Source organism: Abramis brama (assembly GCF_963993115.1).
Source record: "Abramis brama genome assembly, chromosome: 17".
Taxonomy (NCBI): domain Eukaryota; kingdom Metazoa; phylum Chordata; class Actinopteri; order Cypriniformes; family Leuciscidae; genus Abramis; species Abramis brama.
In genome coordinates, this window is record NC_139979.1 from 5,229,587 (window position 1) to 5,363,664 (window position 134,078).

Here is a 134,078-nt window from a genome sequence, read left to right on the forward strand (position 1 = left end):
GAGGCAGGGCATGGCAAGCTGTTTTAACATTTATTCTTATATTTCTCAAACTGCATCAAAATGCACTGTAAATACTAACACAATATTATAAAAATGTACATAAATGAATTTAAAAATAGCAAACAATTTTCATAGTCGGCTACAAGCGTAGTCTTCTATGTTGCTGCAGTACTGCACTGGTGTTCACATTAATATTTTTATGAATGATGGTGACTCACTTGCGGGTGATAACACACTTGTTGAGCTTTCATAATAATTAAATTACACCATGCAAATAAACGAAACAAATGGCTTAAAAAAAAATCCCATAAATGTAACTGGATAAATAGTACTACTAACAATAAACGAAAATAGTAAAATAATAATACAAAATATTAAAATATGTATATTATATATTGTTTTTACAGACAATATTTTGTCTGTAAGTAATGATAAACAAAAAAATAGTTTCTGTATTAATTCTACTTTTATTAATATATAAATAAATGCAGCCTCTGTATGACAGATGTATCCCTTTTTTATTCAAAATATTCCCAAATTTGTTATTTGTATCATGAACTATAGATGTATTGCAATTATCAAATATGTGGAAGTGAATGTTTTTTGAAACACCTTTATAATGATCATGTTAGTTGACCTATAAGGTGTGATGGCCCTACAAAACAATCAATGTATATATTTGATGCATCTTATGTTTTTGTTGTTGATTTTTGCAATGTTTTTATTGTTCTTTTTTTTTTTTTTTTTTACTTATTAAAAAAGTGGAACAAAAACAGTTATTACAATTTTGTTTATTGTTATTTAAACATAAAAATAAAACTGTATCGTAAAATAAAATGAAATATCGCTCAGTGTCATAAAATCGATTGATTGTAGTAGGGAATACATGCTGAAACGGCTTGCCATAGGCGGGGACTGAGCGAACCAGACGGGGTGGAGCATCAGTTAGCCTGGCCCTTTTCGGCGCAGACATCCTTGTGTCCCGTTCGCCTTCTGCGTATCGGAACCGGAGAGGGGGCTGGTCTGTGGGAGGGACTATCGCAAAGGGGGGACTTGGACCAGGAGGGGGCGGGGTGGCGGCGAGGGTGCTGTTTCTCCAGTCTCTTACCAGTGTCTTTGTCTCACACTCTTTTGTTAGCCATGCCTAGCTTGCTGGTTCTAGCAGGGATCATGGAGAAAAATGGGGGCTACGGCGGGGATTTAGCCGGCTCCGGGTTCGGTAGCGAGGGTCTCCTAGTGCCGCCCGAGGAGGAGGAGGATGATTCCCGTGCCCTTAGAGTTGCGCTGGGCCAACTGTCTCTGCTGGGTCTTGGAGAGGGCGAGGACGGGGCTCCTGCGGGTGGTGGTGGTGGAGGAGTTCAAGACAGGAGTAACAATAACCACCACAATCACATCCCATCTGAATCAGGGATGTTACAAGGGAAGAACAAGTTGTGCGCCCTGTACGAGACCTCGCCGACCGAAACCAAAGGACGGGGCTGCAACATAACGGAGTGCGTCCCCGTGCCAAGCTCCGAACATGTGGCCGAAATAGTGGGGAGGCAAGGTAAATACAACGATGCGCACTTTCGCATGCTTTCAAACTCGTTCTCCAGGGTGTGCGGCTCAAACTAAGTGTGGAGCTGTCTTAACAAAGAAAAAGGGAGTGGTAATGCTTTTTAACGTGTCTGTTTTTGCCGAGCTGTGCTACTATTTCAGCGCGTAGATGCCATATACATGGGCATTTCCTCTTAGCTTTAAGCAAAGTTACCAGCGGGTACGAGAACAAAGGCGTTATTCCACATCCACGCCTTCAATGTCAGCACGCTGCTTTCCCTTTGTCGTCTGAGGGCGCGTAATTCTGTTTTTTTGAAACAGAAAATGGAACGCGTGTGCGCTCGCTGGATACAATGTAACAGTCAACGGTCTTTGTTGACTGGATACATTGTGTCATTCGCTCCTTCGCGCGCCTCTGTAGTTCCTGCGGGCTTTCATATGCAGCAGCAGCAGCACCACCACGTTGTTTATGTTAGGCTCCCTCAGACAAAGAGGACTTGTCGGGTAACTTAAGTCCACCGCTTATCTCCATAATATCGCGAAGCTCGTGAAAGTGGGTCTCGTGAACAACTAAAAGTGCTGAAATTCTGACAGCGTTGTCAGACAAAGAAGTGAAAGTCCTTGTGTGTTTTGAGGGCAAAGCTCGCGCGGGGGGGAAATGGGAAAATACAAACATGACTTGGCGGAAAAGTTATATTATGAATGTGTGATGATATTTGGAATAAGTTGAGGAGGCAATCTCGTGTAGTTGACCCTGTTGTCTCGTTGTGATTGACAAGTCACTTCATGATACGTTGAAAGCACAGTATACAGTATTCTAGAAAGCCATGTTGCATTTGGTCCTGTAGAGACAGACTATAAAGACTGTGTTAGAGTCACGCCCCGTCTACCAGTACAACAGCCCTGCACTCAAAGCATGGGGTTAGGAAGCCTCTATGGAGCACACTGTCCATTCATTAAAAGTGTAATATCTTACCCAGATGAAATATGCACTAATAAACGTCCCCCTGCATATAACGACTTTGTCTAGTAAAGTGGCCTGCGTGTTTCAGAAGTGAATGCTTGAATCCAACTTGGGATGCAGTGAGCGCGTGGATTGGAAGTTGCTGATTAAGAGGATTTGAAATGGGGTCTTTACCTCATTAGTTACTGATATAACGGCCACATCCTGAGCTGAATAACTAGACATTTGTTTGGTCTTTATTAGGTTAATTTAATTGCATTTTTTCTATGAATAGATTTGGCCTGATAATAACAAGCGAGAGTGATGGTGAAAAAAGCAGCACTTATGTATCCTTGTTATCGCCATTAGTTGGGAATTTGAGCTGTGAGGTTCCAGTGCTTTGTTCACCTGCAGTGGCTGCCATGCCTGTTAGGAGATGTGCTCCTGCAGCGAGGGGGACGATTCAGCGGCGGGAGGGAATCTGTGCTCCCCGCTGTCAGTGCTAGACAGTCCATCCAGGTTATTTTTTTAGCTTCTGCTCTACACAATGAGGCATGAAACCAGTGTGTAGAGATCTATCCACTGAACAGGCCCCTGGGCGGAGAAAGCCACCCCACTCTTGATAAGACACCACTGAGGTGCTAATAAATACGCTGGTGCTGTACACGAGGCAAGATGCTGTGGAGCACCACACCTTGTTATGAATTCATATCTCATTCTCAACAATAACTTTATGGGGTACTTAGCTTGCTTGTTTGCAATGCGAGAGAATAGTTGGGGAATTTACATCTGAAAACACATTTTACACATTTGTTTCAGTGCTGAATAGTACCTGTGACTGTCTGTAAGCACATGGCACTCTTGCAGAGAAGACGTCATTCAGACAACAGTGATTTTTAAGAGCTTTTGTAATCACAGGTTTGTTTTTTGAATTCTATTAGGATATGTCAAACGCAGAATGGAATTTTTTTAATATGCTAAATGGGATTTATTATGGTAAATACTTAAGATAATTTTAAGCCAACACATTTCTTTCTATATTATGAATAAACAGCAAGAATATTACTGAGACAGTGTAATGCAGCAAAAAACAAAGCCATCGTTTTAATCGATTTGTACGTTTACCACAACAGAGAAGAGTGAACAGCAATTTCTAAATTCACTTTGGGCCTCATTCATTAAACACGAGCAGAAGAAATTTCAGTGCACATTGTATAATCAATAGTTTTACAAACCGAAATGACAAAGAAAGAAAGATTGACACAGATTTTATTTGTTTATGAATAAGGTTCTGTGGGTTTAACAACAAATTGCTAGACAATCTAAATTTTTATTATCAAAAATTTGTATACAGAATAAGACAATGCTCATTTTTATTACAGAATAATTTAATTTTAATATGTTGTTTAGAAAAAAATTAAAGCCAATGCTAATTTTTTATCATGAGAAAAAAAAATAGTGTGTTTGTATATTTGGTATAATGGTTACAATAGAAAAAGCAAGGGCAGGCCCAGACTGAACTGCTGACTTTTGCAATGAATCTGCAGAATTTTGTATATTCGAGCATGGTAAAATGATTAAACGCAGTCAATGATCAATTGTGTTAAACCGAGTAACTATACCTTTAATGAGAACTGAAACCACAATCAAATTATCCAAAATGTTGAAATAAATTGCACTTAAGAGTCCATCTCTTGTTTTCCATGAACATGAAGAACTTTGTGAATGAGTTCTGCTGCAGATTCGGAGCATGGGTGACCTTTTGACCTGGAAACAAACGAGCAAAAATAAGTGTTAATAGACAGATATTAATAGTACCACTACTATAATATTCCTTCTCCACTCAACAGGTTGCAAAATCAAAGCTTTGCGCGCAAAGACGAACACCTACATCAAGACCCCCGTCAGAGGCGAAGAACCAGTCTTCCTCATCACGGGCCGCAAAGAGGACGTGGCCCTGGCCAGACGTGAAATCATCTCTGCTGCCGAGCACTTCTCCATGCTGCGGGCCTCCAGGAACAAGCTGGGCGTCTCGTTCAGCGGCTCGCCACCTGCACCGCTCCCCGGCCAGACCACCATACAGGTGCGGGTGCCCTACCGCGTCGTGGGTCTGGTGGTCGGACCCAAAGGCTCGACTATAAAACGCATCCAGCAGCAAACGTGCACTTATATCGTAACTCCGAGCCGCGACCGCGACCCCGTCTTCGAGATCACCGGCTCCCCTGGGAACGCCGAACGGGCTCGGGAGGAAATCGAGGCGCACATTGCTTTCCGCACGGGTGGCCTGCACGACCACAACAATGAGAACGACTGCTTGGGCCCTGACAGTGGCAACGGGGGTCTGGAGAGCCGCCTGCAGCAGGTGTGGGGGCTCCAGGGGGCCCCGCGCAAACCGCTTGCCAGCAGCTACCGCCAGAATTTCTCAGACACCATGGTCGGAAGTAGCGGAGGAGGAGGAGGAGGGGGAGGGATTTACAGTAAAGGTGACTTTACCAACCACGGCAACGGGGACAAGCCGTGCTCTTACTTCGGCTCGGAGGGCACTCAAAGCTGGGGCGATCCCGACTATCCCAAACAGGTGGCCTACTATGCCCAGCAGCGCTCCAAAAGCTTTGGAGGCCTGCCTCTCCCTCTGACCAGACTGTCGCCGGGACTGCCCGAACCGTGCGGCACCAACAACTCCAATGCCGTGGGGTCTCCTCACGCCCAGGCCCGCCGGGCCCACAGCGAGCCCACCGCCACCACGGTCACGTTCAGCGGACGTCTGCCCGTGCCGGATTCACCGCCTGCCGTGGCTCGGGACTGCATGACCTGCTTTGAGAGCAAAGTGACGGCCGCTCTGGTCCCGTGCGGTCATAACCTCTTCTGCATGGAGTGCGCCATCCGAATTTGTGAGCTAAACCATCCAGAGTGCCCTGTCTGCCACACCCTGGTCACACAGGCTATCCGAATATTCTCTTAAAGAGTTGTTTTTTCGTTTTTTTTTGTGCTTTGTTTTTACTCTGTAGTATCAGTTTACTTTTAATCTTTTTTTATTTGGCCAGTATTCACTTTTTTATTTTTCAGAAAACACAAAACCAAAACAAGCAGATATTTTAGAACACACTGCTTGCTTTACTAAAAAAAGAGGAAGAAGTATTTTCAGATTTTTCTTTTATATGTACACATATATACATATATATTTTATAAAAGTTTTTTTAAAAATGGAAAGAACGTAGTTCTTAGCATGTTCATTTTTGTTTTTCTTTGTTTTCTTTTCTTTTTTTACTGGTGCTGTTTTTTTCCACATGCTGTGTGGACAGTAACAGGAGAAATAATGTGAACATTTTACACTTTTCCTTTTGCTGGGGAGGTATAAAAACAAAATATCATTACAAGTTTATTTCCTAAGATTGGAGTATAGTTTTTCATCCCAGCATCTTCTGCAAATGAGCTAGTATTCTTTTTTTTAAGGTAAACTAGAATCTTAAATCTTTGCACCTTAAAATTGATGTAAAGTGATTGTCAAAAACATTACATTGCTAGATGTCTATGCGAAATAGATGGTATAGAAATGGCCAATATGGGCTGATATATATACGACCTGATGTCGGTGTGGCTTTAAATTGGGATCATGTTCTAAACGACATAATTACACAATTAGTATCTGCTTTGCTAATCAATATTTGAACGGGTAATTGACGAGTAAAACAGGGAGTTTCTCTTTTTTGGTTTGGTTTTGTTTCTGCACCAGTCAGCCTATTATGTGATGCATCTAAAAAGGTCTTATTAGGTACAATACAAGAAAAGAAAAAAACTGTTTGTTTTGTTCAAATGGTCTTTTCCAGGTTTCCTTTTACTAACGAGTTTTTATTCTCATTTCTGCACTCAGTATGTTTATGATTTTTTTTCTCTTCAATTTCCACACATTTATTTGGTAAAACACTGATTACAAGCATAGTGCATGAGATGAAGTGCAAAAAAAAAAAAAAAAAGCTGAGGGGGCGATTGAGGGGAGGGGGTTTGTAATCTGATCCTGAATAGACCAAATAGACAAAAGCAAGCAAGACTTCGAGCTACAGTACAATGTAAATCACCCACTCACGAGGTCCTGCATTTGAGTTGCAAAGCGTCCTGACTGTCTGTCTGTACTGAGGCAGGTGTTGCATATCGTACTTAAGATTAAGTTTTTTTTTTATTCTCTAAAAGGTCAGGCTGTCAGGGGGGGAATTCTACTCTAATTCTACTCGCTGCTCCGTGCATCATACGCTGTAAAGACTACAGAGCTCCTCCCAGAGAGTATATTGTTTTGTCGCAGTGGTGGTACAATCCCCGGAGCGCCCCGACATGGCCTGCCCTAGGAGGAGCTGATAATTAGCCATACATCAGAGTCCAGGTGCAAAGCAACTGCTGTAGGAAGGAGGGGTGGCGTACAGTGGCGTGAATGAGGATGGACGGGACGCCACGCAGGGGGCTAAACTAGGTGCAGCTGGGGCCCCTCCTGTCGATCGCTCTCTCTCTCGCTCTTGCTTTCCCCATTCTGGTATTCCCAATGGGGAGAAAGGGGGCCTCTTTTGTCCTGCCATGGGGTGAAAAAAAAAAGAAAATTCAAGAGCAGATTTTATTTCAAAGAGAAATCCTGGCGTTCTGGGTAGAGAGTGACGAGATAGACCCGAAGCATTTTTAATTCAACTTACCGAATCTCTCCGAATTCCTCGCACAATGTGCACGAGAGGCAGGCCGTCGAAGTTTCCATGGAGTCTTCCTTCATGTGCGGGACATCCTGCCGTGACCCTCTCGAGACAGCCCTGCCAGTGCACGGTCACAAGCAGCCAATCGCAGAGCAACCTTGAACTCCACAATGAAATCAGACAATTGTAATTGACAAGAAAGTAGGGGGGGGGGGGACGCCCAATTTGGTGGCCGCTCATGCTGAATCAAATTACACACACACTGCCTGTCTCATTGCAGGCTAGGGGATTTTGGAATAGGGGATTAGAGCATTCGGAGGTTGGGAAACTGTCTTTTTTTTTTTCCTCTCGCTAGAAGGCCACTACAAAAGAATGGAGCCACTGAAAATGTACTCTGTTTGAAATGGGTCAGTTTTCCCCCATCAAGCCTCTCTGCGCCATTGCCACATGTGCACGGTGTTAGAAGATATGCTAGGGTAAGCTTGTGATTGTATTTAACTTACTATAACGATTTACCTTTGAGCCATTAGCATCTTAAATATTAGTTCTGAAAAACTTTTGACGCTCAGTTTGACTGTTACAGTAGTTTTTTGCCTCGTCTGATTTTGTGTATTACGGCCGCATTAGCGCCTGACAGTGTTTTTGTTTTGCTCTTTTGTTTACGAGAACAAGTACTTTCTATAAGTGTCAATGTAATAAGGTACTTTCTTTAATCGAAATATATTTCAAGTCCCTTTAAGTAACTCTCAGATTTGAGAAACGAAACTGAAAAGGCTTAAAATTAAAGCTCTTAAAAGCACCTTATTTTTAAGAACACAAACAGCATTTGCAATCGAAAAGCTAGTGCATTTCTCAAATGGCAAATATTACCGTTATTATTGCACTTAGGTTATATTTTGGGATAGTTGGTTGTATTTGCACGGATAGCGCATTTTGAACAAGTCACTTAGCGCTATTTCTAAATGTCGCAGTCTTTAGAAATAGCATCTTAATTTCCTTTAAATAAAAGGACACCAATACGACGGTAGTGAATAGAGGTTTTTCTTAGCTTTTTTTTTTTCTGGTTCTTCAAATCCCCAGCACTGATCAGGGACAGACGCTCATCCATTCAAGGAATGTATGATTGTGCATTTCGGTCATTTATATATATTTATATATATAAAAACCAAAAGCATTTTGAAAAAGGAATTGATTATGCAAACCGTAATAGCTCGAATTTCAGAATCTGATTCAGAACATTTGTCTGGCTATAAACCACATTTTGTTCTCCTGCCTCTTTTAAGGTCACCAGGTCAGTGGACGCAGGAAACAGCAATAACTATCTTAATACTTAATAAAACAAGATATCAGTTCATCTTTATCTAAAAATGCACTGTTACAGAAATGCTTTGCAGTGGTTGATAACCCTAAGAATCGTTTAAAGCCATGCACATTGTATTTACACAATTAAAGCCCTTTTTGAGAGCAAAACAAAAGCAGTAACGACTTTCCCATTTTGAAAATGCAGCGCTTCAAAAGTTTAGTTTCTTAATCAAATGTCGCAGCTTCAGATATTGATGATATTGTTCAAAGAATGTAACCTGAGTCAATAGAGAAGGTGCTGTTTAAGTATTCAGAGCGAGATTTTATTCAATACAGGCTTTGAAAGGGAGACATTTTAACTGTTAAAGACTTTATACAGCCAATCACAGCAAAACCTTTTTTAAGTATTATTTATTTGATAGGAATAAGACTATATTTATTGACATTTAGGGAGATATATAATAAAGACTGACTACCATAGGCATATCATTGAATATATTTCACTATATAAGCAATTGTAATAGTCTTTAATAGCCTACTTGCTAGTTTGTAATATTACGTAAGGCATCATATCCCAATAGAAATTAAATAAATAAAAATAAAGTGTGAAGGTAATGATGCCCCAAAATCTGAAAGCTCTTCAGAAAATACATAACCAAAAATTAGGGTTATCACAATCAATTAATTAATATATAGTTTAGTTTGTAGCATTTGCTATGCCTATACAGTTATGACAATATAAACATTTCTACACACCCTATTGACAGGATATACTGCATGTAAGAGCAGCTCATAAGAAATAAAAAATGTATTTAAAATGCATATCAGAAAGGTCTAATCATCTTCATTCCATTAATTTCAACTGGCAAATTCCGTCATAATTTCAGAATGACAAGCCAAGGGCACTACTGTTATGCCTAATCCAAAATAATAACTGCTCATGCAAAGAGCCATTCTGATCGAGAGGGGGGAGTGGTCACAACGTGCGACAACAGATTCACAAGGAAAAGTGGTCCAGTTTAGGGTCTAACAGGTTTAACAAGAATGTGTTGTCTAACGTGAAGCTTAACATTAAGAACCACTGTGAATCGTTTCCGCTTCTGCTTTTTTCTCTCTCAGTAATTACGTGGTGTTGTTAAATAGTTGCAATTCAACAGCTTCTCTCGCTTCTTTTTGGTTGTGCATGCTGGAAAATTATTTTACAGAGCATTATTTAACTTTGAACAGCCTGTGTAGATAAAATATAACAGAGCCACTTGTACTACAGAGAACTTTAGTGAGGACTACAGCTGGTGTTTAAATGTAATGCTGTACAATGATACCAGTTTATTTTTCCAAACCTATTTCTCTTACCCAACATAAAGTATCTAATGCACAAATACCCCAATTTGTACAGTTTTTTTTTTTTTTGCTCATGTTTACACACCCCTAGCAGAATGTGTTTAGGTGCATTTTAAGATTGTATTTTTTCTTTAGTACCGCCCTGATGATGCCATATACAAAATTATTTACACTAATAATTCCCTTCAGAATTCACATACTCGAGCATCAATGATTGTTTGCAGCCTTTTGTGAAAGCTGCACGAGTCCCTCAATTGTCCCGAGTGTCAAAGCCGAAGATCAAGATCGTGTAGCCGCTGTGGGGGAAGAACTCAAATGTGCAGAGCATGCTGGGAAACCAAAGAACTTGGGGGATGTTTGTCAAGAACAGTGCGCTCAGGACAAACCAGAGACTCAAAACTATCGCTTAAGATTACAAACAGTCATTGATGCTATAGATGAGGAAACAAAGGCATGCGAGCAATGTTTGAACAATTTTTGTCTTGTGGAATTTCTTAAATATCTGCATTAGGGATGTGCTAAAAAATAAAATGCAATTTAAAAAAATTCTTCAAGGGGTTTGCAAATTTATGAGCTGAGCTGAACTGTACTGTACCCTTACTGCATTCCCATAATGGATATATTTGCATTTTTAGATTTGTTCATATTTTCTATACGCCCGACTAGGCGAACAATAGCCTATATGTGTTCTTACATAGCAGATAGCGAAGCTGCATGTATTTATCTGTGAACACTGCAGCGTCCGTTCCATAGAATCACCAGAGAACATATACATGATGCACTTAAGCAATTATAATGCCTTTCAGTATAGTACAAAAGGGCAAATATTGTATTTGAATGTAAAAATGGCCACCCAACCAATGTCTAATTTTGCCTTTTGTTTCTTAATCAAAAGTGAGCTTTAAGTTTAAATTACATGGCTAGAGAAATACCACCATATCTGTTTAGGTTCTTCCTCACAGCATTTATACAAAGCAACTTAAAAGGGAAAAAAATGTCTTATAGCTCTTTCGTAAGATTCTATTTTGCTAACATGCATTATTATTTCATAGAGGAAGAGGTCAGTATCTGGATGTTATTTATGAATATCTTTAATGAAGCAAACATATTTATAAGTAACTTCAAGACGTTTTGTTTTTTAATTAATAAATTAAAAAGTTAATATATTTCTAAAACGCATGAAGTTGATTTCTACTAAAATGATTAAAACTATAGAATTTTTATTTATGAAAGTTAGAAAAATCCTTCACACTTCTGACAGCATAAAACGAGTGGGGTGGGGTTTCAAAGGCTTATATTTTAAAACGTCAGATACGTGCCGTTTTAACGTGTGCATTAACAATGGCAGAAATATTTTATAGCATTCGGGGGAATTTTAGTCACTTCAACTTTGTGCCTCAATACCGCGTTTTTGCATACTAGAAGCACTCAGAAGTGTCGTGTACCTGTCCTTTAACACCTCATAGCTGAGTGAATAAAGGGTCCCTTCCTTTTTTTTTTATTAAATTGCTTTGTTTTTAAATGCAATTGTTATGAAGCGATAACAGGCTGAAGTATAACAGGGTGAAACAGAAAAATGATTGTGCATAGTAATACAAGCAAAATTCAACTACATGTAATGACGTTCCGATTTCCAATCGTTTAAAAATATGCATGACAAAACTTTAAAAAAAAAAAACTTAAAAAAAAAACTAAATCACACTTTTTTTTCTGCAAATCAGACATTCCGTTATCATATTTGTTTCCAGATATGTGAACGGAATGCAATTTCGAGCACACTCACAGTAATACCGTTATTTGCATGTAACTTGTATCATCTCTTAACTGGCAACCTGTTTTGTCACATACAAATGAGGCTTATGTACAAACTACACTCAAGGGCTGATGATTGCAGTTCATTATTACCGAGAGTGTCTCACACACGTCAAAGCGGTGAACTATTGTTTACAAGATTACACGGAGACGCATAGTCTCTCAATACTTACTTCATGGTGAACACGCATCTCGACTTTGTTTTGGCTCTGTGGTGGCAATGATAGTTGTGTAGTGGTTTCAATTTCAGTCAGACAGGAACATGGGGGGGGGGTTAGGATGGTCACTGATGTGACCTCGCTTGGGATGAGTTACTCCAGTCCGACAGTCTGTATTTGGTAGCTTCCAGCACAGTAGAAGTGTTTCATACAGCTCTCATAGTGGTATTAGTGCATTAGTTTGGTCAAGCATCTCCTGGTACTAGTGTTCAATTTATTGTTGATAAACGAGGGGTTTGCCATATCATAGACGAGGCTAGCCGATACTCCACGAGTCGTTTTAATTTCATAATTCAGTATCGTGTCTACACGGGGCACGCAAACTGCAGGTTTTTTCCTTAGAACATGTTCTTTGTGACCTTCATTTTTGATATTTGATCAATGTATCTATGCCATACTAGTTTTGATTCTTTGGTTACTTTCAAGAAATTGTATTGTAAATGTTTCTAATAAAACAAACTGAATAATCGGTCACTGCTACCCTGAATTTTGTTGGTCTCACACCTGATGATTTGAAACAAAACTGATTTTATTCATAAATGTCATTAACGTATACAGAAAAATCACCAAATATTTCAAAAACAGAAGTGTTCATGGGTTCCCACATTCATGGAAATATGTGGAAGTATCAGGGAATTTTAAAATGGCCTGGAAAAGTCGTGGAAATTAATAACATTTCAAAAAAGCTCATAAATATTTCATCAACTAGAAATTGCTTGTTGCGAGTGCAATCTCTCTATACCATGATTTCACTTATCCAGTATTCAAGAACGACCGGAAAGGTCATATGGAAGTCACTGGTCAAAAGATGTGGGAACCCTTAAAAATTACACAAGCTTCCGAGTGTCTATGTAAACCCAAGTTAAAAAAAAAAACCAACAGCTGATAAACATCCATGTTCATTGAAAATGTATAAATGTATTTGCCGTATTCAGAGCCTTTGTTCAGGAGTCCCACTGGGAAAAGAACAGGCACGATGACAAAATCTTCCCAAAGCAGTAATTATCAACGTCTCCGGCTAAACGGCTGATATTCAGCATAACAGATTGATGGCATTAGCATTAATCTTTCAGGCAAGGCATTCAGGGAAGCACCTTGTGTCGTGTATTTGAACAAATTACAACACTACTATAAAAAAAAAAAAGCCAAAAGCACGACCCAGACAGGCCCATCCTGAGCAAACGCCACAGCAAACGTACGCAAAGATAAAACCACACCAAAAGCATAGAAGACAGAAAAGCTGGGACAGCGAGTGAGATCTCAAGAGACCTGCTGCTCTTCGGGTTACATGTAGCAGATAACAAGGGTGGCCAGAGAGGAATTCGCTTCCAGTAAGAAAAACTCAGCAATACATCACAAGCCATCAGTTCCTCTGCCTTGCAATATAATATGGTCAATGTACCCAATGATAGAAGCACCTCTCAGAGAACCGAATCCCACCTGCCACTCGTTTTCCAAGCAGAAAAAAAAAAAAAGACTATTAGTCAAAGACAACACCCAGAAGCCAGCTTAAAGCAAAAATAATCATGCAAGTGTGCACTGAGCCACAGAAAGTGCAACAAAAACATATAAAGCAGAAAAAACGTCTGACCCGCATCTGTACTTTGAGTAGGGATGGGAATCGTAGGTATTTAAAGGAATGGTTCACACAAAATCAAATGTTTTTGTTTTAATTTATAGATGAACGCTTCCTCATGATTCTGGTTCTTTTTTAAATGTTTGGAAAATTTATATTACATTCTTTACCCTCGTAACAAATCTGTTGTGAAATTATGAGAATTTCATCAGAACAGTAATAAAATTTATTATAATATATTATATTTTTTGTTGGGGGGGAGGGGGCTTCACATTAGAAATATATATCACAAAAAGTGAGTCTCCAAACTTGTTTTTAAAGCGGGAAACAAAAATCAAAGTTTACTGCTGATTTTAATGCACAGCTGACAAGAAATAAGATGCATAATGATTGCAATGCCATAGGACAAGTTTAATGCAGCTCTGATGCATATATTGTATATTTTATGCATATTTCATTATGCTGATGCAACAGAATGCATACATTCAAAAATTAATAACAGACATATAATTTGGTAAGTTTTGTTTTTAAAAAACCAGATAACAATTCCCAACCCTGAATCTGAATAGACGACACTCTTATCCTCAAACACCACAGCACGTACATCTGTCGATTAGCTTAACCTATTAACAGTACTCTGATCCACAGAAAACACTCCCAGCACTTGTACAAATGAGTGCCATGACTAGAAGGAGAAACCCTTGAGAAATTCTGATCAATAATATAGTGATAGAAAAAAAAAAAAAAAAATACATTCACAGAAGCATGACAAAAGAAAGCAAAAATACCACAGTAAAACAAGATCATATTTGCATTCAATAAATACAAAAGAGCCGTTACAGCGGCGCCCGTGTAAGAATTGACCGAACAGGCGCTATGATGACTAGTGTGAATTTGATGCATGAAAAAGTTGTCAGACTACATCTGCGGTGGCACACTAAAGGAGAAAATATATAATTTCACTAGTGAATCCCTATTGTTTGTAAGTGACAAAAAGAGCGGAAAAAAAAGAAGAGCAGCCACGTCTGAGCGCCCCAGCTACCTGCTCATTTCTAATTAGTCTGAAACAAGAAGCATGGCCTCTTAGTTCTGAGAAAATGCTTGATCCATTGAATTTCAACATCTCTTATTGTCCAATTTTGAAGATTATTACTCACTGATTCTGGGCATAACCAAGTAAGTCCGTTACATACATTAACCACACCACGCGCAGGGAATACAACGCAGTCGGACGGTCACGGTCAACCTCGCAGCCCAGCCCAACAAAAGTTGCCGATTTTCCCCGGATCCCATGGCGGCGCTGTAGCAGCTCAGTTATTCTGACAGCAGGCGCCCTGCTTGCCAGAATTCTGTGTAGGCTGTACAGTAATGGGAACCACTTTGGAGCTGGGGGAGAAGCTGTCTTCACCACGCCCTGACATCTGCCTCTGGGACACGATACGGTAGATTTCTGTGTGAGAGAGAGTCGTAACGCCGTTACGGAGAGTTACCTGATAAAAGTGATCTAACAAAGTATGTTATTGACAGTGGAACAAATTCAGCTGTGGTTCATTAGAAATGAACAATGTAACTGTGAAACACTGTGCGGTTGAATAGAGGTACTTCCCAGGCCAAACAAAACTAATTAAAAAAGAAACAAAAGAAAAACTGCAAAAAAGCAAACCAGTATTTCTGTGAGGTCAAACTTTAAAACTCAAAACACAGTTTCACTCATTCACAGGAATAGCTGAGTATTTCTGTGACCTGGAGTTTGCTGCCATCTAGAGGCGATCATTAATAACAGACAAGCACTCTGGTTTTGGATTGCATACTACATCTGATTGAACCTTACAAAAACTGGCAAATGTCACATATATACCTTTTCACACTTTTTGTATTTAAAGAAAAATGTTTCCTGTTTTTTTAATACAATTTTGTTATACTATTTTTTTTAAAATACATTTCATGACCAAGCATGAAATTTTTAACTAAGCAGATTTCCTCAACCCCAAATTCTCATTAATGTAATGTGACAAAATAAGGATATTTTTTAAAACATAAATGACATTTTTAAAGTAGCCAATTGTATTTATTATGCTTTATTATTTTTAAATGAAAGCTTTTCTGGATGATTTTCATTTCTGTACTACAACGAGAATTTGATTTTTTCACATAGTAATAACAATATATCCTAGGTCACATTTCACCCTAAAATAATAATAATAATAATAATAATAATAATAATAATAAACGTCATTTGAAAATGCCCCCCAAATTCTCATTATGGCAATGCATCTAAATGTTTCACTTCTGAGCGTTTTTAATGCTCATTATTCATAGTGTTACTTTGAAAAATTCTGTTATACAGTAAAAATTACTGCAACTTATTTTTTGTTTTTAAATCAGCATAAATTAAAAGGCAGCACAAAAAACTATGCATAAACTGCTTCTATTTAAGTACTACTTTTCTTTTCTTTTTCTCATTACAGTAATGAGAATCTTCTTCACGAAACATGGCAGCTTTAATGAGATTCACGCTTTAGATGATTTGCTCAGGACTGACCTGTAAGAATGGTCTGAAAGGCAAGTTCAACATTAGAAGAGTCCAGCGCTGAGGTCTCCAGGAAAGAAAGTCCATGCTTCTCTGTAAAACACACACACACACACAATTCAACAGAGCACTTCTCAAAAACATTATCAAAGAAAAATGGTATAAATATCTAGACAGAACATACACCAGCTAGCAAACCCTAATTCTGAGATAAACACGTAGCATGCAATATTTAACAATCATTTCTAAAATTCAGTACTTGAGATAACAGATAAAAAGGTTAATAGGTTAAGAGCATGACACTAGCAACACCAATGTCATGGGTTAAATTCAATTAGTATTTGAAAATATATGAAGTAAATATAACAACACCTGTGTCTTCAGTGTCACATGATCCTTCAGAAATCATTCTAATATACTGTTTTGCTCAAGAAACATTTCTTCTTATTATTCAAGTTGAAAATAGTTGTGCGCCTCATATTTTTGTGGAAACCGATTTTTTTACAGGATAGAAATTTTAAAAGAACAGCTAGAATTTATTTTAAAATAATCTTGTGTATTTACTGTCACACTTTTGTCTTCACGGTCAAAAACTCTTACTGACCCCAACCTACTGAACAGTAGTGTACAAGTCTCTGTCCCTACGTGACATATTAGGTCTTTTATATATTGAAATGTTTAACTGAAGGCAACCACTCATTACTATGTATCTTGGGTGTAGTTTTATTATAACTGTATTTAGGTGTAACTTAATCAATTATACATTTGATTTGCCAGAAAATGACTCAACTGAAACTCTTAATAATGAGTAGCATGAGAATTAGTTTAAACTATCGTCCCCAGCACTAACCTGCAAACGCCTTGGCTTCATCCATAGGAACAGCCCTCAGATGGCGCAAGTCGCTTTTGTTCCCTACTAACATGATGACAATATTGCTGTCAGCATGATCCTGCAGCTCCTTCAGCCAGCGCTCAGCGTTTTCATAGGTCAGATGCTTGGCGATGTCATACACCAGCAGGGCTCCTACGGCACCTCTGTAATACCTTTGAATACACACATTTAAAAGGTTTTAAAATATACACAATTTATTCCACAACCTAAAGTGCTCAATAATAGTGTGGTTACCAAGAAGTATGTTCATGTGATTATTACTGTTATTAGAGTCTTCATCTTATCTGAATGTACATCAAGCTCATTTAACTGCCCCTTAGCACTTGGGAGTCTATCTATGGCATCCCATTATTTACTTTATGGTAAAAACATAAGAGTGGGTCATTTTTTACTTGAATGTGCAAGGCTTCTGGCGTCAGTCGCTTTCAGTTATGTTAGCTGTGCAAAAACATTCTGCAAGGTGGCATTTGTTATCATATTATTTTAAATGGTTTTACCGTTTACTGCACTTGCACATACACAGAAAATAGCTTCTATTCTGAAAAATAAGATGGACATGGTAGGCCCTGAAAAGTCAAGTATATATTTATAGCTTTTCTTTTTAACTGAAATGCCTACAAACGGAACTCTTTTGTTTAAAATCAGAGTCAATTAAAATGATTCAAGAATTTGACATCAAGGATGCCAAATGGGACATAACATTGTATCTTTATAGATATATCTTTAAAGTGCCACAAAAATGGGTAAGAATCATAAAAACTTGTAATAACATGGCCTTTAAATTATGCTTTTTGTCTCTATTTGTGTATACTTTTCAAATGTTATATCAAATTTTTAAGTTTCAGCACACGCATTCCCACAGATTTTTGTTAGGTGTGATTTCTCGAGATGGTCCTCACTGCAGAACATGAAATCCAGGGGGAGGAGTTGGATCCAGATCCAAATCTTCCCACCTTACATATACCTAAACCTACCCATCTCCACCCCCTGATCCCTAAACCCACCCCTAAACCTACCAATCTCCACCCCTTACATCTGGATCCAACTCCGCACCCTGGATCTTGTGTACTGCATTGAGGTGTAACTGGATTTCTCAGGTAATATACACACACATATATGTGTGTGTGTGTGTGTGTGTGGTGTTTGTGTGGTGTGTGTGTGTGTGTGTGTGTGTGTGTGTGTACAAAAAAGGACATAAATTAGCTGATGTCTTGATTTTATGAAGACACTTACGCTGACGTGATGGCCCTGTATCTCTCCTGTCCAGCTGTGTCCCAGATCTGGGCCTTGACGGTCTTGCCCTCCACATGGATACTGCGTGTGGCAAACTCCACCCCGATGGTGCTCTTGCTCTCCAGGTTGAACTCATTGCGGGTGAAGCGAGAGAGCAGGTTACTCTTGCCCACACCAGAGTCGCCAATCAGAACCACTGCGGATGACAAGGACACCGGTGCGTGAGATCAACTGGCTCAACTTCATGGTGCTTTTATATATGTGTGCTATTGACCCAGGAGACACACATGACTCTATGGGAGCTCTTTCAAGCTGATTCCATTTGTGCGCGGGCTAAAACCGCCATGACTCCACCGCACAATAGCAATTAGAGTCGAATGTTTCACACAGAGGGTGTGTTTCCACAAAGCTTTTAACAATGAGTGAAAAGGGCAAGACCAATGAGCAACTCCCTTCTTCACCCACACAGGCAGACTTATGAAATACTGGGAACGTCTCTCCTCCGCAGATAGAGGCAAAAATGGAACAGATATTATTGAGAAATTATACTTACAGTTACACTACTGTTCAGGTAGTTTGGGGCCAGTAAGATTTTTTAAAAGAAACTAATACTTTTATTTAGCAATGTTGCATTACATAGAATAAATGCTTTGCTTCTGAACTTTCTATTCATTAATGAATCCTGGAAAAAAAACATGTTACCGTTTCCACATAAATTATGAAGCAGCACGACTGTTCTCAACATTTATAAAGATAATAAATGTTTCTTGAGCAGCAAATCAGTGTATTAGAATGATTTCTGAAGGATCATGTGACTCTGAAGACTGGAGTAATGATGCTGAAAATTCAGCTGACATCACAGGAATAAATTACGGTTTCAAATATATTAAAATAGAAAAGAGTTATTTTAAATTGTAATCATATTTGACAATTTTGTTATTATTTTGTGCAGCCTTGGAGAGCATAAGAGACTTCTTTCAAAAACATTTAAAAATTGTCCGGACCCCCAACTTTTGAACATTAGTTTATAATTTGTGCCTGAGGTTTCTGAACTTAAATGTATTTACCAACCCTCATGTCCTTCCAAACTTGTCAGTAGAACACAAAAAGTTAATCATAGGCCTGGTTTCACAGACAGGGCTTAGATTAAGCCAGGATTAGGCCTCAGTTCAATTAGGACATTTAAGTAGCTTTTAGAAAAAAACATTACTGGTGTGCATCTTGAGACAAAACAATGGCACTGACATATTTTAAAACATGTCAGTGCAAGATGCTTTCAGTTAAAACAACTCAAACATGCATTTTAGCCTGAGACTAGCTTAAGCCTTGTCTGTGAAACCGGGGGTTAATCTTATTTTTCATATAAAGAGACTGGCAACATAAATGAAAAATGACACACACACACTCTCTAATCAATAAAACTCTAATAATAAATCTTATTCTCAAATCTGTATATTCAAACTATCACGTGACGTTCAGTTTGGACATGTGAGAACCAATCGGTTTTGCCTTCAAGAATTTCGAATATTTACATCTGAACGTGGAAGTCAATAAGATTTCAAAGCTTCAGCGTATGCAAGGCCTATTAGAGAATAACAACTTGCATTTCAGTCTGTTCATCACACAAAGTTATTGTATAACATCACAAGACCAGAATATGACATGAAGGTGATTAAATAATGACAATTTTCATTTTCATTTCACCTAAATCTAAACCCATCTTGGCTAATGCTGTCAACTTATTGACATGAAAGAATAAAATCCACCAACACGCGTCTCAGCTATATTTGTTCTAATGATAATGGTCTGAGTTAAACACACAGGAATGCACTTTGACAAAGACTTTGCTCGTTTTGAAACTAGTGGAAGAGCATGTTTAAAGAGCAGAGTGGCGATTGAACAGCACTGATTGATTCATGATCAAACAGCCAAAGGTGCACGGACATCTTAAACACACATGGAGGTCGAGGGCAGAACTATGATTAATGGAAGTGTCAAATCCAAGGACAAAATCACCACAGAAGTTAAAGAGGTCAATATCATTAGTATTTGGATTATTCAATCACTGTATGGAAAACTTCTTAAACAAGACAAATGGATGGCCTAATCTTCCAGATCGTTTTCCCTGTATTAGGAATCAAATGGGTAAGATATGATGAGTTTTAAAAAACCTCCTGAATGCAAACCCATCCTGAGAAAGACCTGATTTATACAGGTCTTACCAGTTTAACTGTGCTTATACTGCTCACACTATTGAATGAAACCTCAAAATCAGTTTTACACACAAAAGACAAAATGTTTTTTTCCTTTTCCATATGACAAATGCATTAAATGTTCAAATTGTCCGTTTCCATATCATAAAATCTGTATCTATATTGAATTATTACACATTAAGAAAAGCCAATCATGTGGTGTAGGCTATTATATAATCAAGCAAAAAACGACACTTAGAAATGATTCAAATGTATACATTTATGCCTTTTTAAGTATTTGCCATGAAAATCCATATTAACATGGTAGTGGAACAGGTAACTTGCTTCTCCCTGCTGTAAGATGAACATTAGCTGCTTGACCTGCCACCATGTCCCACAAACCAGTCATACCTTAAGCTGGTACGACCAGGTGTTTTTTATGCTAGTCCAAGGTGGTCTACGAGCCATTGACCTACTTGGACCAGCTTGAAACAAGTTGACAAGTTGCAAACCACATGTTGAATATGCTAAACTGTGTTTTAGAATAGAAAAAAACAGACTTCCTATAACAAAACAGAGACATGCAGGAGCTCATCTGAAAGTCAGCTGTTCTGGAAGTGTAGTAACGTGGTAGCCTACTCACCTTTAAAGAGATAGTCATACTCGTCCTCTCTACCCGTCATGACTTTAATCTTCTTACCGGCTTAATAAGAACTCCGTGTTTTCAAATATTAAGACGTTATGCTCTTCTGGAGAACCACAAGGTGCTCTTATATTTATTACAAGGCCAAAAAAACTTTGTTTATGAGACGCATCAGCTGATCACGAGCACTTCATTACGCGCGCACTTCATACGTTACAAACAGTCAGAATCAAAAACAAAATAATATCATATATCTCCTTTTGTCGACAGTTATTTATAATGTAATCGTCAAGTAAAACAGATCCCTGATTAGTCTAAATTACACTTTGATACGATGTTGCTGTGCTACGTCAACCAAGTTTCGCCCTGCTGTCTCATCTTAAGGCACACACTTACGTCACCGTGCTGAGATGTAGCCCCGCCTTTCCGGCGATCTGATTGGCCAGAAACGCTTTCTATCACAGGAGTGTGCCTCTGTCACCCAATGAAATGTTTGACGGGGCTTCCGCACAGGTGTGTAACGTCACAGGTGTGTCTTTTATAGTTGTCAGGAAAACACAACGTATGATAAATTCAAATACAATAAATACACATCTTTAAATAAAAACATACGGTATAATAAAACACAAGGTAGCCTGTCAATACAGTAGAAAAACGGCTTAAAAGAAAGCGTTACAGGTGTGTGTAAGATGAGTTCTTCCACATTCCACAGCGTGACTTCACTCATGCTTTACAGAGGATGATTGGGCCTGAAAATGCCACGTAGGAGCAATGAGGAGGCAGGGCTGCGCCATTCAGTGACTGAACAGAGAATGCCCTTTAATTTCCTATTCATTTATGAAATTGTTTAGCTTGTGCATGATGCATGTGTTAGTAGCCTATAGGAAATAAATAGAAACATTTGCTAATTTAGTTGTTATAGAACAAAATGTAAAATTATTCAAAGAGGCCATCTTACCCCCGGTATAGGCTACCCCCCGGCTAAATCTTTACAGAATGTATAAATTACTTTTGATACAATTCTTATTAATATTTATATATTTTAAAGTGTCATTAATGTAAAATACTAAATCAACTTCTATTTAAAATTTTATTTTGACAATTTAGTTGAATAATTGAACAACCAATGCCAGACAAATCATAATCCAAGTAAAAGAGATTCATTTGAAAGATAAAATTATTCTATGACTTATAGGCATATGAATATTTACACATTTAATTTCCCATATTGTAATTGAAGATGTCATAATAGCAACACTATGAATGACAATTGAATCATTTTACTCAACTAACCTATAGGTTTTAATGAAAGCGAAGATGACTGAAATGTAGATCTAATTCATGGAATACCGAATAATAACCCCATTAATTGCAATAATTATTACATTTATAAATAAAAACACTAGTCACAACATGCCACTTACAGTGTCATAGATCACTATTTTCCAAAGACACAAAATTAGATAAATTAATCTCAAAACTCTTTTGCTTGACTTAATCTCACAAATGTTGACATCTGAGATCTCATCTATATTCAGGAGAAAAAAATTAAGGTGGGGGGAGGGGGCATCTTACCCCGACATACCCTATATATACAGTGCAATGCATAAGTGAATACACCCATGCTAAAGTTGACTAAAAAGAGGAATAAAAAATCATATTTTGGAAATTGAACTTAATGCCTTAATTTAAAAAATGAGGAAAAATCCAACCTTTAAGGACACCAATTTTCTTTGTGAATGAATAATGTATCGTAAATAAATAAATGTTCTTCCTTAAAATACATGGTGCATAAGTGAGTACACCCCTATGTTAAATTCCCATAGAGGCAGGCAGATTTTTATTTTTAAGTATTTTTTTTTAATTTTTTTTAGGATACTATGCATCCTGATAAAGTTCCCTTGGCCTTTGGAATTAAAATAGCCCCACATCATCACATAGCCTTCACCATACCTAGAGATTGGCATGATTTTATTTCAGTTAGCCTAAAAGCTAGTTTGATTTGCATTGAGAGATGATCTTATGGAAAGTACCCCATGCCAATCTCTAGGTATGGTGAAGGCTATGTGATGATGTGGGGCTATTTTAATTCCAAAGGCCAAGGGAACTTTATCAGGATGCATAGTATCCTAAAATGTTTTTTTTTTTAAATACTTAAAAATAAAAATCTGCCTGCCTCTATGGGAATTTAACATAGGGGTGTACTCACTTATGCACCATGTATTTTAAGGAAGAACATTTATTTATTTACGATACATTATTCATTCACAAAGAAAATTGGTGTCCTTAAAGGTTGTATTTTTCCTAATTTTTTTAATTAAGGCATTAAGTTCAATTTCCAAAATATGATTTTTTATTCCTCTTTTTAGTCAACTTTAGCATGGGTGTATTCACTTATGCATTGCACTGTATATAAAACTGCACTTGAAATTCATTGGAAAAACAATTCAGACTTCTTTTTCTTTCATAGCCCTGCTTTAATTATTATTGGAAAATTACATACTGGATATATTTTCTTTTTAGCTTCAACAACAGCAATTGATAACACCTCCAACATCAGTGATCATATTATCATAATGTTAATGACAACATAACATGCCGAAATGTCGAGCATTCATTACAAATAATGAAGATAAAAATCAGCACTTTGCTTATATACACATTTAATATATTTTTTAATAGCACAAAATATTGATTTAGTGCTGTTTAGTCTTAAATAATGAAAATAAGTTATGTTTTTTTTTTAAATTAGGCGTGTTAAATTAATCAAATTAAAAACTGGAGATGGAAAAATATGTTCTTTCCTCAATCTACAGTGATAAAGTTATTTCTCCAGCATGTATTGATATCAACAAGTCGAGTAGGATGAACTGCTTGTTGTATACCTCATTTGTAAGTCACCTTGGATAAAAGCGTCTGCTTAATGCAAGTAAAAAAAAAAAATAAATTAAAAAAAAGTTTGGCTTGACATTTCTAAAATAATACAAACAAAAATATCCTATGCTAAGAGGAAACATATAGGGAAAATATTTTTTATTAAAACATTTTAATATGATGTAAAATTTACATGAATCCTTGTAAAACTTGACAAATATTAAAATGCCTAATATTTAGGAATACAAATATGGCTATGTCAGTCAATGAAATGGATTTCCTTTTGCTTTTTACCATACTGGTTATTTCTTAATAAAAGCTCTACTGCAGTATACAAGCAGGATTCACAACTCCATTAGGACCCTTGTGAAGTCCTTCTGAACATCCAGAATGTGGTTCTTTCACATGTTCTTGCAGCAGGCCTTCTTCTCCTGTGTGTCGTCTGCTGGAGCATTAGGTTGGGACAACGTCACGGCATTGATAGAGCCTCGGGTCACTTCTTTGCTACTCACCTTTTTATGGATTTCTGAGAAAAACAGTAATGACAACATGATTATGATAATGAAGCCAAGTGCTTGTGTACACAATATTATTTTGGGGATATTTAATTTTATTTTATCAATCAATAAATTCCACTAGAAACAAACCTTGTTGTATTATTTTATTTTAATTTAATACTGTGAAGCTGCTTTGATACAATCTGTATTGTGAAAAGCGCTATACAAATGTATACATGCATACACCAGGCCTATTTCAAGCCTGGCTGAAGAGGATAAATCCAGAGGGCAAGGAACACATGTAAAGTACATGTAAATAAGGTCTGATGTGTTCAGAATACACAGTAGATGTACCTGAAAGCACAGTGTTGAATGCTGCCTCAACATTTACTGACTCCAAAGCTGAGGTTTCCATAAACAGAAGACCATTCTTTTCTAAAATGAGAGAGAAAAAAAATATGAGAATATATTAATAAAATTAAACTTGTGGTTGCTGGAATACATATATACACTGCCCATTCAAAAAGAAAAAAAAAGGTCGCTGTCTGGATTAAATAAGCAAATGCTTAAGAGTCTATGATTGGATCATCATTGCAGTGATTATTATGTTTGGCAACAGTTCTTCTAACCCTAATTGATGGAGTGTGTAGCTTTTCATTTCTTAAACAACCATGTAGGAAGACACATAATGGCAATATTCCAGGATGACAATGTCACAATTCATCAGGCTCAAATTGTGAAAGAATGGTTGGGATGGAGCATGAAGAATAGAATACAAGATCTTGACTAAAAACTAATGCACCTCTTGATGGAAATAACATCACCAAATTAATTTCCACCAAGAGGTGCATTGTAAAATCTCCTCCAGCACATCCCAAAGACTTTCAATGAATTTAAGGTCTGGACTCAGAGGTGCCAATTCATCCATGTATAAAATTGTATATATATATAAAATAAAGCAGTCTTCAAAAATGACCTGCAAAGTCCTTTGCGTCCTCTGTTGGAACCGACCGTACTGCTGCCAGGTCCGATTTATTGCCCACAAGCATCACTACGATATGAGCATCTGCGTGATCGTAGAGTTCCTTCAACCAGCGCTCGGCACTTTCATACGTCAAGTGCTTTGAAATGTCGTAGATTAGAAGGGCTCCAACTGCTCCTCGATAATATCTGAAGCATAGGAAGCCAGATCATATCAGGTTAGGTGACTGGATTTACTTCCTTTTCTGAATGAATAGAACACTGTCATAAAACATTACGTCATATAGAATGACAGAACTTGATTTAGAATGACAAGTGAGAAATTAATTGAACAGCAACAAGTGGTGAAATATGCTGTTACAAATAAATACACTACCTTTCAAAAGTTTCTTCTAGTTTTATTCATTATAAGACTTTTATAATGTTACAAAAGATTTCTATCTCCTTTCTTTTCCTCAAAAAATCCTGAAAAAAATGCATCACGGTTCCTAGAAAAATATTAAACAGCACAACTGTTTTCAACATTGATAATAATCAGAAATGTTTTTTGAGCACCAAATCAGCATATTAGAATGATTTCTGAAGGATCATGTGACACTGAAGACTGGAGTAATGATGCTGAAAATTCAGCTTTCTATATTAAAATAGAAAAAGGTTATTTTAAATTGTAATAATGTTTTTGTTTTGTTTTTTACTGTATTTTTGATCAAATAAATAAGCATATGAGACTTGTTTAAAAAAAAAAAATCTTACCAACTCCAAAATTTCGAATGGTAGTGCATAAATATATATAAATATATATAAACATAAATATTATAATTAAATAACATAAAATAATTTCTTTTTATTCTTTTTTTGAGCTCCACAGCTATGGTCAACATTAACTTTCATATTTTATTTTTTTTTTTAAGTGTGTTATGTTCCACAGAAGAAAGAAAAACATGGCATGATGTTGAGTAAATGATGTCAGAATTGCCATTTTTGGTGAATGCACTATAAGGTCCTTAAATGTTGCATGCAAAACTCACGCAGAAGTGATGGCCCGGTACCGCTCCAGTCCAGCAGTGTCCCAGATCTGAGCTTTGATGGTGAGACCATTTAGCTTCACAGTTCTTGTGCTGAACTCCACTCCGATGGTCGTCCGGCTGTCATGACTAAATTCATTCTTGGTGAACCGTGACAGCAAGTTGCTCTTGCCAACACCAGATTCTCCAATAAGAACCACTGCAACAAAACATGGAGGGGCATATGAGTCACAGAGTCTCTTCGAAAAAGGAATTCAGTAGGGTTCTATTTATTTACTTTTAAAGAACCCTTTATGCCAAAAACGGTTCTATATAAGGTGAAAGGTCTTAAATGATTGCAAAATACTTTCATATTTTACGCATTATTTTAATTTTTTTCAAGTGATAAAGCATGTTTACGAGTTGTTTAATTCATAAAATGTAACCAAAATATAAGATGATTTAAAACAAAATTAATTAATTAAAACTAAATCCATTAAATTGGGAACCCCTAAAAGATTCTATGAAGTGCTTGACAGAAGCCTTTAAGATTCTATATAGAACCTTTTCTTCTAAGAGTGTATAGAAATGCTAGCAACCAAGTCTTGGTGTCATGGCTTTATAGTGTCCTCTTGGCATAGGGCACTCATTGCACTAAACACAAACACTGCTTGGTGAACTCAGTAAACACTGCAAAACAATCATGGTGTTAATCGCAAATTTTTCATGGGTGGGTTCAATGAGTGCCTTATGGCAAGAGGACACTATATAGCATGACACCAAGTCTTGGTTGCTAGCATTTCTACACTCTTTAGCAACACTGTTTGTGTAAAATCGATGATTAGTTGCGGATTAAAGGACCAGCCATTTACAGACTCGTGATGCAATTGCCCAAAATGTAACGTGTTGTCTTGGACTTTTTTGAATTTAAGAAATTGGGAAATTATTTGATAATAAGGAGTGATTCTGACTTTAAATTCTGATTGGATAAGCCACATTCAAAACATTTATATTAATGTATTTGGCAGACACCTTTATCCAAAGTGACTTGCATTGAATTCAAGATTATTAATTAATGCATTGTCTTGGAATCAAACTCATGACCTTGGCATTGCAAGTCCCATACTCTACTGTTTAAGCTACAGAAATGCAGGGAAACCATTGTAAAATACAGATAAATGCACACAGAAACACACTGAAAGAAAACAAATGGAATTGGCACATGGTATTTTTCTGCCAAGACATTGTTCATTAAGTTTACAGACATTTCCTTTAACCTTAAAGAACAATGCAATGTGCAATTGAAAATTCCTTCATATTAACACAGTTTATTGGGCTCTATTTTTACTTATCTTAGAGTGAAATGTCATGGACTGAAGTCCCAGAAAACACACAAACTGATAAGTTGCTTTGGATAAAAGCTTCTGCCAAATGCATAAATGCATCTCTATCCAGTGAGAAACGCTAACACCACTTCTCCCTAATGTCATAAATTTATTTCAGCCATTTACAGAGTGAGAAAATAAAGCAGGGGTTATTTATCTTTACAATGTTCCACCATTTTACTCCAAGTAGGTCATGTTTCAATGTAATTATAATTCTCTTAAAGTGCAACATTAAAGGTAGGGTATAGGCGATTTGCAGAGAGGCTAGCAATAGCGAGCTAGCTTTGAAAGCATAAGATCCCACCCTCCCTTCAGAACCTCTCCAAAGCCAAGCCTCTTTCCAAACACATGAACGCGTACAGCAGGGAGCGAACAAAAGCGCCAAGAGAGACTGCGTTAAATGTCTCATAGCACATAGCATTACAATAATAATGAACATAAACAACTTAAAAAGCACTGACCTGTAGCACATGACTGCTGCAGATTCATTTCGGCGTTGATAGTGTTGTCAATGAAACGCATAAATTCGAGTGACGAACCGCTCCGAGTATAACGTCACAGGTTTCCATCTCTTCCAAATTACGGTAGTTATGGCGTGAACGCAGCATACGCTTGTTTTGGTTCAGGAAGAATTGTTAAAGGCGGCTGCAGTTTCAGTTGCGGTCGTCTGTCTAACTTATGAAATGCTCTGATGACTTGCGCGAGCAGGTGTGCGGAGGTATGAAAATACATACGTTGACAGGCAGGTAAGATATCGTATAATTGTATTCAGCCCGAATTCAATGATTGGACGGACATTTTATGGTCCTACGTCTTCCACAGACGCCATTTTTTTTACATATAAATATATTTAGACCACTTAACTTAATGATCAGTTTCAGGGTGTGAAGAGACTTTCATCCAGCATTACAAAAAATGCTTCTGGAACAAATCGCCTACCCTGCCTTTAATGTCTTATCTTATGCAATCACACATCGGCATCCTGATGAGGAAATCGTCCAGGCTTGTTGTTCATTAAAACTTGCGACAGAATTAGATCTAATCTTGTATTATTTTGCCAGAACAAACCCACACTGGATGAACAGTGTGTCAGTCCCAGTCTAACACTTCACTTTATGAAAACCCTGGTAATTGTAGGTGCAAACAAGAGTGACTCAAATGAGTCAGAAGTAAAGTCAACACTCCACCCATGTAGGACAATTATGACATTAATTTATCATGTTATGTCAGGAAATGGGACAATTATTGACATAAAAATGAAAAAGTGTTATAAAACGAGAAATACACAAGGTTTAAGCATATTATAGTAGCCTACGTATTAGTTAACTCATGCACAACTATGTGTATTGAAAGTGATATTTTCATGTCATTTTTGATTAAACCATCAGGACAGGTGATAAACATACTAAAGCTGGCCCTTCAAATGATCACGATTTTGCTTCTTTTAAATTGTTTCCTTTAAGTACATTGTGTTCTTGCGGTTTCAATTTAACCCGAAATGAAACCAACACACAATGCAGGTCATTATTAGTAGTCGCTGTGGTTTGGTGTCATTTGTGCAGATCACAGTTTCACAATGGGCTTCTTCAACAGGTAGGCTACAACTATTTCCCCTCCTATATTGAGTAACAGACCTCAGTAATCTTGTGTAAACAAACCCTTGTTGTCATGGAAATCAGATTTCAACCAACCCTCAGAGCTTTACTTAAAGGAGGAATTCAATTTCAGGTATTTCTAACCAATGATAAAACTTTTTTTTTGTATAATATAACAATGTGCAAAGTAAGTGACATTCTCTACAAGTACTGCAAAAACAGTGAGATGAATGCATAGTGATAATAACACTAATTAAACTTCATCTGGAAGACAGTTTAAGTTTAAATTAAATTCTGTTTATCATGCATTGCCACCGTAACTATACAGAAGTGTCAAATCTTACCTTTGAAAACAAAGTTGTAGGCCTCATCAGACCCCATATTGCCACTCTTGTAAGCAGATCTATCTTCACTAATCTAGATTAATGCTGCATGAGTCAAAATCCCAAGGAGAATCAAGAATGATAGTTTTCCCGCTCTGTGATTCAGAGACAGACCTAAAAGAGCAGAAAAACAGTACTAAATATAAATGAAATCCCACTGTTTATGGTGGCCAGTTCACTTGTTTGTACAAGGAACTAGCTCTGTTATTTAGCAGTTCCGCTACGAGATGTGCCGTACCTGGGGAAGGTGGGCGTGGCTTTAGTTGCGCTCAAGTCAGGTCAAACAGGTAAGGCGAGAACAGGTGCAGTCACATGAAACTGGGTGCAATACTGCACCTGCTCAGCCAATGAAAAGACGACATACACACCATCCACAACCAATCAATTTCTTTTAAGCAGTCTCTCCCAAGATCAGGAAGACATTTGCCATGGAAGAGCCCCTCCCGTGGTACATACCGTATTTTGATTTACATGGTTGAAACATCATTGCTTGAAACACAAATATTATAACTGATATAAGAGTTATATTTTATCTTTAGACACATTGCAACATATACAATGTGCAGAGGAATAAAATACATATAAAACATTCCTGAGTCTGTAAGTTTTTGTTTCAATTCATATTATTTCAGACATAAAAAAGTGCTTTAAATAAGGCAAAACAACAACATGTAACCAAAAATGTATTTATTTCATATTGTTGACACATGCAACACTATGGAAGTTTGTTTTAGCCACAGAATAAAAAAGGTAATTGTGACTTTATATCTTACAATTCAGACTTTATAACTCGCAGTTGTGATTTATTTGGAGAAATTCAGAGAGGAATTTTTTTTTTGAAAAATGCCTTTACTTTTTTCTCTCACAATTCTGACTTTCTTCTTAAAAGTGAGTTATTAACACGCAATTGCGAGATATAAATCTGCAATTCTGATTTAAAGTCAGAAATGTGAGATTGAAAAACAAAAAAACAAAATCGCAATTACCTTATTTATGTTTTTATTCTGTGGCAGAAGCAAGTTTCCATAAGACACAGCCTGATCACTGACTGTAAAAAGTCCAGAGACATAAATAAAAAAAACAAAAAGGAAAATAAAAAAAGAGAAATGCAGTTCAAATGTATTAATTCGTGTTTATGCAAATACTTATTTTGGGTTTAACCGCCACATAAGTTGATACAGCAATCAACTTGAGTATGGAAATAAATAAAGCCATAGATATTATTGTATAAAGGCCAAGATCTTGTACTCAAATCCACACATCAAAAGTACATCCTACGACGCTGCCACTTGTGTTAGTGGTTCCTCAAGGTACTGCACTAAAGCCTCAGCCTGTGAACATAAAAAAACATTTATGATTGTTCAAGAAAAAACATATAACGTAAACTTGAGCCTTAGTAATTGAGAGTTCATGAATACCACATCTCACCTTGGCTTTAAGCATCCCAAATCCGACTGTCTCCTTGGCATACATGCAAAGCAACAAGTTTGCAACACGTGTAATGGCCACCCTTCCCTCCTGTGATGACAGAGAAAATACAGTGCATTATAAAGAAAAATGATGGTAGAAAAATAAACACCTGCAACTGCAGTAGTTCATCATATCATTTCTGGTAAGGTTTAATTTCTAAAAACAGATTATAACCCATGTATTTAGCAATGGCCTAAAGCAGCTGCTGTGCTAAATTTGAGCATATCTTGTATAATGCATATGTTATTGCACATCTCAAAGATCAGCATTCACAATCATTTAACTCACTATAACCCAACTGTACAATTTCATTCCTACCATACAATCCATCAGAATGAATTTCAGTTTGTCCTCATTAAAGGCCTGGTGTCCGTTTTTGTCGTAAGCCGCCCAGATGTTGCTGGCAATAGCTGCAGTGACTCTTGCATCTGTGTCTCCATATCCAGAATACGCCAACAGGGAGCCTTCGTTGTTCAATAACCTAAAATAAAACACACCACAAAAACACTTTATAATATGACTTTGACTCGTAAAGTAGCCAAAAATTATATGAACACCAAATGACATCAGCAACCAAAATTTGTCAGAACTTCAGTTTTATTCATCATTTTTGCTCAGTGACTTTTTAAATAACTGTTGTTTGGGTGGTTTTTAGTGGATGTATGTCAGTCAGTTCTCCTTGAGTTCACAGTTAAACGTGTGTGGTTTTTTTTAATACATGATTTGATTAAGTGGCAAGTGCGTGCTTCCTCTCTCTCTCTCTCTCTCTCTCTATATATATACATATACACACACAATGTTTTAAATAAATGTCATTTGATTTGATATTTAATAATCTATTACAAAGACATTCCGATATTTTTAAGTATTACTCAAGTCTCCAATCACGTTTGGAGCTACTGCACGAATATGACATTTGTTAATGATTTAACATGCAAGACAACATTACCCAACAAAACCCAAGGACACAAAATACCTTAATTTAACATGTTTTGAATGTACATCATTGTTTTGTACCAGTGTATCTGCCAGCTAAAGCTACTGATATGAGCAAAGATTGAATTTCATATACTTACAGTGTGCTTTGAACGCCACTGGTGTTTGCTTGACTGAGTACTTGTGTTAATGCTTTAGGACGCAACATAATTTAAATGAAAAGAGGAAAGATACTAATAAACGTTTAAAATGTACGCGAGATTATAGCAATAACTTCCAGGAGCACAACAAGAAGATCAGCTGACTTCTTCCTTCCGCGCTGATGGTTCATGGGAAATGTAGTGTTATGGTACTGCCTAGGAACTACAAAACCGTGGCCTAGACTAAAGATCACTTGGGAGAGAAAAAAAAACCCTAGAAAACTGAACAAAACACGGATGATTTATTTACATGTTTTCGGGGCATTAAAATAAAGGAAACCACAAAATCAGTGTTCTTTTTTAAGGGGATTTCTAGTCATTTTTGGGCGCACATAAACTAATACTTTAAAACTTTTGTTAAAACGTTTTCTTGTATATTGGCGATGCATACGTGTTATAAAATCACAAATAATGTCAGTACTTTTTTATCGGTCTGACAAGGATTTAGTTAATTTAGGATTTAGGTATAGTGCTACTTTGGCTTCCAAGCAAATGCTTTCTTCACTATGAAGTATAGTGTGCTTTGACCGCTTATCTATTTTATTTTATCGATGTTATACTTGCATGTAAATACAATATATACTTTAGAGACCTCCCGACCTTCTGTCTTTACTTCCTTTGGGGAGTGAGGGCCTTCAGGGCACAGCAGCAACAAGTACAGCCATTGATTAAAACTGTGAGGGTAATATCACATAGGGACTTCTTAACTTCAACGGTTTGTTGCAACTAGCTCGCCCCATTAAGTCACAACCTGTTTATAATTTACATATACATTCTTAAATATAAAGGTTCTTTATTTGGCTTCTATAGAGAACCTTTAACATCCATTGAACCTTTCCAATGCACTAAAGGTTATTTATTGTGGGGAAACAGGTATGTTAGATTATTAAAATGTTCTTCACACCTTTATTTTTAAGAGTGCATGGTTTCGAGACTTTGACCAATGAACTTCCATAATTTTTAAATAATCTTTTAAAAATCATTTTTATAGTAACTGCACCCACAAAAAACAATTTGTACAGCTGAGCATAACAGAATCTGAATTCACCGTAAGGTTTACCATAACTTTTATATGGTAAATCTTATAACTTCCAGGTTTTCAAAGGCCAACTTCTCATCATATTGTGTGCCAAAGTACATTACCAATGTTATTTAAGGAGCAATCTTAATGCTTAAAGCTTTGTGATAGCAGAAATAAATGCATGTACAACGTATCAAGACGAACAAATGACTTTTGTGTGACCTCCCCTAATTTGACAATACCTGCAACCCTCAGGTGAATTAAAAACATAGTGGTTATAAGAGAACATGATCATGCAATCCTTAAACCGTTATTTGTAAACCATTTCAAAAAGCATTGCAAAGAGTGACTCACATTGGACTTAAGACAAAATCAGATGTTGGCTTAAAGGAAATACAAACCTCAATTAATGTATGCTTCTGTATTGTAATTCAAGTATAATAAAAAGTGGATTATGGACGTGCAGCAAAAAAAAGTTGAACATTTTAATTCACATCAAATCTCTGTTAGTATATATAGCTGTTGGTTAGTACTGAGAGAAGCTAGCATCACTATCATGCTGTAACCAGTTTTTGATTTGCCAGAGCAACTTGAGGATGATGTTTCCAGTATACAATACAAGTGTGTTCCAGGCACTAGAATACTCCTATGTCAAAGCATAAAGATATGGTCAAAACAAATGGTTTCTGCGTTCGCCACTGCTTGTTAAGCTGAGAAATATTTTATTGATGCTTTGTTACAGCCTTACCCATATGACAAGCCTTTACGGTCAATTGAGGTACACTCCTCACAAAGGCAAACGACTAAAGAGATGACTGAACATCTTTCCAAATCTCATCTCCAAAATTCATTCCTTTTTTCTAAAATAGCTGAAGTGTAAGCAATCAGAGTCAAGGTGTTATAGTGCTCCAACATGTTCATGTCTATTAGATTTTGATTAACACATCAAATGTCAAGGAACGCTCAAATCAACGTCAACCGAGGAAGGTGGAAAGGGAGTAAAGGGTAAGCTCTACATTTCTGCAATAAATACTGGTTTGATCAGGCATGAATTAGAAGAAATAGAGAAATTAAGGAAACCAAGCATTCTCACAGAAGACAAGAATCTCTCCGGCCTCAGAATTCAAGCGGATGGATTTTATTCTCCTAACCACCGAGTAGTGCCTCAGGTGAGCATGTTCTAATTGTAAGGAATGGTAACTTAAACTTGGTTCAGCAAATGTAAGCTTTGTCCCATCTTACTAGTGATGAGGGATTAGTGTGACGTCATTCCACAGCGATTCTGGTTTGGTTTTTTTTTTGTTCAAGGAAACAAATTTGAAACCTCTCTGCTTTGATTCAGAGATCAACAGATCGAAGCAAAAAAAAAAAGGAAATAAAAAACAAGATTGGAGTAATTGGAATTCTGTCTATGTAGGGCTTGTCAGATTTTATGTGATGAAGGACTATGAAGGACTTCTTGTCTCCCTTCGCACACTCTCAGCTGATGGAATTAAGAAGGCTGGGAGCCGAGCAGTCTTTCGATGGCGGCATTGATGTCCCCCCCGGTGGCGATGAGGGCCTGCAGGTTGGCTTCCCTGTTGATGAAGCCCATGGCACTCAGCTGCTCCAGCTGTTGCTGGAAACGCACTTCTGGAGTCTGAGTCTGCAAAGCAAAATAAAGTGAGTACAACCAACCATACTCTTAAGAAGTGTAATTAACAGTAACAACAAAGAAACAAGAGTACCGTTGCACTCCCTCCAGCAAACATCTGTAACATCTGTTGCATGAGCTGCTGCTGGGCGGGATTAGCTCCAGCAGCGGGGGTGGGGGCGGGGCCCTGGCCTGAGGGCGGAGGATTCTCAGGAGTCACATTCACACCTGTGGGCAGTGGGGCAGTAGGAATCCCAGTAGGAATCCCAGTAGGAATCCCAGTAGGAATCCCAGTAGGCATCCCAGTAGGCATCCCGGCAGGCATCCCACCAGGCACCAGACTACAAAGAGACAAGACATTTAATTGGGAAAGAGCAGATATGGACATACTGCTTGTTTAATTGTTGGATCTGACAACTAATTGTTCTCATAAATGGAATAACACAAACTTGCTTAATAGGCAAACGTGTGCTGTAATCTAGAGGAAGCTGCATTTACTTGGTGACAAAGCCAAGAGGGAAATAACTAGTAGAAAGAGGATGTGTTCTCTAAGGTTTCTCACTCTGTAGAGAATGTAATACTAGTGCTAAGCAATATAATAATAAAAAAAGAAAGATTTTGCTGGAAATATAAAATACTTCAAACTATCCAATTAAATATATGAATTTAAAATAGTTCAAAATAGTATTTTACATTTGCCCTGCATGTTTCATGTTTTTTTTTAATGGTGGTTAAATCAAAACTGCACCTGGGCATGAGACCAGGGGCTTCGGTTTGAAGGGTTTGCAGTCCTTCCTGGATCTGCATTAGGGCTCGCATGGCTCGAGGATTTGTCATGACAGAAAGGGCTTCTGGGTTCTGCATCTGTGAGTGAGTCAGAAAACAAGTCAGTTAGCACATGAAAGTAAATGAAACCCAAATCCAGAATCTACAACAATCCCAACTGGACACACCTGCTGCAGAAATACAGGTAGCTGCTGTCTCATTTGATCCTGCAGCTGTGGATTTCCCGCAAAGAGAGGGTTGTTCATCAATACCTGAAAAATGCTTTTTTATTAGTACCAGAACACAACAACAAAACTTTGAGAACTATCAAGTGATGGTCTTGCTACCTGTGAGGCAACGTCAGGATTCTGAGCCAGGGACTGCATCATGGTGCGCATATAAGGAGCAGAAAGCATGTTCTGCATAAGCTGAGGGTTCTCAGAGATCTGTTGCATTAGGCTTTGCATGCCAGGACTGTTGAACATGCCTAACAGTGAACCACACACACACACACAAAGTTTAACATAAAATCAATTCATTTGAGATGCTTTGTAATTCTACACAGCAATGTAAATTTCACCCTTTTATGCAGTATTCGACTAGGATAAATAATTTCTTAATTTGATTTATTGACAAAATAATCTGTGCACATAAATTATCTGCTTGCAAATTCTCCACAACAAATCCGCAAAACAATTCATGCAGCTTGCTTTACAGTTAAAGACAAATGTTTACATATAATGCTATTACCGTTTCCTAGGCTAGAGGAGCCGATGCCCAGAGGGTTGGACACACTGGGTGTGGTTGAGCTTGTGGTGGAGCTAGCGGTGGTAGCCGTCCCAGAGGTGGTGGTGGGGGCGTTTGTGTCAGGGGGGCCCCAGGGATTTGGCAGGGGCTCTCGGTTTTCTGTCCTGGAGGGCTGTACTCCGGAGTTTTCAGCATTTCCACCCAATGCCGAGAAGGGGTTATTTCCAAACTATTCAAATGATGATGCAATATAACATTTACTGTTAATAATAAAATTAGAGTTCATATTTTAGGCGACAACCCATTTTTATTTTTTATTATAAATAAATACATATATAATTTGAAAATAAATATATCTGACCTGTTCACGTGCAGCGCTAAACATTGGCTCTTGAATGTCTGTGTACATCCTCCGAAGAGCATTATAACCCCCGGGAATACTCTCTAGGTTACTAAGCGCCCGGTCCTGGTTACGCATCATCTCTTGCATCATGGCTGGGTTCCGTGCCAACTCCATTGTCTTAAAGAGCAAAAAAAAAAAAAAACAGTGTTGTAAAATCAAATCAAGCTAAATTAACGTGTCCATTTCCATGATGTAGTAAATGACCAATTACATACCTGTCTCATGAGCTCTGGGTTATTAAGCATGTGTGAAATCTCTGGGTTACGCTCCATTAGTTGCTGCATCTGTGGATTGGCTACGATCATCTGCCTCATCAGGTCAGGGTTGGACATCATGCTCTGCACAAGGGGGTTCTCCATGATCTGAGACAGCATCTCAGGGTTAGACATGAGCTGTCGCTGCATCTGCTGCTGAAGCTCCATGAAGTTGGCAGATCCCATACCGAGGTTAGACAGGCCTGACAGGTCACCAAACCCAGCTGAAAACACACAAGGACAGCCAGAGTATAACAAAAGCAAAATAAAAGTGCAGAATTTTCTTGCAATGAACTGTATTAGGATTCACAGCATTTGTCTTTCAAACGATTATTTGTATGAAAGGAACTAGATTAGTGGGTTAAAAAAAAATTCAGTCAATAAACTGAACAAATTCTTCTCATGTACATTGCAAGAAAACATTGTGGAACTACATTGAACACAGACAATGTGGTGATCCCCAATATAAACATTTAAAGGGCACCTATTATTCCCCTTTTTACAAGATGTAATATTGGTCTTGGGTGTCCCCAGAATGTATTTGTGAAGTTTCAGCACAAAATACCCCACAGTTAATTTATTATAACCATTTGAAAATGTCATTTTTGGGGCCTGTTTTAAAAAGAGCTGTTTTGGTGTGTACCACCTTAAATGTAAATGAGCTGCATATCCCCGCTAGCCTGACTACATCAGACTTCGTACTTCCGCTCAATTTCATTTCGCTTCTGTACTCAGTCTGAGACCGCGTCAGAGCTTTCTGTTTTCCACCGGTCTGAAAACAGCCGGGCCAATCAACGAACAGAGGGCGGGCTGAGAGCCGTGACGTAGACGCTGATTGTACCGTGGATGCGTAGATTTACTTCACATAATCTGCAAAAGTCGTTCACAGCCATGTTCACTCCGGTATTTCGCTCGATGGTTTTGTTTTCGCATCATACATGTGTTTACAGTGGAAGTTAGATGTGGCTGAGCATGCGCATAACACACGTCATAACCAAACGTTATGTGATTGGCTTACGGGTAACCAATGATTTTAAACTTCAGACAAGCGCCCCCTAGCAAGAGAGAAAACACTTCTCTATTATGCCATTCCAGACTCTGTCTACGAAGCAAAGTGAAGTAGCAGAGTCTGGTATTACCAGGCTATATCCCCGCCCTGCTGGACCCAGATGATGAAGAGAGTCCGGCAGAATAAACACGAATAAAAATGGACCAGGGCGTCTCGGAATGTTTTTTTAAATACATTTATGTACTTATAGAGTTTTAATCGCGTCCCCTTTGCAATTATGGATGTGCAACACACACACAGACAAATTGTGATAACTTTTGCGCAATTTTTTGAAACTACACACACACAAATACTGTGATAACGTTTGCTAAGTACAAACGAAATTATATTTATGCGAGGGGTGCTGTTGCGTCATGTTGACATTACTTGTCGTACAGGTGCTTATGTGGCAAATGTGAGAAGATGGCTACAGAACCAGAAAACAAATGCTGCAGGGAGATAGACGTTTATATACTGTATATGGAGATAGAGGTATTCATTTATTTACATTTGTAATTGCTGCAAAAAATAATACGTGACATAAAACTGTCTGACGTTGTTTGTTGAGACATCCCATGACGACGACAATAAATAGCTTTAGGCGCATTTGTTGTTACTGCTGACATCGATTGAAATGACTATTTGCTCAAAAATCATAAAATACACTTACTTCTTCTGGAGGTGACGTTGGATCACGAACAGTAGGCAACGATCCACACTTGATGATTAACTTTGACCCTCGTTCACTAAACAGTCAGTCAGAAAATGATTCTCGCAAACATAAACGTATTTAGGAAGTTTAAGTGGCGCCTTTTCTTCATAAATAAAATCCATCCGCTGCGTTTTCAGTGGCTCTGATGTCAGTGAAGACATTAGATTATGTGTAATCTTATCTTGTGTCTTCTTACCACAAGACATATGTCCATTCTTACATCCCACAACAGAACACCTACACTTCTTAGGAGACATTACCGGCTGTCGTTGAAACAATGGAGGATGGTGTACAGATCACCGAGGGCGGGGTCTATGCCAAAACCAGATTGTCAATCAAACCACGTCGGTGGGGCTTAACGCAATTCTACGTCACAGTGAGGTCAATCTTAGAACAGGGCGTTCTGAGACAGTGCTTATGATTTATTGAGATTGTAAAAAAACCACTGGGTGGATTTTTATCATTCTAGGGTGGTTTTGCTCACACACTGCCAACACACATTTATGTTCAAACACCATGTAAAAGTGAATTTTGCATAATAGGTGCCCTTTAAAAAAGGCATTCACCTGGTATTTATGCATGTACATAGAGAACATTTTGAATTATTTATATGCCATTACAGTATTAATAAAGATTTTAGATTTATATTTTATATTTCAATTTAAGATTTTAAATTAAAGTAAGCTTTTTGGAATTGTTTTATGTGCTTTTGCCATTTTTTTTTTATATATTTGTATTTAGCTTCAATTTATATTTCAGTTTTAGTAATTTTAGTATTTTTTTCTGTCATCTGCCAAGGAAAGATTTCAAATTTTAGTTTAAGTTTAAATTTTATACATATTTGTTTTTATTTCAGAATTATTTCAATTAACAAAAACTATTTTTAACAGATTAGTTAACAAAATAGTCACAACACAAAACACTACACCAATATTATGGAATTTCATTAAAAACAGACTCAATAATACAAACTTAAAAACATAATTCACCTAATATATTGGCTGGCTGTGACGGGGTCGGGGACGTCCCAACGCTCTGGGGTGTGCCCAGGTTGCCCGTGGGGCTCGGGGTAGCAGTTCCACCATTGTTGCCCTCTGATGGTCCAGGGCCAGAAGAAGCAGAGGTCTGCGAACTACCACCACCCGAAGTCCTACAAGCACAAAACACCCCAAAAGTGAGCCACTCAAACGGCATAGGCATTAACTCACAAGACTCGCTTTGCATATGAAAAAACGGTTCTGTTTTGACTATAAAAGCAGGTCCTCTTACTTTTGTGCGGTTTTGATGACCAGGTGAACCGTGAGTCCGTCTTTAATGCCATGCTGACCGAGTGTGTCTCCATCCTTCAGTATCTTACCAGCAAAAATCAAAACCAACTGATCTTGCTTCGCCTTGAATCTTTTGGAGATTTCTTCTTTAAACTGTTAAGAGGTCAAAACATGCGGGTTATAATGTTATACATCGAATCAAATCAATTCAACCTCACTTCTGAATAACATCACGGTCTCTTTTATTAAGCCTAAGCTCGTAAACATCATCATAAAACAGCAATTAGTCAAATAAACTGACACAAACATTGGAGCATAGCACCATATTTGAATGAAAAGTCATTTAACACGCTGTTTAGTCTATCCATAAAATTCTGAAGTCAAAAATACAAAGCAAAACAGAAAGAGCGCGACCAAAGATGACAGACTAGAACCTTCTACATGAGCAGGCCGTTTCTTTAACGACAACCGCGAGTTAGAAAACCCCACTTTACATGCGTTATAAAACACAAAAAACAATGAATGAGATTCTCAGAATAACCGCATTTAAGTAATAACAAAAGTGAAAGTCATTCTAAATATCCACTGCGAAGGTTTTCGGCTCTGGCTGTTCGTCGTCAATCGTTAGCTCGCCGGCTAAAGCTGTTAGCCGCTGGTGTAACGAACGCCCGGGTGCCACAAACAACACGAAATCGCGAAAAAAATCACCTGTGCGACAGATGAATCTTCGGCGATGGCTATTTCTTCTTTATCCTTCGGTGTTTTGACGGTGACCTTAATGATAGTCGCGCTAGCGGCGGCATTTTCTTCAGTGTTCGTCTCCACGGCAGGATCCGTGCCGCTATTCTCCGCCATCTTTACTCTTCTTTTACTTCATTACATCATCGCACCAACAAGCATCGGGGAAAAGTGCTACAAACGCCTTCTGTTCCACAGCGGCCTCTGGTGGTGTGGCGTGTCATCGACTTCACTTACTGCACTCGTTGAATGAAATCATTCAAGACACCTTATGATGTGCAGCATAGATAGACATAATAAATATATAGGCTAGACGCCGTTGCCGCGATACGTCAACGCGTGCGCCATATTGCTGAGGGCAAGACTGCGCTGTAAACAAATGCAAGTAAACGGGTGTGCTGCGGTTTTTCTTGATAAAAACAAAACTAACGTTTACGTTTATCAACCGATTTCAGTGGTTTGTACGTGGTGTACAAAAAGTTCCATCTCTAGTTATTTGAAATCTCGATAGTTAGACTCATAAAGTATATATTTTTTTTTTTAATAAGGAATTGTCAAAGCTCAGGCTTGTCATGTATTTGGCTTTTTATTCTTGGATAAGAATTGTGAAGACCCCCATACTGAGATACAATTTAATTTTCACATTAAATGAAATAAAGTTTTCTTATTGTGGAAAAAGCATTTTCTGTCTTTGACCCAATTTATTAGGCCGGCCGGGCTCAGGGTTTCACACTGTGATGCAATTGTGTTAATTGCTAAACACAGGCAGGAAAAAGTTACTGAATCCATTGTAATTTAAGCCTTAGGAACCAACTTGGAGCCACTTCATAAATCACAAATCACTTGTTTTGTGATTTACTTACTGTAAAAACAGTTTTCACACATTTACACACAACGACTCAAAATTGTTCACACATATTTCTAATGATGGGATCAAACCAAATGTACAAAATAAGGCGGTTCAGAGTGCACAGATGCACTGATTGCTGATACCAACAATAAATAATCTGAAGTGGAGGAAGAGGTGGTGGGCAAGGAGGATGAGAAAGAGCAAGGTGTGGAGTGTTGTCCAGGCTGGATCTGGCACACTAGAGGGTTTTTCCATTTGCCTGGTAAGAGAAAACATTGCCTGTGATGAGGACAAAGTCCTCAGGCCGGACCAACACGAAGACGTGATGCTGAGACAGAGTGAATCTCTCATTACTGTAACTTTGATTTTGCTGTTGCACAACTCTTTTGAGTGTACTGTAACATTATTTTTACAGTAGCCTATGCATGTGCTGAATTTACAGACATTCAGTACTATACAATATTCAGAACAATACTATCCTTGCAGTGCATACAATATACAATATATTCACCTGTAAGTTGCAATTACTTTAATTTTTTTTAACGTAATTTCAAAAATGCTGTTTAATAATCATGCATGTTCTAGAACTATTTTGTGAAGGGGGAACAAAAAGTTATGAATTTACATAACTATCATTTGGGCCATTATTATTTTCTGATGCATGAGCCTTAATTGTTCCTCCTACAGAACTTGTCTTTACCTTGTGGGAAGGTTGAAGTCCATCACCTCCATCTGCAGCATGTCTCTGACAGTGTCTCAGGTTGAGGGAATGACGGTCATCACTATCACCTCAAACCCAAAGAGCAAATGTCCCGGACTGTGTCAGATTCTGGTTTCTCTGTTCTGCAGTCCAGTGTTCTGTTTCATGGTATAAAAGGGAAGCTTAAGGAAAACTACTCAGCTTTTGGAGTGAGTCAGACACAAAATACAACTAAAACGTGCCATGGTTGTGTCCATTTAAAGTGTTAATTGTATACGACTAAAATAAAATATTTTGAAAATGTTATGAAAAATTGAATGTCTGTCATAATCAGCAGCCATATCAGCCTGAAGCCCAAGACTGGTTCTCTTGTTCAATAGATAGTGCAAATTATAATTAGTGTCATCAATATTGCGGAGAGGATTGTGTTTGCATGCTTTGAGTTTTACTATAGCCTGGATACAATATCCCAGGGACCTTTTTGGCTCTGTAGTGTGGTAAGACTTGGGTCTCCTTTTGATAATTTTTGTTTCTAAATCAGTTCATGTTATTCAATGTCTTTTCAAAAAGTAAACTATTGACATTTAATTCGATTTATTCATAAATATTGAAAGCATTGATATATTTCTTTGTTTGCTTTTGCCTATTAGTTCATAATAGTTGGAATAGTGTGTATTCTTCACGCTATAGTTTCCTAGTCCTTGTCTGGTGTCTATTAAAGCCATATCTTACATTATTTCTGTGTTTATGATATTTCTGATTCTGTTTTTTATTTTATTTTTATATATTGATTGTGTGTTTTACAGCTGGTCATCATAAGGATTCTATACTTATTCAGTGGTGCACTGGCTATCACAGCTGTTGTGCTGTATTCAGTGGACCTGGCAATGGAAAATACTTGATATTGCAAAATATATTATTCACTGTATGATGAACCACCTTCCATTACAGAGAAACAGAGGATGGAAATGTGTTTAGATGGTGTAAGACACTTAACGAATATTGTAAATATGTTTACAACAAATATTTTGATAGTTAACTCAAAACATGTAAATTATGTCATTTTTATAGTTGACTCTTTACCCACTTGTAGATTATCATGAGAGGACTAGATATCATGATGATAGTGTTGTCGGTCCTTCAGCTCTGTGTGAACATCAGTTTCTGTGTTTTGATTGGGAAATCTTTGTGCAAGAAGGATGAAGATGCAAAGGTACTGTATCATCATCATCAACACAATCAGTCAAATCCACTGTGATCATGAGCGATTCTGAGAGCTGATGTGTGTGTTCATGTTTGTTTGTGGCTTTGCAGTCGGTGGAGGATCCAGAACTTCACAAGACACACAAAGATGAACACACAAAATAATCAAAGTTAATCTGTTTGCTTGTTATGGAATGGCATTTTGTCTCTCATTTTAATAGTAAAATTATGTCACCATCTGCAATACCAAATCATCAAGCTACATCTTTATTCTTACCTTTTCTTTTAAAACAAAATGTACTTTTAGAAAAAAGGGCACTTTTAGGCTTCTTTTTAAAGACAGATGAAGTTCCATGTCCCTGAAAAAGCAAAACTGAGACTCGTCAACTAAAACTGACACTAAAAACATTTTTGTTAACTAAAATAAAGCTGAAATAAAATATAAATATTAGACTAAAAACATAAAATAAAATTAGAAATATTGCCTGGGAACAAACTAAAATAAGTTGAAGCACTAAAATAACTAACCATAAATAAAAACTAAATAAAAAGAAAAAAAAGCAATATACATAGTATAATTATTATTATTATTATTATTTTTTACAAAGTTTATTCTACACAGTGTGTCCAAAAAAGATTGTATGGTAAAAAAAAAAAAAAAAAAAAAACTCATGAAAGCCAAGATGAAGTCATTTATTTAACTCACAAAAGAAGAGGTTTGCATGTATCACCACCAGGTGGCTTGTGTCACATACAAGTCAGCCGCTGTAGAAAATGTGAGCCAACAGCAGAGCCCACAGACAGTGCCAAGGGAAAATGGCCCAACAGGCTAAACCCAGCATTTGGGTTAAAAAAAAAGAACCCATTATTTTTAAGTGTGTTAATTGCTGTTATGGATTCCTGCAGTCATTTATCACTGTGACAGTCTGGCAGTAGTTCTTACCTTTTTTATCATCACAGAATGGCCCTATGGTACGTGTTCCTGGTTTTGTGTGCCTTGTGTTTTTGTTACATGGACTTTTAGGTTGCTTTCTGTCGTGTTCTTGACTCAAGTCAGGTGGTGCAGCGCCTCCAAGTCTGGTGGTCCCATTTAGTCCCAGCACCTTTAAGTTTGGTGGTCCCAAGTGTTTTTTCTTTCTTTCTTTCTTTCTTTCTTTCTTTCTTTCTTTCTTTCTTTCTTTCTTTGGTATCAGAAACAGTTCTGTACTTAAACGATTAAAAGTAGTTTCTGGATGTCCATCAGGATTTGTGAGGTAATCCTTTACTTTTTTTCTTCAGTAATTAATGTTTTTTAAAGATATATTGTAGTCCACAAAACATTACCAACACGCATAATAAATAATTTTGATTGTAAATTATGTAATCACATTCCAGCTGAAACCAAAGTTTGATGCAACTTCGAAATATAGAAAAAAATTATTATTTTCTTTGCATATTGTCCACTTGAATCTACAGTATTTATGACGGTTCCAGCTGAAACCTTTAATATCCATGTTCTGTTTAAAGAAACTAGCATAATATTGGTATTGCATTATTCTCTGCTAACCACAGTCACTGGGGTTAAGTTTGTAATAACCTCTGTAATAACTAAAACTTTCTGCCTTTAATACAAGGAAGGAACCACTTTCTTTGTGATTGTCTCTCCTTTACTCTCCCATTGATTATACATGGAACTCCATTAAGCTTAAAAAATGAAAGTACACTTTTTATTTACTATATTTAGTTTCATTATTTTATTGACTCTTTACTTTAAAACCACTGTAATTCAAGCCTTTATTCTGCCTTTAACAATAGGGAAGGAACCACTTGCTTTGTGATTCACTATGTCACTACTTTTAAGTGATTCAGAGTGGTCGAAAGATACATGTACATGCTAATACTGTGTGGTCACCAGACCAGAATAACAGGTAGGGTTAGGTTTATTAAAATTACTGATAGAAAATAATTAATGAATTAGGAAAACTTTGGGGGCCAGGCAGGGGTACCAGGATTCAGACACCATGTCCCATAACTATGAACTAACAATGAGCAATACATTTGTTACAGTATTTGTTTTAAAAATACAGCTGTTCATTGTTAGTTCATGTTACTTCACAGTGCATTAATTAACTAATGTAAGTAGTGGGGCTGTGGATCACTAGGTGGCGCTTTTACGGGCAGCCGCATGAGTTTTGAGCTGCTCAGCAACTTGCCTCTTTTAGTTTTTTAAACCATGTTAACTTAACATAGTCTAGAAATGCACGAACGGATCACCAAATGGTGTGATTTTCTTCCTAAATTGGGTATCAGGACATTTGGATGGAATTACTCTGAGGAGATCCCCGTTCATTTATCAATTCAAATCAAAGTATAAACAAGTCTGTCTAAGTACAGGACGGAAGAATGTCCTTAAGTGTGGAAATGGAATTAGCTGCAGAGCAATCTATTTATGTTGTATTTTTGTGACTGGCAAACTAAAAAGATAATATAAGATAATAAAGATAATATAATTAAACTATTTATAATTATAAACAATTGTGGCCATTAAATGCACTGAATTCATAAGGAACAAAAGATCAAATTAAAAGATTGGTGACTAGTTGTTACTGGCAATGATGGGTTTTTGTACTTATTGAAGAGTGTTCTTTCCTTGTCTTGGAATCAGCAGAATGGTTGTGAGTTAATATTGTTGATTGTATAGTCACTGGAATAGGACAACATAAATATGTGTCAATTGTCTTCTTGATTATAGTAAATGTATCTTCTGCTCAAATGTATAAAAGGGGATAGGCGTCAATAAGCTTAAGCTTCTGCCTTTTGAGCATCCACGTTTTTATTTATTTACTTATTCATTTGCGCATGTATCCTTCTTTAGTTTTGCCTACTGTGCTGAACCGTGTTACTATGTAGAACTTTGTGGAACTCAGATGCTCAAAAAAAAAAAAAAAAGAGATATTTGATGGATTCTAGGAAAATTGTGGCCTACTCGACTACAGCTGGATGGATGAAAATTCTCCACTGTAACCTTTCAAGTAACTGTCTCTGTCTTTCCCCAAGTCAATAATGACACAACTCGGTTTTAAGAACAGTTAAAAAAATGTAACAAGTCTGAAAAGATATGCATCCCCTTTGGCCCCTGAAGTTAAAACCATCCTGGAGCAAACTGGGATTCTACGACTTATATCTCGCCCAAGGGGTAAGAAAGCTGGGAAAAATTACATTTGCACAATATGTACGATTGTTGGAAATCTTCCTTCTTTCTGTGGGACTACAGTGGATGTTAAGAGCAAGCTGAATGAGTTAAGTCTGTTTACTTCTGACTGTTGCTACCATCCTAAGAACCTAATTTACATTAAGACAAACCAACATAAATCAATGCCAACCATGCCTGGTTTTCTACTTTCCAATGTGCGCTCCGTGACTATCCTGCTAAATGCTGGAAATTGGCCCACCAAGCCTGTTAAGCACATTTTTTTTGTAGAAAACGTATTCCTGAAACAAATAGGCAATTGAGCCTTCTTCTATCTTCTATTCAATCTAGCCTTCATTCATGAGGCTAGTGATACGGACCCTGAGGCTAAGGTTAGTGCCTTCACTTCCACGATCAAGTCTATCTTAGATAAAACAATTCCATTTAAGAAAGTTTCTATCACAAATAATGATAAACCTTGGATGACCATACAAATTAAAGATCTGATAAAAGAAAGACAGCGTGCCTTTTGTTCTGGCAATAAAACATCCTACAGTAAACTAAAAACAATTATTGCCAAAAAAATTAAGAATGCAAAGAAACAATATTATAAACATGAGGTCGAGAAACTGCAAATCACCAAGCCTAAACAATGGTTTAAGTCTGTGAAGGCTTTAATGGGGATGGAAGGAGATAAGAGTGATATGGTGGTGTCTCAGGATCATAACATCATGCAATATGAGTGTGACAACTTGGCAAAGCACTTTGCTTCTGTGTGGGATTATGCGAGTCATATTTCACCGTCTGAGGAAGAGGTTACCTGCAAGTTATCCAGTTGTAGTATACCTCTTTTGAGTATTGGACAAGTTAAGGTTAGACTCCGCAAAGTGAAGGCAGCAAAGGTGGCTGGTCCTGACGACATTCCTCCTTGGATATTAAAGACCTTTCACGAGGAACTGGCACCGGTGCTGTGTGATATTTTTAACACGTGCATGCAAAACAATATTTTCCCAAAACAATGGAAGAAGGCTGTGGTCAAGGCTGTTCCCAAAAAAAAAAAAGCCCAGTTTTCCATTAGATTATCGGCAGATTTCATTACTCAGCTGTGTTGGAAAAGTGTATGAAAGAATCCTCAGAGATGCTATTCTGGAGGATACAGTTGCTAAAATTCAACCATCACAACATGGCTTCATGGCGAACAGATTGGACATCCATGCTGTTTTTGTTGATTTTACTCAAGCTTTTGACACAATTGATCATTGTCAACTGCTTTATGCTTTAGCTGACATGAATGTCAGACGACCGCTCTGGCTCAGTGTAAGGAGCTATCTGAGTAACAGAGAGCAAAAGGTGAAGTGGGGCTCCTGTGTGTCTAACTCCTATCCAATTACAGCTGGTGTTCAGGGGGGACTTCAATCCCCTCTGCTTTTTGTCATCGCCATAAACAGCTTGGATTTCTTTCTGCCTCCTTCAGTAATTCTGGTAAAATATGCTGATGATTTAACAATCACTGAATTTTTAATGGGATCCCTACCAGGGTTAACTCAGAAGGCCTTGGATTCAGTGGCGGATTGGGGACAGGAATTTTCATTTGCAATGAACAGAGGTAAGACAGTGGACATTAGCGCCAGGAAAGATGAAAACATTCCCTGCCCTTCCTCTCCTGTAATATCAGGACATGCAATTAGCAGAGTTTCCACCTTTAAACTGCTTGGAGTTCCAATTTCTTCTGATCTGTCGTGGGACGCCCACATTAAGTACATGATTTCGAAAGTGCGTCCTAGAATACACTATCTCTGTGTTGCTAAAAACACGGGTCTCCCTTGTGATGTTTTAATGAAAGTATATCTGACATTTATACGGCCAGTTCTTGAGTACGCTAGCCCAGTATGGGGTGGACTACCTAAAGGTCTCTCTGATGAGTTAGAGAGGGTCCAAAAACGTTGCTGTCGGATAATAGGTGTTCCAACTTCTACTCTCCCATCACTGAGTGAGAGGCGCGACGAGGCCACTATACGTACTTTTACAAAATTACTCAAGGAGAGTTCATCACCACTGCATTGTTTCCTGTCTGTGGCTTCAAGACCTACTTACCTATATGGCAGCGTAGGGAGTTTGTTGTGCCCAGGCTTAAATCAAAAAGACATGAACTTTCTTTTATTTCACATGCTCTTAAACTGTTTTATAAATAATGTACAGGGGTTTTTTTTTGAACAAAGCATGATTTATTCCAGTTTTTTTTTTTTTGTGCATCTGTTTTACTCTACTTGGTTGGTTGGTTTATTTTTATTTCATTTATTTAAATTAGGTATATAAGGTTGTCTTGAGTATGTGTTCTGTTTGATACATTTCAGGGTTTTGTCCTTCAATATCCTGCCTTGTCAAACTCTAAATAAAACTAAACTAAACTAAATGTTAAAATTAACATTAACAAAGATTAATAAATGCTGCATAAGTGCATTTCATTTTTAGTTCATGCTAACTAATGTAGTCAAGTAATCGAACCTTATTGTAAAGTGTTACCAAAAAAATTTGATTTGAGTTCATTAAAATGAGCTAAAGCAACTGTCATTTGCTTCAGTTTTATTACATCACATGAAATGTAATTGGTAAAATATAAAGTTAGCTTAACCCATTTGTGTTGGGACTACATTAATCATTTTTGTTGCATTGACTGAAACTGGGCTGTGGATTTCTATAGTTCCCAGAATGCTTTGCATAGGACTTGATCAGGAGATCATGTTGAAATTAAGTGCTATTTTATGTGTTTTTAAATATTGACATTTAAAAGAATGGATGTTATGTTGACGTTTTTGTGGTTAGCATTCTGCTGAAGAGAAGTGGTTGTGGTTATACACAAGTGCAAACTATGATGAATCCTTTTTCACTGAGTAATAACTGAGAAAATGTCAGCAATACGTAATTTCTCACTTGTTCATTAATAATAATAATAATTTGTTATATTTAAATAGCGCTTTTCTGGGTCCTCAAAGCGCTTCACATTATGGAAGGGGGGAATCTCCTCAACCACCACCAATGTGCAGCATCCACTTGGATGATGCGATGGCGGCCATATTGCGCCAGAACGCCCACCACACACCAGCTTATTGGTGGAGAGGAGACAGTGATGAAGCCAATCAGTATATGGGGATGATTAGGAGGGCATGATGGACAGATGCCACTGGGCAAATTTGGCCAGGATGCCGGGGTTACACCCTTTTCAAAGGACATCCTGGGATTTTTAATGACCACAGAGAGTCAGGACCTCGGTTTAACGTCTCATCCGAAGGACGGTGCTCTTTGACAGTATAGTGTCCCCATCACTTTAGTGGGGCGTTAGGACCTACACAGACCACAGGGTGAGCACCCCCTACTGGCATCACTAACACCTCTTCCAGCAGCAACCTGGTTTTTCTCAGGAGGTCTCCCATCTAGGTATAACCAGACTCAGCCCTGTTTAGCTTCAGTGGGCAACCAGTCTTGGGCTACAGGGTGATATGGCTGCTGGCATTGACATGCATTAAGTTTGCATGATAGAAAATGTATGCATAGCCATTGTTTATAGATAAAGCAACACACAGTCTAGATCAGATTAGGCCAGGCCTCAACTACCACAGGCTCTACGTTTCACCAAAATGGGTACCAAAACTCAGACATACCAGAAAATACCAGTTTGCATGCTAGAAAATTAACATTTTTTATATCTTCACATGATCATTAGTAGTGATGTATACTCACCAGTCACTTACACCTGTTCAACTGCTTGTTAACGCAAATATCTAATCAATCAATCACATGGCAGCAGCTCAGTGCATTTAGGCATGTAGACACGGTCAAGATGATCTGCTGAAGTTCAAACTGAGAATCAGAATGGGGAAGAAAGGTGATTTAAGTGACTTTGAAAGTGGCATGGTTGTTGGTGCCAAACGGGCTGGTCTGAGTATTTCAGAAACTGCTGATCTACTGGGATTTTCCCTCACAACCATCTAGAGAATGATCAGAAAACTAGAGAAAATGTCCAGTGAGCGGCAGTTCTGTGGGCGAAGATTTCTGGTTGACGTCAGAGATCAGAGGAAATGACTAGACTGACTCGACCTGATAGAAAGGCAACAGTAACTTAAAAAACCTTGTTTTATTTGGAAAAGCATAGCCGAGTGAAGACAAGGAGCTGTTAATGGGCACTGCTGTGACAATGTCACTTGAGGGAAGCAATTTATTTATTTTTCTTTCTAAATAAATTTGAGGCATCTCGCTGGATTCTTCAAAATATCTTCTTTTGTATTCAGCAGAAGAAAGATATTCATACAGGTTCAATAATAATAATTAGTTAAATTATTAAACCTGTATGGATTTCTTTCTTCTGCTGAATACAAAAGAAGATATTTTGAAGAATCCAGGTTTAGAACAACTTGAGGGTGAGTGAATGATTGTAACACAGACGTAAACACAAGAGAGATCGAGATGGACTCAAACGCAGGAGTTTATTCAACATAAACTGATACAGGTAAGTATTTAGGTGAATATTTCAAGTGCATCATCATCTCACATGTGATCAGAAAACAAGGGAATCTCACTAAGAGCATGAAAACCCAGACATACTGGAGTTTAAAACCCACTCGGGTAAATATGCAAGACAAAAGATAAAGAGACCGGATCTCTTGGAACTTTAATTGAATACTCCTGAACTAGACCAACCAAAGTGACAGGACTCTGAAAATCAGGCATCGCTGTGCTTGTAAACTGCCAAATGATAATTTTAGAGAGATATGATTGACCCCTCACTTACACTGACTAAAAGAAGAGGCGCTTCCTGTAATATGAGACAAAGAGCACACACAAGCATCTCGTGGTCTGATACACCAGACACCTAAATCTACCCATCAAACTTTTTACATTTTCCAAAAAAAAAACGTATATGATCTATAAGCTATTATTATTTGTGTCCCCATAACGTAAAATTTACCTGAACCACACACACACACACACACACACACACACACACACACACACACACACAGACACACACACACAGACACAGACACGCACACACAGAGACACACACACACACACACACAAGCTGATATGTAAGTTCACACAGGATATAACTTCAGTGTGGGTTGATAGATGAGAAAATGACTCAAATGCAGAAAGCAATGTGTCTTTAATGAGCTCAGAATTAAAAAAAAAAAAAAAAAAAAATTCCACATGGTGGAACAAACACCCAGACCATGTGCTCATAATGGACAAGACCAATGAAATATGGCCAATAAAACAAGATCAACATCTCTGTGCTCAAGCAAAACTCAACACATGAGCATGAACTGGGCAGAAAGATGTGATTCACCATGTGCTAAAAACAAAAGACAGAAACATGGAGCACCAGTATCTGGATCCCAACATGAACCAGACAGTTCAGGAGTGCCAGGATTCAGACACCCTGTCCCAAACACACAACACACCACAAAAAAATTATTTTAATTGTTAGATTTTAGTTCATTAAAAAAATGAGCTAAAGCAACAAAAAACAAAAAAAAGAGCAACGGAAGACCACGTAATTTCCTAATTAGTTTCATGAGGAAAGTTACCCCAACAAAGCTAGGCAGCGACAACAGGAATGTCTTATTTTTGCTGATAATATTATATATACAAATAAATGTACATTTATAAAGAAGCTTTTAAAATATGCTTTATGAGTGTTTGTGTTCCCGATATGCTCTTAACTTTATAAGTAAAGCATTAGACTTGTGGAAGGGCCCTTCGTGAAGAGATTCAATTGTTAATTTTCGTTTGGAATGCCCCTACAAATGGCATCCCCTTCCCGAAGTGCCCTTCAAGGGAGCAAAAACACCTTTGGAATTCACCCTAAATGTTGAAATTAGGTGCTATTTTATGTTTTTAATAAAGTGTTTAATGTACTGTTTGTGGTTAGCAGTGTGCTGATAGTGTTTGTATAGGCTACTCAAGTGCAAACTATGATGAATCTTTCTCTCATGAGTAATAACTGTGAAAACATCAGTGATATTTAATTTCTTACTTGTTCTTTAAGTTTGCAAGCGATATATTTTATGCACAGCCATTGTTTATAGATAAAGCAACAAATAGTCTTGATCAGATTAGGCTCAACCTAACCACAGGGTCTACATTTCACCAAAATGGTAGCCCCCAAAACTCAGACACCAGATTAGAAAAAAAGATTGCCTGCTAGAAAATTTACATTTTGCAGATCTACACATGCCCATCAATAATAATTCCAGACAGTTTATTACAATTAACTGTTTTGTTTACATAAACTTACATGTTTTTTTACGTCTATACACTCACCAACCACTTTATTAGGTACACCATTTCAACTGCTTGTTAACGCAAATATCTAATCAGCCAATCACATGGCAGCAACTCAATGTATTTAGGCATGTAGACACAGTCAAGATGATCAAACTGAGAATCAGAATGGGGAAGAAAGGTGATTTAAGTGACTTTGAAAGTGGCATGGTTGTTGGTGCCAGAGTGTGACACGTGTTGAGAGACGAGGCAGAGAGAGAATCCTCATGCATATATGACTTTCATAGCAAAAGGCAAAACATCAATAATCCAAATCAGAAAACTGAAGAAAAAAAAAAGTCCACATGAAAAGACAGGAACATCCAGGAACTCTTGATCCAAAACACAAACACGATCCAACAACGACTAGAAAAACACAACTGAAAAGCACAAGCTTAAACAGAGAAATCAGTGATAATAAAAGACAGGTGTAACTAATGACTGAAACTATATAAACTAAACACAACACGTTGAACCGTGAAGCAGATGTGCTACAGCAACAGAAGACACACCGGTGTCACTCCTGTCAGATAAGAACAGGAAACTGAGACTACAATACACACAGGCTCACCAAAACTGGACAATATAAAATGTTATTGTCCGGACCTCCACTGGGAAGGAAATATAGAGACTGGACCTCTTGGAACTTTAATCGAATACTCCTGAACTAGACCAACCAAACCCACTAAACATTGGACGTCGGATAGACATGCAGATCATGTCTATATTGGGTCCGTCGGTCCATGACCAATTCTGGACATCTTTTCGACGTCCAAACTAGGTCCACTATTTGGACGTCCAACCATGACCCAACTTGGACGTCATATTGAAGTTCAACATTGGACCTTTGAACTGGATAATTTTTTTGGACGTCATTTGGACGTCTATGACAGGTGCAAGAAATTTACATGAATATTTTTTTTTATTTACAAATATCAACATTGTTATTATCAACATGATTAATACATATGAATACAGATTATTTATAATTATTTAAGATCATTTCCCAAAAACTCTATTTGATCGTCTCAGCATCAGGTGATAACTGGAGACGCGTACAAAGGTGTGATGCTGTAGCTCAAACAGTAGAGCGTTGGCGCTTGCAATGTCAAGATCACGGGTTTGATTCCCAGGGAAAGCAAAAACTGATATGAATGTAAATGTGTGGCTGTGTGGCGTTGTGGCGGGGGGGAGTGTGGTTCAGCGATCTCTGTGACGGGAGAAAGTGTGCCTGTCGTCTCACGAGGAGAAACCTAAAGAAGCCGCTGTTTTGTTTGAGGAGAAAGTTATTGAAGAGTGTGTGAGAGAGCGCACTAAGCGTGATTATTGTTTGGAAAAGACTTATCTAATAAAACACACGATCCGCAAGCCGACCCCGTCTCCTTCCTTCTTTCCACAAACAAACTTTAGTGGACAGACGTTAACATTAGACGTGCGGAAGACGTCGAAAAAATAAGTCGCCTGGCGTCACAAAACAACCCCTTCAGTGGACCGAATTTGGACGTCCAAAAATTACATGAAAAAGACGTCACTCCGACATCATATTGCGCAGTGGGAAGTGACAGGACCCTGAAACTCAGGCATATAATATGCAGAGAGTTATGAATGAAACGTAAATATAAAACATGCAATAAATAAAAAAAGTGTATTACCAATGCATCAATGCAAACAGGAAGTGGATTGACGCAGGCATAAATATGTGTAAATATTGATATTATGTGTAATAGATTAGGGCAATGGCCAATTTTAGTGGTGGCCAAATGACACTTTAAAATCAATAAGAGCTATAGAAATGTATATTAATACTTACAAGTAATTTAAAACACTCCGTAATTCGCATCTTGATAGCACGCAAGGCTATTTTATATGCTTTATATTTATTTTTTTGATTAGTTGGGCATTCTACAGCCTTTCATCAAACTTCTCAACACACAGCCCACCTTGGATTGTTTTTAATCAATGCACAAATCATATATAAAAATAGATTAACACTATAGGCTACCTAAATTCTGATAAGGTGTGCAAGGCTCAGCCCACCCCTGCCCATGCCTAGATCTGACCCCAAGTACAAGTGTGTGTCAGCCCCTCACTTTCACTGACTATAAGAAGAGGTGCTTCCTTTAATGTGAGAGAAGAACACACACGAGCATCTCGACGAGCCGTAGGAAAAAGAAACCAGTGCTGAAACACCAGACACCTGACATTAGAGACACACAGAGGAAGGAAAGGGTAAGCTTCATCTGTAATTGTATTTTCTGGTCCAAGGAATTCACAGAAAATTAATGATACCATGTTGAATTCCCGACCCCAGAAGACTATTGAACATACAAACAGAATAATATATTTTGATCAACTTGACATAAGCAATTGATAATGTAGGAAACAGCAGTGTACATAATTTCATGAATGTACTAAAGTATTTGGTAAATTGTTAAAAAGAATGAGAAATTGGTTTTCATGTATATAGTGGCTAGATGGTATGGAGGTTGAACAAGAAGTTTTAAGAATTTCAAATTGTGATCTGAGAAAAGTACGGAAGCCCTGAACCGCAATGTTAAAAAAAAATTCCTAACTTATATATATATATATATATATATATATATATATATATATATGTGTGTGTGTGTGTGTGTGTGTGTGTGTGTGTGTGTGTGTGTGTGTGTGTGTGTGTGTGTGTGTAATTACGCGATTAAAGTCGAAACACTACGACAATAAACTTAGAAAGGAAATTCTGCAGGTGCTTAATCTACCAACATGGCATTACCATTTGTTATAGGACGTTACAAAATATACTTCGCTAGAATAGACTTTGTTTACAAGCGAAAACACTTTTCAGACTGGATCCGGACAAATGATACAGAATGATGCACTTATAATGTAGGCTATCCAGAAAGGATTTACGGTGGTTGCCTATGGACGAGCACGAATACACGAGGCTTCGAGTCAACGTGCCACATAAAATTTGGACCAGGATTGTGGTGCCTTTACCTGTGGTGCCTGACTCCGGCGGAGTCTTCGTGCTCGTAGACGTCCTAAAACATATGGCAATGCCATGTAGCTGTAGAATTTCCTTTTGTTGAAAGCCCAGATAAAAGTAAAAAAGCTACTATTTAGATCCATGTCAGAAGCAGTTTGACTTCACGAGCGTATTCCTTTACAAAAAAATAAATAAATAAGAACTTCTGAAGACTGTATTCTCGTAATTTTGAATCTCAAATTTTATTCTCAAAATATTACGACTTTTGAATAAAACAAAAATAATAAAACAAATTTGAATATTTCGAAATAATATTCAATAATTAATCTCGAAATATTTAGACTTTAATATCGAAATGCTAGAATTATTAATTATTATTATTATTATTATTATGTTACGTTGCGGTTCAGGGCTTCTGTAGGCTAGTAAAACACCAACGTGACTGAGAAAAACTGTAAAACACTGAGCATACAAGACTAGCCTACCCTTAGAAAAAATAAGTGTAGCCTATTCAAGTGTGCTATTATTGTGCTTCTTTTAAACTTAAAATAAGAAAGTAAACTTTCAGTCTACTTTTTATGTAGGCCTATGTCTCAGAAATATCCTACTTCATGTACTTCTCAGAAATATACTTAAAAATATATACTTAAAATTACACTTAAGTAGAAACTATACTTGACAGAAATTTGTAAGTATTTGGCCTATATTTTACTCAATCTTTTGATCGAGATATACTTACATAATTATAAATAAGTACTCTAACTATACTTGGCTTGTAGTTGTGTTTACTCTTTTGATTGAGCAGCCTATTAAATACTTTTTTTTTTCTTTTTTTTTTTTTTAACATAATTTTACATACTGTCGTATAAACTTACATTTTTTGAAAAAAATAAAATGATTTATTAAGAAAACAGATGTGTTCCTAATTCGGATTATCTGAGTTTTTGTGTAGGTTAGTCCACACTGGTATAGTGTACATAGGAATTTACTTTAAATCTTAATAAAATTATCTTGATGGATACTTATTTTTTTGTAAGGGAAATGATACTTTGTTTAATAATTTTGGTTAAAAATGCAAGGACATTCATAAACTTTAAGTGTGGTTTAAATGTACAACTATTTAGCGCAATTATATGCAAATTTACATCAGGCCAATGCCCAATCACGTGATATCATTGAGTTCTTATTGCGCCCTCTACTTGTAAACATTTGTCTACTAAAACACTGCAGCAATCGACACTATTTCTGGATGACCATCAAGATTATTTTATCTTTTTGTTGTTGTAACAGTAACAATTGTTTTAAAAGGTCAGCTAAATGTAATCATTAAATTTAAACTAATGTAGTTTTTCAGTAAAAAAAAGAAAAGAAGTAATAATAATCCCTCTATAAATTACAGGAACGTTTGTCTGTCTGTGTGTCCTGTATGTCTGTCTGTGTGTATGTCTGTTACTCGCATATCTCTCGAACCGTTAGTCCGATGGATTTCAAACTCGACAGGTGTCTTGCCACGGGCATGAGTAAGTGCAGTGCCAAGTTTGACGTTGTTTGGATGAGAAATGATATCATTATCATTTATCGGTTGTGGTTTAAAAATAAACATTCTGACATTAGAGGGTTGTATCGGTCAAAGAAGCCCCAAGAAGGTTGTGGTTTAAAAATAAACATTCTGACATAAACACTCAGTCAGCTACACTGTTTACTTTTGATTAATTTTAGTAAAAATGTGTTTTCTTTACCAAGAAAGTGGCAAGATGAAAACCACTATTTTCTGTTTCAAACTTTCACATAGCATCTTTAGGTTATAATATCATAAAAAATTCAAATCCAGATTTGGATTTTCAAAGATTTATTACAAAAACAGATTATTTTTCCCCAAAAATGCAATAAATTCCCCAAAAATGCAATAAATTCATGACACTTTTTTTCAAAATGCTATCATATTGAAACCAGCCATCGCTAAGAAATATCTCCTGAACTTTTTTGCCGGCGATCAGCTCACAAAAACTGATTTTGCACGGGCACTTTGCACTGCTCCCTGAATCGACGCGTTTATTCATTTGTGGATGTAAACTGAATCTATAAGTCAGCTATGCTGTTTACTTCTGAATATTATATTTAACTCTGGTGCGCTTAACGTTATCGCTACTGTTTAATAGTAGCCTATGCTATTCACCAACTAAACATATCCTATTCAATGCATTCACAGTCTCTTTCACAGGCATCATTTGTAGTAGCCTATTCACAAGCTGTTTGCTCAAGCATAGTGTTTTCTCTGAGTTCACTGTGTGCTTTCTACCATGCACAAATAAAAATGTCACTGAACTTTTGCTGTGTAATTGTAACAATGAGCACTCAAACACACCAAACCAACAATTACTAAACACACTCAAAAACTGATTTTGCACGGGCATTTTGCACTAGCACTTAGAAGGTTGTGGTATACATAAACACTCAGTCAGCTACACTGTTTACTTCTGAATATTATAGTGTATTCACAGCCGTCATTTGTAGTAACCTTGCTCCCTGAATTCAATGCGTTCACAGTCTCTTTCACGGGCACCAAACCAACAATTACTAAAAACACACACAAAAACTGATTTTGCATGGGCATTTTGCACTAGTAATAATAAATGACCATTGTTTCCCCTCAACTATAATTTCTGTGTAAATACATTGATGTCACCTCTGTATCACATTAAAACCTCTTTGTAAATGCAGTTTTGTACTAATGTATTGTTTTATTCTGTGCTAACCTCAGACAATTTAGAAGATGGGAGTTCATGGGAAAATCCTGTGTATCCTGATGCTGCTGTGAGTATAGAAAGTTGAATTCATGTATTTTAATATTCTAAAATTGGGTATAGGTTGTTAGGGTTTGGTTAATACAAAAAGGAATGTTATTTTATATTTATATTAAATACTGATCACCACAAGTGCTCAGTAAGGAATTTAATATAAAGCTATTTTTACAGGTCTTATCTGTGTCCATATTTCAGTTTCTTACATTATTATGTTCATTGTGAATTGGGCAGGTTGATGATGTAATGATGTCCTTACCTGCCCCTGTGAGGTTCATTCGGATGTTGTAAAAAAGGAACAGGATTTCACATCAAATTTTATTGTGCACCACTGATGTCAGAATTTCTACCTGCGTTCTCCTCTGAATTCTATTCAAAAGTAGCCGGATTAAGAGCCAGTCTTCCTAACAAACTGTTTCTGTTTGGATTCCTCTAGTTTTTGACTCTAAGATGAAGTCTGTTATTTCTCATTGCATTTATTCATTTGGCCCTTGGCAGACACTTATCCAAAGCAAATTACAACACATTCAAGCTATACATTTTATTGGTGATGACGAACATGTGACAAGTACATTGTTGACTTGGTATTCTGATTTTTTTCCACAGACTGCACAAGAGTAGTCAACAAGAAGTGTTTAATGATGGGAAAACACTCAGTCTCCCTGCAAATTATAAAATTGGCTGGATGGAAACTCTGGATAATGAAAAGTTAATTTCTACCCTCACTATTCCTGGTACCCATGATGCCTTGGCTCTTTATGGAGGACCATTAGCAGAATGTCAGGCATGGTCACTAGAGAACCAGCTAAAGGCTGGGATACGCTACTTCGACCTCAGAGTGTCTGGCTATAGATTAATAATTATGCATGGACCGATTCCCCAACGTACATCATTGTCAAAAGTTCTCAATACAGTCAGGACATTTTTAACTCAGTTCAGAAATGAGGTAGTGCTTCTCAGAGTTAAGCCCGTTTCTCCTATGGAGGGAAAAGTTCAGAGTTTAGTTGAAAACATGATTAGAAATGCTAAAGATGTCTGGGTTAAGCCGTCAATTCCAAAGATTGGTGAAGTAAGAGGAAAGATCGTTTTTGTTCAGAAAAACAGCTTTAAGCTGGGTATTATTTTGTCTGAAACTGACGAAAAGGGAGACTATGAAGTAACTAAAGTTAAAGACAAAGAGATAAAGATTAAACAGCATCTGGAAGAAGCTGCTAATCAATGTAGAACTGGTTCTGCTCTGAGTCTGAGCTACTCGAGTGGCACGAGCTTTGGTACATATATGTTTATTTTTTTATTGCCAAAAACATTGGCAAAGGAAATCAATCCCTGGTTGTATGGTCATCTGGCAAATGAATTTGAAAAGAATCCCAAGCCTTGTTTTGGGATCATAGCCATGGACTTTCCAGGTTTTGATTTGATTCAAAAGGTCATCAAATTCAATGGGCCTACCTAAGATTTTTCAGTCTTTGCTTTTTTCCATGCATGGATTCATCAAGAAATTAATGTTCTCATTGCTTTCATCAGATAATTGAGAATTTTTAAACTGGTAAATTATATAAAAACAAATATTTCACGTGTGTTGTGTTATGTTATTTCAATAATAACAATTCTTTGTTGTCTTATGGGTTTGGAACAACATTAGCATGAGTATGGCAATTTCTTTTGTAACTTGTGTTTTTTGTTGGTTTCATGTGTTTGATGTCATGATGTCATGCATATTATTTTCAACAAATGTTTTGATTTAATTACTGTAATAAAATGTAAAATAATGCTAGCAAAGATAAATATAGTTTTTGAATGTTTTAATTTAAAAAAAAATTAAACAAGTTTCAAATGAATATGTATTTTTAATAATAATACTACTAATAATACTAATAATAATTTCCATTTGAACTCAACATGAAGTAACTCCTGCAAGAAAGATTCAAATTATGTGAGGTTTGACCTTGATAAAATCATGAGGGGTCATCTCAGTGATAGCTATTCCATGATTTGTGGTTTTCTTGTCACAACATTACAGCTTTCATGATGGAAACAAAATGTTGGTTGTAATTCAGAAGCAGAAAACATATTCAGTAACCATGCATGTGCACATATTTTCAGTCATGATTCATCAAAAATAATTATTTATTAATATACTTGTTTCATTTCAGAGTAACAACAATTATGTGTGTTATAGCTTCTGCATAAAAATTTAGCTGTGTAGTCTGGGACTTCAAAATGTTGTTTTAACCAGTTTTGAAAATGGCAGTTTTACACAAGGATCAGTCTTAAATTAAAGGAAAGCAGCTTCAAGAACGATATAGGCTCTGCACCTTTAGTGATAGTATTTGCTCATGGTTTCTATACTGCACTGCTTCCATTTACCCGGCCTTATTCATTGATATATGGTGGAGACAATTTAAATTTCAGTTCAAGAATTGAGGTAACCAACCCTTGATAAAAGAACATCATAAAACATTCTGTCAAATTCAAGTCCCCTCAGGTGTGTGGATATCCTAATTTTTGCATGTTATCACTGAAGAGCAGGTGGACTGGCCGGTCAGTTTATGCTTTAATCAAGCCGTTTATCATGGAGGGGACAGCTACAGTTGCTCACAATAGTTAACTGCAAAAAAACTTTTGTGAGCAATGACAATGACATCCAGTTTAAATAAAAGCTGGCTCATTAAAGATATTTAAATAATAGTTTAAATGCCATTGTTATTAATGTCATGTAATGTTTCTGGAAATAGAGCCATTATGTTATTATTGTCACATTTCGGGGGGCTTTACATATGAACAAGGATACTACATGTTAACAGTGAAAAGACTGAACAAAGAACAGAAAGAACTCTTAAATACACAGAGAGGGTAATCAAATAGGGACTGAACACTGTGGAAACAATACCAAAACTGAACTGCATGTTACAATATATACATTTATTTATCTGCACATTGAAAGCCTCCTCACATGGGGGAGAGGTGGCTTTCATGCTGATGTTAAGTTACATGAGAGTCAGTGAAAACTAAAATCCATCCAAATGCGTCTCAACCCTCATATACATTTACTGACATTTAGTTGGCTGGCTTGAATTAAATGAGAACAGAACGTTGCATTAATTTAATTATATGCCATTTTCTCCTGTTTAACTGTTGCTATATAAAACTGTCAAGCAAATATAACCTAAAAAGTTTAAATGCTGACTTTGTTAAGCTAGAATGGATTGAACGCAGATGGATTAAAATATGCAAATGTCAAACATATCAAGAAAACAGCCAATTGGATGTCCCAAATGTTTGCATAAAATTCGAAAGTTCTTATAAGTCCTTTATGCAGAAATATATCAGAACCGTGCTGTGCTCAACAAGTTCAAATGGGTTTCTGGTTATCCATCATTCTGGAAGTGAGTTTTTTTTTCTATTTTGTTGTACCATTTATTTACCCAACATTTTTACTCTGATTTGTAACACATTTCAATAAATAGCTAGTATTTAAAACAGAGCTAAATATAGCACTTCATATATTGAGGTGAGTTGGCAAACCAAATTCTGTTAAGAAGAAAAATGGGAAACTGATTTCAGTAGTCCACTTTAGACATGCTAGTGTAACTTTGCAACGTCAACTAGCAGTCATGATTCTCTGTTCCAGATGCGTGTTTATTAAAGGTTATTAAAGCGATAATATCAGTAAATGATGTGCAGACTCCTCAGTAGACACATTCATTTTTAATATCAATAAGGAATTATTTCCACGCTTTTGAGGTGCCATCGCCTAGATCGCACTTCGCCGAGGTAATTTACGTGTTTACCGAAAGATTATGGTATTGCCTCGCAAACGGAATAATTAATTCTAAAAAAAAATGCATTTGTATGTTTCAGTTTTCTGTGTTTTACTGAAATTGAACGGCAGGGAATCGCGCAATAATGGCCGTGTTGATTACGTACCAAACCCCACAAAACTAGTTGGCGAACTATTTTTGAACGGCGAGTCAAATTTTATTAATTTGTATAGCTATGTCTGGTGTCTCACTACCGAGTATGAGTCAACTGTAAGCCGAATATATAATAAGATATCGAAAGCATTAATAACAAGTTTTGCCTGAACGTTACGACTTTATGTTTCAGTCAGGTGATTATGTACTTGGTGAAACGTACAGCAAGTTTACTAGTTAGCAGTGGACTCCCAGCTTCAATTAACCTTGGTAGGCTACATAAAATATTATATTGACCCCATAATCTTAATTGATCTGTTCTTTTGTTTTCAGTAAGCTTGCTTCTCTGCAATTAGTGCACATTTTGGACATTTATCTCGTGTTATGCCTACCATCTAGGCATAATAAATGAAATGCTTATTTTTTTATGATAAACTGTTTAATTTTTTTTTTCAGTGCACAACTGATATGACACTGCATTGCAAACCATACCATAAAAATAAGAGAAAAGTTGTATATGTGTACATGTAATTTATGTTGTCAGTAACCACACTATGGATAAAGTTTTTGAATGTTAACGTTTTTAAAGAAGTGTTTTTCTTTTTTCATTTATTAAAATAGTTGTTTCTTGTGGAAATGTGTGTTTCATTTGTTCTTGCATTTGATTGATTCTTACATTTCAGGTTATTGGAGCAATTAAATCTATAACATGTTGAGTCCAGTCATTTTAACCATTTTTCAGTCTTTACTTTTCCCATGGGTTCATCAAGAAATGTATGTTCTCTTCGTTTTTATCAGATAATTGAGAATTGTTAAACAGACGTTTTAACATTCTTTAACTGTGTCGTTTTAACATTATTAACTGTATATGGTGTATCATTGTTTCTGAACTAAATAAAGCATTGCAATTTCAAAGGCTCATTAGCTTTTTTTTTGAAAAGTCAACATGAAACCATAATTAATTACTTTTAAAATGCATGCTCTTGGTATTAGCTTCCATCACTTTATCTACAGTATTAAATCATGAACGAAAGCAGCACGATTTAGAATACTTGTTGTTTGGTGCATATGAGTGAGCCTTACACAAAACACAAATCCACACTAAATGCATTGTTTGAACAAAGTAATAATTTATAAGGCTAAAATAAAAACAGGATGCATTCGACTCTAAATAAGCCTACATAAAAAAGCTTCTTAACACGTTGATAGATCATTTGCAATGTAGTACTAATTTGTAAATTTAAGAAATTTTGACCACTTGGATACATCACATGTGATGTATCTCTAATCTGTCTGCAGCCTGCAAGACTTTAAGTTACGCCCACTTCAAGTTACGCCCCTTCAGGTTACGCCCACTTCAAGTTACACCCCTTCAGGTTAGGCCCACTTCAAGTTACGCCCCTTTAGGTTATGCCCCTTCAGGTTAGGCCCACTTCAAGTTACGCCCCTTTAGGTTATGCCCCTTCAGGTTAGGCCCACTTCAAGTTACGCCCACTTCAAGTTACGCCCCTTCAAGTTACGCCCCTTCAAGTTACGCCTCTTCAAGTTACGCCCACTTCAAGTTGCTCACTGTTTTTTTCGACCTAAAGCAACGCTGCACAGACTGGTCGGTGTATCTCATCAAAGTCATCAAGAGTTTAACATAAACTTAACATACTAGAGTTGATTGAACTGACTCTTAGCTGTGCAAGAACCGAAATGCTTGTTTTGGTATACAGTAAAGCAAGCTGCAATCTGCATTAGTTCCAGGGTACTGATAATTTATTGCAAGAAACCATATTGCAATGTATTGTTTTATCAATTATTCGTCCCACTTCAACTAGAGTGTAGAGCCAGCACTAATATTATCCTTTTGGAATTGGGCTTTATTTCTTTTTTTTTTTTTTCTTTTTTTTTTTAAATAAATAATTTTAAACATCTGATTTTGCTGAAAACAACTGATTTGCTGATGATTAAATTTTTTGACTGATGTCAACAGCATTAATGAACAGCCAAATGCACCGGTGACAAACAAACCGTATGATACTTTTGAGACAAATGAATAAGCACACTCATAACAAAATCTTTTAATTGAAAGGCAACACAACGAGGGTTTATGCAAACCCAATCTAATATGTTCTGACACTAATATTGTCTGTTCTGGGCTACTGCTGCAGCATTACATCCAATAGAAAATCAGATCTCAAAGAGTGCCCCCAGCCACATAAAAACAGTAGAATCTAATCCTTGTAATTTTCCCCTCTGTCCACATCCCCTGTAGGTTTCACAGTCTTTGTAGAGAGAATTGCATTGAATGCAACAGGAGATTAGATCCTTATATGCTCCTCTGAAAATGTGTTCCAGTTTACCACACCTGTTGACAAAAGAAGAGACGGGTTCATGCGTAAAAAATGTTCAGATTTAAAAAAAATAATAATAATACGAAATTTTCTGGTAGTAGTGTTTCCTTAGTATTCATTTTAGTAGTGTTGTGCCACCCCAGCAAGACAAATGTGAAATTAAAAGAAACACTTACTGTCTCATTCATTCATTCATTTCATTTCTCTTTTATTCCTTTCATGAAAATGCATTATTTGTACAAGGCACATACAATTCATTTGAGTTTTCCTTTACATTTCCATGATCAGAAAGGAGCAGATGGAAGAATAATATTCTTATATTTATCTGCCCCCTTTATAAACATAAATAAGTAGATGGCATTAGCATTGTTCCCTCCACCATCACCCAAAATTGATTAACTTAAATAGTAGATGACATTAGCATCACCCAAAATATATTAACATAAATAGTAGATGGCATTAGCATTGTTCCCTCCACCATCACCCAAACTCCAACATATCTGATATTTATTTAAACATTTTACAATGATCCCATACAAACAAAATCAAAATTCAGTTTGATATAATTCAAGTTCTTTTTATAACTACTTTTAAATTCCAAAATATTTTTGCAACTTTTTAAATCTTTCCTTAGAGAATTCCATGCTTTTACTCCAGCAACAGACAAACACATTTGTTTCAGGTTTGTTCGTGCTATTGGATGTTTAAAGTCATACGGCCGTCTGTGATTTCCATCTTCAGAAGTAAAAACAAATAACTTTTGTAAGTCATGTGGAAGAGCTTTGCTTCTAGCTTTGAACATTACTAATAAAGTTTGTAATTCTACAATGTCTTTAAGTTTTAATAATCCTGACCTAATAAAGAGTGGATTTGTGTGGTCTCTATATCCTACTTTGAAAATAATGCGAATGGCTCTTTTCTGTAAAATAAATAAAATAAAACAGCCAATGAACTTTATTAGAACTTTTAGTGAACTTGATTACAAGTCATCTTCATGACATAAAACACAACGTGCACAGATTTCTTGTTCCGAAAGGAAAACCTTGTGTTTTTAGCTCATGAAAAAGCAATAACACATGAACTGGACATGGGTGAGTTTGTAACAGAATTCTCTAAAATGAGTAGAAAGCTAATGTTGTAAATTATAGTGATATAAGTTGATCTTTTGTACGACCTGCCACGTTTTCCTCAAATCTAAAGTTATTAAACTGATACAAGATCTGTTGTGTGGTAAAAAAAAAAAAAAAGAAAAAGAAAAAGAAAGATTTTAAATATACATAAGAATGTAAAAATAAAAATGTAAAAAATAACAATGGCCAAAAATCTGTAATGTTATACTACATTAACAGACGTGAGAATAATTCTTAAGAAAAACAGCATTTCAGATAAAATTTTAATTTTTAGTTTGTAACAGTTTTCTAAATAGTTATTTTAAAAGACCTGTCCCTTTTTATCAAATCTAAAGTTACTTAATTGATACAGGATCTGTTAAGGGGTAAAAAAAAAAAATATATATATAATATATATATATATATATATATATATATATATTACAAATGCAAAAATAGAGAGAATGTAAAAATAAACCTGTTAAACATTTTTATCTTTATATAAAGTTACTAAATAGTTGCAAATTATATAAAAATAAATCCATTATTTTTAAGTGTGTTAATTGATGTTATTGATTCCTGCAGCCATTTATCACTGCAACAGTCTGGCAGTCGTTTTTACCTTTTTTATCATCACAGAATGGCCCTATGTTACGTGTTCCTGGTTTTGTGTGCCTTGTGTTTTTGTTACATGGACTTTTAGGTTGCTTTCTGTCGTGTTCTTGACTCAAGTCAGGTGGTGCAGCGCCTCCTGGTGGTCCAAATTAGTCCCAGCACCTTTAAGTTCGGTGGTCCCAAGTGCTTTTTCTTTCTTTCTTTCTTTCTTTCTTTCTTTCTTTCTTTCTTTCTTTATTTATTTCTTTCTTTAGTGGTATCAGAAACAGTTCTGTACTTAAACAATTAAAAGTAGTTTCTGGATGTCCATCAGGATTTGTGAGGTAATCCTTTACTTTTTTTTCTTCAGTAATTAATGTTTTTTAAAGATATATTGTAGTCCACAAAACATTACCAACACGCATAATAAATCATTTTGGTTGTCAATTATGTAATCACATTCCAGCTGAAACCAAAGTTTGATGCAACTTAGAAATTTAGAAAAAAATTATACTTTTCTTTGCATATTGTCCACTTGAATCTACAGTATTTATGACGGTTCCAGCTGAAACCTTTAATATCCATGTTCTGTTTAAAGAAACTAGCATAATATTGGTATTGCATTATTCTCTGCTAACCACAGTCACTGGGGTTAAGTTTGTAATAACCTCTGTAATAACTAAAACTTTCTGCCTTTAATACAAGGAAGGAACCACTTTCTTTGTGATTGTCTCTACTTTACTCTCCCATTGATTATACATGGAACTCCATTAAGCTTAAAAAATTAAAGTACACTTTTTATTTACTATATTTATTTTCATTATTTTATTGACTCTTTACTTTAAAACCACTGTAATTCAAGCCTTTATAATTCAAGCCTTTATAATAGGGAAGGAACCACTTACTTTGTGATTCACTATATCACTTATTTTAAGTGATTCAGAGTGGTCGAAAGATACATGTACATGCTAATACTGTGTGGTCACCAGACCAGAATAACAGGTAGGGTTAGGTTTATTAAAAGGTTTATTAAAATTACAGAAAGAAAAGAATGAATGAATTAGGAAAACCTTTGGGGGCCAGGCAGGAGTGCCAGGATTCAGACACCATGTCCCAAACACATGACACACCACAAAAAAAATATGGTAAATCTTCACAATAAGGTTCATTAGTTAACATTAGTTAATGTATAACTAACATGAACTAACAATGAGCAATACATTTGTTACAGTATTTTTAAAAAAAAAACAGCTGCTCATTGTTAGTTCATGTTACTTCACAGTGCATTAATTAACTAATGTAAGTGGGGCTGTGGATCACTAGGTGGCGCTTTTAAGGGCAGCCGCATGAGTTTTGAGCTGCTCAGCAACTTGCCTTTTTTAGCTTTTTAAACAATGTTAACTTAACATAGTCTAGAAATGCACGAACGGATCACCTAATGGTGTGATTTTATTCCTAAATTGGGTATCAGGACATTTGGATGGAATTACTCTGAGGAGATATTTGATGGATTCTAGGAAAATTGCGGCCTACTCGACTACAGCTGGATGGATGAAAATTCTCCACTGCAACCTTTCAAGTAACTGTCTCTGTCTTTCCCCAAGTCAATAATGACACAACTCAGTTTTAAGAACAATTTAAATTTTTTAATAAGTCTGAAAAGATATGCATCACCTTTGGCCCCTGAAGTTAAAACCATCCTGCAGCAAACTGGGATTCTACGACTTATATCTCGCCCAAGGGGTAAGAAAGCTGGGAAAAATTACATTTGCACAATATGTACAATTGTTGGAAATCGTCCTTCTTTCTGTGGGACTACAGTGGATGTTAAGAGCAAGCTGACTGAGTTAAGTCTGTTTACTTCTGACTGTTGCTACCATCCTAAGAACCTAATTTACATTAAGACAAACCAACATAAATCAATGCCAACCATGCCAGGTTTTCTACTTTCCAATGTGCGCTCCTCACGCTACAAGTGCGATGAGCTGTACAGCTGTGAATAATAACTCAGCAGTTATTGTTGTATCAGAGACCTGGCTAAATGTTGACATCCCAGACTCAACTGTAACTCTACCAGGATATACAATACTTCGGCGGGATCGTGAGGGCAGTGGGGGAGGAGGAGTCGCTTTGTATGTCGATGAAAACATCACTCAGATTCGAATGACTCACCTAGAAGAAGACAAACATGAAGCATTGTGGGTCTGGTTACGTCCCAGTCGTCTTCCTCGAGGGTTAAGTTGCATTATCGCTGTTGTGCTGTATTTTCCTCCGCATTCTTCAACAACGGCACAACCTGACATACTAATCACTCAGTACCTGGATTGTTGCCTTAGGAATATTGAATGCAACTACCAACAGGCCACAATTGTCATACTCGGTGATACAAATAAGTACAAGGACTCAAGGACTCTGATGAAGATGTAACTTTACATCGAAACGTTAGTCATTGTTATGCACCTTAAATAAATAAGAAAACATCTGTGCTGCACTGGCGATTCCTTTTTTCTGCTCTGTTTTGTCCTGCCCTGGTTGCACCGGATTGTTGTGGATTGCAGAAGCACAGAGAACCTTCTTTTTCATACAAATAAGTAGAAGTCTGAAACCATCTGCAGCAGACATGGTCTGAAACAGATAGTGGCTACAGCAACAAGAAAGACCTGTTGTTACGAACTGCTCAGAGACACAAAGTAGGAGATCCAAATGCAGCTTTATTGGCTGGGGCAATCCAGAGGCGTAATCCAAAGTACAGGCTAGGGTCATACACAGGCAGGTAGTCAAAACAAAGAAACAAACAAAACAAACAAAACAGGCAGGGACCAGAGGCAAGAGAGTAATCCAGGGACCAGAGGCAAGAGAGTAATCCAGGGAACAGGGCAAGATATCAAAAACCAAGAAACAAGAAAACCAGGGAAACGCTCAGAAATGCAGTGTAACACTTAACAAGACTTCGCGCCGAGTGAATGAATGAACATGGTATAAATGGACAGACTAACAGGATGAGACAGGTGAATGCAATCAGTGAATGAGGTACAGGTGAATGTGATCAGTGATAAGTGATGAGTCCGGGCAGTGAGTATTGGGAAATGTAGTTTGTGAGTGATAAAGGTCTTATGTGGAGTGCCCTCTGGTGGCTCTCAAGGGCAACTCCAGCTGGTGATCGTTACACCTGTCAATTAGACTCAATCTTTACTAACATTTCCTCCATGTATGAGTCACCAGAGCATTTGCCTCCTGTTGGCTCCTCTGACCATTAGACTATCCTGCTAAATGCTGGAAATTGGCCCACCAAGCCTGTCAAGCTCATTTTTTGTAGAAAACGTATTCCTGAAACAAATAGGCAATTGGGCCTTATCTTGAATATTTTTGATTTTTCTCACATTTATGAGGCTACGGACCCCGAGGCTAAGGTTAGTGCCTTCACTTCCACGATCAAGTCTATCTTAGATAAAAAAATTCCATTTAAGAAAGTTTCTATCACAAATAATGATAAACCTTGGATGACCATACAAATTAAAGATCTAATAAAAGAAAGACAGCGTACCTTTTGTTCTGGCAATAAAACATCCTACAGTAAACTAAAAACAATTATTGCCAACAAAATTAAGAATGCAAAGAAACAATATTATAAACATGAGGTCTAGAAACTACAAAACACCAAGCCTAAACAATGGTTTAGTCTGTGAAGGCTTTAATGGGGATGGAAGGAGATAAGAGTGATATGGTGGTGTCTCAGGATCATAACATCATGCAATATGAGTGTGACAACTTGGCAAAGCACTTTGCTTCTGTGTGGGATTATGGGAGTCATATTTCACCGTCTGAGGAAGAGGTTACCTGCAAGTTATCCAGTTGTAGTATACCTCTTTTGAGTACTGGACAAGTTAAGGTTAGACTCAAAGTGAAGGCAGCAAAGGCAGCTGGTCCTGACGACATTCCTCCTTGGATATTAAAGACCTTTCACGAGGAACTGGCACCGGTGCTATGTGATATTTTTAACACGTGCATGCAAAATAATATTTTCCCAAAACAATGTAAGGAGGCTATGGTCAAGGCTGTTCCCAAAAAAACAAAGCCCAGTTTTCCAGTAGATTATCGGCAGATTTCATTACTCAGCTGTGTTTAGGATTGGTGTACTTAACACCAATCCTAAATTGGACATCCATGCTGTTTTTGTTGATTTTACACAAGCTTTTGACACAATTGATCATTGTCAACTGGTTTATGCTTTATGCCGCTCTGGCTCAGTGCAAGGAGCTATCTGAGTAACAGAGAGCAAAAGGTGAAGTGGGGCTCCTGTGTGTCTAACTCCTATTCAATTACAGCTGGTGTTCCTCAGGGGGGACTTCAATCCCCTCTGCTTTTTGTCATCGCCATAAACAGCTTGGATTTCTTTCTGCCTCCTTCAGTAATTCTGGTAAAATATGCTGATGATTTATTAACAATCACTGAATTTTTAATGTGATCCCTACCAGGGTTAACTCAGAAGGCCTTGGATTCAGTGGCGGATTGGGGACATGAACAGAGGTAAGACAGTGGACATTAGTGCCAGGAAAGATGAAAACATTCCCTGCCCTTCCTCTCCTGTAATATCAGGACATGCAATTAGCAGAGTTTCCACCTGGAGTTCCAATTTCTTCTGATCTGTCGTGGGACGCCCACATTAAGTACATGATTTTGAAGGTGCGTCCTAGAATACACTATCTCTGTGTTGCTAAAAACACGGGTCTCCCTTGTGATGTTTTAATGAAAGTATATCTGACATTTATACGGCCAGTTCTTGAGTATGCTAGCCCAGTATGGGGTGGACTACCTAAAGGTCTCTCTGATGAGTTAGAGAGGGTCCAAAAACGTTGGTGTCGGATAATAGGTGTTCCAACTTCTACTCTCCCATCACTGAGTGAGAGGCGCGACGAGGCCACTATACGTACTTTTACAAAATTACTCAAGGAGAGTTCATCACCACTGCATTGTTTCCTGTCTGTGGCTTCAAGACCTACTTACCTATATGGCAGCGTAGGGAGTTTGTTGTGCCCAGGCTTAAATCAAAAAGACATGAACTTTCTTTTATTTCACATGCTCTTAAACTGTTTTATAAATAATGTACAGGGTTTTTTTTTTTTGAACAAAGCATGATTTATTCCAGTTTTTTTTTGTGTGTGCATCTGTTTTACTCTACTTGGTTGGTTGGTTTATTTTTATTTCATTTATTTAAATTAGGTATATAAGGTTGTCTTGAGTATGTGTTCTGTCTGATACATTTCAGGGTTTTGTCCTTCAATATCCTGCCTTGTCAAACTCTAAATAAAACTAAACTAAACTAAATGTTAAAATTAACATTAACAAAGATTAATAAATGCTGCATAAGTGCATTTCATTTTTAGTTCATGCTAACTAATGTAGTCAAGTAATCGAACCTTATTGTAAAGTGTTACCAAAAAAATATATTTTTTATGTTTGATTTGAGTTCATTAAAATGAGCTAAAGCAACTGTCATGTGCTTCAGTTTTATTACATCACATGAAATGTAATTGGTAAAATATAAAGTTAGCTTAACCCATTTGTGTTGGGACTACATTAATCATTTTTGTTGCATTGACTGAAACTGGGCTGTGGATTTCTATAGTTCCCAGAATGCTTTGCATAGGACTTGATCAGGAGATCATGTTGAAATTAAGTGCTATTTTATGTGTTTTTAAATATTGACATTTAAAAGAATGGATGTTATGTTGACGTTTTTGTGGTTAGCATTCTGCTGAAGAGAAGTGGTTGTGGTTATACACAAGTGCAAACTATGATGAATCTTTTCTCACTGAGTAATAACTGAGAAAATGTCAGCAATACGTAATTTCTCACTTGTTCATTAATAATAATAATAATTTGTTATATTTAAATAGCGCTTTTCTGGGTCCTCAAAGCGCTTCACATTATGGAAGGGGGGAATCTCCTCAACCACCACCAATGTGCAGCATCCACTTGGATGATGCGATGGCGGCCATATTGCGCCAGAACGCCCACCACACACCAGCTTATTGGTGGAGAGGAGACAGTGATGAAGCCAATCAGTATATGGGGATGATTAGGAGGGCATGATGGACAGATGCCACTGGGCAAATTTGGCCAGGATGCCGGGGTTACACCCTTTTCGAAGGACATCCTGGGATTTTTAATGACCACAGAGAGTCAGGACCTCGGTTTAACGTCTCATCCGAAGGACGGTGCTCTTTGACAGTATAGTGTCCCCATTACTTTAGTGGGGCGTTAAGACCCACACAGACCACAGGGTGAGCACCCCCTACTGGCATCACTAACACCTCTTCCAGCAGCAACCTGTTTTTTCTCAGGAGGTCTCCCATCTAGGTATAACCAGACTCAGCCCTGTTTAGCTTCAGTGGGCAACCAGTCTTGGGCTACAGGGTGATATGGCTGCTGGCATTGACATGCATTAAGTTTGCATGATAGAAAATGTATGCATAGCCATTGTTTATAGATAAAGCAACACACAGTCTAGATCAGATTAGGCCAGGCCTCAACTACCACAGGCTCTACGTTTCACCAAAATGGGTACCAAAACTCAGACATACCAGAAAATACCAGTTTGCATGCTAGAAAATTAACATTTTTTATATCTTCACATGATCATTAGTAGTGATGTATACTCACCAGTCACTTACACCTGTTCAACTGCTTGTTAACGCAAATATCTAATCAATCAATCACATGGCAGCAATTCAGTGCATTTAGGCATGTAGACACGTTCAAGATGATCTGCTGAAGTTCAAACTGAGAATCAGAATGGGGAAGAAAGGTGATTTAAGTGACTTTGAAAGTGGCATGGATGTTGGTGCCAGACGGGCTGGTCTGAGTATTTCAGAAACTGCTGATCTACTGGGATTTTCCCTCACAACCATCTAGAGAATGATCAGAAAACGTACTCGGTTACTAACGTAACCTCGGTTCTCTCTAGAAGAGGGAACGAGTACTGCGTTTTATCAAAACGCTACGGGAAAAGTCTCTTTTCACGAAACACTGAAGCAAAAATTATCCTTTAATTTTCATATATGTAAAACGCGTTGCGGCAGCAGCAGACAGCTGAAGCAAGACGGCTGCTCTGCGGCAACTGCATAAGCCTATCGAGCGCAGGCTGATGCAACATCAGACCAATGAGGGCGCTTCGCGCCCTCCTCGCCACTTCCCGCCGAGACGGGCGTGGCTTACCTCTATAAAAGGAGCTCGAGAAGGCTGATTCACTTGATTTTGATCGCCGAAGCGAACCAGAGTGAACCAAACGCACGGCAAGGGAACGCAGTACTCGTTCCCTCTTCTAGAGAGAACCGAGGTTACGTTAGTAACCGAGTACGTTCTCTTACGAGAGTTCTCTCGTACTGCGTTTTATCAAAACGCTACGGGAACCCCTTGCAAAACGCCGTGCGTGCTGGGATAAAAACACTGATCACCGGAAGCTATTTCAGGCATACAGTGCATAATCACCAGATAGACTCACACAGAGTCAGGGAATAAGGGGGGGAGCCTTAATTCCCTATACTGTAGCGTCCGCAGGCTTAACATGACCTCACAGGGAGAGTCTAAAGACAGGAGGGGTTTCCTCCGTCCTTATATAGACATGTCCACAGACGCGAATATGACATCACATAGCCAGGGTAGGGAGCCTGCACTAATGTGGGAAAACGTGGGTCTTACACAGTTCTGCCCAGTATAGTCGGTAGCGCGTTGCGCCTGTAAATAGATTACACCGACAAAAGCTTAGCCTGTAAGGCGGGAACCTCTAGGTATAAAACCTGATAAATGTAGACGGAGAGGCCCAGCCTGCCGCCGTACATATATCCTGTAAGGAAATCCCGCTGGACCAAGCCCACGAGGAGGCAACGCCTCTCGTAGAGTGCGCTCTGACTCCCAACGGGCATTGAATGCCCTTGGCAGTATAAGCCAGCGCTATGGCGTCAACTATCCATCTGGATAGACTCTGTTTCGAAACAGCCGTTCCTTTGGAACGTCCGCTGAACGAGACAAAGAGCTGCTCTGTCTGTCTGAAGGCAGCAGAGCGGAACATATAAGTTCTTAAAGCCCTAACAGGGCAAAGAAAACTCGAGTCCCCTTCCTCACTCGACGCCGGCAGGGCAGCCAGGGAAATAACCTGAGCCCGAAAAGGCGTGTTGAGGGATTTCGGCACATAGCCGTGCTTAGGTTTGAGTATGACTTTAGAGTCATTAGGACCAAACTCCAAGCACGTCGGGCTCACAGAGAGCGCGTGCAGATCGCCTATGCGCTTCACTGAAGCGAGAGCCGTCAAAAACACTGTTTTGAAAGACAAATGTTTGAGGCTGATAGACTGGATAGGCTCGAAAGGGGCACCTTTCATGGCCGCCAGGACCGTAGAAAGGTCCCACATAGGGACTGAAGGAGGTCTGGGTGGATTCAGTCTCCTAGCTCCCCTGAGGAAGCGGATGACTAAATCATTCCTTCCCAGTGACTGACCCAGCGTTGAACCGGAGAACGCTGAAATAGCCGCCACATACACTTTGAGCGTGGAAGGGGATCTGCCCTTATCCAACAGCTCTTGTAGGAAGGAGAGAACCTCCGCTACCTCACATTCGAGGGGTGAAAGGCTCCGAGCTGTACACCAGCTGGAGAAAACCGACCACTTTGAAGCGTAGAGCCGCCTGGTCGACGGCGCTCTAGCCTCAGTGATGGTATTCATGACTCCCTCTGCGAGACCAACGGGTATCCGTTGAGCGCCCACACATGAAGGGACCACAGTTCCGGGTGTGGGTGCCAAATCGAGCCCCTGGCCTGCGAGAGGAGATCTCTCCTCAACGGCACTGGCCATGGAGCGATGTCTGCTAACTGCATCAGAACTGGGAACCATGCCTGGTTCTTCCAGAACGGTGCTACAAGCAGCACTGGGCATTTTGTTTTCCTGACCCGTTCCAACACCTGTGGCAGGAGGGAAACGGGGGGAAAAGCGTATAGCGGGCAGCGCGGCCACCTTTGGGACAGCGCGCTGTCGGTCTTTGAAAAGAATGCGGGGCAGTGAGCGTTTTCGTGGGACGCGAATAGGTCCACCTCCGCTTTGCCGAATCTCTCCCACAACAGCCGGACTGTTTGTGGGTGTAGAGACCATTCGCCTGTAGGAACGTTGTTCCTGGACAGTCTGTCCGGGCCCACATTCAGAAGCCCGGGTACATGCACTGCTCTCAGCGAGCGCAAGTTGTGCTGAGCCCATAGTAGGAGGCGTTTCGCCAGCCTGTACAGGGATATGGAATTCAGACCGCCCTGGCGATTTATGTAGGACACCACAGCCATGTTGTCCGAACGGACTATGACGTGTTGGTCCTTGATGTGGGGACAAAAACGCGTCAGCGCATTGTGCACTGCCAGCATTTCTAGGCAGTTTATGTGTTGGAGCTTTTCTCGTTCCGACCATAGGCCGAAGAACGGTCTGCCCTCGAGCAGCGCTCCCCATCCCGAGGTGGATGCGTCCGTCGACACCATCCTCACCCTCGAGGAAGTCCCCAGGCTTACACCTGATTGGTACCAGTCGTTCGCCATCCAAGGCACCAGGGCTGTGACACAGTCCTGATTGACCTTGAGGCGTAATTGACCGGACACCCACGCTCTGCGCGGTACCCGCGCTTTCAACCAGAACTGCAGCGGGCGCATGCGGAGCAAGCCCAGCCGGAGAACTGACGATGCTGAGGCCATGAGACCCAGCATCCTTTGAAATTTCCTGAGCGGGGTGAAAGCGCCGCGGCGGAAAGACTTCGCCGCGCGCTGAATGTTCAGCACACGCTGTGGCGACAGCTGCGCTGTCATAGACTGTGAGTCCAGAACTATACCCAGAAACGAAATCGTTTGACTGGGGTTCAGTGAACTCTTCGCCCAATTGACCGTGATACCAAGATTCTCGAGGTGATCGAGTAAAATGGCTCTGTGCTCTACGAGCTGAGATCGTGATTGGGCTAGGATCAACCAGTCGTCCAAGTAGTTCAGCACTCGCATGCCTCTGAGTCTGAGAGGAGCGAGCGCTGCATCCATGCATTTCGTAAATGTACGAGGTGCCAGGGACAAGCCGAAAGGCAGGACTGTATACTGGTATGTCTGACCCTCGAAGGCGAATCTCAAGAATCGCCTGTGATGTGACGCTATCTGTATTTGAAAATACGCGTCCTTCAGATCTATCGACATGAACCAGTCTTCCCGGCGAACATGCGCGAGAATTTTGCTGGTCGTGAGCATTTTGAAACGGCGTTTCACTAACACTCTGTTCAGTCGTCTTAGATCCAGAATGGGTCTGATACCGCCATCCTTTTTGGGGACTAGAAAGTATCTGCTGTATATCCCCTGTTCGCTTTGATCTCGGGGAATAAGCTCTATCGCCCCTTTGCTTATCAGTTTTGATATTTCGGCACGAAGTAGGTGTGCTACTTTCAGCGGTACCGAAGTTTCGACGCGCGCTGTGAAGCGCGGAGGGCGTCGAAAAAACTGTAGCGAGAAGCCTCTCTTTATAATGCCTAAGACCCAGTCCGAAACCCCTGGAAGCGCTGCCCATGCATCTGCATGGTTGGCTAAGGGCCGGATACAGAGCGCGCTCTGTTCGCCGTGCGGCAGAGGTGCTACGGGGCTCACAAACGTAGGCGTTATGCCTGCGGCATTTGAGGCGGGGGGCGCTCTTAATACAGCGGGCGGAGCGCTCATCCTCGACCTTACAACAGTGCTTGGCTGAGTGAGGGAGGGCTGCGCGAGTCCCGTGGGACTCATGTGTGCGAGTAGATGTGGGCTGGGAGCGGACACATTTACTGCTTTGGGCGCGCTGCCTGTGTAAGCAGCGCGCGCGCTCATTGGTCTCGTTTTTACAGAGAGCCTGTGATCTGATAGACATAGTGTTCGTGGGCACTGAGTAGTGGGCACTTTTACTATGTGGGGAGCGCAATCGACCTGAGTCGATTTTATTTGCGCGAGCCCTAAGTGCAGGGCTGTGCTTGTGTGTAGAGATGGGCACTGAGAAGTGGGCATCGACACTACATTTATAGCACCATCGGCCGTGGCCGGGACACCAGAAATACCGTGAGTAAGTGTGGGCGCGGGAGAGCGGGCACAGTTACTGCAATGAGTGCACTGTCTGTCTGAGCAGAGTGAATGCACACAGGTTTCGTCTTTACAGAAACCACAAGGCATGCAGAACATAGTGTTTGTGGGCACTAGGCAGTGGGCACGTTCACTATGTTGCGTGCGTGATCGACCCGAGTCGAATATATGAGCGCGGGCCCTGTGTGAAGGGCTGTGCTAGTGTGTAGGGATGGGCACTAGCAGTGGGCATCTTCTTTACACATATAGCATCATCGGCCGTGCTCGTGGGCAGCAAAAAACACGTCTGCAGTTGCCTCTCGGGGAACAAACAGAGTGATTTGCATTAGGCGGCATAAATATTTTCTGCCGGCCGGCCTGGGGTTCGAACCTCCGATCGCCCGCGCGCAAGTCTAAGAATCTACCACTGGACCACAGTGAAGATACATAGACAAAGTCAGCGCGAGTATTATCCACACTGGCGTTTGCTTGCAGGCATGTACCACGTGCTCGTGGCCAGCAAAAAACACGTCTGCAGTTGCCTCTCGGGGAACAGACAGAGTGATTTGCATTTTCAGACGCCTGCAAAATGCCAGAATGTGAGAAGAGTGGAAATCGCCCAGTTTCAGCGGGGCTGAAAACACTCCATTCTCCTTTCGCCAGTGACGCGCGGGAACCGTAGAAACGGTGTTCGGTTGCAGGCAAGCGGGTACTACGCGCTCGCTGGCTGCAAAATGCATCTCTGCAGTCGCCTTCAGGGGACTTACAGAGCAAAGCATTGGCGGCATAAATATATATGCCACTAGACCGGGATCCGAACCCCGGTCTCCCGCGTGGCGAACCTATAATTCCACCACTGAGCCACAGGGGGATACAGGCTTTGAAAGCGGCGTCAACATGTATTCTTCGGCGTTTGCTGGCAGGCAAATAATATTTCCAGTCGCCGAACAGGGAACTGAGAAATGTGAGAGAAAAGAGGTCAGACCGACCAACGGTGGGACTAAGAACACTCTTTTCTCCTTCGCCGGTGAATGACGCGTGCAGAGGCAGGGTAGCTTTTCTTGTAACGTAAAGAAAAACTAATCCCGCCATCCGCTTCCAGGAAGGGCAGCCTCGGAAGGATGCCCGGTGAGTCCTCAGAGTCACCGTAGGCAATTGGCTCGTAGTGAAGGCGTTCGCCGTCAGCGAGCGCGAGCGCTGCATGAGAAGGCATCTTGAAAAAGACGCAGCTCTTTTAGGGGTGTGTGTTGCAAAGCGAACACACACACACACACACACACACACACACACACACAAACACAAGAATGTAAAGGATATGGCGTCGGAAAGCGCAGCAGGTACGGCGGTAGAAGGCGGCGTTGGCCAGCGGCTTCAAAGGCTCGTCCCGCTGAAGTGCTTGCATCAGACGACGCGTGCTTCCTCGTGATCCAGCGATGCGTGCGCTTCGCTGAAGAGATTAAAATCAAGTGAATCAGCCTTCTCGAGCTCCTTTTATAGAGGTAAGCCACGCCCGTCTCGGCGGGAAGTGGCGAGGAGGGCGCGAAGCGCCCTCATTGGTCTGATGTTGCATCAGCCTGCGCTCGATAGGCTTATGCAGTTGCCGCAGAGCAGCCGTCTTGCTTCAGCTGTCTGCTGCTGCCGCAACGCGTTTTACATATATGAAAATTAAAGGATAATTTTTGCTTCAGTGTTTCGTGAAAAGAGACTTTTCCCGTAGCGTTTTGATAAAACGCAGTACGAGAGAACTCTCGTAAGAGAACTAGAATGTCCAGTGATCAGCAGTTCTGTGGGCGAAGATTCCTTGTTGATGTCAGAGATGAGAGGAAATGACTAGACTGACTCGACCTGATAGAAAGGCAACAGTAACTCAAAAAACTGTTTTTATTTGGAAAAGCATGGCCGAAGACAAGGAGCTGTTAATGGGCACTGCTGTGACAAAGTCACTTGAGGGAAGAAATGTATTTATTTTTCTTTCTAAATAAATTTGAGGCATCTTGCTGGATTCTTCAAAATATCTTCTTTTGTATTGAGCAGAAGAAAGATATTCATACAGGTTCAATAATAATAATTAGTTAAATTATTGAACCTGTATGAATTTCTTTCTTCTGCTGAATACAAAAGATATTTTGAAGAATCCAGGTTTAGAACAACTTGAGGGTGAGTGAATGATTGTAACACTAAACACAAGAGAGATAGAGATGGACTCAAACGCAGGAGTTTATTCAACATAAACTGATACAAGTATTTAGGTGAATATTTCAAGTGCATCATTATCTCACATCTTACTAAGAGCAAGAAAACCCAGACATACTGGAGTTTAAAACCCACTCGGGTAAATATGCAAGACAAAAGATAAAGAGACCGGATCTCTTGGAACTTTAATTGAATACTCCTGAACTAGACCAACCAAAGTGACTGGACTCTGAAACTCAGGTATCGCTATGCTTGTAAACTGCCAAATGAAAATTTTAGAGAGATATGATTGAACTGTCTAGATAAACTGTGTAATAAAAAAAGAAAAAATCGATGCAAACAGTAAGTGGATTGACGCAGACAGAAATTATGTGTAAATATGTGTGACCAATTTGGGTAAGTGGGTCAGCCCCTCACTTACACTGACTATAAGAAGAAGCGCTTCTTGTAATGTGAGAGAAGAACACACACAAGCATCTCGACAAGCAGCGGGAAGAAGAAACCACCATCAGTGGTCTGATACACCAGACCCCTAAATCTACCCATCAAACTCACACACACACAAGCTGATATCTAAGTTCACACAGGATATAAGATCAGTGTCAGGTGTGGGTTGATGGATGAGACAATGACTCAAATGCAGAAAGCAATGGGTCTTTAATGAGGTCAGAATTAAAACAAAAAACAATAAAAACTTCATAAGACTAGACAAGAGCACATGGTGAGGGAACAAACACCCAGACCATGTGCTCATAATGGACAAGACAAGACAAAAGCATGACAAATGAAACAAGATAAACATCTCTGTGCTCAAGCAAAATTCAACACATTAAAACCTACTTTTTCTTTAGCTTTTAGCTCATTGTGAGCTTTTGTCATGAATGTGTGGTTATGTCCTTGTATCTTGTGTATTGTTCAGCACTTTGGTCAGCCCTGTTTGCTGTTTTTAAATGTGCTATATAAATAAAAACAAACTTGAAATTTCAAAACTCAACACATGAGCATGAACTGGGCAGAAAGATGTGATTCCCCATGTTCTAAAAACAAAAGACAAAAACATGGAGCACCAGTATCTGGATCCCAACACTACACCAGTTCAGGAGTGCCAGGATTCAGACACCCTGTCCCAAACACACAACACACCACAAAAAAAAAATGTAATTGTTTGATTTTAGATAATTAAAATTAGCTAAATAAAAAAAAAAAAAAAAAAACTATTAGGCTATTATTAATTGTCATTTGTGTCAATTTTATTACATCACATGAGATGTAATTTGTAAAATGTAAAGTTAGCTTAATCCATTTGTGTTGGAACTACATGAATCATTTTTGTTGCACTGAGTGAAACTGGGCACTGGATTTCCCATGATGCACAATCCATACACACAACTCTTCGACATGTTTCCCTCGCTCGAAAGTTTGCCAGACCTCCCGTGCCTAGTTGCGGTTGCTAAGCCACGATTCCACTGTCGGGCCAGGGCCAGTCGCGTTTCCACTGTCACTTCCGGGGCTTGATCGGGGCTTACTCGGGGCCAACGGCCAGGATTTCTGGGTTTATGGCAGCGCTGCGGGGCTACTGGCCCGGCAGTGGAAACGCAAGCCCGGTGCTTGAGGGCCGAGGCCACTGGCCCGGCTCGGCTCACTGACTCACACTGGAAATTTGGAAACGCGGCTGGTAGATGTGCAGCGAGTGGGTCTGTTTACAAGAAGATTGCGATACCACGCAGATGTCACTCTGGATCTGCCATGACCAAATGCTAACCTTTGGTTGTGACGTAACCATACAACTCAAACTAGTACACGACCTCAACGTTATAGTTCTCAGCCACTCCCTCTGTTCGTTGATTGGACCGCCAAAAAAATGATCGGAGAAAATCAAAGAATACACCACAATCCCAGACGTAGTACTGAAGGGAAATAAAATTGAGCGGAAGTACGCAGGAGGGCGGAGCCAGGCTAGCCGCAAACTGTAAGTAATGTATTTCATCTTAAAACTACTTTTAGCCAATGACGTTAGCCAATCATAACAGTGGGCGTTAACACTGAACTCTTAAAGGGGAAACACCCCCAAAACAGACTGTTTGAATCAGAGGATGAGAAACAGGGCGGGAAAAGGTCATAAATCACTAAAATTTTAAAGATTTTGTACAAAAAACTATAGTAATAATTTAATTGCGCCTAAGGGAACATAATAAAACAAAAACCATGTCATAACCCCTTTAATGTTCTATTTGTGGTTAGCATTGTGCTGAAGAGTGGTGTTTGTGGTTATACACAAGTGCAAACTAAACTCGAAAGGAAATATAGAGACCAGACCTCTTGGAACTTTAATTGAATAATCTTGAACTAGACCAACCAAAGTGACAGGACCCTGAAACTAAAAAATCTAAAAAATAAATGTATTAAAAGTGTATTACCATTGCATCAATGCAAACAGGAAGTGGATTGACGCAGGCAGAAATAATGTGTAAATATTGCTATTATGTGTAATAGATTAGGGCAATGGTCCATTTTAGTGGTGGCCAAATGACACTTTAAAATCAATAAGAGCTATAGAAATGTATATTAATACTTACAAGTAATTTACAACACTCCATAATTCACATCTTGATAATAAAAAAAATAGCCTATATACTTTTTCTTTTTTGTTTGGGCATTCTGCAGCCTTTCATCAAACTTCTCAACACACAGCCCACCTCAAGATTGTTTTTAATCAATGCACAAATCATACAAAAAAACAACAATAACAACAGATTAACACTATCTACCTAAATTCCGAGAAGGTGGGCAAGGCTCAGCCCACCCCTGCCCATGCCTAGATCTGACCCCAAGTGCAAGTGTGTGTCAGCCCCTCACTTACACTGACTATAAGAAGAAGCGCTTCCTTTAATGTGAGAGAAGAACACACACGAGCATCTCGACGAGCAGCAGGAAGAAGAAACCAGTGCTGAAACACCAGACACCTGATAGTCTTAGACACACACAGAGGAAGGAAGGGGTAAGTTTCATCTGTAATTGTATTTTCTGGTCCAAGGAATTCACAAGAAAATGAGTAATACCATAACATGACCCCAGCAGAAGACTACTGAACATAAAACCAGAATAATATATTTTGATCAACTTGATATTAGCAATTGATAGGAAACAGCAGACAACTGTACATAATTTCATGAATGTACTAAAGTATTGGTAAATTATTCAATAGAATGAGAAATTGCTTTTCATGTATATAGTGACTAGATGGTATGGAGGTTAAACAAGAAGTTTTGAGAATTTCAAATTGCGATCTGAGAAAGGTACGGAAGCCCTGAACCACAATGTAAAAAAAAGAAAGAAAAAAATCCCTAAACAAAATAAAAATAGGCTAATATATATATATAATATTACGAGATTAAAGTCGAAATATTTTGAGATTAAAAGCGAAATATTTTGAGAATAAAGTCGAAATATTTTGAGATTAAAGTCGAAACACTGATTAAAGTCAAAACACTATGAGGATAAAGTTGGAAAGGAAATTCTGCAGGTGCTTAATCTACAAACATGGCATTACCATTTGTTTTAGGACATTACAAAATATATATAGCCCACTTCTCCGGAATTGACTTCATTTCAAAAATCTAAAAATTTAAATATCAATATATTTCGATTTTATTCTCGAAATATTTCGATTTTATTTTCAAAATGTTTCGACTTTAATCTTGAAAAAAAAAAAAATTTGTGGATTTTTTATTTATTTTTACGTTGCTGTTCAGGGCTTCCGTAGTACACTGTTTTCTCGTAATTTTGACTTTATTCTCAAAATATTACGACTTTAATCTCGAAATGCTAGAATTATTACTTTTTATTTTTTATACGTTGCGGTTCAAGGGCTTCCGTAGTAAAAAACCAAAGCGACTGAGAAAAACTGTAAAACATTGAGCATACAAGACCACAGAGTACCCTTAAAAAAATAAGTGTATTCAAGTGTGCTATTAGTGTGCTTCTTTTAAACTTTAAAAAAAGAAAGTATACTTTCAGTCTACTTTTTATGTAGGCTTTGTCTCAGAAATATACTTAAAAATATATACTTAAAATTATAGGAATAGGAATTTACTTTAAATCTTAATAAAATTGTCTCAATGGATAGGCCTACTTATTTTTTTTTTTGTAAGGAAAATTATATTTTGTTTGATAATTTTGATTAAAAATGCAAGGACATTCATACATTTTAAGTGTGGCTTAAATGTACAACTATTTAGCAGCAATTATATGCAAATATACATCAGGCCAATGGCCAGTCACATGATATCAATGAGTTATTGCACCCTCTACTTGTAAACACTTGTGTACTAAAACACTGCAGCAATCGACACTATTTTCTGGATGTCCATCAAGATTATTTTATCTTTTTGTTGTTGTAACAGTAACAATTGTTTTAAAAGGTCAGCTCAATTTAATATAGTCATTAAATTTAAACTAATGTAGTTTTTTAGTAAAAAAAAAAAAAAAATTATATTATGATCATTGTTTCCTCAAATTATAATTTCTGTGTAAATACATTGATATCAACTCTGTACCACATTAAAACCTCTTTGTAAATGCAGTTTTGTACTAATGTATTGTTTTATTCTGTGCTAGCCTCCGACAATTTAGAAGATGGGAGTTGATGGGAAAATCCTGTGTATCCTGATGCTGCTGTGAGTATAAAACTTTGAATTCATTTATTTTTAATATTCTAAAATTGGGTATAGGTTGTTAGGGTTTGGTTAATACAAAAAGGGAATGTTATTTTATATTTATATTAAATACTGATCACCACAAGTGCTCAGTAAGGAATTTAATATAAAGCTATTTTTACAGGTCTTATCTGTGTCCATATTTCAGTTTCTTACATTATTATGTTCATTGTGAATTCCTATGGGCAGGTTGATGATGTAAATGATGTAATTTATTGTGCACCACTGATGTCAGAATTTCTACATGTGTTCTCCTCTGAATTCTATTCAAAAGTAGCCGGATTAAGAGCCAGTCTTCCTAACAAACTCTTTCTGTATGGATTCCTCTAGTTTTTGACTCTAAGATGAAGTCTGTTATTTCTCATTGCATTTATTCATTTGGCCCTTTGCAGACACTTATCCAAAGCAAATTACAACACATTCAAGCTAAACATTTTATTGGTGATGACGAACATGTGACAAGTACATTGTTGACTTGGTATTCTGATTTTTTTCCACAGACTGCACAAGAGTAGTCAACAAGAAGTGTTTAATGATGGGAAAACACTCAATCTCCCTGCAAAGTATAAAATTGGCTGGATGGAAACTCTGGATAATGAAACGTCAATTTCTACCCTCACTATTCCTGGTACCCATGATGCCTTGGCTCGTTATGGAAAACCATTTGCAAAATGTCAGGCATGGTCACTAAAGAAGCAACTAAAGGCCGGGATACGCTACTTCGACCTCAGAGTGTCTGGCCTTGGATTAATAATTATGCATGGACCGATTCCCCAATTTATATCATTGTCAAAAGTTCTCAACACAGTCAAGACTTTTTTTAAAGAATTCAGAAATGAGGTAGTGCTTCTCAGAGTTAAGCCCGTTTCTCCTAGGAAGAAAAAAGTTAATGATTCAGTTAATAAGACGATTCAAAAATATGAAAATGTCTGGGTTAATGATTCAATTCCAAAGATTGGTGAAGTAAGAGGAAAGATTGTTTTTGTTCAGAAAGACAGCTTTAAGCTGGGTATTATTTTGTCTGAAACTGACAAAAAAGGAGACTATGAAGTAACTAATGTCCAAGACAAAGAGAGAAAGATTAAACAGCATCTGGAAGAAGCTGCTAATCAATGTAGAACTGGTTCTGCTCTGAGTCTGAGCTACTCGAGTGGCACGAGCTTAGGCACATGTGAGAAGCTTTCTTTATTGCCAAAAACATTGGCAAAGAAAATCAATCCCTGGTTGTATGATCATCTGGCAAAGGAATTTGAAAAGAATCCTAAGCCTTGTTTTGGGATCATAGCCATGGACTTTCCAGGTTTTGACTTGATTCAAAAGGTCATCAAATTCAATAGGCCTGCCTAAGATTTTCTTTTTTCCATTGGTTCATCAAGAAATTAATGTTCTCATTAATTGCTTTCATCAGATAATTGAGAATTTTTAAACTGGCAAGTGATATAAAACAAATATTTCAGGTGTGTTATGTTATTTCAATAATAACAATTATTTGTTGTCCTATGGGTTTGGAACAACATTAGCATGAGTAAATTATAAAGAAATAATAATTTTGGGGTAAAAAAAATAATTAGGCATGGGCAAAAACATCTATATGGCTCAACAGCTAGAAGTGTCCATTTTAATTAATTGCTAATTCATTTTTATTTTCAGCAATGCATCTTGATATTGGCAAGAAATGTTTTAATATGTTTAACTAATGATGTTAAATTTGATTCATGTTTTTCTTCTTTTTCTTCTTCACAAAAACAAAGCAAAACAACAACAAAAAAGCAACGAGCTAGGCTGTCAATGTGATATTTTGAATACAAGTTATGTTTATGTTTGTACAATTTCTTCTTCAAATTCATTATGTTTCAGTGCTTATGTGTACATTCTGGAAATCTTTTTCGAAGAATACAAGATTTGAGTGTCACTCTGTCAGTTGTAAATACTGCATGTGGAAAATGTTTGAAGTTGTTCGTGTTTAGCCAGTCATTACTATGCAAATAGGTTATACATGTGTTGCTAATATAATGTGCTGAACTGTTGTAATATGCATATTTTGTTCATAGTAAATACAGCGACGGGAAGCCATCACATCAGCATTCTTTCTTAACATATTAGGCTATTTCTTTTCAGGAGTAGCCTACTGCGTCAATAAATGTATTAACACACATTTGCTGGAAAATAATGGCATACAATGTTAATTACTGATTGCTGTGTCGTTTTAACATTCTTAACTGTCTGATGTGGTGTATGATCATTGTTGAACTAAATAAAGCATTGCAATCAATGGCTCATTAGCTTTTTGTTGAAAACGACAGTCAACATGATACCATATATAAATAATAAATGCATGCTCTGATATTAAATTAAAAGATATATACAAATATTTAAGTATGTTTAGAGCGAGACCGACTCGGTTTAGTTATTCGCAGTGCTTCATGGGAGTGGGCGGAGCTAAAAAGCTGTTTTGGAGCGCTTTGTCTGTTTCAACTCTCTGATTGGTCATCAAAGGTAATGTAGTTTTTCACCACGGATTCATCTGTTAAAAACGATTACTTTCAAAATAAGTTGCAATAATGTTGGCTGACGACTCCAACAGAAGCAAATACCATAGATTAACAAGTTACAACCTTGCTTTGTTAAAGGTTTATAAGCTACCATTCAAAATCAATTTCCCCATGGAGAAAATGAATGGAGTTTTTACTTTCTATTTAGTCCTCTAGTCCTCGGCTCTTTACATAATCTACTGCAATCTCTAAAAACTACTCGCAACACTTACATTTAAAAAAAAAACATATTTCAAATTAGCAACAAAATCCAACATTAACTGTCCCACAAATGTTGTTTCTTGTGCTCAAATAGTGTTAAAAAAGCTTATTTTTTCAAGCTAGACCAGCCAATGCACACGTGCAGTCCTAAGCGCTCGTCTCAGAACACTAGGTGCATCCATAGACTGTAAAAAATAGGGTCTAGCAGAGCGAGTCTATGTACAGTCACATTAGAGATACATATTCTTCTGTGGTCAACTTCTGTTGTATTATTGTGTGCTTTATAAATAAATTGAACATTGAACATATTGTGTTTCAAACTACTCCGAGGAGAGTTTTCATGGCTGAAATGATATCAGTATGATTTGAACAACAAAACGATTTTAATAGATTTAGTTTTACTTCAGAACATGGACGTAATTTGAAATCTGAGACTTTGTTTCATATTAATAATAACAAAGCTCAAAGATTATTGCGATTTATTGAATGGGATGCGCGCAACAATATTCCATTCATTCATCACTGAAAACAGGATGACTAATCGATTCTTGGGATTTAAGAATCGATATCGTTTCGTAAAAATGAGAATCGATTAAAATCGAGAAATCGATATTTTTTACCCAGCCCTAGTGTATAGTGTGTCATTTGGGACAGTTGGCATTTGACTCCATGTTGCATGTTGCACTTTCTCCCATTCATAAATAATATGAGTGCACTGTCTTTGTATATCTAAAATCATTATATTTACCCACCTCTAGATGGCCTTCAGAGGACTAGATATCATGATGATAGTGTTGTCGGTCCTTCAGCTCTGTGTGAACATCAGTTTCTGTGTTTTGACTGGGAAAGCTTTGTGCAAGAAGGATGAAGATGCAGAGGTACTGTATCATCATCATCATCACCACAATCAGTCAAATCCACTGCGTGATCATGAGCGATTCTGAGAGCTGCTGTGTGTGTTCATGTTTGTTTGCGGTTTTGCAGTCGGTGGAGGATCCAGAACTTCACAAGACACACAAAGATGAACACACAAAATAATTAAAGTTAATCTTTTTGCTTGTAATGGAATGGCATTTTGTCTCTCATTTTAATAGTAAAATGATGTCACCATATGCAATACCAAATCATCAATCTACGTCTTTATTCTAACCTTTTCTTTTAAAACCAAAAAATTACTTTTAGAAAAAAAACAAAGGACTTCATCATGCACTGGCTTTCATGATTTTTTTATAAAAAAAATGTCACCATACAATCTTTTTTAGACACTGTGTAGAATTTTAGTTTTTAGCTTTATTTTAGTTAACAAAAATGTATTAAGTGTCAGTTTTAGTTGATGAGTCTCAGTTTTGCTTTTTCAGGGACATGGAACCTTATCTGTCTTTAACTTGTATAAGAGGAGGTTTGCATGTATCACCACCAGGTGTCTTGTGTCACATACAAGTCAGCCGCTGTAGAAAATGTGAGCCAACATGTTTTGCATTGATCAGGAGAGTAAAGGTTGAAATTAAGTGCTATTTTATGTTTTTTTAAGTTTTTGACATTTAAAAGAATATGTTATGTTGACGTTTTTGTGGTTAGCATTCTGTTGAAGAGAAGTGGTTGTGGTTATATTGCTACTCAAGTGCAAACTATGATGAATCTTTTCTCACTGAGTAATAACTGAGAAAATGTCAGCAATACGTAATTTCTCACTTGTTCATTAATAATAATAATAATAGGACCCACACAGATCACAGGGTGAGCCCCCCCTACTGGCCTCACTAACACCTCTTCCAGCAGCAACCTGGTTTTTCTCAGGAGGTCTCCCATCTAGGTACTAACCAGACTCTGCTTAGCTTCAGTGGGCAACCAGTCTTGGGCTACAGGGTGATATGGCTGCTGGCATTGACATGCACTAAGTTTGCATGATAGAAAATGTATGCACAGCTATTGTTTATAGATAAAGCAACAAACAGATCAGATTAGGCCAGGCCTCAACTACCACAGGCTCTACGTTTCACCAAAATGTGTACCAAAACTCAGACATACCAGAAAATACCAGTTTGCATGCTAGAAAATTAACATTTTGTATATCTTCACATGATCATTAGTAGTGATGTATACTCACTGGTCACTTTAAGTACACCTGTTCAACTGCTTGTTCACGCAAATATCTAATCAATCAGTCAATCACATGGCAGCAACTCAGTGCATTTAGGCATGTAGACACAGTCAAGATGATCTCCTGAAGTTCAAACTGAGAATCAGAATGGGGAAGAAAGGTGATTTAAGTGACTTTGAAAGTGGCATGATTGTTGGTGCCAGATGGGCTGGTCTGAGTATTTCAGAAACTGCACTGTAAACCCGAATAAGTTAGCAGAACTCAAAAAATTGAAGGCAATCGATTGCCTCAATTTTTTAAGTTTTGAAATTCAAAGTTTAAGTAAGCAGAACTGGCAAATTTTAAGTTTGATTTCAAGTTAAGATCAATTAAAATCAGAGTACACTATTTCATACATTTAACTTAAAACCTTCATGTAATCTAAATGTGAACACTTTCATTAGTATTAACTATAGTTTTAACAAGCTAGTTTGCTAACATACTATTATGTTATCATGCTAACAATAGTATGTTATACAGCACTTGCTGCATGAGTGCAACAATATAAAGATTTAATTTGCTCTCAAATCAAGCCGCATGCACCACTTGTCACCATGATGGTAACTATCCTAAAACCAACATTCTAAATTAGCATAATCAATACTCAATCTCCCACTTAACATTAATCTTGCACAAATAGCATGCACAAACATTATATTACACTTAATTTTAGCATTTACTCTCCCATTCAAGTGCCATCGGAAAAGCATGCTGGGAAATGGACATCCCAGGTTTTTCAGTTAAACTTAAGTTTGTTTAAATTAAAATAAATCATTTCATAAAACTCAAAACAATGAAACAGTTCAGTTTACTTAAAATATATCAGTTCTGTGAACTTGAAAGAAAAAGAAAGCTAAATACTCATAAAAGTTCATTTGACTGAACTAATTAGTTTAATTTAAGTTTGTCCTACTCAAACCAATTAATTATTTTGAGCGTTAGGGTTTACAGTGGCTGATCTACTGGGATTTTCCCTCACAACCATCTAGAGAATGATCAGAAAACTAGAGAAAATATCCAGTGATCAGCAGTTGTCAGTTTGATGTCAGAGATCAGAAGAAATGACTACTGACTCGACCTGATAGAAAGGCAACAGTAACTCAAAAAACCTTGTTTTATTTGGAAAAGCATGGCCGAAGACAAGGAGCTGTTAATGGGCACTGCTGCGACAATGTCACTTGAGGGAAGCAATTTTTATTTTATTTTTTTATTAATTTGATGCATCTCGCTGGATTCTTCAAAATATCTTCTTTTGTATTCAGCAGAAGAAAGATATTCATACAGGTTCAATAATAATAATTCGTTAAATTATTAAACCTGTATGAATTTCTTTCTTAGACATAAACACAAGAGAGATAGAGATGGACTCAAACGCAGGAGTTTATTCAACATAAACTGATACAGGTAAGTATTTAGGTGAATATTTCATCATCTATTATTATATATATATTATTATTATATATTACATATTTTATCATCATCTCACATATATGTGATCAGAAAACAAGGGAAGCTCACTAAGAGCACGAAAACCCAGTAATATCAAATCAAATCAAATCAAGTATATTTGTATAGCGCTTTTCACAATACAGATTGTATCAAAGCAGCTTCACAGTATTAAAATAAAATAATACAACAAAGTTTGTTTCTAGTGGAATTTATTGATTGATAGAATAAAATTAAATATCCCCAAAATATCCCCAACTGAGCAAGCCAAAGGCAACATCGGAAAAGCATAATACTGGAGTTTAAAAACCACTCGGGTAAATAAGACAAAACGTCCTCTGTGAAGCACCTAAATGGAAAATTATTTATAACTGTTTTATGTTTAACGACTGACATTAATACAATACACAAAAACAATATTTCTTAAATTAAACAAATCCACTCAAATATTATTAAATAGCATAAAACCGATAAAATATATATTTTTTAATCAACCTAATCTCTTACTGTTAACAGCGAGCTTGTTAGTCGTTAATATTTCCAGAAAACAGAAAACCCTTTTAAATTCCAATTTAATGACAATAAACACTTACCAATCTATCTGTATATAATCTTTTTGATCAAAAACACAAATGACACTTCTACAGTCAGAAGAAAAGCATGATGGGAACTAGAAATCTGCTGTAACTTATTCAATCTGAGTTCTGCTAAATATAATCAGTTAATTGATATTTGAGTTAATATTTGATATTTTGAGTTAAACAAACCTTTAATATTTGAGTTAAACAAACTTGTTTCGTTGTCTGTTAGGTGTTACAATGTAGCAGTATGAATTAAATATAGGCTATTGCAGAAAGATTTTGGATATCTTAATTTGTGTTCCGAAGATGAACAAAGGTCTTTGGCATTGGTTTGGTGTGTCCCAGACTTTACAGACTGCAACTTTTGAGGATTTAACCCACATGAAATTGGTCAGTTTACACGTGGCAGAATTAAGATAGGAACTTCTTCTGGCGGTAAGTTTGAGATCTGATATAGCTAAATGGGAGCTATAGCATGTTTCACTAATTTATAGCAATATAAAAAAAGGCAAGTCATAAGAAAAAGGTGGAATTGTTCTATAAAAAGAAATGCCATAAGAAAAAGGGGGAATCGGTCACCAGTCAATATTAAAAGATGGGCTGCTACGTCAGTTTCTGTAGATGGCCATGGAACCCTGAAGGTGGAGGAGAATTGTAGCAATGAGGGGGCGGAGTCATGAGAAATCGAGTCCCCCTCAGAAATCGGGTCTCCTTTTAGGACCCACACGGTAATGCCTGGTCAAAAGTTGTTATCACAATGTCTTGACTAATCATAACTATTGTATGATGTTTATTACATGAAGTGCACAAACAACATGCTTGAAATATAAAATGAATGCCTATATATTGCATAATAAAACAAACTGGATACACAACCATGCCTACAATGTATTTTTAAGGATAAATATTGTTGCAACTACTATGTTCTGTAAAAGTAATTTTAATATTAATTTTACATAATAATAGCAACGTGGTATGTCATAATACTATAATACATTTTTAATAAATTAATTGTTATGCTATAAGTACACACAAACATCATTAATTTGAAACATGTAATTGGGAATATTGGAATAAAAAACATAACTAATATAATATAAATAAGCTAGCAGGCTAATAAGGTAGATGTATGCTATCCTAGTACATAAGCTAACTAAAAAACAGTAAGAACGAGAAATGCTTTATTTCACAATTTATAGCTTCAGTTACATACTATTATATGAACCATGTAATTTAAAAGACATGAATGGTCATTATAGCTCAATATCCTCATCTTTGATGACTATTTTGACTGTTTTTCCTTTTATGAAGTAGGCTACAACTGCTGCCCAGATGTAAATGAACAACTATTCCAAAAAATATCATCCGGACCTCCACTGGGAAGGAAATAAAGAGACCGGACCTCTTGGAACTTTAATTGAATACTCCTGAACTAGACCAACCAAAGTGACAGGACTCTGAAACTCAGGCATCGCTATGCTTGTAAACTGCCAAATGATAATTTTAGAGAGTTATGATTGAACTGTCTAGATAAACTGTGCAATAAAAAAAGAAAAGAATCGATGCAAACAGTAAGTGGATTGACGCAGACAGAAATTATGTGTAAATATGTGTGACCAATTCGGGTAAGTGGGTTAGCACCTCACTTACACTGACTATAAGAAGAAGCGCTTCTTGTAATGTGAGAGAAGAACACACACAAGCATCTCCACAAGCAGCAGGAAGAAGAAACCACCATCAGTGGTCTGATACACCAGACCCCTAAATCTATACCCATCTGCATTTTTACATTTTCCCAATAAATAAATAATTAAATAAGACCTATATGCTATTATTCTTATTTGTGTCCCCATAACATAAAGTTTACCTGAACCACACACACACACACACACACACACACACACACACACACACACACACACACACACACACAGGGATGATTAGGAGTCTTATATAAGCTGATATACAAGTTCACACAGGATATAACACATCAGTGTCAGGTGTGGGTTGATGGATAAGACAATGACTCAAATTGCAGAAAGCAATGGGTCTTTAATGAGCTCAGAATTAAAACAAAAAACAATAAAAACTTCACAAGACTAGACAAGAGCACATGGTGAGGGAACAAACACCCAGACCATGTGCTCATAATGGACAAGACAAGACAAAAGCATATGGCCAATCAAACAAGATCAACATCTCTGTGCTCAAGCAAAACTCAACACATGAGCATGAACTGGGCAGAAAGATGTGATTCCCCATGTGCTAAAAACAAAAGATAGAAACATGGAGCACCAGTATCTGGATCCCAACACTGAACTAGATAGTTCAGGAGTGCCAGGATTCAGACACCCTGTCCCAAACACACCACAGAAAAAAAATATTTTAATTGTTTGATTTTAGTTCATTAAAATGAGCTAAAGCAAAAAAAAAAAAAACTATTATTATTAATTGTCATTTGTCTCAACTGTATTACATCACATGAGATGTAATTTGTAAAATGTAAAGATAGCTTAATCCATTTGTGTTGGAACTACTGAATCATTTTTGTTGCATTGACTGAAACTGGGCACTGGATTTCCCAGGATGCTTTGCATAGGGCTTGATCAAGAGAGTAAGGGTAAATTCCAATCGAATGGGAGCATCCCTATGCCCTACTCACTCCGAAGGGTAGAGCCCTTGAAGTGGGGACTTTGGAGGGAAGGGGGGAATTGTGTGTAATAATGAATAATAAAAAAATAATAAATAAATCAATAATAAAAGTAATAATAAAATATGCTTCATGAGTGTTTGTGTTCCCGATCTGCTCTTAACTTTATAAGTAAAGCATTAAACGTAAATTAAACATTTCTTATTAAAATTTTAAACTAAACATGAAATCGCTACATGACGAAAATGTGTCTATATATTAACAAAACAAAACAACTTGTATTATTCTGTTTATACGTTAACTCCAACTCTCCCGCCATATCTATATTTAAAATGAATTGTGAGGATTCGCCACCCTGGGTCACATTAGCATAAACGATTAAATTACTTCCTTAAAGTGTCCATTGCATGTTCCCTTCGTTTATGAACTAGTGGAAGAGCCCTTCGTGAAGAGATTCAGTTGTTTGGAATGTCCCTAAATGGTGTCCCATTCCCGAAGTGCCCTTCAAGCAGAGCCGGACAGTAACGGAGTACATTTACTTGAGTACAGTACTTAAGTACAATTTTGAGGGATCTGTACTTTACTCGAGTATCATTTTTGGGGAGTACTCATGACTTTACTCAAGTACATTTGAGAGGCAAATATTGTACTCTTTACTCCACTACATTTCTATCCATAACTGTGAGTACCCGTTACTTCTTCTAAAAAAAAAAAAAAGGAAAAAAGAAACATCTCGGAAACCCTCAATTTGTTGTTTCCCTCTCAAATGTGATTGGATTGTGCAGGCGCCACTGATTGGGACAGCCTATCAGCAATCACCTTCAGCTTTCCGCCAAAGTCAACTCCATGGTCAGATTTAGATAAGAGACGAAACCATGGGCGAAACAATGGATGAAGACGCAGCAGGTCCATCCGGGAGCGATATTTTTTTTTCCCAGGATGGTAGGGGAAGACTCATGAATATTCATTAGGGAAGTCATCCCTGATTGGTCTTAACCCCAGTGACAGGTAGGTTTAGGGGCGGGGTTAGGGAGGTCATAAGACCCCCAGTGATGGGTAGGTTTAGGGGTAGGTCATCAGACCAATCAGGGATGACTTCCCTAATGAATATTCATGAGTCTTCCCCTACCATCCTGGGAATGTGCCAACCCGTGGCCCCACCTCGCCAGACTATTTAAATTTTCTGAACAAGTTAATGATAGTTTTCGCTTCAAGTGTTTGCTGTGTTTACCAATGTAAGCACTGTGGCAGTAGTAATGCAATATTTAGAAAATGTACTCTTGTACTCTTGATACTCAAGTACTTTTAAAAACAAGTACTTTAGTACTTTTACTTAAGTAGACATCTGACTGTAGTACTTTTACTTGTACTTGAGTAAAATTTAGCAAGGGGTATCTGTACTTTTACTCAAGTAATGTAGATGTGTACTCTGTCCGCCTCTGCCTTCAAGGGAGCTAAATCACCTTTGGAATTCACCCTAAATGTGGAAATTAGGTGCTATTTTATGTTTTTAATGAAGTGTTTAAAGGGGTCATGACATGAGAAACCAAATTTGCCTTGATCCTTTGTACCATTAAAACTTCCTGCAGGTTTCATAGCTTAAGACGTCCTCCAACTAAAATCAAACAATTAAAATATCTGAGAGAGCAAGACAAAAGGGACTGCAGTATGCATTCGAGCGATGTATCCACGACATAATATGCAACCGATTAGAGAATAATTAAAGCCTATCCCAGCGCAAGCAGCAGCCGCCTCGTACACTGACCATTCAAATGGGAAACACACATATTGAGGAACAGCATATGTTCATGCACAGCAGGGTAAGTGAAATTTGAAAATAATCTAATAATTATAAATCAAACAGCTTATTCATGAATCTTGTGGAATAAACACAAGACATTAGCCTGACCACTTTGCAATGATAACATTCTCCCGCTTATATTTTTAGTGCGCCAGGCTACTGCTCACACGTCGTGGAGCAAACGTAGGTGTTTTTGTTAATCCTGATGACATTTAGTTGTGAATGGGGGCGTCCCACACTGCTTGATCCACGCCCGGCATTTCTCCCCTTGGGTTTTAGGTTTCGGGAAGGAAAAAAATTCCAACCCCCCCGTCCAAACTTTTAGGATACCGGGTATCAGATTTGCACAATCCATACACACAACTCTTCGGCATGTTTCCCTCGCTCGAAAGTTTGCCAGACCTCCCGCGCCTAGTTACGGTTGCTAAGCCACGACTGGCCTGTGGCGGTTTTCGGGTGTGGCTTAGCGAAGGGCCAATTACAGCTAGTTGGGGATCCATGATAAGAAGTGACATCACGGTACGAAGTGACGTACCAGTCGTTTGCATATGACCGCCTCCAGCGCAAGACAGCTACGCCTCATTTCTCATCATCGCAACGTTGTCACGCCCACAGGTGTTCAGTAGCCGCGTTTCCACTGTCGGGCCAGGGCCGGGCCGTGCTAGTGCGTGCCAGGGCCAGTAGCGTTTCCACTGTCACTACTGGGGCTTGATCGGGGCTTACTCGGGGCCAACGGCCAGGATTTCTGGCCCGTCGAATACCTTGGGCCAAAGCGGGCCAGCTCGGGCTAGAGGTGTGGTCAAGGTAAAAGGCGGAGTTTATCGGTGTTAGAGAAAGTTATGGTCTGCGGCAAGATGCACATTTCACTTTTTTATATCGCGCAAAATAATCACTGCTCGAAATGGAGAATCGCCTGTACTGGTCTGTCGAAGACACCAAAGCTCTTCTGAGCATTTGGGCAGAAGAAAGGGTTCAATTTGATGGCGTGAGCAGAAACGAGCGTTATAAAATACATTGTTGCTGAACTTGCTAAGCTAAGCATTCAGCGAACAACGCTTCAAGTTCGGGAAAAATTGAAAAAGTTGCAGGTGCAGTACAAGGGGATTAAAACGCACAATGGACAAAACGGTGCCCAGAGAAGGAACTTTCCATGGTTCGACTTGATGGACGGTGTGCTGGATCACCGTCCCTCTGTTAGTGGAGAGACAAGTCGGGACACTATGGCAGCTGCGGACGGTGAGTTAACATACATGCTATCTTCCTAACTTCTAAGTTTTCTAACCTCCTAAGAAAACAAATAATTCCCACTGAAATGGGTGGGGTTGTATGACGTTTGATCCAGGAAGGTGTGTTAAGGGCAGGGTTTAGGGCAGCGCTGCGGGGCTACTGGCCCGGCAGTGGAAACGCAAGCCTAGTGCTTGAGGCCCGAGGCCACTGGCCCGGCTCGGCTCGCTGTTAGCCCTGGCTCACACTGGCCCGACAGTGGAAACGCGGCTAGTGGACGTGCAGCGAGTGGGTCTGTTTACAAGGAGATTGTGATGCCACGCAGATGTGCTGTTCCTGGCTGTGGACAAACAAAATGTTTGAATACACTGCCGAACGATCCAGACGTCAAGGAAAAATGGATGCAGTTTATTTCTTGCGGATGTCCCAGTCACGGCAGTGTTAATTTAAGCGTGTGTTCTCTACATTTCAAGGATGACTGTTTTGAGAACAAATCGCAGTATGATGCTGGCTTTGCCAGAAAACTTTTGCTTAAAGATCAGGCCGTGCCGACTATTCTGGGTCCCAACGATGCCGCAAACTGTAAGTAATGTATTTGCATCAGAGGATGAGAAACAGGGTGGGAAAAGGTCATAAATCATTAAAATTGAAAAGTTTTTTGTCCAAAAAATTATAGTAATACTTTAATTGCACCTAAGGGAACATAATAAAACAACAACAAAAACCATGTCATAACCCCATGTTCCGTTTGTGGTTAGCATTGTGCTGAAGAGTAGTGTTTGTGGTTATAGGCTACACAAGTGCAAACTAAACTCGAAAGGAAATATAGAGACCAGACCTCTTGGAACTTTAATTGAATAATCTTGAACTAGACCAACCAAAGTGACAGGATCCTGAAACTCAAAAAAAAATAAAAAATTGTAGAGAGTTAGGAATGAAACGTCTAGATAAAATCTGAAAATAAATGTATTAAAAGTGTATTACCATTGCATCAATGCAAACAGGAAGTGGATTGACGCAGGCAGAAATAATGTGTAAATATTGATATTATGTGTAATAGATTAGGGCAATGGCCCATTTTAGTGGTGGCCAAATGACATTATAAAATAAATAAGTGCTATAAAAATGTACATTACTACATACAAGTAATTTACAACACTCCATAATTCACATTTTGATAAAAAATAGCCTATATACTTTTTTTTAAATTAGTTTGGGCATTCTGCAGCCTTTCATCAAACTTCTCAACACACAGCCCACCTCAAGATTGTTTTTAATCAATGCACAAATCATACAATAAAACAACAACAGATTAACACTATCTATAGGCTACCTAAATTCCGAGAAGGTGGGCAAGGCTCAGCCCACCCCTGCCCATGCCTAGATCTGACCCCAAGTGCAAGTGTGTGTCAGCCCCTCACTTACACTGACTATAAGAAGAGGTGCTTCCTTTAATGTGAGAGAAGAACACACACGAGCATCTTGACGAGCAGTAGGAAGAAGAAACCAGTGCTGAAACACCAGACACCTGACATTAGAGACACACAGAGGAAGGAAAGGGTAAGCTTCATCTGTAATTGTATTTTCTGGTCCATGGAATTCACAGGAAAATGAATGATACCATGTTGAATTCCCGACCCCAGAAGACTATTGAACATAAAACCAGAATAATATATTTGGATCAACTTGACATAAGCAATTGATAATGTAGGAAACAGCAGACAACTGTACATAGTTTCATGAATGTACTAAAGTATTTGTTAGTTGTTCAAATGAATGAGAAATTGCTTTTCATGTATATAGACACTAGATGGTAAGGAGGTTGAACAAGAAGTTTTGAGAATTTCAAATTGTGATCTGAGAAAAGTACCAAAGCGACTGAGAAAAACTAAAACATTAAGCCAACAAGAGTACAGGGTACTCAAGTGTACTTCTTCTTTAAAACTTAAAATAAGAAAGTATACTTTCAGTCTACCTTTTATATGTCTCAGAAATATACTTAAAAATATATAAAATTGCACTTAAGTAGAAACTATACTTGACAGAAAATTAAGTATATTTGGCCTATACTTGTACTCAATCTTTTGATCGAGATATAGGCCTACTTATATAATTATAATGAACTATTCTAAGTATACTTGGCTTGTAGTTGTGTATACTCTTTTGATCAGCCTTAAATGTGTGTTGTTGTTTTTTTTGTTTTTTTTGACATAGTCTTATAAACTTACATTGTTTGAAAAAAAAATATTTATTAAAAAAACAGATGTGTTCCTAATTCTGAGTATCTGAGTTTTTGTGGTTAGTCCACACTGGTATAGTGTACATAGGAATTTACTTTAAATCTTAATAAAATTATCTTGATGGATACTTTTTTTTTTTTGTAAGGGAAATTATACTTCATCTAATAATTTTGGTTAAATAATGCAAGGACATTCATAAACTGTAAGTGTGGTTTAAATGTACAACCTTTTAGCAGCAATTATATGCAAATATACATCAGGCCAATGGCCAATCACATGATATCAATGAGTTCTTATTGCGCCCTCTACTTGTAAACACTTGTCTACTAAAACACTGCAGCAATCGACACTATTTTCTGGATGTCCATCAAGATTATTTTATCTTTTTGTTGTTGTAACAGTAACAATTGTTTTAAAAGGTCAGCTAAATTTAATGTAGTCATTAAATTTAAACTAATGTAGTTTTTCAGTAAAAAAAAGTAAATATAATAAAAAATGACCATTGTTTCCTCCAACTATAATTTCTGTGTAAATACATTGATATTACCTCTGTACCACATTAAAACTTTGTAAATGCAGTTTTGTACTAATGTATTGTTTTATTCTGTGCTAACCTATTCTGTTTTATTCTGTGCTGCTGTGAGTATAAAAAGTTGAATTCATTTATTTTTAATATTCTAAAATTGGGTATAGGTTTTTAGGGTTTGGTTAATACAAAAAGGGAATGTTATTTTATATTTATATTAAATACTGATCACCACAGGTGCTCAGTAAGGAATTTAATATAAAGCTATTTTTACAGGTCTTATCTGTGTCCATATGCTTTTTCATTACATTATTATGTTCATTGTGAATTCCTGTGGGCAGGTTGATGATGTAATGATGTCCTTATCTGCCCCTGTGAGGTTCATTCGGATGTTGTAAAAAATCAATGAATCAAATTTCATTGTGCACCACTGATTTCAGAATTTCTACCCGCATTCTCCTCTGAATTCTACTCAAAAGTAGCCTGATTAAGAGCCTTCCTAACTAACTGTTTCTGTTTGGATTCCTCTAGTTTTTGACTCTAAGATGAAGTCTGTTATTTCCCATTGGTATTCTGATTTTTTTCCACAGACTGCACAAGAGTAGTCAACAAGAAGTGTTTAATGATGGGAAAACACTCAATCTCCCTGCAAATTATAAAATTGGCTGGATGGAAACTCTGGATAATGAAAAGTTAATTTCTACCCTCACTATTCCTGGTACCCATGAAGCCTTGGCTCTTTATGGAGGACCATTAGCAGAATGTCAGGCATGGTCACTAGAGAACCAGCTAAAGGCCGGGATACGCTACTTCGACCTCAGAGTGTCTGGCTATAAATTAGTAATTATGCATGGACCGCTTTACCAGCGTACATCATTGTCAAAAGTTCTCAGCACAGTCAGGACATTTTTAACTCAGTTCAGAAATGAGGTAGTGCTTCTCAGAGTTAAGCCCGTTTTTCCTATGAAGGAAAAAGTTCAGAATTTAGTTAAAAACATGATTAGAAATGATACAGATGTCTGGGTTAAGCCGTTACTTCCAAAGATTGGTGAAGTAAGAGGAAAGATCGTTTTTGTTCAGAAGAACAGCTTTAAGCTGGGTATTATTTTGTCTGAAACTGACAAAAAAGGAGACTATAAAGTAACTAAAGTTAAAGACAAAGAGATAAAGATTAAACAGCATCTGGAAGAAGCTGCTAATCAATGTAGAACTGGTTCTGCTCTGAGTCTGAGCTACTCGAGTGGCACGAGCTTAGGTACATATATGTCTTTTTTTTTATTGCCAAAAACATTGGCAAAGAAAATCAATCCCTGGTTGTATGGTCACCTGGCAAAGGAATTAAAAAAGAACCCAAAGCCTTGTTTTGGGATCATAGCCATGGACTTTCCATGTTTTGACTTGATTCAAAAGGTCATCAAATTCAATAGGCCTGCCTAAGATTTACTTTTTCCCATTGGTTCATCAAGAAATTAATGTTCTCATTAAATGCTTTCATCAGATAATTGAGAATTTTTAAACTGGCAAGTGATATAAAACAAATATTTCAAGTGTGTTATCTTATTTCAATAATAACAATTATTTGTTGTCCTATGGGTTTGGAACAACATTAACATGAGTAAATTATGAAGAAATAGTAATTTTGGGGTAAAAAAAAATTAGGCATGGGCAAAAACATCTATATGGCTCAACAGCTAGAAGTTTCCATTTTGATTAATTGCTAATTCATTTTTATTTTCAGCAATGCATCTTGATATTGGCAAGAAATGTTTTAATATTTTTTTAACGAATGATGTTAAATTTGATTCATGGTTTTCTCTTTTTTTCTTCAAAAAAAAAAGCAAAACAACAACAAAAAAAGCAACGAGCTAGGCTGTCAATGTGATATTTTGAATACAAGTTATGTTTATGTTTGTACAATTTCTTCTTCAAATTCATTATGTTTCAGTGCTTATGTGTACATTCTGGAAATCTTTTTCGAAGAATACAAGATTTGAGTGTCACTCTGTCAGTTGTAAATACTGCATGTGGAAAATGTTTGAAGTTGTTCGTGTTTAGCCAGTCATTACTATGCAAATAAGTTATACATGTGTTGATAATATAATGTGCTGAACTGTAATATGCATATTTTGTTAGTAAATACAGCGACGGGAAGCCATCACATCAGCATTCTTTCCTAACATTTTATAGGCTACTTCTTTTCAGGAGTAGCCTATGCGTCAATAAACGTATTAACACATTTGCTAGAAAATAATGGCATACAATGTCAATTATGATTGGTGTGTCGTTTTAACATTCTTAACTGTCTGTTGTGGTGTATGATCATTGTTGAACTAAATAAAGCATTGCAATCAATGGCTCATTAGCTTTTTGTTGAAAACGACAAAGTCAACATGAAACCATAATATATATATATAATATATATATATATATATATATATATATATATATATATATATATATATATATATATATTTAATGCATGCTCTTGGTATTAGCTTCCATCACTTTAGGGGGGTTTTTCAAGATGGCGGAGTGAGTGGTAGCACTTTTGCAGGCTCCTGTAAAAAGCTTATTTTTAGTCCTTGTAATGTGATAAACTAGTGTAACATCCCCTCTGTAAAATAGATATTTAACGTAGTGTCAACATTTTCTTCGTTTTTTTGGAATCATGTCCGACCACAAGTACAATTTGGCTGCTCTCCACGAGGCATGCGATGATTTTGACATTGAGGGAGAAATGGAAGCAGAGCAACATTCATCCAAAGAAGACAAAATTAACAAAGAACATACGCCGATTAAACAACCAAATCCAAAGAAACAGAGACACCAAAGTGAAATTGAGGACGTGAATACTGGCGCTGCAATTCTTCATGCAGTACAAGCTCTGACCAGAAAAATGGACGAGCAGACGGAACTTTTGAAAAGTTTCGACAGACGTATCGAAGCTAACACAACCGCAACTAAAGAAAACAGAGAAGAAATCTGCGCGCTTCAAAAAAAAATAGGAGGCCTTCAGAGAGAAAACAGCTTGTTAAAAGAAGCATGTGCAGAGCAAACCCGATATAAAAGAAGGTGGAATCTGAGAATGATTGGTCTCCCTGAAAAGGATGGAGAGGACACGAGAGAAGTTGTCATCGGGATACTGACAAGAGTTGTTCCAATGTCTGTGGAGCGGCTGCGAGACACCGTAGACACCGTTCACCGGCTGGGAAGGAAAGGCGACGCCGCTACCTCGAATAACACACCGAGAGCGATCATCATCCAGTTCGGGATGAGAACGGTGCGGGATGATGTTTGGAAAAAGTCGAAGGATGCGAGAGTGTGTAGAGACATGCACATACGTTTCAAAGAAGACTTCTCGAAAGAACACCGGGAGGCGCGTGCAAAGCTGTGGCCACTGGTCCAAGAAGCCAGAAAGACGGGTAAAAGGGCATTCTTAAAGGAAGGATACGCGCTGATCGATAACCGCAGAGTGGACCCCAGTTGATCACTTGTTTTTGCTATCATTTGAATAGCTGGTAGAAATTCAGCCTGCACTCACGTTTGACTGAGAAATTTATTTTTTATTGTTGATTGACATAAACGTTCCGATATCCGTTCCGCACTTTGTTTGTTAATGCATCACTGAACATTCGGGGTTAAATAAGCCGATGTTATGTTCGGAGCATGGTCAATACGTTGAGGACTACAAAACTTTTTTTTTGCACGCCAGCATATGGCAGATAGCCTACTGATTGTTTACTTTGGTTACCTGTTAAATGTTTTTTTTTTTAAAGCTGGTCATAATTTGATTTTTTTTTGTTGCTATGGTAGTCTACTAACAATAGCTTCATGGCTGTCAAAATTAAGAAAAACACAAAGTAGACGAAGTTGATTCCATATTTAAATAGACCGTCGTTAAAATAGCTGTTCGGTTTGTAGTTTTCCTTTAGCCTACTCCCTCTATAGTGTATAGAGGATTAGTTACACTAAACATGTAGATTTAGGACTAATGACTCATTCCTGCGCATCAATAACACTCTTTTGTGCACTGTTTATAGGTTATCTACTTATCACCTAAATGTTTTCCTTTATTTCTTTAAATACTAGGGGGTTGAAAGATAATGTAAAACGTAAGGCTATTTTTCTTTTCTGTAAGGAGCAAAGGGCTAATTGTGTTTTTTTGCAAGAAACCCACTCAGTTGAGGCTGACACAAAATTTTGGAAATCGCAATGGGGAGACTCTATCTTTTTCAGTCATGGAACGTCACGCTCGGCAGGAGTTATGATTTTGTTAAATAGATTTCCTGGGAAAATTATTGACCATAAAAGTGACCCTACCGGCTATTGGATAATGGTCGCAACTGAAATTAATGGTATAAACTACATTTTATTATGTGTGTATGGGTATAACAAAAGAGCACAGAATAAAACTCTATTCTCATCCTTAACTAAGTACATAGAAGAATGGAAATTGCTTTTTTTAACGGATAGAGTAATAATTGGGGGAGATTTTAACCTGGCCCCTGATCTTTGGTTAGACCGCCTACCATCAAAAAGACACTGCCACTCATTTGACGAAACAATAGTTGAATTAATCACAAAGGCCAGTCTAATAGATTATTGGAGAATGAAAAACCCAACCAGTAAACAATTTACCTGGTTTAACTCATCTAATAATGGCCAATGCTCAAGATTGGATTACTGGTTAATCTCAGACAATCTAATTAATGAGGTAAATAGATGTGAAATTTCAGCATCACCCCTAACTGATCATTGTGTAATATTTTTGACACTTTCTCCGGGTGGAAGAGAGATTAACATAAACCCTATATGGAAATTTAATAATACCCTCTTGGAAGATACTGAGTTTTGTAATGCAGTTAAACAACTGGTTAAAGAAGTAGGTGAATTGGAAATGTGTTTTCTGAGTAAATGGGAATGGTTCAAATTCAAAGTTAAACAGATAGCTATTAAGAAAAGTAAGCAATTATCAACACGTAAAAAGATAAGACAAAGGGACATCATTAGTCGCATTAATACGTTGTGCTGTAAAGATGATTTGACAATGGAAGAGCAGACTGAATTAAACAATTTACAGTCCCATCTTGATAATATATATTTGGAAAAGGCCAAGGGAGCATTTATTCGTTCAAGGGCTCGTTGGATCGAAGAGGGGGAAAAAAACTCTTCCTATTTTTTTAGTCTGGAAAAACAAAGACAGACGAAGAAGAAAATTCGGAAGTTAAATATTAATGATGTTATTATTGAAAATCAAGAACAAGTAAACGAAAAAATCAAAGCTTTTTATAGTAATTTGTATAAATCCCTTTTTTCTAAAGAAGATTGTTGTTTTTTCCTAAATAGGATTCAGGGGTTTAAAAAGACAATTGATGATAACTTTAAACAATCTATGGAAGATGAGCTAAGAATTGAGGAGTTAGACTTGGCAGTTCGACAGATGTCTAAGGGGAAGTCACCTGGAATAGATGGGATAACCGTGGAGTTTTTCTGTTTCTTTTGGAGTGATATCAGAGAAATGCTCTATAATGCCTATTTAGATTGTATCTCAAAAGGTAATCTTTCTCCCACTATGAAACATGGTCTCATCACTCTAATTCCCAAACCTAACAAAGATAATCTGTTATTGGATAATTGGAGACCAATTACCTTGTTATGTAATGATTATAAATTATTGGCACTTGTCTATGCTAATCGTCTAAATGAGGGATTATCACATATTATCGATGAGTGTCAATCAGCTTTCATGAGGGGTAGAAATATACATAATCATACCAGATTGCTTCTAGACATGCTTGATTATCGAGATCTCATTGATACTGATGCCTTTATTTTATTTCTCGATTTTTACAAGGCATTTGACACTGTTGAACATGCCTTTTTATTTGAAGTCCTAGATTTTTTAGGTTTTGGGAACAATTTTTGTAAAATAATTAAGATGTTTTATACTGATATATATAGTTCTGTGTCCCTGAATCCTGGTATGACTCCTAGGTTTGAGGTGCTCCGCGGTATTAGACAAGGGTGCCCGATTTCTCCCAAACTGTTTATTCTAGCCACCCAATCACTTATCATGCTCATTAATCACAACCCCGATTTGCATGGGATCTCAATATTTGACAAGGAATTTAAAATTAGTCAATTTGCAGATGACACCGTAATCCTTTTAAGGAATAAATTCATGGTTGATGTTGCCCTTGATTCAGTCTCAATCTTCTCCAAAGCTTCAGGATTAACCCTCAATGTTAAAAAATGTGAGCTACTTCCCATTCACTCGTCAATGGATTCCAGCATCTCTTCAATCGAGGTTAAATCCGAAGTTAAATATCTAGGAATAGTCTTATCTAAAAATGCTATCAGAAGGGAAGATGTTAATTTTTCTAACCGATTAATAGATATGAAAAAATCTTTGAGTCGATGGCTTACCAGAGACCTCACTATCTTTGGTAGAGTTACTTTATCTAAAGCAGAAGGTATTTCCAAAATAATTTATCCATGTCACTCCCTGTATGTTTCTTCCAGTAATATTAAGAAAGTCAACTCAATTATTTTCCAATTCCTGTGGAAAAATAAAACCCATTATATAAGGAAATCTCAGCTTGTTAAAGAGTATGATATGGGTGGTATCAAAGCCTTGGACTTTGAATCAATGTTTGGGACCTTTAAGATTAAGTGGTTGAAAACATATCTATCACAACCAGATTCGATGTGGTTTCACATTCCTAGACATCTATTTAAAAAAGTAGGAGGGCTTGATTTTCTTCTGCAATGTGATTTTGAGGTGACCAAAATTCCAGTTAAATTATCAAACTTCCACAAACAAATTCTCCAATATTGGAAAATGATATTCACCCATAACTTTTCTCCACATGGATCCACCTTATGGAACAATAGGGTCATTCTAATCAATAGGAAATCATTGTTCAGGTATGACTGGTATGATAATGGCGTTGTGTTCGTGATTGATATTATAGATGATAATGGTAACTTCTTTGAATATAAAGCTTTCTTAGACAAATATAATTTAAACTGTACGAATAGAGAATACAGTAAGATCTGTAAAGCAATACCTGTACCATTATTACAGCTAATACAAAACACATTGTTATATTCAATAGTAAGACCCTTACCAACTTTACCAAATTTAGTCATTAATGATTGTAGTTTAGTTGACTTTAAATGTAATAATAAATATATTAATGATGTTTTGAAATCTAAATTGTTTTTTGATTATAATAGAGGATTGTTTGTACAGGTTCCGAATATGGTTGCATTGTCCATAGAAAAAACACATTTTAAATTCATCAAATGGCCCATTTCCCCAAAAGTCAAAGAGACTCACTTTAAAATAATTTATAAGATATATCCGGTTGCTGATTTTCTTAGAAAAAGATTCAAATTTGATGTAGACCCTTGTGTATTTTGCGAGATGGCTGATGAGACTCTGGAACACATGTTCTTCTTTTGCCCCGTGGCCAATAGTTTTTGGTCCGAGTTACATAATTGGCTGTCACTTAAGATTGATAATATCCCTAATCTCACCTTGCCACACATCCTCTTTTATATGGATAATGTAGATTCATCAGTATCAGATTTAGTCAATATGATTATTCTTATGGGTAAATATCACATTCATTGCAGTAAATGGAGATGCTCTAAGCCTTCCTTTGTTTGGTTTATAAATGATTTTAAATTGTTTTTTACCTCACTGAAAAAGGTCAAATCTACTAAAATAGCAAGGAAAATGTGTAGTGATATATCTAGGAAACTACTGTTGTGATTAATCTCCCCTTATGTGTGTGTGTGTGTGTGTGCAGCTCCAAATGGTAATTTTTGCCTGTGACTTGTGTATTTCAAAGTAGCTCCCCCTTGTTGTTGTTTTTTTGTTTGTTTTCTGCTTGGTAAGTACCTTTGTATATTGACAACATTTGTATATATCTGTATTCTTTTCCCCTACGAGAGTTTTGTATGTTGTTGATTTTTGGTAATAAAAAAAAAAAAAAAAAAAAAAAGCTTCCATCACTTTATCTATTAAAACATGAACGAAAGCTGCACGATATGGAATACTTGGTGTTGTTTGTCGCATATATTAATGAGCCACACAAAACACAAATAATTCACTCTAAATGCATTGTGTGGACAAAGCAATAATATAGTAGTAATAGGCTAAATTAAAAACAGGATGTATTCAACTCCAAATAGCCCTAAATGAAAATAGCTTCTTAACACGTCCATAGATCATTTGCAAAGTTGTGCTAATTAAATTTAATCTAATTTGGCCACTTGAAAACGTTACATGTGTTGTGAACCCCCAGTCTCGCTCTACTACCGTAATAGCAATACACAGCAGATAGATGGCGCTGTTTAAATGTATACCATAATCAATTATTTACAGTGCATTTCAAATTCAAATAAAAAAAAATAAATAAAAAAAAAACAGCAAAGAGTCGTACAATCTTTATTATGGACTGAGACTCGCATAGACGTGCCATTAAAGGTGAGTTTGAGATAACACTGTGTTTCTTAAGATAATGAACAATAATATAATTGTATAATAATAATATAATAATATAATTAAAAACAAAAAGACAATAATTGTAATATTAATGAACAAACTGTGAATGGTTAAACAGCCTGCTGCACCACAACTTCCTTATAGAAAACACAAGTTGTTGGATTTTTGCCGTTTCCTCCTTCTAACTTTGATTCAGGTCTAAATTTGTTTCGATAAATAAACATATTCATCTTTTGTATTTACATACTATCATCATTATAATTAAAAGTCTATTTAAAGTGTTAAATGTCGCTTTGTATCCTCCAAACCTGATATAATGAATTTATGTACATACAAAAATGATGACCAGTAATCATTAGTTGTCCTTATTGTTTCATGCAGTAAACAAACAAGAGGATCAGCCATTGTTACCTGTAGAAAGCATGTCTATAACAGTGTCTCAGGGTGAAGGTTTGATGGTCATCACCGTCTCCTCAAACCCAAAGAGCAAATGGCCCGTTCTGTGTCAGATTCTGAGACTTCTGTGCTGCAGTCCAGTGTGTTTCATACGTTTAGGCTTCTTTTAAAAAAATGACTTCATGCACTGGCTTTCATGATTTTTTATTTTTTTTCACTATACAATCTTTTTTAGACATTGTGTATAATAAACTTTGTAAAAAAAATATATATATATATATATATATATATATATATTGTATATTGATTTTTATTATTTAAGTTTTTATTTATGGTTAGTTATTTTAGTGCTTCAACTTAGTTTGTTGCAATGCAGGCAATATTTCTAATTTTATTTTATGTTTTTAATCTAATATTTATATTTTATTTCAGCTTTATTTTAGTTAACAAAAATGTATTAAGTGTCAGTTTTAGCTGACGAGTCTCAGTTTTGCTTTTTCAGGGACATGGAACTTCATCTGTCTTTAACTTGTATAAGAGGAGGTTTGCGTGATTTCACCACCAGGTGTCTTGTGTCACATACAAGTCAGCCGCTGTAGAAAATGTGAGCCAACATGTTTTGCATAGGATCAGGAGAGTAAAGGTTGAAATTAAGTGCTATTTTATGTGTTTTTAAATATTTGACATTTAAAAGAATGTATGTTATGTTGACGTTTTTGTGTTTAGCATTCTGCTGAAGAGAAGTGTTGTGGTTATATTGCTACACAAGTGCAAACTATGATGAATCTTTTCTCACTGAGTAATAACTGTGAAAATGTCAGCAATATGTAATTTCTCACTTGTTCATTAATAATAATAATTTGTTACATTTATATAGCGCTTTTCTGAGTCCTCAAAGCGCTTCATATTATGGAATCTCCTCAACCACCACCAATGTGCAGCATCCACTTGGATGATGCGACGGCGGCCATATTGCGCCAGAACGCCCACCACACACCAGCTTATTGGTGGAGAGGAGACAGTGATGAAGCCAATCAGTATATGGGGATGATTAGGAGGCCATGATGGACAGGGGCCAAGGGGCAAATTTGGCCAGGATGCCGGGGTTACACCCCTACACTGTAAAAAAATATTTTGTTGACTTAACTCTGTATTTTCTGTTATCTTTTTGCATGGGTTTTTTGAGTTAAACTAACTTATTTGGAAAAGTTTACCTGACAAGTTATAAAGTACAATGAACTGATTTAGTTAAATAAACTTTGAATTTAAGTTCAGCCAACTAAAGTTAAGTTTTCTAAACTACATCCAATAAGTTCAGCCAACTAAAGTGGTGTTTTGAAACCTGCAGCAGTACCAAATAATTAATTACTACTATAGAACATTAATTTGTAAAATACATTTGATTAAAAAAAAAAAAAATTATGGAAAATTAACGATCACTGATACAATTTACAATAGTCAAGTCACCTTTATTTATATTAGCACTTTTTACAATACAGATTATATCAAAGCAGATTCACAGTGATAACATGAAAACAACACAAAGTTTGTTTCTAGAAGAAAATTGCATCATCTTCCACCTTAAGTAAGGCAGATCAATAATATTGTTGAATATTAAATGTCCCCAACTAAGCAAGCCAAAGCCAAGGCAACAGTGGCAAGGAACCAAAACTCCATCATGTGACAGAATGGAGAAAAAACCCTTGGGAGAACCCAGACTCGGTCGCTCAGTTCTCCTCTGGCCAATGAACGAACAGTGTATGATTATGATTCAGGCAGCATTACTGTAATGAAATTGCAGAAAACAACCTCAAGGAAAGGTGTTTTACACCTGTCTAAATGCATGTCTTGTGGATTAATCTGTTACATAACATTAAACAAGATCAACCCACAGCATTCAATATAGAAACATCCTTTGTTCCAAAAGAAACCGTTTAAACATTGTTTAACACATTAAAGACCTATGAATTGGCTTAAATGCCATTTTAATATCAACTAAGTTACAAATTATTTATGCTCTCAAGCTTCAACAAATTCATCAATTAAACTAAACACTCTAATGCCTGGTTCAGATTACACGATTTTTTTTGTCTGTTACGATAGTCACTGTGTCAGATTACACGATTTTGACTCCTAAAAATCTTGTCACGTCGTGGACAAGAAACATGTCAGACTACACGTTGTTTTCCGACCAGTCATCGCGAGCCGTCTCACACACTCATTCACTCGTACATACACACGCTCACTCACATAGCCTACACGCACTCACACACGCACTCACTCACACACACACACACACACACACACACACACACTCTCTCTCTCTCACACACACACGCACACGCACTCTCTCTCTCTCTCTCACACACACACACACACACGCTCTCTCACTCACACACTCACTCTTGCGCACACACAGTCACACACACTCAGTCACACACATGCTCTCTCACTCACTCACTCTCGCGCACACACACAGTCACACACTCGCGAACACACACTCTCACTCACTCGCGCGCGCGCCGTCGTGGAAGACGTTAAAAAATTAAACATGCTAGTCTTTTTGTCGTGAAGCATCGCAGACGCGACGTAGGTTGTCGCCCACTATGACACACTATACGAGATGAAACGATCGAATCTTGCGTCCCGACGCCCATTGTCGTTTGCGAATCCCCACGACACCCTACGTCAAAAGGATCGTGCCAAAATCGGGCTAAAATCGTGTAATCTGAACCAGGCATAAAATGCCACTCCCCAACAAATGAAACATCCTGTTCACAACATTCCTTTCAAAAAGAAACTCTGAAAAGCATTAAAGGTGTTGTTCCAAGACTTTTTTCAACTATTCATTTTCTGCTGTGTGGGCCTCTGAATGAGTTCACGAGAGCGCCACGATGCATGTGCGAGAACTCAGAAGATGACGCTCACGTTCATTTGATGGGAAAGTGTTAAAGGTAAGCCATTCATTTTGCGGCACTGGTAAGGCACTTTTACGTTTTCTCGTTGGTTTCTCACGATTCGGACATCCAGGAAATGCACACTTTAGAACCATTTTAAACACTACATTGAGACCCATCTGCGTCATCTTCTCAGTTCTCGCGCATGCGTCGTTGCGCTCTCGTGAACTCGCATCAGAGGCCCACACGGAAGAAAATGAAGAGTTGAATAAAGTAGTTATTTTTGTTTGTTTTTTGCGCACAAAAAGTATTCTCGTCACTTGATAAACTTAAGGTTGAGCCACTGTAGTCACTTGGACTATTTTAACAATGTTTGTACTAACTTTTCTGGACCGGCAGAATGAAATTGCCTAGAAGCCTATGGAGGAGTGAGACGGCTCTCAGATTTAATCAAAAATATCTTAATTTGTGTTCCGAAGATGAACGAAAGTCTTACAGGGTTGGAACCACATGAGGGTGAGTAATTACAGAATTATTTTACAAGAAATGATTAATGCATTACAGAATTTAAATTTTTGGGTGAACTAACCCTTCAATATTTTTGCTTTCAAATGCCTAAAACTTCAGACAACAGGTTTATAAACGATTCACATGATGAATTTAGGAAGATCACCGTTGAGTTGGTGGCTGTTTGGTTGGCATTGCAGTGGATAGAAGAAGTTAAACCAGCAAAAGTTGTCATATGCTCAGACTCTAGTGCAGTTCTGAAGAGTTTGCAGTCATTTAAGTCACAAGCAAGACAGGACATAATATATGAAATACTAGAACTTCATTCACGGATTTGTCAGATGGGGGTAAGGGTAAAATTTACATGGGTTCCAGCACATGTGGGGGTGAAGGGAAATGAAACAGTAGATAGGTTGGCAAAACAAGCCAGTAAACGGTAAGCTGTGGATATAGCAATTACAATAAGTAAAGCAGAAGCCAAAGCACAAATCTGGTCAGAAATTAATAAAAAATGGCAGGTATATTGGGATGGAGAGGAGAAAGGGAGACATTTATATAACATTCAACAAAAGGTTGGGACAGAGAGGGTCACGGGAAGGAATTGAATGGAAGAAATTATCTTCACTAGGTTAAGAATAGGACACTGTGGGTTAAATAAGTATTTACATATTATGGGTAAGCTCATACCAGGTAGGTGTGAATTTTGTGATAATATTGAATCTGTGGAACATGTGATTTTTGAGTGTCAGAAATATGAGAAGGAAAGAACAAAGATGAGAGAGGGCATAAGAAGGTTAGGGGGACAAGAAAATTCACTTAAAGAATTGCTGGGGAAACCATTAAATTATATGGGTACACTGTTATTTCGATTTTTAAAGGAAACAAGATTGGCAGAAAGGATATAATTATTATTATTATTATTAATTTTATTTTATTTTTTTGATGGTTTAGTTTAGTGGTTCTCAACGGGGGCGGTACCGCCCCCCAGGGGGCGTTCAGAGAACAACAGGGGGCGTTGGAAGCAACATTTTTGAAAGGGGGGCGTTCAGGTGTTAATGGGGGGCGTTCACAAGTTTAAATATATAACGCAAATTTTTGTTCATTTACTTTTATTCATTTAAAGCATTTAGTAATTTAGTTGTAATAAACACTTTAACCCTCTGAGGTCTGAGCTGTTTTCTGGGCCCTGGAGGTGTTCTGACATGCTCTGACATTTCTGGTTATTTCTGTTACTTGTGACATTTTCATGGCTAAAGTCTAATTACACTGTATTCAGCACAAACTCTGCTACAATAATATATCAGCAGCATGTATGTAAAAGTTTGTAGTTTTGAGATAATGACATTTATGCGTGGTTTTTGAAAATACAAAAAAAAATTCTCACTGAAATAAGGCCATGAAACCCATACTGATTATTTCTTCACAAGACTTTTGAAAATTGTATGACGTAGCCTAGAATATTTGCTGCAAAACTATGTGAAAATCACCCTGACTGCTCATTCAGATAAGACAATATATTGATTTAAAAATTTTACGACGTGTTTTGTGTGAAAAAGCCTTATGCGAGAGCTCATTAATATGTAAGCTTTTCTCACCTGAGAAAGACAAAGAACCTCCCCTAACGGCCCTATTAGGAGCTATCAGGCCCCTATCATTCTGAGCAACCTTGCACAATACTGTAAATGAGGAGATTTAAAAAATAATGGCTTTTAAATTGTTTGGATTTATTTACAACACAACATAATCCAAAGATACACAACAAATGCCAAAAAAGCACTTCAAAGACAGAGACCTTTGTGCCATTCCTAAAAACATTGTACATACCTTTCATTTCCAAGATTTTCACTTTACCATGTTCACGTACTAAGACTCATGTGAATGTTGAAGTCCTCAGTGGCATCTGGGACCTGAAAAAAAAAAAAGTGAACATACTAGGGGTGTAACGGTACGTGTATTCGTACCGAACCGTTTCGGTACAGGGCTTTCGGTTCGGTGCACGTGTGTACCGAATGACTGAACGCAATATTTTGTGTGCGGAACATAGGTACATTTTCGTGTTTCCACACGAACATATTAAGTGGCGGAAGCCTTCGCGTTCAGCGCAAATCCCGCCCTGCAGCTGATTCTAAAGTTTTACCAGAGCCCGTCTGGTTTTAGTTTTACCCGTCGTCACTGTAACCTAAACCAATGAAATCGACTGCTGGGCGAAAAAAAGCTTTTCCGCTCCGTGTGCGCCGCCGCACTCTCCGTTCCGTGTGTGTGTGTGTGTGTGTGTGTGTGTGTGTGTCTGCGCGCTGCGCTCTCTGCTCAATGTTCGACTCCGTGTTTGCGCTGCGCGTTCTGCTCTGTCGTTAACGGCCCAAACACTCCAATCATGTACCGATCATGCACTGGAAAAGCAAAGTCCGCTCAAAGTCCTTCCCCTGGTGTTTCATTTAATTAGGTGATTCTAAGTTTAATTATTGATGATTACAAGCTTGGAGGAATTGCAATTAATTACAGCAAATTGTGCAATTAAAGTTCATTTTTTTCCCAGTCTTAATTTTTAAATATGAGCAGGCCTACAAGCTGGGATTGGTAATGCTGCACTGTAATCATAGTTATTTATTTATATTTTTCATTAAATTTATTATGTGATATTGGTTTGAGACTGAGAGTATTTTATTTAGTGGATAACTTTGCAGCAGTATTTTATTTCTTATTCTTTTTTTTTATTTTATATATATTTTATTATATTTTATTAAAAAGTGTTTAAAAAAAAGTGTAAACAAATTGTTAAAAAAAGTTTATAGTAATAAACAACCTGCAGTTTAATATTTGCATTTCTTTCCCTTACTGTACCGAAAATAAACCGAACCGTGACTTTAAAACCGAGGTACGTACCGAACCGTGATTTTTGCGTACCGTTACACCCCTAGAACATACTGATATCAAGAGAAAGGCCTGCACGATTTTGGAAATAAATATTAGATTTTTCTGGTTAAAATTGCTTTTTAAAATTCCTTTTTAAAATTCACAGAATACACACACACACGTTTCCAACGATATATAATATAATGAACACCAGGTTTGTTGTGCCTGCCTTGTAGGCATAAGGTATATGCGCAGTGCGGATAAAATAATAATAACAATAAATAACCTATAGCAGCCTATAAATCTTCCTAAAGAAGCTAGAGAAAAATATATTGATTATCATGTTACTTCAAATGTTTCCATCCGTTATGATGATATGAAATGAGATAATAATAAAAACATGAAGCCGTTTGGTGCGTTTTGCTTTCATCCAAAATATGATACATTCAAACGCGATCGCTTGCAAAATATGATACATTCAAACGCGATCGCTTGCAAAATATGATACATTCAAACGCGATCACTCTCAAATATAAAACATTATGGTTACCATAAACATATCTATGTTTGAGCAGATATCCACAAACACAGTAAACACGGGTCTAAATATTATAATATTCCCCATATATCTAGCAACAGTTCAGCTGCAACGTGACATTTATGCAACAATAACAAACTAGGCTATGTAAGAATTTCTTACCTTATCTTTCTTGTCTTCAAATCGCGTTCTTCTTCTTCTGAGGTAGCCTAAATCCAATGTAAACTCAGGCACGTCTTTCAAACTCGACGAAAAGTGAAGTGAAGTGTTTTGTTGTTGAGGTAACGAGCGCTTTCGCGTTCCATGTGGAGATTTGCATGTGAATATCTTTTGCGCGAGTAGGCGTGGCCAAATTAACTGTAATGAGCAAGCGTTTGAGAAGCTGGACATCTTGTTGGTTTTATACAAATTACTTAAACAGAGAATATTTGTTTTCGTTTTGAATCCGATCATTTAAAAGTACACACTTAAATGTTTATAAAGGTATATGGCTCATAAATGTGTGACAAGTATTCGCTGAGTTTTGTTTCAGTTTATAGACGTGCTCAAGAAAAAAAAGTTCACCGCGACGGAGAGGCAGAAAGCACACCCTGTTTATTTTCTTTATTTTACAAAAGCACAATGTTTTGATTTGATTGTAAGTGGACACATACAAAAGGAGAAATATCACAGATTCTTTTTTTATATTTCTTTTTTCTGTATGACCATAAATGATGGAGTAATTTAAGTTTATAGTGCTACAATGTGGAGAAAATCCGGCAAAACGCGTCGGCGCGTTTGTCGACCTCAGAGGGTTAAGTGGGCTATTTAAAAAGTGTTAGGACTATGTTTTTGTTAAATTATGTTGTAAAACATATGCGCAGAGTATGATATCATATTGTGGGTGCGCGTGAAACAGCAGTGCTCAAAAAACAAACAAACACTCGTTTCGTTTTGTGTGTTCATTTCTATTGCATTATGATATTGAAAGCAGTATCAATAATGTCAAAAATATGATGTGTAGTCAAGTTCGGATGTGTGTCTATGCTGTGAGTGTTCTCACCGATACGCTTGTTGTGATTCGCGGAGTTTTGACGACTTGATATTATTTCTTATTCAAAAGTTTAGAATGCCTAACATTCTAAAATCTTCCAGTTTAATGCGACATGTAGCCTATCGTTACTTTTGCAACGACTCTATTATTTTTCCAGTCATAGACCAGCGCTCAAGCACTGACTACAATCCAGTGCTGAGAAGAATCAGCATTCACACGCTCAGAAATGTGTTTTGCGCTGACAACAATCCGGTGGTGCCTACCCAGCTAGCAAAAAGTCGTCTATTAGACGTTGAATAGACGTAAATCTTCAACGTCTAATTACGACTTTTCAACGTTGAAAACGGGTCGATCTTCAACGTCTTGATGGAATATGTTAAACTCTTTAAATTTATTTGAGATAATAATGAACATGGTTTGGTAGTTTGTTTTTTTCCGTTATTTTAGCATGTATAACTGACTTATCCTGTCTTAGATGATCAGTTGAAAACACGTAGTCAAACAGTCCGGCCGAAACTACTTAGTTGAAATCACGTCATAAACCAGTCCAAGGCGGACCGACTTATTTTCAACCATATTTCAACGTTGAAAGACGGTAATTTTTTACTGGGTAGAATCATGCAGCGGAGGAATGGAAAGTTGAAAAGCCATTAAAAAGTATTGACTTAAGAAACACTTAAATTTTTTCAAATATTTTCAATAAATCAGGTTCCCATTCACTCTGGGGACGAATTTTAAAATGAATTAAACTAAATTCTATTCATAAGGTTGGCCTAAAACTTTTACATTTTTAGGCATTAACTAATTCCAATCCCTAATACCAAAATGTTTTCTTTGCTCACCAAGTAATTTACTGGTCAGGCATTATTGTTAACTCGCAAGTAAGGAGAAAATGACAATTTGATGGATAATTTAAATATATTCTGCAATCACATTTTGGTAATGTATTCATTCCGCCATAACATCTGAGCGCGAAACGCTGCTTGGGTAGTTTCAAGATATAAAAATAATTAATAATACAATAATAATTTAATTGTTCATATGTGTTTAATCTTGTTAGAAGATTTTTTTTTTTTCTTTCTGATTATGAACATGACTCAAACCAAATTAATTGTAATTGTATTAATTATACCATTGATGAAAACAAGCTGATACCAAGGTATTTTAGGCCTACAATTCTAACATAATTTTTAATGAAAAATCATGATTGTATTTATTTATTTTTCGAAAGTAAGGTTAATGTAAGCAGCTTCTTGCAATACTCTCCTAAATGCGTAATAAAACCTAAGTGCAAACATTACCGCTTTAATGACCGTCCTTTATTTTTCAGTGCATTTGTTTTACAATATATGGCTATTACTGTCATGCAATTAATATTATAACTATTATTATGTAGTAGTGTAATGTAGACAGACACAACTAAAAGAGGTTTGAATTTTTTCTTTGTTTAATTTGCACACTGAATATGGGTTGGCGCTTTTAATTTTGAACTCTCAAAGTGCACCAGATTGATGAATTTAACATTAAAATGCACAAAATTTTCTTAGGCCACCCACCACAGATTTACCAAAAATCATGTGAAAAAAACTGGTATTGTTATGCCAATGCAGTTTATAGCTTTTTTTTGGACGAATCACTGTGGAGTATAGTTCAATTGTATTAATAAAAGTAAATTTTGCACTTATTTCATCTGTTAACTCTCATTGGTCGCTCATTAGTTTGGTGGTGGGTGGCGTTCAGGGACCTGGATATTGGATAGGGGGCGCTGGCCCATAAAAAGGTTGAGAACCACTGGTTTAGCCACTGTTTCAAATAAATACCTAGGGTTATGTTTATTTTCTTCTAATAGGGTTGAAAAATAAGCAGATCTAGCAGCTTTTAAAGCCTCTCTGTATGCAATCGAGCTCTCCTTCCATGAAACGCGAAATACCTCTAGTTTTGTTTTCTTCAAGTTGCGCTCCATTTTTCTGGCTGCTCTCTTAAGGGCCTTAGTGTGCTCATTGTACCACGGCGTTGGACTATTTTCTTTAATCTTCTTTAAGCGCAACGGAGCAACTGTGTCTAAAGTGCTGGAAAAGAGAGAGTTAACGATGATGAAACTGATTAGGAAGATTATTGATAAAGCAATCTTTAGTGGCAGAAGAGATAGGTTTAACATATTTGTAACACGAAGTCGGCTTTGCAGCCTTCTCTAAATGTAATTTACATGAGACTAGATAATGATCTGAGATGTCATCGCTCTGCTGCAGTATTTCAATGGCATCAACATCTACTCCATGTGATAATATTAGATCTAGAGTATGATTACGACAATGAGTAGGTCCTGACACGTGTTGTCTAACTCCACTTGAGCTTACAATGTCTTTAAATGCCAATCCCAATGTCTCTTTTTCGTTATCTACATGTATATTAAAATCACCAACAATTAGTACTTTATCTGCAGCCAATACTAATTCTGATAGAAAGTCCGCAAATTCTTTGATAAAGTCTGTATGGTGCCCTGGTGGCCTGTATACAGTAGCCAGCACAAATCTCAAACATGATTTATCGTTTACACTATATATTTTTACATTAAGCACCAACACTTCAAAAGAATTATATTTAAAACTAGATTTCTACGGAGCCCCTGAGGGGACCTGTGAAAAAAAAAAAAAAATAGGACTTTCGCGTGCGCACGAGAAACTTTCGCGTGGCACGAGAAACTATCGCGTGCGCACGAGAAACTTTCGCGTGGGCACGAGAAACTATCGCGTGCGCACGAGAAACTTTCGCGTGGGCACGAGAAACTATCGCGTGCGCACGAGAAACTTTCGGTTTGCGTTATAGCGTCATTAATACAAATGTGGAAATATGGATGATGTATATATCATTTATGTTGTTGTTTGACATGTTTTGAAGTGTATATTTTAGCAAAAATCTCAAGCAAGGTGCTATTAAAGACAAGACTTAGAGGCATATTTTAATCACAATTCAAATAATTGTATTAACTTTGAATATAGGCCTACTTTTAATAAACTTTGTATTTGTATCTGTATTGATAAAAAATAAACAACAGGCTAATAATCTTCTGCTACTGAGATGAAGGAAACATTTTTTTAAGAAGTAAAGTTCACAAGATTGCTATTTATCTTGATCAAACTGCAGAATAAAATAGTCATCCTCTGCTGCAGTTGTACGGATTCTTAACGCATTTATTGCAACTACATTTCATCTTTTTCTCATCAAACAACCAGATTAACGAATGGTTCGACACAACCCGTACCGAGGAGCCTAGACAGGGCTTTCTTCTGTATAGATATACTGTATACAGGGTAAATGACGACTGTTGGCCTACCATGGTCGCCCTCGTCCAGTAAGTTTTAAATAATAATAATAATAATAATAATAATAAATTAAGATATAAATCAATATAATTCGTTGTAAATTAAATATTTTAAATAATAGCTACAAAAAGGTAATAATTGACTGTATAGTCCTAACGTTCATGCATGAACTGTCATTCAGACTTACTGTCTAACAACCAGAGAACAGAGAACATCAGAGATATTAAAATACATACTCTTCTGAGTTTTATGATGTAGGCCTTTTTTATTAAAATGTATTAGCCTAGAATTTATAAGGATGCGCGCTTGTGCGTGGCGCGCTCAGTCATGTTGAGAGGGAAACACGCATTAGGCCTATATTATTAGGCTAGTATTCAGAAATAGTGTAAAAGATCTGTAAATAAAATACAACATTAACATTATAAACACTATTAATAACATATAGGCTATGCATATTTTACTTTCCCATAGCCAAATCCTTAAATGAATGGAATCAGAAAACAACAAGAAATGAAAAATAAGTAACCACTTATAATAATAATAATAATAATAATAATAAATGCATAGTAGTCTATAAAAATAGCCCATTGTGCCCTTTATTACAAACAACTTTTAGCCTATTTTAAACGCCAAGCCTAAACGAATTTATTTGAATCGAAACTGAAACTATACCGCAAAGTTGAGTTCGCGCATCTTTCGTTCGGTCCAAAGTTTAATACTGAACAGGAATTAATAATCATTTAATAATGAACCAGCTGTGATGTCAAGTTAATGCCAGAAGTGAACCGATGTTGTTAATAGCGCGATTCGCCGGCGCCATCACTTGAATTTGTTCCTCAGTTGGGGAAATAACTTAATACTTTATCGTTTCATACTCTGTCATTCGAAACAGTAAAATGTATATTTTTATTTGTGTACATTCAAAATGAATACAAAATGTCATGCCTTTGAAAAAGAAAGAAAACAACATGATGCGGACGTGTAGAACTTTATCCAAGAGCTGTTGTAAAGCCTATAGCCTATAAACAATCTGTTACAGTTATTTTCTATTATATACAAAAGCTGCTTGCAACCATATTGTTAAAAGCGCTATATAAATGAAGGCGACTTCACTTGACTTGACTAGAAATCGAACAATTCAAGCTGTTTATTGAATTTTCTACCTCAGAACGAAAAACGTTTTAGAAATATTGTTTATAAAACGAAAAAGGAACTCTTTTCTAATTTTCTACTTTAAATATTAAATAAAAAAAACTATACTGAACGAAAGACACACTGATTCAATTACACTAATTGCATTTTGAATAAAAAAATCAAACCTTTATCTAAAATTTATATTTTTATATTTTATATAAATTTAAAACATTGTCTTTTTCAGACTTTCTTCTGTGAACACAAAAGTGTTTTGCAGAATGTTCATTGAACAGTCATCAGCTTTCTTTGTCACTATTCTTTTTTCGATTTCTAGTCAGGTCTAGTCAAGTCGCCCTCATTTATATAGCGCTTTTAACAATATGGTTGCAGCTTTTGAATATAGAAAATTACTGTAACAGATTGTTTATAGGCTAATTTACAACAGCTCTTGGATAAAGTTCTACACGTCCGCATCATGTTGTTTTCTTTCTTTTTCAAAGGCATGACATTTTGTATTCATTTTGAATGTACACAAATAAAAATATACATTTTACTGTTTCGAATGACAGAGTATGAAACGATAAAGTATTAAGTTATTTCCCCAACTGAGGAACAAATTCAAGTGATGGCGCCGGCGAATCGCGCTATTAACAACATCGGTTCACTTCTGGCATTAACTTGACATCACAGCCGGTTCATTATTAAATGATTATTAATAGGCCTTTATCTCATTTCCTGGTTTCGGAACGTTCGAAATCGCCAAGCAGTGTACTCGCACTTCCGGTGGTTACTTAGTTACACATTTAGATGAAAAGTAGGTCAGTAAACTTAAATAAAATCGCGATATAGACCAGTGTCTTTCAATATTAAACCGCATAGAGACTAATCGTGCATGTTCTGCGTGTCTCTATGAATGAATGGCACCGACGCGTTTCATTTACCCCCCCCCCCCACACACACACACACTGAGGCACGCATGACGCTCGCGATTTTTTTCAGCCTTACTTATTAACATTAATGCACTTCATCAACACAGCCGCTCTGAGAGTCACTTCAGTAGCATTTTTTAGCTTCATTTGAGAGAAACTATCATCATAAAACACAGAGAGAAGGTCTACACGGCAACCCGTCAAAATAAAAGTTTGGTTTAACCTTTGAAGAACTTTTTGCTTAAATCATTACATTTTAAACAATTGGTTATAACAATTTAATTAAACCATTCAAATGGAATCAAGAAAACAAAACAAAAATGAAACTTTTGGGAGACGCGAGAGCGAAGTAGTCCAGTGATAATTAACATTAAGCCATGGTGAATGCAATAACCGGAAGACGCTGTACACTGCTTCGCGGCTACTTCCGGCGTTCTATTGTGTTGTGATAAAGGCCTATTCCTGTTCAGTATTAAACTTTGGACCGAACGAAAGATGCGCGAACCCAACTTTGCGGTATAGTTTCAGTTTCGATTCAAATAAATTCGTTTAGGCTTGGCGTTTAAAATAGGCTAAAAGTTGTTTGTAATAAAGGGCACAATGGGCTATTTTTATAGACTACTATGCATTTATTATTATTATTATTATTATTATAAGTGGTTACTTATTTTTCATTTCTTGTTGTTTTCTGATTCCATTCATTTAAGGATTTGGCTATGGGGAAGTAAAATTCGCATAGCCTATATGTTATTAATAGTGTTTATAATGTTAATGTTGTATTTTATTTACAGATCTTTTACACTATTTCTGAATACTAGCCTAATAATATAGGCCTAATGCGTGTTTCCCTCTCAACATGACTGAGCGCGCCACGCACAAGCGCGCATCCTTATAAATTCTAGGCTAATACATTTTAATAAAAAAGGCCTACATCATAAAACTCAGAAGAGTATGTATTTTAATATCTCTGATGTTCTCTGTTCTCTGGTTGTTAGACAGTAAGTCTGAATGACAGTTCATGCATGAACGTTAGGACTATACAGTCAATTATTACCTTTTTGTAGCTATTGTTTAAAATATTTAATTTACAACGAATTATATTGATTTATATCTTAATTTATTATTATTATTATTATTATTATTATTATTTAAAACTTACTGGACGAGGGCGACCATGGTAGGCCAACAGTCGTCATTTACCCTGTATACAGTATATCTATACAGAAGAAAGCCCTGTCTAGGCTCCTCGGTACGGGTTGTGTCGAACCATTCGTTAATCTGGTTGTTTGATGAGAAAAAGATGAAATGTAGTTGCAATAAATGCGTTAAGAATCCGTACAACTGCAGCAGAGGATGACTATTTTATTCTGCAGTTTGATCAAGATAAATAGCAATCTTGTGAACTTTACTTCTTAAAAAAATGTTTCCTTCATCTCAGTAGCAGAAGATTATTAGCCTGTTGTTTATTTTTTATCAATACAGATACAAATACAAAGTTTATTAAAAGTAGGCCTATATTCAAAGTTAATACAATTATTTGAATTGTGACTAAAATATGCCTCTAAGTCTTGTCTTTAATAGCACCTTGCTTGAGATTTTTGCTAAAATATACACTTCAAAACATGTCAAACAACAACATAAATGATATATACATCATCCATATTTCCACATTTGTATTAATGACGCTATAACGCAAACCGAAAGTTTCTCGTGCGCACGCGATAGTTTCTCGTGCCCACGCGAAAGTTTCTCGTGCGCACGCGATAGTTTCTCGTGCCCACGCGATAGTTTCTCGTGCCCACGCGAAAGTTTCTCGTGCGCACGCGATAGTTTCTCGTGCGCACGCGAAAGTTTCTCGTGCGCACGCGAAAGTCCTATTTTTTTTTTTTTTTTCACAGGTCCCCTCAGGGGCTCCGTAGATTTCTTAGTGGTTTTGAAAAAAAATATTACTATAAATTACAGCAACACCTCCTCCTTTGCGTTTCAGACGAGGTTCATGTTTAAAACTGTAATCTTGTGGGGTGGACTCATTTAAAGTAATGTAATCGTTTGGTTTTAACCAGGTTTCTTTCAAACACAACACATCTAGGTTATAATCTGAAATCATATCATTAACAATGACAAGCTTTATCATTTGCTCATCTGTATTATATCTGTTTTTTATTTGTTGAACATCAATTAAATTTTTAACCTTAGATGGATTTAGATGTTTTGTTGGATTTCCAAATTCAGGGAACAGACACAGTCTCTATATGATGATATCTAGGTGAAAGAGCTCTATGTGATTTATCTGACCTTGGTGATGTGAGGCAGCTGGCAGACAGTCGATTAAGCCAGTCTGTCTGCTTCCTGACCTGGGCCCCAATTTGTCATGTTTTATCTCTAAGACTATGAGCCAAATTTCTAGAGAGAAGAGCAGCACCATCCCAGGAGGGATTAATACCATCTCTTTTCAACAGGTCAGGTCTGCCCCAAAAACTTTTCCAATTGTCTATGAATTCTATATTATTTAGCGGACACCACTGCGAAAGCTAGCCATTGAGTGAACACAATCTACTAACTATCTCATCACTCCTGCGAACAGGAAGGGGGCCAGAGCAAATTACAGTGCTTGACATCGTACTTGCAAGTTCACACACCTCTTTAATGTTAATTTTGGTGATCTCCGACTGGCAGAGTCGAACATCATTAGTGCCGACGTGAATAATAATCTTAGAGAATTTACGATTAGCATTAGCCAGCACTTTTAAATTTGCTTTGATGTCAGGTGCTCTGGCTCCCGGCAAACATGTGACTATGGTGGCTGGTGTCTCTATTTTCATAGAGACACCTAATATACCTCTATTTTCATAAAGGTATAATAGAATCACCAATAACTAGGGCATATTCAACAGAATTCTCAGTGGGTGTTTCACTGATGGGGGCAAATAGATTTGTTATGGTAATCGGAACGGAAGAGCGTTTTTTTGATCCGCGACTACAGCGCCTTTCCGTCACCCATTTGCCCTGCTGCACGGGCTCTAATTCAGCCGGAACCGAATCGTGTAAAGGGTTCACTAGGCTAGGCACATCCAAAATAGTATCTAAAGCTCTTGCACTCTTACTATCCTCAATTAAAGTTTGGATGCGTGTCTCTAGTTCTGAAATCTTCTCCATAAGCCTGACTGTCTCCCTGCATTTATCACATATAAATCCTAAATTGCCGACAGAGAAGGCTATGCTAAACATGTGACATGAAGTGCAAGTGATAATAACAGGAGAAGTCATTACTCACCGTGTTTGTTGACTGATTCTTACTCTTACTCACCTGGGCAGCAGGCACAGGTGCTCCCTTTGGGATGTGTAAATGTGGCCTAAAACTCCTGTAGTGTGAGCCAGGCATTAGCTAGCATTTTCACATCTCTAAAGTAATCTTGTCATACCAGGAAATCTTTGATGAGGTCCTCCACTGCTTCTCCCATGTAAAGGATGAGACATTTAAGTGCAATCTCCCTCTTTGTAGCGGTGTCAGTATCCTGCATCAAGATAGTAAAAATTAATATAACTGGTTAAGTCGATCCATTAATTTACTGTGAGTGTGTCAAGGTTTGTTAAGTGTGAGATTGAGAGCTAGTTTATGTAGGAATGAATGAATGGGAATGGTCATACATGCACATGGATGCATTCGAAAGTAGAGACATTCAGGAGGGTATGTGGTAAGAAGGGTAGGGCCGGACATTATGGTCAACAATCTTTATCACAATATACATAATCAATTGATATAATAATCATGACAATATGATTCAATAGTGTGTCAACCCTATTAACGCCATGAAAAAACTTTTTGATTTTTCCCCCCCCAGTACTACACTTTTTTGAAAACCAACCGACATCAAGCGATTGGCGCCAATGCAGCAATACTTCTATGCATACAAGCCATAAATAAATGACCATTGTGTGTCGCCAGTCACAACTGTTAGCTAACATTACCATTAATCACACGTGTAAGCCAGTCCCTTTACATGTAGCTCATTCACTTAAATTAGTTGTTGATCAGGTTAACTTCTACAGTTTTAACGTTATTCTTATGATGCTGACTCGAGATACGTTCAATGATTAAACGTTCACGTTAATTAACTTACCATTGTAAAATCAAAATAAGCCAAGGGTATACTCGGTGTTGGGAAAGTTCACTTTCTACATGAACTAGTTCAAAGTTCAGTTCACAAATTTTAAAATGAACTAGTTCAGTTCATAGTTCATACTCAAAATTTCGAACTAAGTTCACAGTTCCAAAAATTAACTAGTTCATAGTTCTTTTTTTCCATGTTGCTGCGAGATATTATTTTTCAAAATGATTGCCACAGCCCATATAGAACCACAGACAATTATTTTATCTGCATTATAATGATTTCTTAATTCAGAATATGATCAAGATTACGTGGGTGGATGTGTTCTGGGAATTTGCCAGTTAATAGTATAACATTTAAAGCCCCATAAATGAACGAAATGTCTCGAAAAAAGATTTGTTCATTTTGATGAACGAGATCAAACAAGAGAGTCAGTAGACACTGGTGGCTGGTGTTGCCAGATTTGGGGTTTTTTTCTGCTACATATTAAGGCCGGTTTACGGTGTGTTTTAGCCGGGTTTTCACCTGGAAGGCTCTATAGAAATCTGGCACTCTTTTGAACAAAGTTAAACTGAGACAGCGTGGCGTTCACAGACACCAGAATGAACAGTAACGTTCATCAGGCAGTAATACAGTACGTTCAGTTCACGTTCGCCCAAAATATGAACAAGTTCATGAACTATCGTTCAATGAACGCGTTCAGGCACAAGACTGGGTATACTTATGTTCCCTTTTGCAATCGGTCAGGAATTGATTAACGTCGACATATTAACGTTAACTTACCTAGTGTAAACTAAGCTAGCTAACACCAAGTTAACATTTTCAAACTAACATGCATATACTTATCTACCAGAGAAAGTCAGCAGAGCAACATGTCTGGCATAACATTTACAGGCTACTTAATACAGCAGCACATTTAATTGGTTGTTTGTTTCACTTACTTCAGTTTATCCGCGATGCAACCGATAATTCTCTCTGGTGCAGGAAAGTGATCCACGGAACGTAGTCTTGAAGAGTGGTCTGGTGACTGGTCGAGATTCAACATTAATGCCCATGCGCTGGCCTGTGTGTAACCTTGAAATTGTACATTCGTCGAAACAAATATTTCTTAGTTGAGCTCTTAATGAAAAATATTTATATTTAACAATGTTTTGAACAAAAAAATATTACTTGAAAAATAAAACAAATAATGGTAAAATGAATTGAAAGACTATTAATTTTTGACTTTTTTTCATGTGTACATGCATTCATATAAGGCATGTACAATTACAATATAAATATTAAATATTTGAAATTACACAACATTTTGCAAATATTCTACATAAATAGTCAATTTGGTCTAAGCTGCATGGATCCGACCGTTGGTTGTTTACTTTGATTGCCATCCGCTGCTTTTTTTGTGGGGGTGACCTGTCCACTCCTGTACTGTCCTGTTGAAGGAACAGTGACCAGGTTTAATGAGTGAATCCTAAAGAAAATCTAAAGAAAAATTGCTTCTACCATTTCGATATGAGGCGTCTGAATTGAAAAGGATATGATTTGCATCCCAGATTAAGTATTTAGTTTCTAAATCTTAGTTAAATTGAGAGATAGGAGGGTCTAACCAATGCTCTTTTTCGGGTCGGGTCGGCTGGGACCTGGGCTGAATTCTGTTCCGAGTTCTCCGGTTCGGTTGTGAAGTGGTTATCTGAGGTAGAGTTCTCAACGGGTCGGGTCGGCCCGACAAACCCGACGGGACCCGCGGGTTCGGGTCGAAAATATAATCAAATGACTCGGGTCGGGTCGGACCTCGGGATTAATTTTTTTTCGTCAGTGAAAAAAAAAAAACATTTATTAATCATCGCACCGTGAAGAAAGTCTGGCTGCTGCGTGCAACGTGCATCATGGAGAGGGGCGGGGGCAGACCTGACCGCTGCGTGCACGCCTTTAGCCTGAAGATGGAGTTGGTGAAAAGTAAACTTGCCGCAGGTGAATTCCCCATCGCTACTACAGCCTATTTATATATTTAAAGTTTATTGTTTCAGTTGTTTGTATTGTTAAAAGGCGTGAAAATTAAAGGTTGATTTGAATTCCCGTCTGCTGGTCATGATAATACGTGTATGAAAAAAAAAAAAAAAATCCGACGCGGCATAAGGCCGGATTCAGACAGATAATTCATGTTGGGTTACATCGGGTCCGGGCTTTAAAAGCCACGGGCCGGGCCGGGTCGGGTTGTAATTTTCAGGCCCCTTGAGAACTCTAATCTGAGGGGCTGTATGGTTGTAGCGCCTCAGTTCCACACACAGTTTTTGTGGAGGTGCCTGACACAGACCTGCGTTGTCCTGTTGAGAGAACAGATATAATCGTACGATGCTGGGCAGGTTTAATGGGTGCTTCTTAGACTAAATCTAAAGGTGTATCTTTTTTTTTATCATTTTGAAATATAAAATGATTTTAAATTGAGGATCTAGAAAACATAGTAGCATAGTTAAAGGCAATGTTTACTTGTTTGAATACATTTTAAAATAAGTAAAAACAAGACATATAAGGGACTTACAGAAGCTTCTGTGCTCCATAGACTCTTACTCCATCTGGACATGGGTGCTCCCTTGGGAGAACTGGGTGGTTGCTGTGGGGAACACAGTGGAGCAAGTGTTCTCTGTGGGGTCTTGGCAGGCACTATCTCAGGCTCAGGGATCTTTTGTTTTTGCCTCTTTGAAATGTTGTCAGGCATGGGTGGTCCCTGCAGAAAAGCTTGATGCTTCTGCTGCAGCAGCTACTGTCTTAGTGGTCTAGGGGGCTTTTGGATATTCTTCTGCCTCTGCTGCTGCCCCCACTGTTCCCTCAACTTCTCCCTCTGCTGCTTAAGGATCCTGAGATTGTCCTTGTCTGGCATTGGTGCTCCAAGTGAGGACTGGATGGGCATGGGTGTTTCTAAAGCGGCCTTTTTCAGATGATTAGTCAAATGTTCAGGGATACTGAGTTTTCCTCTTTTTTGGGACCCTATAGGCAAAGGTGCTCCCTTTGGGGACGGCGCAGACACAGGTGCTACCTTTGGGGACGCAGCAGGCAAAGGTGCTCCCTTTGATGACGCAGCAGGCACAGGGGCTCCCTTTGGGGATGCAGCAGGCACAGGTGCTTCCTTTGGGGACGCAGCAGGCACAGGTGCTCCCTTTGGGGGTGCAGCAAGCACAGGTTCTTCCTTTGGGGACGCAGCAGGCACAGGTGCTTCCTTTTGGATATTCTTCTGCCTCTGCTGCTGCCACCACTGTTCCCAGCAGTGGGGGCAGGGAGGAAGATTTGGGGACGCAGCAGGCACAGGTGCTTCCTTTGGGGACGCAGAAGGCACAGGTTCTTCCTTTGGGGACGCAGCAGGCACAGGTGCTCCCTTTTGGATATTTTTCTGCCTCTGCTGCTGCCCCCACTGTTCCCAGTGGGGGCAGGAAGGAATCACCAAAGGAAGCACAGGTGCTCCCTTTGGGGACGGAGCAGACACAGGTGCTACCTTTGGGGACGCAGCAGGCACAGGTGCTCCTTTTGTGGACGCAGCAGGCAAAGGTGCTCCCTTTGAGGACGCAGCAAGCACAGGTGCTCCCTTTGGGGATGCAGCAACCACAGGTTCTTCCTTTGGCGACGCAGCAGGCACAGGTGCTTCCTTTAGAGATGCAGCAGGCACAGGTGCTTCCTTTGGGGACGCAGCAGGCACAGGTGCTCCCTTTGGGGGTGCAGCAAGCACAGGTTCTTCCTTTCGGGACGCAGCAGGCACAGGTGCTTCCTTTAGGGATGCAGCAGGCACAGGTGCTTCCTTTGGGGACGCAGCAGGCACAGGTGCTCCCTTTTGGATATTCTTCTGCCTCTGCTGCTGCCACCACTGTTCCCAGCAGTGGGGGCAGGGAGGAAGCTTTGGGGACGCAGCAGGCACAGGTGCTCCCTTTTGGATATTTTTCTGCCTCTGCTGCTGCCCCCACTGTTCCCAGTGGGGGCAGGAAGGAATCACCAAAGGAAGCAAAGGTGCTCCCTTTGGGGACGGAGCAGACACAGGTGCTACCTTTGGGGACGCAGCAGACACAGGTGCTCCTTTTGGGGACGCAGCAGACACAGGTGCTACCTTTGGGGACGCAGCAGACACAGGTGCTCCTTTTGGGGACGCAGCAGACACAGGTGCTCCCTTTGAGGATGCAGCAGGCACAGGTGCTCCCTTTAGGGATGCAGCAAGCACAGGTTCTTCCTTTGGGGATGCAGCAGGCACAGGTGCTTCCTTTAGAGATGCAGCAGGCACAGGTGCTTCCTTTGGGGACGCAGCAGGCACAGGTCCTCCCTTTGGGGGTGCAGCAAGCACAGGTTCTTCCTTTGGGGACGCAGCAGGCACAGGTGCTTCCTTTGGGCATGCAGCAGGCACAGGTGCTAACTTTGGGGACGCAGCAGGCACAAATGCTCCCTTTGGGGATGCAGCAGGCACAGGTGCCTCCTTTGAGGACGCAGCAGGCACAGGTTCTTCCTTTGGGGAAGCAGCAGACACAGGTGCTTCCTTTTGGGACGCAGCCGGCACAGGTGCTCCCTTTGGGGACGCAGCCGGCACAGGTGCTCCCTTTGAGGACGCAGCAGGCACAGGTGCTCCCTTTGGGGACGCAGCAGGCACAGGTGCTTCCTTTGGGGATGCAGCAGGCACACGTGCTCCTTTTGGGGACGCAGCAGGCACAGGTGCTCCCTTTGGGGATGCAGCACGCACAGGTGCTCCCTTTGGGGACGCAGCAGACACAGGTGCTCCATTTGGGGACGCAGCAGGTAAAGGTGATTCCTTTGGGGAGGCAGCAGGCACAGTTGCTCCCTTTGGGGATGCAGCACGCACAGGTGCTCCCTTTGGGGACGCAGCAGGCACAGGTGCTCTCTTTGGGGACGCAGCAGGCACAGGTTCTTCCTTTGAGGATGCAGCAGGCACAGGTGCTAACTTTGGGGACGCAGCAGGCAGAGATGCTCCCTTTGGGGACGCAGCAGGCACAGGTGCTCCCTTTGAGGACACAGCAGGCACAGGTGCTTCCTTTGGGGACACAGCAGGCACAGGTGCTTCCTTTGGGGACGCAGCAGGCACAGGTGCTCCCTTTGGGCATGCAGCAGGCACAGGTGCTAACTTTGGGGACGCAGCAGGCACAGATGCTCCCTTTGGGGATGCAGCAGGCACAGGTGCCTCCTTTGAGGACGCAGCAGGCACAGGTTCTTCCTTTGGGGACGCAGCAGACACAGGTGCTTCCTTTTGGGACGCAGCCGGCACAGGTGCTCCCTTTGGGGACGCAGCCGGCACAGGTGCTCCCTTTGAGGACGCAGCAGGCACAGGTGCTTCCTTTGGGGACGCAGCAGGCACAGGTGCTTCCTTTGGGGATGCAGCAGGCACACGTGCTCCTTTTGGGGACGCAGCAGGCACAGGTGCTCCCTTTGGGGTTGCAGCACGCACAGGTGCTCCCATTGGGGACGCAGCAGACACAGGTGCTCCCTTTGGGGACGCAGCAGGTAAAGGTGATTCCTTTGGGGACGCAGCAGGCACAGTTGCTCCCTTTGGGGATGCAGCACGCACAGGTGCTCCCTTTGGGGACGCAGCAGGCACAGGTGCTCTCTTTGGGGACGCAGCAGGCACAGGTGCTAACTTTGGGGACGCAGCAGGCACAGATGCTCCCTTTGGGGATGCAGCAGGCACAGGTGCCTCCTTTGAGGACGCAGCAGGCACAGGTTCTTCCTTTGGGGACGCAGCAGACACAGGTGCTTCCTTTTGGGACGCAGCCGGCACAGGTGCTCCCTTTGGGGACGCAGCCGGCACAGGTGCTCCCTTTGAGGACGCAGCAGGCACAGGTGCTTCCTTTGGGGACGCAGCAGGCACAGGTGCTTCCTTTGGGGATGCAGCAGGCACACGTGCTCCTTTTGGAGACGCAGCAGGCACAGGTGCTCCCTTTGGGGTTGCAGCACGCACAGGTGCTCCCTTTGGGGACGCAGCAGACACAGGTGCTCCCTTTGGGGACGCAGCAGGTAAAGGTGATTCCTTTCGGGACGCAGCAGGCACAGTTGCTCCCTTTGGGGATGCAGCACGCACAGGTGCTCCCTTTGGGGACGCAGCAGGCACAGGTGCTCTCTTTGGGGACGCAGCAGGCACAGGTTCTTCCTTTGAGGATGCAGCAGGCACAGGTGCTCCCTTTGGGGACGCAGCAGGCACACGTGCTCCTTTTGGGGACGCAGCAGGCACAGGTGCTCTCTTTGGGGACGCAGCAGGCACAGGTGCTCTCTTTGGGGACGCAGCAGGCACAGGTGCTTCCTTTGGGGATGCAGCACGCACAAGTGCTCCCTTTGGGGACGCAGCAGACACAGGTGCTCCCTTTGGGGACGCAGCAGGCACAGGTTCTTCCTTTGAGGACGCAGCAGGCACAGTTGCTTCCTTTGGGGATGCAGCAGAAACAGGTTCTTCCTTTGGGGACGCAGCAGGCACAGGTTCTTCCTTTGAGGACGCAGCAGGCACAGGTGCTTCCTTTGGGGATGCAGCAGGCACACGTGCTCCTTTTGGGGACGCAGCAGGCACAGGTGCTCCCTTTGGGGACGCAGCAGACACAGGTGCTCCCTTTGGGGACGCAGCAGGCACAGGTGCTCTCTTTGGGGACGCAGCAGGCACAGGTTCTTCCTTTGAGGATGCAGCAGGCACAGGTGCTCCCTTTGGGGACGCAGCAGGCACACGTGCTCCTTTTGGGGACGCAGCAGGCACAGGTGCTCTCTTTGGGGACGCAGCAGGCACAGGTGCTCTCTTTGGGGACGCAGCAGGCACAGGTGCTTCCTTTGGGGATGCAGCACGCACAAGTGCTCCCTTTGGGGACGCAGCAGACACAGGTGCTTCCTTTGGGGACGCAGCAGGCACAGGTGCTCCCTTTTGGATATTTTTCTGCCTCTGCTGCTGCCCCCACTGTTCCCAGTGGGGGCAGGAAGGAATCACCAAAGGAAGCAAAGGTGCTCCCTTTGGGGACGGAGCAGACACAGGTGCTACCTTTGGGGACGCAGCAGACACAGGTGCTCCTTTTGGGGACGCAGCAGACACAGGTGCTCCCTTTGAGGATGCAGCAGGCACAGGTGCTCCCTTTAGGGATGCAGCAAGCACAGGTTCTTCCTTTGGGGACGCAGCAGGCACACGTGCTTCCTTTAGAGATGCAGCAGGCACAGGTGCTTCCTTTGGGGACGCATCAGGCACAGGTCCTCCCTTTGGGGGTGCAGCAAGCACAGGTTCTTCCTTTGGGGACGCAGCAGGCACAGGTGCTTCCTTTGGGGACGCAGCAGGCACAGGTGCTTCCTTTGGGGATGCAGCAGAAACAGGTTCTTCCTTTGGGGACGCAGCAGGCACAGGTTCTTCCTTTGAGGACGCAGCAGGCACAGGTGCTTCCTTTGGGGACGCATCAGGCACAGGTCCTCCCTTTGGGGGTGCAGCAAGCACAGGTTCTTCCTTTGGGGACGCAGCAGGCACAGGTGCTTCCTTTGGGGACGCAGCAGGCACAGGTGCTTCCTTTGGGGATGCAGCAGAAACAGGTTCTTCCTTTGGGGACGCAGCAGGCACAGGTTCTTCCTTTGAGGACGCAGCAGGCACAGGTGCTTCCTTTGGGGACGCAGCAGGCACACGTGCTCCTTCTGGGGACGCAGCAGGCACAGGTGCTTCCTTTGGGGACGCAGAAGGCACAGGTTCTTCATTTGGGGACGCAGCAGGCACAGGTGC

General features: G+C 38.3%; 8 protein-coding genes across 8 annotated transcripts; 4 read left to right on the top strand and 4 right to left on the bottom strand.

Moving 5' to 3' along the window:
- The first annotated feature begins 1,097 nt into the window (after positions 1–1,097).
- Positions 1,098–7,050, top strand: mex3a (mex-3 RNA binding family member A). Its single transcript, XM_084089119.1, has 2 exons — positions 1,098–1,546; positions 4,330–7,050. The coding sequence occupies exons 1-2, from the start codon at positions 1,141–1,143 to the stop codon at positions 5,439–5,441; spliced, it is 1,518 nt and encodes a 505-aa protein (XP_083945245.1). The 5' UTR covers positions 1,098–1,140; the 3' UTR covers positions 5,442–7,050.
- Positions 7,051–12,329: 5,279 nt separating this feature from the next.
- rab11al (RAB11a, member RAS oncogene family, like) lies at positions 12,330–21,302 on the bottom strand. The gene is made up of 5 exons (XM_084089120.1): positions 20,889–21,302; positions 18,054–18,249; positions 16,779–16,972; positions 15,941–16,021; positions 12,330–14,848 (listed from the first exon to the last, which is right to left on the bottom strand). Exons 1-5 carry the CDS (start codon positions 20,926–20,928, stop codon positions 14,709–14,711), a joined length of 651 nt encoding a protein of 216 aa, XP_083945246.1. The 5' UTR covers positions 20,929–21,302; the 3' UTR covers positions 12,330–14,708.
- Positions 21,303–23,353: 2,051 nt separating this feature from the next.
- Positions 23,354–29,983, bottom strand: rab25b (RAB25, member RAS oncogene family b). Its single transcript, XM_084089122.1, has 6 exons — positions 29,846–29,983; positions 29,569–29,721; positions 26,269–26,464; positions 25,236–25,429; positions 24,614–24,694; positions 23,354–24,288 (listed from the first exon to the last, which is right to left on the bottom strand). Exons 2-6 carry the CDS (start codon positions 29,603–29,605, stop codon positions 24,164–24,166), a joined length of 633 nt encoding a protein of 210 aa, XP_083945248.1. The 5' UTR covers positions 29,606–29,721; positions 29,846–29,983; the 3' UTR covers positions 23,354–24,163.
- Positions 29,984–30,279: 296 nt separating this feature from the next.
- Positions 30,280–32,342, bottom strand: lamtor2 (late endosomal/lysosomal adaptor, MAPK and MTOR activator 2). The gene is made up of 4 exons (XM_084089123.1): positions 32,154–32,342; positions 31,396–31,558; positions 31,036–31,125; positions 30,280–30,938 (listed from the first exon to the last, which is right to left on the bottom strand). Exons 1-4 carry the CDS (start codon positions 32,219–32,221, stop codon positions 30,882–30,884), a joined length of 378 nt encoding a protein of 125 aa, XP_083945249.1. The 5' UTR covers positions 32,222–32,342; the 3' UTR covers positions 30,280–30,881.
- A 1,353-nt stretch (positions 32,343–33,695) lies between these two features.
- ubqln4 (ubiquilin 4) lies at positions 33,696–40,951 on the bottom strand. The gene is made up of 11 exons (XM_084089121.1): positions 40,773–40,951; positions 40,066–40,217; positions 39,786–39,946; positions 36,998–37,260; positions 36,741–36,899; positions 36,383–36,608; positions 35,980–36,119; positions 35,821–35,904; positions 35,616–35,731; positions 34,962–35,208; positions 33,696–34,879 (listed from the first exon to the last, which is right to left on the bottom strand). The coding sequence occupies exons 1-11, from the start codon at positions 40,917–40,919 to the stop codon at positions 34,727–34,729; spliced, it is 1,848 nt and encodes a 615-aa protein (XP_083945247.1). The 5' UTR covers positions 40,920–40,951; the 3' UTR covers positions 33,696–34,726.
- Positions 40,952–55,178: 14,227 nt separating this feature from the next.
- Positions 55,179–60,523, top strand: LOC311067418 (1-phosphatidylinositol phosphodiesterase-like). Its single transcript, XM_084089258.1, has 3 exons — positions 55,179–55,274; positions 58,784–58,836; positions 59,430–60,523. Exons 2-3 carry the CDS (start codon positions 58,796–58,798, stop codon positions 60,274–60,276), a joined length of 888 nt encoding a protein of 295 aa, XP_083945384.1. The 5' UTR covers positions 55,179–55,274; positions 58,784–58,795; the 3' UTR covers positions 60,277–60,523.
- A 24,741-nt stretch (positions 60,524–85,264) lies between these two features.
- LOC311067864 (1-phosphatidylinositol phosphodiesterase-like) lies at positions 85,265–86,119 on the top strand (the record flags this gene model as incomplete). Its single annotated transcript, XM_084090011.1, has 1 exon — positions 85,265–86,119. A coding segment is annotated over one exon (855 nt), but the record flags the coding sequence as incomplete, so codon positions are not given.
- Positions 86,120–97,044: 10,925 nt separating this feature from the next.
- LOC311067865 (1-phosphatidylinositol phosphodiesterase-like) lies at positions 97,045–101,920 on the top strand (the record flags this gene model as incomplete). Its single annotated transcript, XM_084090012.1, has 3 exons — positions 97,045–97,128; positions 97,841–97,953; positions 100,724–101,920. 3 exons carry the CDS (start codon positions 97,045–97,047, stop codon positions 101,568–101,570), a joined length of 1,044 nt encoding a protein of 347 aa, XP_083946138.1. The 3' UTR covers positions 101,571–101,920.
- Between the last annotated feature and the right edge of the window lie 32,158 nt (positions 101,921–134,078).

Excerpts from the sequence above, each read along its gene's own strand:
- mex3a (XM_084089119.1), top strand. The coding sequence starts at position 1,141 with ATGCCTAGCTTGCTGGTTCTAGCAGGGATCATGGAGAAAAATGGGGGC. Across the intron at positions 1,547-4,329 it reads CGAAATAGTGGGGAGGCAAG|GTTGCAAAATCAAAGCTTTG; the intron begins GTAAATACAACG and ends TCCACTCAACAG.
- rab11al (XM_084089120.1), bottom strand. The coding sequence starts at position 20,928 with ATGACGGGTAGAGAGGACGAGTATGACTATCTCTTTAAAG. Across the intron at positions 16,973-18,053 it reads TACAGGGCCATCACGTCAGC|GTATTACAGAGGTGCCGTAG; the intron begins GTAAGTGTCTTC and ends GTGTATTCAAAG. Across the intron at positions 14,849-15,940 it reads CTTTCAGACCATTCTTACAG|AAATCTACCGTATCGTGTCC; the intron begins GTCAGTCCTGAG and ends TCTCTCACACAG.
- rab25b (XM_084089122.1), bottom strand. The coding sequence starts at position 29,605 with ATGGGGTCTGATGAGGCCTACAACTTTGTTTTCAAAG. Across the intron at positions 25,430-26,268 it reads TACCGGGCCATCACTTCTGC|ATATTATCGAGGAGCAGTTG; the intron begins GTGAGTTTTGCA and ends CCTATGCTTCAG. Across the intron at positions 24,695-25,235 it reads GGACGCAAAGGACTTTGCAG|AAAAGAATGGTCTTCTGTTT; the intron begins GTCATTTTTGAA and ends CTCTCATTTTAG.
- lamtor2 (XM_084089123.1), bottom strand. The coding sequence starts at position 32,221 with ATGTTGCGTCCTAAAGCATTAACACAAGTACTCAGTCAAGCAAACACC. Across the intron at positions 31,559-32,153 it reads AGTGGCGTTCAAAGCACACT|GTTATTGAACAACGAAGGCT; the intron begins GTAAGTATATGA and ends GTTTTATTTTAG. Across the intron at positions 31,126-31,395 it reads TCATTCTGATGGATTGTATG|GAGGGAAGGGTGGCCATTAC; the intron begins GTAGGAATGAAA and ends CTGTCATCACAG.
- ubqln4 (XM_084089121.1), bottom strand. The coding sequence starts at position 40,919 with ATGGCGGAGAATAGCGGCACGGATCCTGCCGTGGAGACGAACACTGAA. Across the intron at positions 39,947-40,065 it reads GTCATCAAAACCGCACAAAA|GACTTCGGGTGGTGGTAGTT; the intron begins GTAAGAGGACCT and ends TTGTGCTTGTAG. Across the intron at positions 36,900-36,997 it reads ACCCAGAGCTCATGAGACAG|ACAATGGAGTTGGCACGGAA; the intron begins GTATGTAATTGG and ends TTGCTCTTTAAG.
- LOC311067418 (XM_084089258.1), top strand. The coding sequence starts at position 58,796 with ATGGGAGTTCATGGGAAAATCCTGTGTATCCTGATGCTGCT. Across the intron at positions 58,837-59,429 it reads CTGTGTATCCTGATGCTGCT|ACTGCACAAGAGTAGTCAAC; the intron begins GTGAGTATAGAA and ends TTTTTTCCACAG.